Source organism: Passer montanus, unplaced genomic scaffold, assembly GCF_014805655.1.
Source record: "Passer montanus isolate IOZ18808 unplaced genomic scaffold, ASM1480565v1 scaffold1, whole genome shotgun sequence".
Classification (NCBI taxonomy): domain Eukaryota; kingdom Metazoa; phylum Chordata; class Aves; order Passeriformes; family Passeridae; genus Passer; species Passer montanus.
In genome coordinates this window covers 14,649,402-14,793,580 of record NW_024356504.1, presented here as the reverse complement: position 1 = coordinate 14,793,580, position 144,179 = coordinate 14,649,402, and the positions used below count along the sequence as shown (strand labels likewise).

Sequence of the window (144,179 nt, the reverse complement as noted above, 5' to 3'; positions counted from 1 at the left end):
GTCCCAGAGTGAGGGAAGCCCCAATGAGCCTGTTTGAACATTTGAGAGAAACAAAGAGTGATGGTGAAGAGGGATTAATAAGCAAAACGACAGCCACATGCATTTTCTTTTATAACATAAATTGTCCCACTGTCAATTATGGTCTAGTCATGGCAGAGGAATTTTTATTTCTGCAATAATGAGTAAAAGCTTGAAGCTGCTACAAATCCTGGAGCAAGAGGCCACTCATCCCTGCTGCACTAATTTTCAGCTATGAAATCCAAAATTTCATAAAGAAGGGATACTCCCCCCTACCACTCTGGCAAAGGCAAAAAGAGAGCAAGGAATTGCAGTGGGAGAAGAAAGCACCAGGTCAACAGTGATTCCCACACACACCCAACCTCTGCCAGTTGCTGCAGAGACTTGGCTCTGCTGCAAGGTTTTCAGCAAGGGGGCCATTGGAGCTGATGAATTAATAACCTCTGAAAGTCAAACCCATTTCTTGCAATCACTGGTCAGGGCTTGGCAGAAATCTCTGGCTTGAAAGGGAACTGCAGCTGCAAGCTGGGACTTACAGACACCAGTGCACATCTTCTTCCCTTGAGGAAAGACTGAGCTCAGCAGCCAAATTCCAGGGCAGAAAGTTGTATCCTAGCGCAATTGAAGAAATTAAAGTAATAAAATGTTTCATGATACAATAAAGAGTACTGACAACAGGGAATCATTAAAAACATTATTAATTTAACATAAGGCAAAGATAACCAATAGTTAGAAGCACTATCTTCCTCTTACAATGACAGCCTCCAGGAGTGAGAGAAAATCTGAATGCTCTGCTCTTCCATGCTGTTCCATAGGTTCACCATATCCCACTTGTCCCTTTGGATTCCTTGCAGAGGCCCCTGTACCCTCCTTCAAAGTTCACCAAGATACTGAAGGGCGCTTCAGTGGTTTTGGAGTTGCTGTTGAAGCCCATTCAGAAGCCCAAAACAAAGGCACCAGGAGGGTTAATGCATCCTGAGTGCTGGAAAAAGCACTGCTTAAAACATTCAGCAGAAGGATGAGGCTGTGCATGCCTGCCCAGAGTCTCACGTCAGGAATTGAGCCTGCAGTGCTCATTAATAATAATGGGAACTAAATGCTGTATTGCATGTGTCGTGATGGGAACAGACTCCTTCTGGTACAGCATGGGGCTGTCCTAAACAGATGATTTAATTAGTATGTTACAAGTATTGATTTTGGGAATAAATATGAATTCAACAAATATTGCTAATGAGCTTCTCAACCCAGCAGTATGTCCTCTACACAAACCAGAAGCAGTTGCTAATTTAATAAATGCCATGTCCCAATACTGACAGGAAATCTTAAAACCACTCTTAATGGCAAGACCAAAAATAATCTCTGCTTCCCTCAAATCTCTGCTTCAAGTCAGTATTTACAACTGGCCTTTCCATATTCTCATTTTACTGTGTAGGTTTCTCTTTTAAAAGATGTTACTTTTTTACTAAGCAGAATGTCCATGTGAGGACTGGGAACAGGCTTCCTGAGCGGGATCCAGGAGCTAGGTCTCTACTAATCGTTGGATTAAAACCAAATATCTACATAAAATTCTTTTTGCTCTGGTCTTTTCCTGCAGAGAGTTGATGTGAGCCTGCACAGACCCCACTCCTAGATATGAGGACCAGTTCAGACCCTACATTAAAATAATGTGTTCAGAGAAGTCCTGCTGCAACTCCTCCATTCCATGCTTGCAATTTCTTTCTGTGCTTATTCTCATTCTGCTCCTCATTAAAGTCTTTGGGGGGCTGAACTCTCCTGGCTGCTGATTTCTGCTAGTGCAGTGCTAGAGGGATCAGCAGGCTTTTAGCCATCATTCTCCAAAATCTGGCAATGAACCTAAGTGCCCAATAGGACTCCCCACTGTTCCACAGAATACAAGCAGTGCCAGGTCCAACTGCAAGTCATCCCTTGCTTTCCATCAGTGAACCAGACCTGTCCCAGATAACCCTACATCTCTTGATTCAGATTTCCTCTTCCTGATGACTCATTGCACCACCAGATTATTGCATCCATCATGACTCAGCTGTTTGAGTAGCTCCAAACTGGGAAGAAGGGAAGGATTCTCTCCAATGAATTTGACCTTCACTTAATAGTTACTCATAAGTGTATATATGAACAAAAATTTTCACCTGAATTGTCTGCATTTTTGCAAAAGAGAGATACCCAAGCTTTTATATGTGGTCATTAACTGATGCTTTCCCATCTGCTCTTTGCAGGGAATATGCAGGTTTGTTGATAATATTAGCTGTGGTAGTCAAGGGAAAAATCTCTGACTGCTGTGCATTAGCTCGGCTTTTCTCTGTTCTGGCAAGTTTGACTTATCATTAAACATCCCAGAAATGCCAGCTCTAAAAATCATTTCTACTTTGATGTTATTTTCCACCTCTGAGAAATTGCTGCTCTCTTTTGGGGATTTGATTTTTATTAGAAACTTTTTTAAAGGCCAAAAAGCAAGAAATGCATCAACAAAATCAAATGACTCCATCTCCAACTCAAGAAGAGAGCCAAAATCCTTCCACATTTTGGCCACTTTTTTGATGCACATTTTCTGATCCATCTTGCTCTGTCCCTTCTTTATTACATAAATGTATGAATGGAAAATAATTCTTTTCCTAGTCAAAATTATTATCTGTTATGTTAAATGAGAACTTAAGAACAGTCAGTCTGGGTTTAAAAAATTGTCCAGTCGGGTATGCTTCCACAGCACAGGAGGTCAAGTTTATACAAAATTTTCCCCCGGCACTCGTTTCCTCCATGAGTCATTAGCAGTCATTAGCATTTCCTTTGTGTTCATTAACACTTTCATGTAATAACTAGTTACATGTAGTTCATGAAGCTCAAATTCAGTGTTAGTTTATGATAACTAGTTGGTGCTAATCCGTACTGGTGTTGAAAGAGCCAAGTGCCGTCTTCCCTGTTCCCATTTAACTAAATGCCAATCCATATGCACTTACACAGAGATCCTGAGCAGATAACATTACTCACCATTTCCAACCTCCCCAGAGAAGTGTTTTCACTGCAAATGTTCCCAGCCTCGTGTAACACTGAGTTGTTCTTGTCCAGTCATGTCTCCAGAGTAAGCAGCTCACTATCAGCTGTGTGCATCTGTAGGCCAGAATCACTCTCATGAATAAATAAGAAGGCATGATCAATTATCAGGAGCATCAACATGCTGGAGACGAAAGCTCACTAGGGGAGGAAAAAGGCTTTTATTACTTTTAGATGCCCTTTTGGTCTTATTAGAATGGAAACTGTGGGACTAGAATGTGAAGGGAGATAAAGAAGTGCTGGCAACGGTGAATTTTATTAGAAAAAAAAATTATATATACACATTGTCAAGTTCCTGTTCCCACCTGGACATCCTGTGTGGCCTTCAAGCCCTGCTCACAGAGTGGCAGCACCAGTTCCAGAAGGGGCTGTTGGCACAGGAATGTCCTCACAGCTTGGTTTGTTGAGGGCCTGGAGTACCACCAAGCCTGGGTTTGGACTGCAGCCAGTTTGTTTCCTTTTAGCCAGTCCATTACAGAGCTGCTTCTGTCCCTCCTACCTGAACAGTGACCGATTCCACTGCACTCAGCTGAACTCCAGAGAACCTGCTAAATAAGAAGCTGCAAAGGATGTAGAGTCTGACTTTGCATGTATTTGTTATTCCTACCCATAGGCTGGAACAAGCCTTCAAATTTTTCTATCAGTTCAGGTATTCCAATGCAAGGACTTCAGGGTTGATTGTTCTCTGCAAGCCTTTCCCACAGACTTAAATAAAGAATTGAACTATACAACAATTAAGGTATGGAGACTGCAGAGACCAGTCCTGGATCATTGCCAAGAGTGCTTAATGATCCTTAAATTCATGAGGAAGAGAGAGGACCTCACTTCCCCCAGGGGCCCATTTTTGCCATTTGGATCAGGTCCAAAGAAAAATATGGCAATATTCTTTCAGGGAAATTTCTGCAGATTTGATTCTGCAGAGAAAACACTGAGATGAAAGGTAGTTAAATGAGTTGTTTGGTTGGCTTTGTCTTTGGCCGAATTTTCTGATGTCTGATAGATTGTGAGTTCTGAAGCCTTTTCTCAAGTCTGGACAATAATAGCAGTGTAGCCTTATGTGGACTCTACTGTCTATCAAAGGCTGTGGTTATACACTAACACAGAAAAATTCTCCTTAACCTCTTTCAAGTCTCTTCTTTTTACAAAATTCATAGAACCTATTTGAGATCTCTACCAAATTTGGGGACAATTCAACCCTCTAAAAAAATTCATGCAGGTAGAAGATGAACACACAGGCCTGTGTAGACACAGGAAGCATGGTCACATAAGTCAAGGACAACACAACAGAGGACTGGTTGATCCAAGATTTTCCTTCAATGCTGATCAATGCCAGCTATTCGAGGAAACATATTAGAACATGACAAGCAGTTAATGATACTTCAAGTATTTTTTCAGCCTCCAGGAAATCCTATTAAAGATTTTCCCAAAACAAAGGGAATACCTATTAAAGGATTTTTTTCCCTGATAAATTTGTTCACTTATATTTTACATGCATGGAAACTTCTAGCATCTGCAGCAACTGCAGCAAGGAACTCCACAGCCTAAGGATACGTTTTGTGAAGATGACTTCCTTTTGTTTTCTCTGAGACTGCACCATAACAGTTTCATGCCCCCATATTGAAAAAGGCATGGTGTTGTATTTCATTGGATTTAGAAAAAAAATCAAACAGTCTACCCGTACAAGAAAGTACTTGGCCTGCAGGCTACTCCAGAGACCAACATCAGAATCTCACTAGTCACGTTAGATGTTCAAACACACACAAATCTGAAGGCTGCTAATACTTGGTTTGCCCATCCCTCGTGTCAAGACTTCTGGAAAAAAAAACCCTGTAACCCAAAAAAGAAAAAGTACAAGAATAAAAGTTCTCAGTCCAAACTCTCTTTCTAAGCTATCCATCATACTGTGGAACATCAAAGATATTTGATTCTGGCTTTGGAGACTTTTATAAGCTCTTTTCCTATGTAAGTAGCTGGACCATCTTCTCTATGTACAATATATTAATATCATCCAGTGACTACTGCAATCAATGGATGCCCTCAAGTTCAGCTCAAAATAGTTAATCAGTCTCCAAAAGCTGATCTTTGTTAATCTGCTTTGAAAACCTAAAAATCAAGGCTTTTTTTCTCTTTTGAGGCCTCTCAACATCTTGAAAAACTACTCAATCAGACATTCAGATTACATTATTTATTAATCTGCTCTGCAAACCTAAAATAGAGAAAAAAATAAGATTATCAATGTCTCAAAGAATGATGAATGTAATTTTCACTGATCCTCCATGTAGGAAAACTTAGGGCTGCTAATACTGAATATAGGTCAATAAATCATCCTAGTAAGAGTGACCTAATTAACACTCAAGCACTGATTTGAATGCATGAAGCTCATTATCTTCACTCGAGGTTCACTCTCATAGAAAAGAAAAAAAAATTAAAACTAAAAAACTCATGGAAAACTTTGTGGAAGTAAAGTTTCAGGACAAGATTAAAGGCAAATATTACTTCTGGTTCCCAGTCTAAGATTCCTTCAGAACAAGAGAAGACAATAAGAAACACTTTTAATTAGACTGGTACAGCATCACCGATGATAATTCTGTTTGTAAAAGCACTCATTGCCTGTTTGAAAGGATCCCCAGAGCTCAAAGGATATAAAAGCACAGAGGATATAAAAGTACCCAAATAGCACCCCTGCAGTGGCCTACCCCCACAGAATACACAAGCCCAGCCTGGCAGGCAGTATTCCAGCCCTTAAGGTCTTTGGAAGAATCAAAACCATTGCTCTGCCTCCTTAAGGAGGATGAAGCCAAAGAAATTTGTATGATCACCCATGTACCTAAACCCAAAAATCCTTCCTTAAATAATTGCAATGTCCCAAGACTAAACCTATATCATTTCCTTATACAACCCCTTCCTCCCCAGCTCCAATGGAATAAGAATTTTCTCAATGCTTTTTTACTAAAAGTTGAACAGTGAAAAGGGAATATACTATGGCAGATGAACAGAGTAATATTGATTCTGAGTATCACATGTCAATTGAGAAAGATTTGGACCGGAAAGTGACCAAATCCTGCTCTTTGACAGACAAGGTGGATTCTCTCTGTGGTACAAATGCCCACCAATGTATCCCCAGCTATGCATCAGACACAAGTGGCCATAACCCAAGCACAGACACTCAGATTTGGAAAGAACTGAATAATTTGGAATAAACTAAGTGCAAGGTAGTTTAGACACACTTAATCTAGAAACTAGGAATTATTTCTAATACATGAAAGAGACAATTTCTAGATAGAAGAACAAGAGAAATACAGATTACTGGTTTTGAAGCTGCATGTTGATGTATGACAGGGATTATATAGTGCAAAAACTTAAGCTTCTGCAGTGGACCAGAGCTCTTCTGTGACCTGTAGTCCTGCCTTCACAACATACAGCTATGTATAAACTCATGTACTTGTATTCAGTCTTTGGGAAAGGTGCATGAAATTGTGAAATTGAATCCATTTATCTCATTAACTGAAAAAACGTGAAGTGGAATCCTGTTCCATACAGCTCACTTGACTTAATTAACTAAAGCCTGAATCAGTGCTTGTTTGCAAACACTGTCATTCTAAATCAGGAGCCAGAACCAGCAATTGTTCCTTTTCTATTAGAGTCATTGAGGAGGGTACCATTTGATTAGCCCATGCCTTTATTGATTAATTTATCATTTCTTTGTTTGGTATAGATTTTGACTGATTTTCTATGCTCTTTGCAAATGAGTAGGTTGTCATGAATACAAAAGCACTACACACACACCCACCACCACAGCTCACCAGTCTGTTGTTCTCCTGATGCTCTAGTTACTGAAATTGCCTCTTTTTGCTGTCCACCAGTTCTCACCCACAACTGCTGCCTGAATTAATGACTGCACCTGGACTATAGCTGCCAAAAAAGTATAGTGTCCTTACCAGAGGCACAACAGGACAGAAGAGCAGGTGGTCACAGTGCCCCTTCAGTATGAAATTAAGGTCTATTTAGACACAGGTCTCATGGTAGCATGACACCAGATTGCTACAGAGCTATGACATTTTTAGAAATTGCTGCTGATAAGCAATAGTTAATATTTTAGGGATAAAGCAGAGATATGATGGCATTATAGGGCAAGACCGTACCCATGTGGTCACATCAGCTTGTCCTGTTTGATTTTGGAATGTTAGAAACTTACATTGGTTCTGCAAAGGAGGCCTTGCCTCATGAGTGGATAACCTGAGATTGTGTTACAGCCCCTCTGAGGGAAATGGATTTGTAGAGTGTTTTTAGGGTTGATAGAAGGTTTACACCTTCTTAAGATCAAAAGATGTTACTCCAAAATCATAGGCAGTAGTATCAGATGGACACACAAACAGAAATGAGAGGACCTGTTAAATCTGAATACAGAATACATGAGGTATTGAAAGGAATTTGATCTTTTTGGTAAAGGTTCAACAGTTAAGGAACCTAGGTTTAGTTTGTGATTCTTCCTCCTGTGTCTTTAGGAAGTCAATTCACCATTTGGGGCATACATTCATCCTCCGCAAAGACAGGTATTGCACTCTCACCTCCTGGAAATCATTGTCTTGAAGACAAGTACCTTGATGCTGTGTTCAGGCCCTGCATGGACCCATTGTCCTGGTACTTTGTGTTTAGTTTTCTGAACCAGCAAGTGTGTTTAAAGTACTGTTCTGCCAACAACATTGCAAGAAATCAAATCCCAGCTGAGAATAGCTAGTGTTTTGCTATCTCTTGCTGCACTATTGGAAAAAATAGAGGGGCTGTGCTAATAAAATATGAAAGTGACTGTTGACAAGAAAAAACCTAGAACTACTAAGACCAGTTAGAAAAAAAGAACAAAAAATCTGGGGAGAGGGGGGAAAACTGCAGAAATAACCACTGTGCTTTTAGCTGTGTGGCAAAAGCAGTGTTCATTAGAGCAGTACCATTAGGAATTGAAAATGGGAATTCTGAGTTTGTATATATGTGCCTGTATGTACCTACCTATATGTATTCACATATGTATTCACATTTGTACATTAGTATCTCCTAACTGACAGTCAGGAGTTCTCTATCTGTCTCTGAAACATCGTTCACTGAAACAGAATGTACTATAAGATAATTTCTTACTAGCAATAGTTTGAAAATATAGAACAACAGACAGCTTGAAGTATACCCAATTCATCTGTGATGAAAAGCAGAACAAAGACAGTATTTCCAGAGTATAGAAAGAGAAACTATAAATGTGATGCAGATCAAGTGTCTGAACCTTTTTCCATTTACCCCCATAAAAGTTCAGTATTAAATTGAAAGGGTTACACTGAATTTTAACAGCATGGCATAGCCCTGTTCTATTGTTACTCCACTCAAACCTAATAGTAAGCAAACCACAGAGAAACAGAGAGGCACAACTCAGGGTTTCATCCCTGATTAAAAGACTGTGGAGTGTGATAGAAAGCACAAAAGCTGCTGTATCCAGATACCATATTTTAGCGTTTGTCGCTTGGCGGGTTTCTGATGTACCCAGGATGATGCTTAGAAGCCAGGTGAGTCACCCTTCCAGCACTTTTCAATAAAAGACTGCACAGCAATGAGTGTAAGGTACTAGAGAAACAGAGAAATTTGGGTACTCCCCTTTTCACCTCATGAGACTGCACAGCAATGAGTGTAAGGTACTAGAGAAACAGAAATTTGGATACTCCCCTTTTCACCTCATAAAATAAACTATAATGTTAACAATCCTGAAACATCGATCTGTGCTGCCTTGCATTATAGAAACCCCATCAAAAACTAATTAAGAGCCAAATACCATGCTATCTACTTCAAGATATGTTTCTAAAAGCATTTCATGCTCCTCTTCAGCTAATTCTGTGATCTCATGAAAATAAAGCATTCATCTTTACTCCCATACACACAAAGACACAGGTAGGACCTAGGCAGCCGTTTTTGCCTGACTACTAAAATAGCACTTTGCTTCCAGGTTTAGAACTGATTCACAACAGAAAAAGTCAGAAGGTCAACAAATACAATTAGATTCAAAGCACAGACAAGCAAATCTTCACTTCAGGCCACATCTCCAAACAGCAGCCAGTTGGCAGAGAGAATCTCAGCAGGTTAGCCTTGTCCTCTCTGCCCACTTGCCAGAACAAATGGTGCTATTTCAGTCTGCCGTGGCTGCAGGCAAGCGATTAACTCTCAGGCTGATGAATTGAGAGCAGGACTAAATGGAGCAACCCAATTTTTCAGTGGGGTTCTCTAATCACAATTCACCACCTAGTAGGAAGAAGTGTAATCTTAGATTTTTGCAGCCTTTCTGCTGGGTAACGTGATTATATTGTAAAGCCATAATACAGTATAATGCTGTATACCTTTATGGAGCCTGAGATGGCTGCAGCATTTTAGCAGCATTGTAATACAAAACCCAACCCACATTACACACAGAATATATTTAGCCCCTGTTACAGTGAAGTTGAGAAGATAAGGCTAAACTGATCAGTAAAGAGTCTACAAAACCTCCCTGCAATGAAGCAATATAGGAAAGATGAACTCGGGATTTGACAGAATCCAAAAGTGCAGGAGAGAAATCCTAAAATTAAAGAGAAACAAGGAGGAGTCATCATCTGTGAGGGGAAGAAAACTATATAGGCGGGCTAAAGGTTGACCAGGAGATGATCAAAGTGAAAAAGGATTTCCAAAAGACTGAACTGAAGCTAGAAAAAAGAAGTTGTGGGGATGAGAGGAGAAGGCAGGTATTCAAAGAAAGGGACAAGAACGGTTGAAGTCTAGAGTCAGTAGAGAAAGCCTGAGAAAGCCAATAGAAGAGCAAGAGAAGAAGGATTGAAAAATCTGAAAAGAGACAGGGGAAGTTAATTCCAGTAGAAAGACAGAGAAGGACTGTTAAAAACAAAGAAATGGGTGCAAAGAAAAGAAATTCATTACATCCCAGGACACGTGATCCTGTGAGAAAGCCAAGGGAGCATGCTGGGGCATTCACACCTTAGTTGCTTTTTGGTTCTGGATTTTGACAAGAGGTTTTGCCTTTGCTTCCTCCATAACCCTACAGAAAACAAAGTAGAAACAGGCATTAAGATGTTAGATATTTTTCCCGATTCATTTTCCCTAGGACAGAACTGGGACAGGACCAGTTCCTCCTAGGAAGGAGGATCTGACCATCCAAGTCCTCTGACTCAGAGGTACCTCCTCCTTTCAAGAACCCCACAGCCCTGGCAGTGCCCTATGATGGGATGCACAGAGCTGGGCAAACCCATGACTCCTCAGATCTGCCTGGTTTGCCTTCTCTGTGATTATATCACTTTGCCTGGCTCAGAGCAGCTGGCAGGAACAAGCCTGGTAGACATGTTCACATTGCTCACCTTTCACCTCACCCCAAACCAAGCTTCTCACACCCATCCATCAACATCCCCCAGCCTGGAGAGAGGGCAGAGATTCTTCTGGCTGGCTGTTAATAGCAAACAGCACTGGATGTGAAGCCTGCAGACTCCCTGGTGTTGCAAGGAAAGAATTCTCTCTGGCCTATCTGACCACCTTTCTGCAGGTTGGTTTTCAGTCAGCGTTTTGGCTGCCCTGCTGCACAGTGCTCAGAGAATGAGTAAGCCTGTTCTTGCACACGGGTCTTTCATCTCTATCCAGGCAAGCTGGAAATGAAAGACTGGGCCACAGCATTCAACTAAGGTTTCCAAAGCAATTGGCTTCCCATTCCCCATGGATAGACTGAGATTACACCTAGAAATGGTAATTGCCACAAGTTTGCTGAGATCAAGCCAAGGGACTACTGAAATATATTCCCCAGCCTCTGCAGTATGTGCAGACTGTGTCTGGAGGCAAACTGCTACCAAATTTAAACCAAGGTCCCCAGACCACACAGCTAAAAGCCTTGTGGTTTTATCATTTATATTTCATACAGAAGCTCCTGAGGGAACAGAGCTGGTTTAATCCCTCCCACCAGCAGCACTCCCTAAAGCTTGAATGACCCCCTTGGAAGTACCTCCCACCATCTCGCTGCTAAGGCAGGACAAATAAACAGGCTGATGTAGATGTCTGCAGTCTGGGTGGGCAAATGAGCTCCAGTAACTGCAAAATGAACAAAGGAAATAAACAAAAAAACCCACCAGCAATAAAACCAAACAAATACCACAAACAAACAACCAAAAACTCACACAAAACTCTTTGGAATTAACTCTTACGATCATTATAGTGCTGATTCCACTGATCTTTACTGCAAGATTTTATCACAAGCCATTTTATAAAGAGGGGGTGGGAGTACAAGGATTATTTTTGCTTTAATTTCCTTTCCCAAGAAAGGGATCTTTGAGATGATCTAGAGTAAATGTTGAGGGGAGGGAACGTATATGTGCAGCAGGGAATCTTCCACCTTGAGAACACATCAAACCTCTGTAGAAGTTCAGAAACTTTCCAAAAGTTTCCAGTTTTTTTGCTCACTCCAGAAATCTTGTTTGCAGAAATACACTGCAAGTCTGATCTTTAAATTGGATTGCTACACAAGCTTTTCACTGCCTCTAAACAAAGAAAAATACAATCCTGTGGCAGTCTGCAATGTACTCAATGTGAAATATCTGAGCATTAGCAGAACTTGCTCTGCAAAGGCCGATCTTTTGGGAGCTCGTGGGACCACCTGAACTGTCAGTAACCTGGAGCAGCCTGGCAAAACACAGATCCACAATTGCTACTAAGATGGTTTATCACAGGGTTCTATTGAAAGTCTTATAAGCTCAACACACCCATTAGTATGAAAATTGGACTCACTCACATCTGCTCAAAAGCAGGCTGGGGCCAAGTTGAAAAGGCATCCTGTGCATTACACCTCTGCTTAGAAACCAAGGCTTATTGGTAAAGTTCATTTTGCAATAGGAAAGAAATAAAAAGAGAAAAATTCCCTCCTCAAAGTCCCTACACGGCCTCTGCCAATTACACACACAGCAATCCCTTCAAAGAACAACAAAGTTCATACCTTCTCATAAGCCAATGCTCAAGAATTGTAGGCTTTAGTTCATATTTGCTTTTCTCTCCTGCATCTTTTTTTTACAGTTAACATATTAAAATCAGAACTGGAAATGTAACAAACATCTCTTCTCAAACAGAGCAGAGATTAGAGAATATTGTCAAAGTCAGTTCATATCTTCAAACAAGTCCCTTAAATTTTAGTAGGATTATTTGGGTCTTGTGTGTGCATGTATATCATCACACTTGAGACACAGGGCCTCACACTTGATTGTAACACTTTCAACATGATTTGTCATGCGACCTGGCAGCAAAAAATTCCTTGTTGACACCCTTTCCTTTGTTCTTATTCCTGTAAAACCTTATTTCTTACTTCCTACTAAACAGACAACATAGCCCAGAGATGTTATTTTTACGCCAGGACATGGGAATCTCCAATGCCTCAGAAGTGACCATGGCTGTGGGAAATTGAGAAAGGACTTGAGAGGAGAGACTCATTCTTCTCTTTCAAAAGTGCAGTCTCAAGGGCTGGCACACAGCAAGCTCAGATGCTCTGAGATGGGATGCAGTGCTACCAGGGCTGTAGAGGAAGGGGAGGGCTTTGAAATATCTGGGAAATAAGCCCCCCTGCATTACCAGTGTCAAGCAGAGCACTGTTCTCAGCAGGCAGGTAATGAGATCACACCACATTGAAAGTCAATGAAGACTTTGAAGTTCTGATTTTACAAAGACAAACTGATTCTTACATTTTTGCCTTTCCCAAGTAGCAGTTCTGGCAGACACCTAAAAGGAAATGGTAACGAGACGTAAATATAAACAATTACTGTGTTTTACCCCTGTGTTATCCCAGTGGTACCTGGCATTTTAAGAGTTTAAAGTTTAATTACATTTTTGCTTTTGGTACATTGGATAGCCATTCACCTATGAAGAAAAGCATCTGAGAGGGTTTCAAACTCATTTAAAACACTCAGAAGCAAAAACTGCTGAAGCGTGTGAGGCTGGCTCTGTGTTTTGATGTTCTATAGAATAATGTATGGAATTATTTATACATTCCCTAAGCGGTGCATTTTTCATTGTGCTTTCAGCTAACTTGCAAACTCCACTGGTCCCATCTCAGGAAAACTCTCTCTTCACACTTGCTAATGCTTCAAGTAATATGCTGAATTTTTCCTTGCCCCATAGCACTATTGTGTGGAAGGAGATATTTGAAAGTCTGCTCAGATTGCAGTGTTACAAGAAAGGGGAAAAGAGATGATCGAGAACATTTCAGTCACTTCATTGCTCACAGAATTTCTTATTTATTCAGATTACCCACTCCCAGCTTCCTCCAATAACCTAAGTTTCTGATGCCCTTCCTGCCATTACTTCAGGAGATGGGAGATGGGGACCCTTCATCTTGAATGTCTGAATTCATTCATCAGCAAGAAACCCCTGTTACAACACTGAGCACCAAAGGTCATGCCCACAAGGTCACAATATGCTCCCCACAAAAAAGCCTGTCAGGACAGGCTGTTTTGAGGGACAGAAATGGCCACGTGGAAGGCAGCTTTTGATCTTCATCAGGTGAGCAAGGAGCCGGGGGAATCACCAGAATCACTGCAGAGGTTTCCTACTTGCCTGGTTACATCCTGAGTTCCACCACCCTCATGTGTTTGCCTCCTCCATCTCTCTCACACTGTCTTAGGCATCCTCCTGCTGCCAGAGGCATGGAGCCCCTGCTGTGCTCAGCTCCACCAGCCTGCGCTCCGGAGCGTGGGAATTGATTTTGCTAACACACATCTGAAAACACAGCTTCTGCTGCTGTGGTAAATCAACACAGCGCCACAGGATCGGAGCAATAAAACACTGAGCAGGCTGGGGGTCTATTTCCTCTGCCTGAAGGGTGCTCCATCATGCCAGGCTATGATTACTACAGCCCCACACCAGCAATCTCCTCCATTTCTCAGGTCCAGTTTCAGTAGTTTGGTATAGGAGTGCATAGTTGTTTGTTTTAATCTAATCACTATTTATTTTCAGTTATCCAGGAAAATGAGAAAATCTTTCACAATACACAAAGCCCTGGGTTTCTTTACCTCTGGCTCTGAGTGGGCTGGTTGCAGAAAGACAGGACCTGGCCACTGATTTGGGGAAAAGATAGAAAATGTGTTAGTGGGCAACAAAAACATAAAAAACCAGCATAAAGAAGCACAGGGAAATATGATGTATGATCAAAATTTTGATATATGATAAAAAAGAAACTGCTAAATAGATGGCCTAAAATTTCTTATACATACATGTATACATATATGACTATATATATAGTCACTGTATACTTATGTATAAAAATATGCATACATATATAGAAAATGCCTCCTTCATCACATGTGGGCTTCAGTAGAAAACCCATTATTTTCATTCTAATCTGTGAGGGAAGTGCATAGCCTGGTGTGATTTTTCAAAGAAAGAAAGGGGAGCATTTGATGACGCTGACTCCTACACTGCCTCCTGCCTCTTTCAATGAGGCTTTTTTCCTCCCTCAAAGCTGTCCAGGGGATTCTCACATGCACACATACACATATGCTTCTGTCTTTGCTCAGATGCTTGAATGATTGTTCTGGCCAGCAGTTACCCTCTCAGTCACAGGGAAAGCTTGTCTTTCACCAGCAAACTTTGTGAGAAGCCTCTGGACTTCCTCACCGTTATTTCAGGTTTTGTTGCTTTTTCTTATTTAGCTTCAGAAAATTGTTAAAGAGAAGAAGTCCAGCTCCCCACAGTGCCTTTCAAAATCATTTCAAATGTACCTTACTGGGCTGAGACAGCTGTTTTTATCTTCTTAGAGGGGAAAAAAAATAGAGAGAGAGAGAGAAAGACAAAGAGTTCTTTTGCTCCTTTTTTTTCCACTCTACAGACTCTCTTTTAAAAGGCACGTGTGTTTCCACTTCTGACCAAGGTTTCACAGCAGGAAAACAGCATCTCTCCTACCACCAGCAGCCTCCAAGCCTCACTCTGCAGCCTTTCCCTTCCACATGGAAAGGCTGCAGAGCTTATGTTGCTCCTTGTCACTGAAGAAGAGAGGTTACAAAGACACTTTCATTTCTGGATCACCAAGTCCAGTGTACCATGCACCAGGACCATTTGTTGTTGACTCTTTGGAAACCTCACTGGGAAATCATGGTGCCTGTATCCTAATCCATGCATCCTAAACCACACTATGACTCCACATGCTCCTTCAGAGCTGCTCCAGAGGAACACCCAGGGTAAGGGGAGCACAGTGACCACCTGCACTCCCAAGCTGGACAGTGCCCCCAGGTCCTGCCTCAGGGACCCACTAGGTATCAACACAAAGTTTCTCACAGGTTTGCAGAAGGAGTCAGGTTGTCTGCAAGATGGAGTTGTGTGCAGGCCACTGGCTGGATTAGACTGTGGCAGTACTCAGGCTGCTGAACCTGAACACATTTACAGAACCAGGAGTCTATCACCTCACACAGGGCTACCAGGTCGATGAGCAAGCTATCTCCCTGCTGTCCAGCTTTCTTTTCTAAGGACTCACTTATCACTAGCACAAGATGTCCCCAGCTCACACCAGGGAGAAGAAACTCAATAATTATGGTTTAGTCAATTAACCTTTTGGACTCCAGCTCTAATGGGGCTACTGCTGACATCAAGAAAAGGGATAAGGGGTGTTGTGGGATCAAAGCTTGATAAACCAAGGGCCAGATTAGCAGAATTTTAAGGCACTGGAAAATTATATTAAATATTATTTATAATCATAGCTGTTACACAGCAGATCCAATGAAAAAAATAACAAGTCCTTTGACAAAAATAAAGGCAGCTACAAAATAACCTTTCTGAGGCACTAGCATTCCCATGTAAGAGTCTGAAACCAAATCTATACTGCAACGAAATAGTTTTCTGCAAAACCATGCTGCAGTCCATTGGCTAGGTCATGCTCATGAGCTGAACTGTGACTCTGGGATCTGAAGGCATCAGTCACTTCTGTCAGAGCAGTGTTAGTAGTTGTGAAGCAGGAACCAGGATCTGATCTCTGCAAAGGGACATAGACAAGTTCAGTCAATATATTATTTGCTGTGTCTACACTGACAGCTGGATTGGATCCAAGCCCCCTGGCCACCCTCTGATTTACTGGAGCCTTTCAGTAACTGCATTTCTGCTTTAGCTCAGTGGTGAGCCAGAATTAGCAAGTCCTGCTGAGATCCCCAAAGAAGGGTTGTGGGAGGTCAGAGCAGCTGTAGCCATGGGGAGAAAAGGCAGGTTTCTGTCAGTGTCCAGTCAGGGATTGTGGCAGCTCTGTGGGAACATTTTCCTAAGATAAACTAGGTAAACAACTCATTAAGACCCTTTCCTATTGGCCATCAGTGGATACTCACTTTCTCATCTTCTCAGAGAAACTCCTACACTGGATTGCCATAGGACCAACATCGAGTTCAGCTACACCGTTCCTGCTGAGACCTGTCTTGGTTCATCATGTCAAAGCCAGCGTGACTCTCCTGCAGGCTTTCACATCCTCCAGTTTGGAAAAAGACAGCACAGAGTCAGGGCAGCAAGACAACAGATATGTCTTAGAAAGTCCTCCCCAAGCTTAAGTAAAATAACAGCGAGCTCTGAACCCACCCAGGGGAAACTCAGACTGAATCACACTCAAAGCTCAGGCTCAAAATCAGGCTGGAGCAGAACATCATGTTGATGATCAGTACGTTATTACACAGCAGCTGGGCTACAATAATTGTACTCCTCCTTAGCCTTGGTAACATCCCAGATAATACAGCATGGCTGATCCCCAGGAAAAAGAAATGTTACGTCATGCTTCTCCAGTCTCATGTTAAAACCATGTGAACAGAGGGGCAGTCAGCCGTGCCCAGCTGCCTCCCTGACTGAGCCACTTCAACTTGGAAAATTGTCTAAGCCCCATATTTCATGGTATTTCTTTTAATATGCATGCTGGAGGCTGTTTGTCATGTTGGGCTGTGTAGCTTATGGCTGTTTTGTGGTGTGTTATAGAGCACAGTTTGTTAAGGTTCCTGTGCAGGTGCTGGGGTAGATCAGAAGCATAACCCTCCATGACAGGGACACATGCACCACTCCTGTCAGCCCATCTCACCAGCCTCTCCAATTGTACAGGAGTGATCCCTGTGCTGTTTTATGCATTTTGAAGTCCATTAAGGCTGACACTTATGCAAATGTAAGTGTCTCATCCTTATTAGAAGGGATGTTTAACTTTGAGCTCCTATAAGAATACCTGTGTGCTGTAGCCATCCAGGAGCCTCTCACACCTTCTGCCTACTGAGACAAATGGAGCATTTCAAGCAGCCACCCACCTTCTTCCCTGTGAGACCATGAGATGTTGGCACAACAGGCTGAGGAAAGCCAGAGCCATACTGACACTGACTTGTTCTATGCCTGCACCAAGGAAGGTCACACAGACCTTTTAATCTTCATCAGCACAAAACCCTGCATCTGAAAAAAAAAAAATCAAGCACAACGAAAGGGCAGAAGAAGCCTGAAAAATTAACACAGAGCCACCTTCCCACCCCTGTCTTTTCATATGAGGACAGGACATTCTATCAGGACTGTAAATGGAGCCCCCAGTTGTGAGAGATGCTGAGATGTGCAATTTTCCTTCATGCTCTGCCTCTCACAGATGCCACTAAATGATAGTCATGGAAAGCTAATCTGTCATCCCTTTCCTGGAGTGATTTCCACTTACTCTGCTGACATGTGGCACTTAGGGACATGGTTGGCAGTGTTAGGATAATGACTGGACTTCCAACCTAAACTGTTCTATTGCTGTATTTGGTCACATTGCACTGTTCATTAAGTGATCTCAAAAACCTTTTTGAAAAGTGGCTCCTGGCACTGACATCCTTGCAGAGAGGGAAAATTGAAGTGTATTGTGGTGAGGGACCTTGCCTGTGGTCCCAAGGATTAGGAGTAATTGGAGATGGTTTTGAAGCCTCAGATTAATTCAGGCTGCATAATCCAGGCTGGTACTAGGTAGCTGCTGGCACTGTCAGATCTTGTTCCTGCAAGGAAATAATTATTTGATCAAGAGATTTCTCATACACATATATCTGGCATGTACACATGGAATTAGTTATAACTGCCTCAATTCTAAGCCACATGAACTCATTAAAATTCATTCCAATTAATGCCAATGAGCCGAAAACAAACCCAACACCTGCAAGCCAGAGAGAAATCAGCAGTTACAATACTTTACATATGTCACCCTACCTTGGAAGTTTTGCTGGAGCTTTAATGTGCAGGCTGTGAATTGAAAATGACAATTTCTCTGCTTAGACAGATCTTTATAGCTAAGGAGTTGAGAAGGTCGGGGAAGCCAGTGCTCAATTAACCTCATTGTGGCACTCTGCATGCAGCTGGTCCAGAACTACCTGCTTGCACAAGTTTGGAAATCTTTCCCTCATCTTACAGTCAAGGAAAGTGAAGCACAGGAGGAAAGGCACAATGGCACTAGAATTGTTCTCTTGTGAGTCCCACCTCAAGGAAGAACATGCACACAGGTGTTGACTTGATCCAGGCTGAAGAGGCAGAGTCTGCAATTCCACTACTGCTTTGTCAGGGAGCTGGGAGAAAAGAGTATCCTAGAAAATTGTCTGCCAAAAGCAGGAACGTGCTGGTGGTGAGAGCAGCCTGACAAGCTGCTGAGGTCCAGCTGCAGCTGCCAGCCTCTGCCCGAGACCCCTATCAATCAATTACAGCCCTCGGGGTAGGGAAGAGAGCTTGAAAGCACAAGAGCACACAGGTTATTCTCAACAGCCCAAAACATCACAACCTCTCCCAGCTCTGCCTCTGTGCTAGAGGAGATAGAGCTGAGTCTCCTCCACAAAACCATTTCCCTTCCAAGGGTGCTCCACAGCTCTAGAAAGGTTTAGTCATGGGCACCTCACTTTAACCTCATGCACAGAAATATGTAAATTGCAATGACAGCACTGTTTCTTTGTGTCACACATAATCTGGGCTGATGGAGGTTCTGGGGCAGGATGCAAGAAAACAAAAAAAAAGATAGAAACTTCTGAAATTCATGTGAACTATTTCCCCTGTTTCTGTAATGCAGCAGCACTTCAGAGAGCATGCCTTGTGTTTGTTCCCTCTTCTATCTGCAGTGTTGATATTTTCTTTAATGACTATTTTTTCATTTCTTCTCTAGGTGTTCACTGGGAATTGTCAGCATCTCTTTTTCCCTACCAAGAGTGAATGAACCACAAGTGCATTTTATATTCAACTTAACAGACTGATTGACTTTAGACTAAGTTTCACTATTTCCCACCTGACTTTCATTACCTAGAGTAAGATGGTAAGTCAACCTGAACTGAAAGTAATTAAGGGAGTTTTGGAAGGGGAGAGTAAAAAAATAAAAGAAGAGAAAAAATAATCATTCTCTCTTCAAACACATAATTGTACAAAAATAACAGAAAATGCAAATGACTTATAGATGTGCCAATCTGGCTCATTTGTTGTCACTTTGAAGGTAGTAACTACAAAGGGCTAATATTTGTAATCTACTGACACAGTAGTACTGCTAACATGTGCTATTTAACATCTTCCAAAAACACCTCCTGGGTTGGTCTAAAAGTATCTGAAGGAAGATTAGAAGTCATTTCTCATTCAGACATTCCCCAGAATATCAAATCAAGCAGGATATGGGATAGACTCACGTAAGTTAACATTCCAGCTCTTGGATTTCACACAAAGTCAAGTACAGCCCCTTTGTCAGCATGACTGGCTGCAACCTCAAGGGTATATGGTTTCAAGAGCTCTGTTCAAGGCCAAAATATTCAAATGTACCTTGTCCAAACTTGCATCTGCACATGAAAAGCAGGATTTCTTGTGTAGCCATGGCCAACCAGTATTAGGAACTTTCAGTACTGGAAGATAAAAAATGTGAAATCCCAGAGAGCTATAAAGGACATCACAGAATTATGCTGGAAACTATCTAAATGTATTCCAGTCTGCTTTGAGAAAAAATCCAAACAGACTCATAGGGACAACCTGAGTGTTGAGAATGACACTTTGTAGCTCTAACTACTTCATCCAATAAAATTTCTCTTTTCAACAAGTGCCATTAAAACTCTGGTATTTGATGGCAAACCAGGAAATATTTTGGATCAAAATCAGGCAGAGGGCAGACAGCAGGGCATGGTACACTTTGCCTCTAGCACAATATAAATTACACTCCTTCAAAAAATTACTTAATGGTGATTTTATGCTGCTTGAACCACCTCCTTCAAAAAATTACTTAATGGTGATTTCAGCCTAGATCTTATGCTGCTTGAACCACAGGAAGAGATAACACAGGCTCCATATATGGCCCATCAGTCCCACGAACAGTGAGAGGAAGCAACAAAGACAAGTGGTAATGACAGCAAATCCCCAGGAATAAGGACCAGCAGTGCAGGAGGAGAGATAAGTGGCACCAGCTTGTTCAAGTCCTTACCCCTAACAGCTGATAAATGCCTGCCATTGAATCACCTTTTGGTCACTCATCTAAATAATGCTTCCCACAGAGCAGAAGTCTTCAGTGAAACAAGAACTAATTTCTGACATGAAAGACTTTCTTCATCTCAGCAGCACAACAAATGAATTAAAGATAAAAACTGGGCCAGGACTTTACTTCGGGGCAGGTCAAAAGCACAAAGCACAGAGGTTTTCCTTTCCCCAAAACTTATAGGGCAAATAACAGTGCCATGCTGCGAGAGGTCCATGAAGGCAATAGATTTCTGGCCACTGTGTTTTACTCATGGTGTATGGACTGGAACCACATTGGATGTGTGTCCATAGCCTTTGGGGACTTTTGGATGAACGACCATGAAAAAATATTTTCTCTCATTTCCAGATAACTGTGCACTGCAGGGATTTGTCCTCTAAACAAGATAATTATCCTCTGAATAAGCTTCTCTGTCACATTAAAAATAGTGAAACCTCTTAAAGCAAGGAAGAATTGCTGGAGTCTGGAACTAGCATCCTCTGCCAGTTTTTTGTCAGGCTATGAGACTCCAGCATGACCCTTGGAAATTTACAAGTAAGAATTTCCACAGATGAGAAATAGGCAGGATATACAGGTGTAGTTGTCTGCTCACCTGGCTTGTTTATAGGCTCTGAGTCTGTGTTTGCTGCTGCTACTCACATGCCTTCCTGTCAGGTGAGAAATGTCTGAACCCCTCCCATGCTAGATCTTTCATGGGTGCCTAAGAAGGAAACTTATCCAATGTCTTGCTTCATCGGGAATGTTTTTTCTTCTGAGTTTTAGCAGAAGAGCAAGGTCTGGTTTATCAAAGCTGCTGCAATATGGTATTTATCCTCATAGCACATCTGGCCTCCAGTGATATCAAAATCATTTATTAAAATTGAGTCTCTCACAATTAGATGGGGGGCCATTATTCAACTCTGAGAAAGCAAACAAACAATCTGTCCTAAAGATAAAGCCTTACCTACCAAATGTATCAATTTCTCTACCATCCATCATTAAAAGTCCTCCTGTCCTCAGGGTCTCTCTAGGGCACAGCTTAAATTCCAGCTCACATGACAAACAGCCTTTGGACAGCATGCCCCAACTCTGTGTGTCCTCTGTGCATTGACATTGGCCAGAAAACCCTTTCCCACTACCTGCTAATTTCTAGTGATGCCAGGTCCAGCTGAGCCAAATAGACATCAGCTGTTCATAGAGGTAGTTCTGGAAGCAGTGGGGGTTGAAATTTTTAGCAAGGACTGTCTTTTCCTTCTACCTCTACAGCTGTCTTGTGACCTAAAAGGGAAAAAAAGAAAAAAAAAGCTTAATTCTTTTTTCATTAATTGTTTTTAATTCACTCAGTTCTCTGATCCTGTTCCAGTGCCTTTGCACAGACAGTGCTGTCTGTGCAGCAAAGGTAAGACCAGGAACAGCAAGAGGAAGGAAAGGTTTGAAAGCCTGACTCAGTGTCATCATGAATGCTTGACTTGGGAAATCAAACCTGAATGTTCCCACCTGTTTCTGAGATTTTAGCAACCCTTTTTGCTCTAATTGTTTCACTGATGACTGTAATTAAATCAAAGTACAACAATTGTCCCCAACATTTATTTACCTGGAAGTTGGCTGCTTGTGCTTTAGGCCCAAAGAAAGGCTGTTATGCCTACCAGTTCCTTCAGTATTTAATTATTTTCTAGATATGGCTCTTGATCTAATAAGAAAATATATTATCCCTGTCTGCCAATTTTATCTCAAATATTTATGGTGATTATGTTACTAAGGGCTGTGGAGTTACTTATCTGTCAATATATGCTCACTAATTTTTATGTTCATAATTTTTTTTTATTTACCTGCAAGGCTGATTTTTCCTTTTTCTTTTAAGATCTGTTTAGCAATAGATCTTCTTTTATGACAATGTTTCCAAGTACCAGAAACAAGAAAGAAGGCTCACACCATAAAAGCCTTGGTTTTTGGCTGCCTTTATGATGTAAAGCCAGAAGATGGAGGAGCTATTTCTTTTGCTTTTTCTGGTACAGCATTTTTTGTGTGCCTGTGCCCCACTTTCCCTTGCATCCCTGAGGTGTTCACTGACTGCTGCAACCACCCCCATTTCTCACTGGCCACTCTGCTATGGAGAAATGTGATTTCCTCGGGATTTCAACTTACAACACTTGCCAGAGGCTGGGTTAAACATAACTAAATCTAGAGAAGCCAAGTTTGGTGCAGAGGCAGAGGTTCCTCCTCCTCACTTTCCCTCTAAACTGTGTAAGTGCAAACACAGAACAGCTGCAGAACTACATTTATACAGCTGGTCCCGCACACCACTTGGTGGCTCCTACTTTCAGAGAGCTGACCCAAGGTCCAGTGTGGGAGAAACCCACCCCAGATCAGATCCTGGGCAGGACAGACACAGCTGGCAGCCACAGCGGTCTCCTCACAGAGAGCTATCTCCATAAAAGACAACTTCAGAGTTAAATTCTGGGCTAAATAATTTTTTTTTTTTAATCAGACTGGAAGCACAGCTGCGGTTAAAGGCAAAGGCAAAATAAGAATTCTATGAGAATCTGATAGGGACAAACACAAAGGCCTTGGGATTATAAGGGAGGTTCTCCTATCAGATCTACCAGGAATCACCTATTTGACATTATGCAAATCTTATAGAGTAAAATCCTGAAAGATTAGGTTTATCAAGGTGTAGTCAAAAGGCCTTTCTTTTTTTTCTTTTTTTCATCTTTAGTGCTGTCTCTCACACAAGAAACTCATGAGACCATCAGCCCTGTACAGGCTTGAGCAGAACCTCTAGCTGGAGTTTTACAGATTAGAAAATGTATAAGGGAGGGAGATATCACCCTTTAAAGTTGTCTGCATTGTGCTCACGCAGGAAAACAGCTCTTGGCTGCTGGGAGCTTCATCTTCCATTCAGCTCCTTCATGCCCCTGGGGAGCCGGTCACCCTTTTCCCCTCTTGTCCTATTTTACTCTCTGATGGCCAGTTTGGTCATCTGGGGAATGTTTCAGCACCCTTTCAGGTTCTTCCAGCTGAGATAAAGAGAGAGAGAGAATTTTAGGGGAAAAAAACTGCTCAACAAAAACACTGTCCTCTTTCTTTTTGTAAACACAAAAGCTACCCAAACCTTTGATTTGGATTTGCTTTTAGAGGACACTTGCATGTCTGCAAGGCACTGCTGGAACACCAGAGCTGAGCAGAATGTACCCACATGCTGGGCAATTACCCAACTGCTAATTCCCACAGACAGAGCAGCCTCTGATGTGGAATGTGCTGGAAGGACGGGAGCTGCCAACCACTCTGGGCTCACGTGGGAGCTTTGTTCCTTGAACTTCAGAGCAGCCATTTCATCTGGGCACCCCAGCAGCGAGCGAGCGGGGCAGCCCTGTCGAATGCAAAATAGAAATGAGCAATTCCTATAAAAGAGAGATATCATGAGAACCTGCCTCTTGGGAATAATGAAAGGCTCGGGCAGGTTGCGCTGATTGTGCAACCTACCCGGGGCCTGTCAGCTCTGATAACAATGGCAGCCATCAATTCCTGCAGAAACGGCAACAGCGTCAATTGGAAATTGTGAAGAACCATTTAGGGTCAAAATGAGATTTTCTTCAGAATGCATTTGTCGGCATGTTCCCATTCACTTGAAAAGCTCTGGACAGATCAGAACGAACGAGAAGTAGCCAGGGTTGGGAGGATATTTTTTTTTTGTTATTATTCCTCCTCCTTACAAAGCAGTTTTAAATGCCAGAGCTTTCACAAAAACAACAGTGGTTTCAAAGCTGCCAAAGGGCAATTTGAAAGTGAAAGGTATTCTCTTCAAATTACCTTGGAAAATGATACATGTTATGAAAGGGGTTTACTTTTTGGAGTGTTAAAGAGATACCAAAAATCCAATTTTATTGTCAGAATATGGAGGCAGGCAGTGGGGGACTGTGTAAAATTGCCAGATCTCCTCTTTAGATTCCACAGATGTCTATTTGCCTTTCACTGACACCTACAATGAGGTATCAGACAGAACTGAAAGGGACAAAAGAATTGTGGTTGTTTGGAAAATCTGTTTTGTTAGAATATTAACAAAAAGAGTCAGAGCTTACACAATTGTTACCTGTTAATAGTGAGGAAAGCACAGCTTGAGACAATGCTGGTCAAACTCCCTGGAGAGACAGGAGCTACAAGAAATTTTTGTATTGGTTAAAGGAAGGTTGAGCCTGAAGAGGAAAATAAGTCTGTGACCCTCTTTATCAGCTTCAGATAACAGTATTTAGAATGCAGGTTTTTAATAGGGTTTTCTCCCCACACCCTTTGGTGCATGGAGAGGGTTTTTTTTATTTTCATTTTTCTGAACAGCATGACATCTATTATTCCCCAAGGGAAAGAGCAAATCAAGTCAGCCTCCAAAATGTATGTTTTCTAACTTGTAGAATGGATGGATGGAAAATAACAGCACAAGGCTTTGAAAAAGGAAAATTGAGTCTGAAATCTGAATAGGATGAACATAATCGCTGTGTTCAGTGCAGAGGAGAAGGCAAACCTCAGGATTGAATTTTGCCCCAAGATGAGCAGGGAAACGTAAACCTGAGGATGGGTTCAGTCCTGCTACACAATAGACTCCTTTTGCTTATAAGTCCCAATTCTATTTTCCCTCTTTCATGTTCTTGAATTGGTTTTTATCCTTTAGAGAAAGATGGATCAGTAAAAAAAGCTACTTTTTGAAGAGCTTAGCACACTTAGTTCCCAGAGAGTAGATATTCCTTTCTCTGAAATCACAGAAGATTTCTTTTCTCTTCTGGTCCAGGCTGACCAATGACAGCTTTGTCCCTGTGGGCAGAGATGACACTCATCGATCCAAACCCAAACATGACAGTAATGGATGATGCCCCCTGAGAGTTTCTAGGAGACAAATTCTAACTCAACTAAGAGCAGTCAAATCCAGCTCGCTTCCACTGGAGTCAGGTGGTCCACACTGTGGTTTATGTCCTTCAACAAGCACCTAGCAGTCTGAGGTGAGACTGGTAAGAATTGGGAAGCCTTTTCCATCTCTGTGTTTCTTGAAAGCAGAAAGTGACAAGTTACCATCTTTCAGTTATTCATTCCTGCTGGAACCAAAAGGTTTAACCCTTCCTCCTGCCCTTGCTTCCCCATCTGTCACCTGTGGTGGCACAGTGATAAAGAATGCATTAGAGCCTGAGAAGATGCTCTCAAGCTAGCAGGATGCAGGAGAAGGCTGGCACATCTTACTTTGGCCAGCTGGGAAAGGAAAGCCTTAAAAACAGCCTGGGGCTTAGCATGTGCTTCCAGAACAGCAAGAGCATGTGTTACACTATTCACCCATCTTTGATATTCCACTTCTATCATCATCACAAGGAAGTAATTGATTAAAAATTAATATCCCAGCTCTGAGATAGCAGTATTATTTCCTAATAAGTTTCTTGCCAGCCGCTGCAAAGCAGTAAATCTAATGTGGCATGGTCATAAGTGGAAACATATAATACTTCACTCCCTTCTTTTTAAATCTCTGCTCAAAATTCATCCCCATGCCTGTAGAAGTTTCCAGGTATAGGCAACCTTGTCCTTCCTTCTTAAGCAATGTAAGGAGCAGTAGTTAACAACAGTTAATTGTAGTATTTGTCTTGATGAAATCTTTTGCAGTGTTTGGCAACATCATCATCATTAGAGACCTCTCTTCCCCCTGGGTTGTTTAAGCATCACCATCTACTCACTGTCCAATAATTATTTTTGTGTCAACTCCTGGCACTCAGCTAAAGAGTGAGAAAGGTCTCATACCTTGAGTTACTAGTAGTAGGACTTCCACTCAACCACTTTTCTTTAAAATTTCTTGCCCAGAATATTCATAACCCATAACACAGTATTTTATCCCATTATTTACCCTTTCTAAATCTTCCCACAACAAAAAGATGCTGGGACCTGATACATTCCTGCCCCAAATCCTCATGCTAAGAGCTAGAGCAGGGGTATTATCTCTTATTAACCCAATACCTCCCCAAATCTAGCTTCTGCAGTGCTCAGACTGAGTCATGTGCCCCATGGACTCAATGCTCAGCATTCTCAGGCCATTTGCTAAATACATGCAGACTCTGTTCAAAGCAGGCTATTTCTAGGCAGAGAGGGGATTTAACAATCAAAGGAGGAAACAGCAGCAGTCAAAAGAAAAAATATTGACTTGTCCATTGTGAGCTGAAAAGTCTAATAATAACCAATAAAGTTCCTCTTCTTTCCTCTACTCCCCAGTCTAAAATACGTCTGCTTTTCAGATTAACTCATTGCTACTCAGGCTCCCTGCCTTCATGCCTTTAATGTTTAACACAATATATTAAAGCAGAAAACAATGCCCTCAGCTCCATTTCAGGAAGCACTATGAAGTAAAGTATATCATAATCTGCTTCTTTATCTTTTCTCCAAGGGAATCTTTGCTCTCCTTCCCTCACAAACATTCCTAGTAAACTGGTACTGCTGATTATCTCCTGCTCTCTGTTGCACTGGCTCTGCCATTTGTTTCCATTTAATGTGGGGTTTTTTGCTTTAACCTTTTTGCTCTGAGGTTCAGCCCCCGAAGTCCCAACACAAAAAACACCAGGGCACTTGAGGTTTGGACTGTGTGAAGTCTCTGAAGACAATTGCTGGAGACCTTCACTCACCTCCAACTCCCAGACAGAGAATGAGATGAGGAACCACACATGGGGACAGAGCTGTCCCTTGCACAAGTGTGTGCATACATCTGGTGAAATCCTTAATCAGATTCCCCCAGGCGCTCCAGGCAGCTGCCGGTGTCTGACAGCCCCATGAGAAACTGGATTCTGTTTTACACTGGGAAGTGGCAAAGCTGAAAGCAAAGGTGACCAAGGGCACAGTGAGGATCCAGCCTCCCAAGCGGCAGCCAGGCTGCAGCACAGCAGCACACAGAGCCCAGACCCCCTGTCTCTGAGCCCTCTGCCTAAACCACAAGGCTATTAAGCTAATAGGCATTAGTGTATGATTTTTCCCACAGGAGCATTTATTTCCTTGTGTGGTTAACTGCTTTGTCTTGTATTTCTCACTGTCATTGCTGTGTTGGCATTCTGCAAACCTCCTTATTTGCTGTTCTTTGCCCTTCTCTTGTGGGTTTCTGTCTGCACTGGGACTGAGGTAGACTGAGGTGTCTTTCATCTCACCTGCTAAAGTAACGATGTTTGCCATGAGAGAGGGGGCTTGATCAGTGAGAAGGAGGGGGAGGATTTAGAAGGAGAAAAACAGTGGAAAGAAGATGAAGGAAAAGTAACTCAGGCTGAGAGAGAGAAGAGATTGAAAATGCTGGTAGATTTGACATCTGATGCTTTAGAGAAATTCTTGGCCATATCTCCTAAGCAGGAGCCTTTGTGCTCCCTTTCTAGCAGCAGCAGGAGAGACACAGCAGCAGAGACCTGTGCTGTAGACAGTCAACAGAATATCTCGTCCTCCAAAAAAGCAACTGCTGTCCCTGTTCTTAGGGATAAAATGCCCTGCCTGAATTTTGTGGGGTTTGCAAATCCTAGAAAACTGTATTTGGCTCCATTTTTACATATTGCTACTTCTCTTGATTTTTTGTGCTTTGCCTTTTCCTAGTTCCAGTCAAAAATTCTCTATAGCCTCAGTAAAACACCCCTGCTGTTTATGCTTAGGGGAAGCAAACACAGGAACAGAAAGCAAGTCTTCATTCTGATGGAACTGTTTCTCCTTAGGCAACTCAGGATTTGATTCCACATAGCCATAGAGATACAGAAACCACATCTGGGGACAAGTCCACCACTGTGACCTGGCCTGCCCAAGCACTGCTGACACTCTGCTGTATCAGCACAACCAGCTCACGTAGGACTCAGAGTTACTTCCTCACTGTACAAGGAGCAGATCCAAAGCACAGCATGGGGAAAGGAGCTGGTAAGGGAAGCCTCCAGCTGGATGAGGAGAAGAAATAATGATTTAAAATCTAGCTACCCACCCTGGGCAGTACCAAAGCTCAGGGGAAGCCCTGATGCTGTCTAGAACAAGTGGAGACATTTGCTTCCCAAATCACCAAAGCTCCAAGGATATTTCAGGCCTTAAACCTGCCAGTTCACCAGGATGGGATGTTACCTCTGAGGCTGGGACAACCCTGAGTGAGGTAGGAGAAGCATAGAGACATACACATGTATACCTGTATGCTGTGCCACCCAGCAGGATGCCTGTGACAGGACACCTCCCTGCCCGGGCTCCTGAAATTCTCCCCTGCAACGCTGACAGAAAGACACTGTGAATAGCAGTGGGTGGATTTATGATTCATGTATGGACACATAAATGTATTTCTGAATCTCTTTGTACATCATGAGGGCTGCCTTGTTTCTGTCTGGGAGCCCCTGGACACATACACATGCTCTTAAGCACATGGGCCACAGGTTTCACATAAAAAGCACAGAGCATCCACACATCAGATATGTTGTCAGGGAAAAGGTACCAGTATAGCTTAGGTACCTTATGTCAGACTACACTGGAAATCCAGGAAAAACAGGGAAGATTATTAACATCAAACTGAACAATATTTTTTGTGAATAAAATGCCTAGGAGAAAATGTAATGTCCCATTTCCTTTATATTTATTTATACAGCTATGTCTAATTAGGTGGGTGCATAGGTTATATAGGTTAAATAGATTTGGCAGATAACAAATTGCACAGAAAAATAAACCAATTGAGTAGGCAGATTTTACATCATAGATCAGCTGCTTGAAGTTCCTCAAACCCATGAAATTCTGTCAGTCATCCCCAGGAGACAGGTCAGTGCTAAGAGCACAAATGAAAGAGTAACCAGCACACCACGAGGCTGTGTCTGTTCCAGATTTGTGTGCCACTGCTCCCTCTCAGCCAGATGATGTCAGGATGAAGAGCTGTCACTCAAAGGTGACACTTTCCTTTGGGACTAGGCAGTGCTAACGCTCAATGATGTGGCATTTTTTAGTGTTCCTTTCCAGTACTTCCCACAGAGGTTACACGCATTCTCTTTCTACCACGTACAGCAGAAATGTGTGTTTGGCATACATGGTCACTCGAAATGCAAAAAATAGAGAAAATAGAAATACCCTTCTCTTTCTACATAGCAGTGATTTAATATCTCCAGATGTGAGCCCAAATCAGTCTTGCCATAAAGCCACTTGAATTCCAGCACAGTGTGACTGGAGAAAGAGAGATGTTACCAAACAGGGACTTTTCCAGAGTGCCCTTAATTAAACCCAGCATGGCAGGACACAGACGTCTGCAGTTTGCATCTGTGGACTATTTTGTATGAAACTTCTGGGGATACAACTCCCTGTGTGTCAGCAAGAAAATGAAATAAGCAGAGGGAACAGTGCAAATCGCAGGGCAACACTGCCACCCTGAGCTGCTCCTGCGGAGCTGCAGGACAGCAAGGCAGCAAGACGTTCAGCTGCCTAAGGCAACAGGATCTTTGTGCTGCCTGGATTAGGCAAGAGCTCTCACAGCCATGAAGAAAGCTCTCAAACTGCTTTTGGCTTCAGCCAGACAAGTTACCAAAGCGGAATAGATGTATCTCATTCCTAAAGCCCAAGTAATATGTTAGCCAGGCATGGCACTCATGATAAAAGTCTGTCAGGTGTCAGCTGTGACACCAGTCCATCAGTCCAGATTCCCTGCAACAGAGCCATTGCTGAGCCTCCCAGCCTTCCTCACTGGGAGAAATGCTGCAGTTAAAAAAAACCAACAACATGGAGTGTTTGAAGGACAGGGACTTTGCTTGGCTTCATGATATAAAGTCCCATACCTGGACATTTATTTGCAAACTGTGGCAATGTTTCAACCCTGACTGTAGGATCTCCTGTCTCTCCCCACAGTGTACTATTCCTCTTCTGCCACGGCCACCCTTCGAGCATCCTTCCTTGCTCACAACCTGCCTCCTGCAACTTTCCAATGGCTGAGGGGTCGTGCTGCTCCCAGGGGACCTGGCCACCTCACAGGGACTCTTTTGCTTTCTCACAGGAGCTGAGCCACCTTGAAGGAAGAAATGTACCCTTTGCACAAGCACGCCAGTAACACACAGCAGTCCCCTGAAGTGTTAGTGGAGATACCCTGTCTGCAACACTCTGTGCAACACTCAGCACGCTGACTCTTTAACATTAGGCTGAATTTAGGAGAAAAAGGTATGCGGTTCTTTATACTGCACAGGTCAGTGCTATAAATCTGGCCTTTATAAGTGCCTGGTGTGATCAGTGCTTTCACAACCTTTCAGTGTGCTATAACCAGTCCTGTAGCTTTCACTCACCACAGGGTGTTGCAAATGAAGTACTTTGGTCCAGCAGCCCAGGAACTTTTACATCACGAAAATTTGCTTTGTCACAGAGTCCATTAAGGGGAAATGGTGCTGTGCTGCAAAGCAAGTCTTCTGTACCCCTGTAAAATCATATAAATCTACCAGTCTCACTGCTGGGAGGGACTGCAAACAGACTGAGGGAGTTCTGCAGTGAGCCAGGGCTATTAAGTACTATTGACTGAAATTTAAAAAACACAGGGAGTTGCTGGTTCTTTTAAAGACCATGTTAATAACTAAAACACACACACCCCAGCTCCTCATCAGAGAAGCTGGCCTTGTCTTCTATTTGCTGCTGAAAGATCTGCCCAGCTGCAATTATACTCTGCCCTTCTCCATCTGAGGGCTGAGCCACACTCCTGGGAGTGATCCAACCTCAGACAACAGAACTTTTTTTCATCTGAAGAGTGGGGGATAAAACTTGTCCCTATACTAAGAAAGAAGAAAAGACATAACAACTCTCACAGCTGTAGGGATTTATCCTAATTACAAAGCTCGTTTACCCAGTTCAGATGGGGCCTTTTATCCTTCTTCCATCCCACGAACTCTCACAGCTGTAGGGATTTATCCTAATTACAAAGCTCGTTTACCCAGTTCGATGGGGCCTGTTATCCTTCTTCCATCCAATCCCATGGATAAGGGACACCTACTAGAATACTTCCACCCAGAGCAGTGGACAACAAGAAAATTGACCAGGATTACATGAGGTGCAGTGTAAAGGGCCAAAAGATGCCCAAACTAACCTCACAGATGCTGCAAAATCAGGAGAAAAAATCATGGAGGAAGACAGAACTTTGAGGGGAAGATGTGAGTGACGTGGCAAGAATACTGAAAAAAAAAAAAATCTTTGCCAAACTCAAAACCATCAAAAGGCATGGGATGCTGTCAAGTGCAGGGACACGGACCAAAGAAAGATGTGAGTGACGTGGCAAGAATACTAAAAAAAAAAAATCTTTGCCAAACTCAAAACGATCAAAAGGCATGGGATGCTGTCAAGTGCAGGGACATGGACCAAAGACTGCTCAATTGATCCCCATTGAAATTGCAAGATTTCGTTTCCCTTCCCAAAAGGAAATGAAATTTCCTTTCGGCAAGGGAAACGAAATCTTGCAACGCTGCAAAGAAAGACTTACAAACGCTCTGGAAAGGAGATACCACCAAATGAAATGCGACTGAAAAAAACCCCAAAACCCAGAAAAATGGGACATTTAGTGACTACAAGAAAATCATCTGGAGGAAAGGAGGTGCAGTGCAAAGGACCAAAAGATGCTGAAACTAACCTTGCGGATGCTGCAAAAGCAAGGGAAAAAATAAAGGAGGAAGACACAACTTGGAGGGGAAGATGTGAGAGCCATGGCGTGGATATTGAAGGAAAAAAAAATTGGGATATTGAGTAACGACAAATAGATATGAGAGCCATGGCATGGATACTGAAGGGAAAAAAAAATTGGGATATTGAGTAACTACAAAAAATGGAGCAGGATTACATGAGGTGCAGTGCCAAGGACCAAAAGATGCCCAAACTAACCTCACAGACAGGATGCAACTAGCATGATTCCTGCTGGGTTTCCAGAGCCTCCATCCCACTCCAATTGTTTTCACCCTAAACTCAGAGCCAGGCTGCAACACTGCAGGGCTGAGGTCTTTGTGAGCTATTTCTGCTCAAAGTGCAATGTTTTCCTCAGTAAAAACAGCTGCATGGTGGCAGGATCATCACAAAAGCCCCAAATGCCACAGCTGGAAGTCCTGCAAGAGCTGTAAAGAAATTTTTTGCAAGCAAGGACTCACCTCTGTCAAAGCCAGTTCTTGAGCCAGTCAGGACCCTGGCTGTAGTGGGAAAGCAAGATCTGAATGTCATAAGGAAGAATTGAGTCTGGAAGAAGCCATTAGAGTAGAGCATTACTTGTTCTCATACCAAACAGTTGGTAACCCGTTGCCATATAGTCTTGAATTTGAAGAAGCAAAATCATACAGTCCTGTCCCTAGTAACTCTGAAAGACACTTTGTCTCTTGTGCAATGGCTGTTATAAGAGAGACATGTTCCTTCCAGGCTGTCCCAAAAGGAAAATCAACCCCTAGGAGACATCTCATGCTAGCCTACCATGATACTGGACTCTTGGGACAACAGTTCTTGAGAAAACATGAATAATATTACTTCTGGAGATGAGAAGTAGTCCATCTCATTCCATAGGAAGCCAAATATGTCAGTGATTTCTGAGAGAAACTGGATACAGTTCAGAGACTAAACAGGAAGTAAGGTGAGAGACCTATAAACCAGCCTCAGCTGCTGTGCTCTTAAGAGCCTGGACCTCTATGATCTCCTGCGATTATGCAGGAAGTCTAGGGCAGGGCAAGAAGCAAAGCCAGCCCTCCTGAAGCCCTTTGCAGCTGAGATTTCTTTCCTGACCCACTTACCCTTATTTAGAGATGATCTTCAATGTTCTAGAGGCAATAGTTTATCAATGGCAAGGACACCAAATTATACATTTATCTTGTTTACTCTACCTTGGCATTGGGTATTTCTGTGTCTGCCAGCTCTCTGTGACATGTGACCAACATTCTTGAAAGTGGGATTTCTCACAAGTGTCTTGGCACCTCTGACAGCAAAACACCCATGATTTCAGTAGGATGTAGGCATGGAGGCTTCTCAGTCAGTCCCCACAAGTATTTATCTGAATCCTCCAGCACCTAAACACTGTAGAAAATTCAGCCCAAACATCACACTGTAGCCTCCCACTAGGAAGACTGAATAGTTGCATAATTGACATGAAAACCCAGCAGCCTCCATGCAATTTCCCAGCTGACAGCTGCTTCCACTACAGCAGTGCCTACGTTTGTGTGAGCATCAAAGGGGGACGGCTCTTGTACATCATCACATTTGGCCAGAAGATAACTTAAGCAGATGACAGATAACAGAAGATGATTTCAAAGAACAACACAAATCACCCTTTTCCCCCTCATTTTCTTTGCTTATTTCTTTTTTTTTCCATTCAAGCAACTGCCTAGTGACTACCTCTCACCTGAAGAGACGGGTGAAGCAGAGGTGCTTTAGGAGTGCTGCTGCTGTGAGACATTCCATGTGTCACAAAGGCTTGGTCTGGCTGCCTGTCCTGCAGAGAAAGGCCACTGAAACATTGCTCTCTTTGTTGTGCCAATGTGTCCCTTCACCTTTAGCCATGGAAAGCCCAATTTTGTTTCCTGCAACTCAAGATCTTTCTGCTCAGCAAGCGTGATGGTTGGCACCATCCCTTAGCACAAAACCAGCCCCTCAGTTTTAAAAACTAAGCTGGGTCTGGTCCTTCCTGGAAGGCTGTCATGGTTTGTTGGAGCATCCATGTCCCTAAGATGCAAAAACTGCTTGGATGAACATTACTGTGCACAGGGAGGGGAGATGCAGGAATGGCTTCAGTGCTGTGCACACATACTCTGTTACACACACAGAGGCTGCAGCTCAGTTGCCACAAACTCTCCAAAGAATGGTGCAGCCACAACAGCAAACACCTTAGGAGGTTAGGTCTTCTTCAAGCTACATTTAATTCCTTCACTTTTAAACCTACACATTAATAAAGAGGGAGTATTGGAAGAACCATTCATCTCCCAGTGCAAGTGTTTCAAGAGAGCATAAATGAGGCCTTGCAGGAGTTAAAGAGTACCAGAACAGCAGAAAGTTCAAGTGGAAATGAAAAAAAGTCATTACAGATTAAACCGGCTGTGTAAAACCCCCAAAGCTTAGAATTAAAAGCTTTTAAAAAGCTTTGCATGGACTCACTGACTCATCAAAATTTAAAGGCAGAATTATTCCAAAGGAGATGCTAACAGACTTTTAACTCAATGATGGAAAAGAAGTGGAGCAGAAAAGGATTTTTAAAAATAAAGGGAAAAAAAAACCTTTAAAGCCCTGATAGACTTGAGCTGGTCAAGCTCTGATAGCAGCACTGCTGACTGGCTGCAAATCCCATCTTCATAGTGGAGCATGAGGCAAATGCACAACTGGGAACTGCATGGGAAGCTGCTGCAAAAAGCTGGAGCACACTGGATCCCTCACACTGCCTTCTTGCAAGCAGCTCACCTCTCCAGAGCTCACAGCCACAATGCCCGAGGCAGAGGTTCCAGAAGGTCTTTAATGCAAAGGAGTTCATGCTGCATCCTGTGCTGCATCCAGCAGTCACAGCACCAGGACTGCTGCTGGTTGTGACTCTGAACATTGCTCTCAGCAATTTCCCCTGTCCTTTCTTGCTCTTTAGCCTAATAACTGTAAGGAGTGTTGCACTTCTGGCCTGGATACATATTTCTTGAGATTCAGAAACAGAGCTCAGAGAGAAACAGAGGTACAGACAACCCAACTTTAACACCTGAGAAAGCTCCACAGGAAATTTTCTTTTGGGCATCTGGATTCCTATTGAAAAACTTGGGATTTAACTCTTTCTTTTTCAGGATGTGTTAAGAAGATCGCAGCAATTTCACTTTCTTTCCCCTTGAGTTTCTTAACACACATTAAAATCTACAGGATTCCCTCCTGCTGCTGGAGATAAAAATGGCACAAGCCAAGGGCTCTGCTTGGGAGTGCTCCATATCTAAGCTAAGCAAAGCTGGTCAACAGCTCCATCACCTTACATAAAAAAAAAAAGAAAAAAAGAAAAAGCTTAATTAAGAAAATTGTAAAATTTGTAGAATATTTGTAGTATGAATATTATGTTCTAATGTTTTGATTTTCTACTTTTCAGTTCCACAATAGCAGTGTTTAATTAAAATCAGGAAATAGATGTCTATAATAAAAATTGAAACAGGAAAATACAGAAAATAGGAGTTTGGCAGACTGGTATTACACATCAGCTCACTGAAACTCAGATTTAACTTTTAATCTCAATTTGCTTTTAAGGCAAATTTGAAAGTCTCAGGCTAGCCCAGAAATAGGAAATCAAACTTTTGTTTTAATTCCAATCCACATTCATTCCTTCATCACCCCGAACTTATTGTATCAGAACAATAAGGGCAGAGGAAGACCCCATACCTGGCTTTTGCCCAAATTTCCAGCACTAATAGACAGCTCTTGAGAAAGCTGCAATTTCTACAAAGGGACTAGGAAAATAGACACAGAGCTCTCTGAGTCTGCTGCTATGGCACCATCATGTCATCCAGGTCCTTTAAATTGCACCTAACCCTGCTGCAGATCCCACAAGAAGCCTACATGAGAAAATACTGCTTATAAAGAGCTTTAGTGTCAAAATTAATCACAATCAAGAAGGCCACACTTGGAAGGAGGAAGTCAAAAACATAGTCTAATTTCAGGCAGAGAAGACTTTCCTGGCTGTCTCACACGCTCATCAGGAAGCCATTTGTTTATTCATTATTATTATTATTGATGATAAATGAAGTGTGCGGTAAACCCAAGGCCGGAAGGAGCTTTGCAGCTGGAATAAGATGCTCCTCAGATGGCTGCTCTGGGGAGACTGAAATGTTTTTGCAGAGCTAATTGCCTCATAAATTGGTTTTATTCTCCTGGCTGAGGCTAATGTCTTCTTTTAAAGTTAATAAAAAGAACTCAATTTGCTGATTGTTCTGGACTGGTACTAGCAAAAAGAGCTGCTCAGGGACTCTGGAAGGGCCCAGACAATTCCTCAAAGCCATTGCAGCTTGGATGCTAAGTGGTGACAAGCAAGGTGTTCCCTGTCTGCTATTTAATCTGCTTTCCAGTGATGCTGTCACAGTGTGTGCCTTGGGTATCCCCAAAAACGTTTGAGGGGGAGAGATTATAACTGACAGCCTCCTGTAGCAGACTCCAGGGCTCGGGGAGTGAGAGAACAGAGCAGGTGTTTGTGCCAAAGAGTGTGTTATCAGCAGGCACGATGTGAGCTCAGCTCCCAGCAGCGCTCCAGCGCACAGCAGCCCCAGGCAGCCTGGAGCAGCCTCCTCACAGCACACATCCCATGGCTCAGGGCCACCAGCCCACAAACCCGCCACTTCCAAGTGCACCCCTCTGCAGATAAAAGTCTGAGCAGCTCTGCAGAGGTTTGTCAAATGGGGGCTGCAGAGTTACACCTAAAGCTGGTGCACACTGACAAGCCCCATCACGGGCAGCTGCTGTGTCCTGCCCCACCACCCCAGTGCATGTGGAACTGCACCAGCAGGAACATTCTGACCCTGGTCAGGTAAGAAATGAGCTATTCCCAGCTGCTGATCCTTACCTACCCCAATATCCAGAGTGAAGTGTGAGCCCCTCACAACACAGACTCCCTGCCTTTCCAGTCAGGAATTAAGTCCCTATCCATGACCATGCCATGTGCAGTGCCTGGGTGCTGCATGCGATCATTGCAGACACACCAGCTGCAGCCACCACACCTACAGGACCTCTTTGATAACCTGAGATAACTGAGGAGGTCACAAACCTACAGCTTCTTACATGGACACAAATTTCTCAGGAGTTAAGCAGGGACTGACTGGAAAACTTCAGCTGAAAACTTGAGCGGATATCCAAGGAGGCTGCTTAAAGCTTGGTGCCCCTCAGCCCCTCATGCATTGAAAGGATCAAATCCTCTGCTAGTGCTGAGCACAGGGAATTCAGCTCTGATGCTGAGCTTAATTAAATAGAAATATGAAGTAAGAAAGAAGGGCTAATTAGATAGAAATGCAGTTAGAGGATGTGAATGCTGATTAACCTAATAATAGACAATAATGCTGTTAAAGGGAGTTAAATGGATTGCTTAATGGATGGAATGATCTATAGTCTATAATATATAAAGTACTTGACAGTAAACATTTAATTACCTCTTCAGTTGCATTTTTCTCTACTGTGTGGTGAAAAAGTGCTTCATAAAAGAGTTATTGGATGGGAGTAATTTACAGTCCTGCAAAAACATCTGTATGGTATGGGAAGAGTAACAATTTGTCAGAGCCACAGCAGAAAGCCTGAGACACAGTGAGCAATGCTGGAGCTGCCAGATAGGGCAGAGCAAGGCAAATTAAATACCTGTACTCCTGTTATGGTACATCACTGCCTCTGTGGGCCAAGAGGCACAGCCTTCCCTGATGTGCCTCCCAGAGGGAGGGCTTAGGAAGCAGAAGATGGACATGACACTTCACAGGATGGCTCCAGGTGAAACTTGCTGAGGATTTAGGAAGGTGACCACTTGTGACAGAGGAGCAAAGCCAGCTTCTGCTGTGCATTATGGGGAAAGTTCTTAGAGGGCTGGAAGCATGTCTGGTTAATGTGACCATCAAGTGCAATGCCAAGGCCCAGCCACTAAAATACTGTAACTTCTCCCAGCTCAGATGAGCTTTTTTCAGTTTGAGCTTTTCTCAGATTTCCCCAGGGGAGCCAGCCAGAAGTCTGGCATACAGAAGGTGTTTTTCAGACCTTTGGGATGTTTTGTACTGAGACAGGGAGCTCATGGATGTCACGAGTGCCTCCGTGTGGCCAGCTCACTCCTAAAGCAGCATCGCCCTCAACAGCAAACACAGCACTTTCTGCAAAATCAATAGTCAGGTCTCTCCTGGAGGCCTCTAATAGAGATGTACAGAGGCAATCCTGAACATTAGAGAGGGGAAGTCGCTCCAGGAGGCTCTCACAGGTCTCTGAATTGGAAAGAGGAGAAATTAAAGTCTGTGGCACAGGGGTTTCTGTACATTCCTCACTTCTGCTGTAATAGGTATCATTGTGAACATCACAGAACATGCCCTAAAGGGGTCCATGATCATGTCCCTTTGGGACAAGGGACAAGGCTTGCACTCCTACTGGCAACACAGCAGCAGTCTCAGTCCCATCACATTCATTTCACACCCTGGGCTGTATCATGTTGCTCAAATTATGAAAATGTGTGCAATTTAATTTCTATACCTTGCACTCCTGCTAGAGCTTTTCTTTCTCCTATCTTATTGCTAAGCAGCTGGGACAGAGGCAATCCCTTGCACTCAGCCCTGTCCCTGGCAGGGTCACTACTGGAGTGGATTCTTCCTCATCACTTGGATTTCAAAAAGCAGCCTTGCTTTCATGTCCTCGTTACAGCACGGCTCTGTCATCTCCAGTGCCTGATGCAGCACAGGTGGCACCTGAATTTCTAAATATTAATTCATGAGGAAGTGCTGAGACAAGCAGAGTACATGTGAAGAAGTCAGCCTCAGCAAGAGGGAGCACAAGCAGGACGAGAGGTAACACCAGCACCAGGAAAAGGAAAGCTGATATTAGGCTAGGGCTGTGCTGGAGTTGCCTACCTAACGTTGATAACTAACAAGTTCCCTTACAGATCTATTCCCCCAACATCTGAAAAAAACAATCTCACCCAAAACCTCTCAGCAGTACATCAGAACAGCTCACAGACTGCCCATTGCTCCTGGCAGGGAGCTATGCCTCACCCAGTGGGAAGCGATGCCTGTTCCATTACCTGCACCACAGGGCCAAGGAGAGCAGCCTGGCCATTAACTGCCCATGATGAGCTAATTAATCATGGGCACTTGCTGAATGCCTGTTCCCACACCATTATTAATGGCTCTGTGGATTGGGCTGCACAGCAGAGGCTCCTCCACGTGCTGAAGCAGCAGTTCTGCTCTGCAAAGGGCACCAGCTTCACCCAGCCAGCAAACAGGAGAAATTGCTGAGTGCTGCCCCAAACTTCCATCTCCTTCTCCTCACTCTTGTGGACTGACTCCTAGCTTCCCACTGGGGCTCAAGCTTCCTGTCACAGGGTCTTCCCAGGTGGCACATGCTCCTACTGAAGGACAGCCCTGGCACCAACTTGTCCCTTCATGTGGGCATGTCATGAGGTGACTGACACCAGTCACTGCCAGTCCATTGCAGAACAGAATGCCCTGGCTTCCACCTTGACACTCCCAGACACTCCAGCCTCACCTGGTGCCACATGTGTCTCCTATGTGTTAGAGGCTTCCTTCTTCAGCTGTGGTGCCAGCGGGAAGCTTCCCTCAGTGTCATGAGATCCACTGAGGTTGGACCAGGGCCCCTTGACTCTGATTCTGCTCCAGATGTGCTGCTGGGGCTTATGTGGCCACAGCCTGCACACAGCCAATGACACCAACTGCTGCTTGTTTGGAGCAACAAAACATCACTGGGAATGAATTATGCAGGTGAGCAGAGACTCTGACAATGAATTATTCACTCTCCCACTCATCCATCTTCTCCCCTCCCATTTCCTTGCTATTTCTAGGTGATGGCAATGAAACTGTGAGGCAGGACAAGCAGAAGGCAAGAACAGAGCCTCTGGGTCTTGCTCCTGCCCTGTGAGCTTCTACCTGCAGCAGAGCTGGCCCAGCTCAGCCTCACAGGAGCCACCACACCAAGGCAGAGCCTGAGTCACCAACTGCAGTGATAGCTCCAGGGTCACAGCCTGCCTCTTGCTCTCCCTCTGCCACAAGATGTGACTCAGGTCCATCCCAATGCCAGAGGCAAGAGGCTAAAAGGCACTAAACCCTCCAGGCTGGCTGGAAGCAAAGGAATGGTGCAAGAACAGCCTAGACAGCTCCCTGATCTGGCTCTGGGGCTTGTGGGGTTGCTTCCCAAAGCAGTGGACTCTGGCAGTCCATCCATCAAAGTGCTAGCTGGCACCAATTTACAGCTGGGCCAAGCCTGTCTGGAATCAGGCAGGGAGGGAGTGGCCCCAAAACCAGTCAGCTATGAACTGTGACTCCCTCTAATCTTGTCCCTCAATCCCTGCGGCTGATGGGCACAAACACAACACCCCCTTTCTACCTGCAAAGGATGTGTCCCATTTAAAGAGCAGAACCCAAAGCCAGCCTGGGAACTGAGCTCACACAGGTGTGGCAGGAGGCCAGAGGGAGCTGAGAAAAGATTGGCCAAGTGGCAGAGTGCCCTTGCAATGTCATAGTCCCACCAACAGACCTGCCTTAGATGATGAAGGTCACATCACTTTGGGGTTAGCAGCTAACAAAAATATCTCAAATCCTTCCTTACACTACATTCATTTGGCATGACAATCAACTGGAACAGAGATGGCTGCTACAAGAGCTTACCCTGCTGTAGTAAGGACCAGCATCACCTTCTCCATCCCATGTGATTGTAAGAACTCCCAATGTTAAAGGTGCCTGGACACAAACATCTATGAAGCTACTCACCTCTGTGGGGAGAAATGTCCTGAATTGTTTCAGCTTCTTAATATAAAGGTAGGAAAAAAATAGAGAGAGAAAACTGACACAAGATTTAGGATGACACAAATTATATTTCTGAACATCACCAAGAAACAAGATGGGACAAATTCATCTAGTACTTGTGGAACTGGGTATCACAGCTCTAAATACAATGGGAATTGTTCAGCTTTGATTAAACAAAAACAAAAATTAATTAAAAAACCACTCAACCCCCAAACATGTTTCAGGTCATTGTGATTAAACTCAGAGACTGAATTAACAGAAGGAAAAGAGATTGCTAATACACTGCCAAAGTCGTTCCCACTTAATTCAGCTAAAGAGAAGCAATAAGCCCAGGACTGCATCTGGCAAGTTTCAAGTAGGGACCTTCTACAAGAAATGCAGACTAGGGTCACAATAGCAGAATAAGCTGCAAAAGGAGGTGAAGGAATTATAGCCATAGGACACATCAAAGTACAAGCTTATACAGACCAGTCTTCAAAGCTGCAGTTTCTCCATTTAGTTTCATAAGCAAAATTTCCAAAAGAGCCTTTTATTCTTAGCCCCCATATGTGAACTAAACCCGATGGTTTGTGAGGGCTGGTGACACAATCCAGCTCTGGGCACCACCCAGGACTCCTTTCCATCAGGAGTTATGCAAAAAGGTGTGAACCAGAGCATGCAAGCAGAGAGGTGTCTGCACCAGCACCAGGTGAGACAGTACCTGTGTGGCAAGGAGTAGCTTCCCTTTGGTGGCCCAGAGAAGAAAAGCTGTTGCTTGTTTACCTGATATCAGCACTATCACGCTGCATTGTGTAGGATTTGCTGATGGACATGTTTGTGCATCTTCTGGCTTTGCACTTTTTGGCTGGTAGAACGTGCCCAATGCTGCCATCATCCTCAAAGAGCATGGGAGAGGCTGGGAAGTGAGAGGAGCTGGAGAATAGGGCCGGTGCTGAAATCAGAGGCGACTGTGTTGGATGCACACAGGCCTTGTCTGTGGGAGATCCATAGGTCTTCCTAGAAAGGGCTGAGAGACACCTCTGCCTCCTTCAGACAAGGACATTCACTCTTTTGATGCACTGACTGCACAGAATCCAAAATATCTGTGGCAGAGCATTACATCTGTCTGGCACAGAGCAGGAAACAGGATGCTCTGAACCCAGTGCCACTGGCAGGCAAGGAGCACCTGTTATCAGATTGAACATACACATCTTGGCCATTCCTATTTTGTTCTCAGCCCTATAGAGTTTCTCCCTGGAACTAAGACGTGAGGGAGTCAGGGTATCAACCCAACCTGACAAAGATAATGAATCATCCCTCTATCCTCCTCCATCTCCTTAGCCTTGGGCCTTTTCCCTCCAAGAGGCTACTGCAAAACCTAATTGAACTGGCATCCCAGTTCCAGATAGAATTTGGAGTCCTGACTCCTGCTCCAAGTCCCCTTTGACATAGGGCTGTCTGCCTTGGCCGCAGTCTGAGGATAGTGGGACAGGAGAGGGTTCTGCAACAGTGAACAAAGCTTCAAGGATTGTGGCACAATTCACACAAAGCACTACCACCTTTGAGCAGCTGGAAATGAACCCGCACAACCCCATTTACTGCATCACCTCAACAGCTAAGCAAAACAAAGGTGATAAAAGCAGACAGCTGAGGAATTCCCATGGAAAACAGCAGAGAGTATGGGGGAAACCCACCTGGAACACCACACTCTTCTTCCCCCTGGGACCTTTCCTTAATTCTATCAAATAGATATATTACTGACACTGCTAAGATAGAAAAAGGGGTAAGAAACAATACCTTATTTCTTTCTCATCAATTGGGTACATATTAATTCCCACACTTCATACTAGGATTAGGCTCAAACTGGAGTAGTACCATAAATCTGTAACCAAACTGAAGACAACAGAGCAAGAATGTCTTTCTAAGTCCAGCTACAAAACCAGTCAATGGCACGGGATGAGAGATGCTTTTATTTTTCACCCAGAACAGTCAAGTGGGAGATTATTAAATGGGGAAAACAGCAGCTTTGATGGGCCAGATACCAAGTAATCCCTGAAATGTGTCCAGTGTATCTGTCAGTGGAGCAGAACTGGGCTTCTTTGGGTTCTCTTCAGTGGATAATGTATTTGCAAAAAAATGCAGTTTAGAGTTAACTGAAACCAGTCATCAGATTAAGAAAAAAGGCAAAGGCAAAAAGACTATTAACATTAAAACATTTTCTTTCAGCATTTTCAAAACAGAAGGTTTCACATTTTTGCTTCAAAGCAACCTGTTACAGCCCAAGACGTAACATTGTTAAAATGCAAGCCTAGAAATTAATGTTTCATTTTGGTATGAAAGGATTTGTTTGTTTCAATTTTTCCCTTTTTCATTCCACTGAGAAAATAGAAAAAAAATTGTCTCAGGTCACCCTTACATTTTTTCTCAGATTTTCAGTTCAGCCTGCAAACTGAAAAACCAGAAGGGCACAGCCTGCTTGGGAGTTTACTGTCCCTCTTTCTATTTGAATCAGATCTAAACCGAAGGAAAGGGGAAGTTCATTTCCAGGTAATACCAACCAGAATCAAGGTATTTAGGAGATGTAAAAACACTGAAAATGGGAAGAGCCATGGCTGTTTACAAGGGGCTGAACAATCCAGGAGACAGATCTCCTGGCTCTGAAGAACACTGCCATCTACAAGTTTCCTGCTCTGCCATCCTACTTTCACATAAGGCAATTTATAAACTGTGGGTCTGATCCTGCATTTTCAGAACCTGACTGAGATGTGCTGACACCACTTATCTGTGAGCAATGCAAGATCCAGGTAACCCACCCTAACCTGCTCTAAAAGCCAGGGGGCTTGGGGGTTTTGGGGGAAGCAAATGGAGAGAGACACAACACTCTCCCCGCCACCAGCAACACTGGAGCATCGCTCACGTGACCTGAAAACAACATCCCTTTTTTGCAAAGTGCTACCACTTCTGCAGGGACAATACAGTACTGGATAGTTGCTCTGCAAGCTCAATAAAATCAAAAGGCCTTACAAGGATCTTTGTTGGGACAGTCATCTGGTTCAAGCACAGCAGAGGACAACAACGGCAAAAAAAACCCCACAATAAATTAGGTATCAGCACAGCTTTCTAAATGGTCTAGAACAGTTACTACAAGACAAAAAATCACAGCTCTGGTAACTTAGAATCTTGTTCTTTTTTTAAAAAAAACAAAGCTATTATCCACAGGTTTTGCATAAAAATAAACATTTTAAGCTGACAGCATTATGTTAATTGGATCAACCCGCTTTTTTATATATATATATTTCTATATATATTTAAATGTATATTTTTATATGAATAATCTTTAAAGGAGTAATGGGAGTCACAAATGCATAAAAATAGATACTTTGAAAAACAAAAAAGAGTAATAATAAAGACAACCCTGATGAAAAAGGAAAAAAAAGTCAAACAGGGCAGTATTCTAAAGCAACAGCTCACCATACCATAATTTGTGGAGTCCAGTCCTTCTGTATTGTGAGCAGTTACTCCTAAATACTATTGGGGTTTCTAACAGTGATGCAAAACAAATTCCTGCACATTTTTTCTTTTAAAAAGGAGAAGGGATTTGGATATATAGGACAGATTTAATGCCTGTTACATTGCTGTAAATAACTAGCATGGATCATCTCCCAGGCTGAAAGCAGGAGGAACTCCAACAATGCTTGCATCTATAAGAATATATTTTCTAATCAAAATCAGATCTGTTCCTCCAAACTAAGTTGGTTTGTTTTTGTTTTTTTTAAACACAATTTCTGCCCTACAATGTTTTTCTGCTGTTCTACATATAATCCAAAGAGACTGGGAAAGGTGAGATTTTCAGTACTCTGTCAGCATTTTGTGCAGCTTTGACAAAAGCCAACTCCTACCAGTTTGGAAGATTATTTCAGAGTGATCCTGAGCATGGCATAACCTCACTGTTAAAAATCCCTTCAGGGCAAAACAATCATGGGGGAGGAGGGGAAGCTGTAAAAAATTAAAATAGTCTGACTTGCTTGCCAGCTGCATCAGTATTCAAGTAAAGTTTATAAAGTACCTTTGTGGGACTTTAGAGTCTTGGAGAGCCAGACCGGCTTATATTAACAAGTGTAATATGCACTTAGAATATGCCTTGTCATCTGCTTGTCTAAACTAAAAATAAAAACAAAAACAATTCAAAACAAACAGAAGCAAAGGAAAGGTAAAGGAAAGGACTCAGCATCAGTATTAGACTGCAGTGTCTTCTTGACACTGACACTTTGATATTCTTGCCTTCCTTTCTAATGCATTACAATAGCATGAAGTCACACAGCCATTTTAAACGAGCATTTCAAGAGTCCAGTTTTCATAGAGGTTAACTTGATCATCAGCACAGCACTGAGAAAGCTGATCTAACAATATTTCACTTATAGAACTCTTCAAAGGAAAATAAGAAATACAATTCCACAAAAAACAACGCCAATGAAAAGCACAGAAAGTAATTTGTTTTTTATCAGTGTTTTCTCTTTGATATTCTTACAGAAAAAAAATTCTTCCCTTATCTCTGTCTTTAAAAGCAAATTTTCTAACCAGTAGATTTTACAGCTATTTTCCATCTACATGAACCTAAATTTTCTGAAACCACCAATAGGTTTGGGGTTTTTTTGGGGGGTAGGGGATGGAGATGCGTGTACTGGAGGATTCCCTCGCCTAAATTTCAGACATCCAAACAGCATCTGTTTGTTTTGTCTTGTTTCTCCTCTTGAATTTGTCCATTCCCCTTAGGATTTCAAAGGCCAACACTACTGTGAGAATTTAGATCTCCACATTTGAAATTACTTTGGACTGAGCACAGCTTCACGCATTTCACCTTCTTGATGCCCTTTCCATGTAGTTTCTTCTACCTTTACATGTATAAAATCACAGTTTATGTAACATTGTTTTAAAGGAAGAAAATAAAATACACACACACACACATACATTGTAGTGGTTGAACACTATACACTAAATCTTTTTTTTCAACAGCATAACAGAAAGTTTGGCCTACTGTAGGTTGAAGATGTAGGGAAGGCAGAATTTTTATGGTTGCCATGCAAGCCACCTTCAAGACAAAACAGAGTAACCCACCCAAGAGCAAATGCAGCTTCTACTTTCAAGCCGTTTGACAAATACTGCCTTTCCAGGAACCAGACTGACATCTGACAATTCAGTCAATGCAGTACTTGGAGAACCTCACTCAGTTGCTTCTGCATCAGTCCTTTGAATCCAAATACTGTTTAAACCAAAGGGGAAGAGGGTATCTGAATTGCCTTAATATTATTAATATGTATATATTTCAATAACACTTTGAATTTCAATTAACTTCTGAAACCTTGCCCTTTGAGAAGAACACACCCTTTAAGTTGACTTTTTTTTCAGGCTTCTATTCCTTCATAATTCTCTCTTCATTTCTTTTCGTTGTTCTTTTTCAGTTATCTACCAGAAAACTTGCTTTCTTCCAGCAGAAATGCAGCTGGTGGGCTTGGACTTTCACTGCACCCGTTCGGTGAAATTCTCAGGGAAAACCCCTCGGCATTGGTCAAGTTCCTTATGCTGGATCCAGTCAGACTCCTTCACACCCATCAGCCATCCTTCGTCCTGGAGGAGAAGACAGAGATCAGATGCTAAGGGACAGATGTGAGCAGGGATTTTTCTTACACGGTGCAGGCCAAGGAGGTGTCAAGACATTACCAAAGCCATGCTCTTATTTGGCTTGGAGACAATCCAGGAGGAGTATAGGGGAGAAGGAAAAAATGCTTTTGTTTCCTTTTAAACAGAGAAAAGCCTACATCCCACCAGAGTTCATACCAAAGCTCTCACCCGACCCAGACTGTGCAGACACAGTAAAAAATAATCAAGTGTAACAGAAACATGTCATAATTTACAACCACTGAAACAGGAGAAATTCTGCCAAAGAGACTCCAGAGCTACAGGATGGGAATCATCTATCTCACCCTTCACAATGCAAACATGAGAGGTCTAGGATTCTCCATAGCCATAAAAGAGACAGGCACCTCCGGTGTGTAATTCACCCTGTTCATCTCAGGCACAAGTCTTTGGAAAGGATGAATCAGCCCCAAGAGGTGCTCATCCCTGCTCCAGTCAGAGCAGCCAGATGATTGGCATTTTAGAGGTGGTACTGGCAAAATGAGTCTTGCTATGCTGAAATCCTGATCTATAGGAATTGGGAGCTGAGGAACCCAACCCACCTTCCCAAAACTCAGCAGTCCATTTGGTTTGATGCAAGGTGAGGTTAGCAAAACTCCCAAATTTTGGCTACATGTGATTTAGGACTCTCAATAAGGTCTTCCCTATCCTCCAACATCTATAAACACAGATGAATTTTCACTCAGGCAAAAGGAACCCTGCTTGGTAGAACCTGCTCATGAGCAGAACCAGACTTCCCACCCTCTGCCTGCAGGCTGTCTGGCATTGAGATTTCTGCTCATCCTAGGCACATGAGGGAGATACTCAAGATTTTCAAGGTGGGAGGGCTGCACTGAGCTTGCAGCTCAGTGTACAACCACTCTACTCTCTGCGTGCCTTGGAGCTGCCACAATGGAAGCTCCCTTCCATGCACACACCCACTCACTTGCAGTGGGGCAGCCCATGGGTTTAGAGTGCAGCATGCAGCATGAGAGCTGCACAGCTCCCAGAGCCTGCAGGCTCACTTAGCCCTGGCTGCTGCCTTAGATTGGAACATTCAGGAGATGTCATGGGAATGAGATAAGATGGGAGCCCATCTGCAGCAGCCAGCTGCAGGGGCTGTGGAAGGATTGACATGCCATAAATCTGGAAGACAAACAATGAGGCAGAAGACGCTGGGCCCAAGTGTCTAGAAGGCAGCTTCCAGCTCACAGCACGTCAGGCACAAAAGCTCATCCATTTGCACATAGTGCTGTGCCATAGAGCACACATGCATCACTCCCACCACATCCTGCTACGAAAGGTCTCCTTGGCTGTAGGGATTAGACATGAGGATCCAGATAGGGCCTTAACAATTTTAAACCACATCATTCGAAGTGCCAGCTTAGAAGTGCTGCTGCCCTCAACCCTTTCTTCTATTGAGAGAGATGAATCCAAGCCTGGGCATACCCACAGACTGAGACCTAAGCTGCAAGGTAGGGATGGGAATCAGTGTAGTATCCTAAGCTCCCTCCACTCACGTGCACAGTTCATGCACATGTTAACAGCCAGCAATTCCTGGCTGGGTATGGTTGGGGTTAGGGAAATGAGTTGTAGCACAGGATACACTGTAGAAGGGTTAGAGGGCTTCAGTGCAGCTACAGAGTCATGTTAGCAACACTCAGAGCTCACCCTCGGCAGCTTGGAGAGTCTTGAGTTCATGGCTGTTGCACCCACATCCAGCTAAAGTGCAAACACAGGGCGTTGAAAAACTCTGATCCAAAAATGCCATCTGCTCCACAAACGCCATTTCCTACCACAGAAACTGGGGGAGCTGACATTCATTTCCCATCCAGAAAGCTTTCTGACAAAGAAATGTTCACAAATGCTTGTGTAGGGCAGTCCCACCCAGTGGGGAGTCTCGTCTCCAGAAAGAATCAGTGCCTGTTCCCCCAAAACCTTCCTCCTGTAGCTGTGTGGGAACTGTTAGCATTTTATAGCTCCATCTCACAAGCATCAGCATGATCTGCCTCCACATTTCACAAAGCCAACAGCTGGGCCACAAAGAAGACCTACATTTTCTGAGTTCGTGAACTGCATCACCTTCCCTTCACCCCTTGCAGAATATCCAGATGTTATCTGAACTCGGCCAAAGCCGAAGAGCTGATGACTGCTCAATCGATTTGGAGAATTCTCTTTCTTTTCCAAACAGAAACCTAGAGATGTGAGCATTAATTTTATAAACTCACCACCTCTCTCAGTCAAAGTAGTAAAACTGCTGCAGATTGTCAGCTGGGTGCCCACAAACACAGAAAGTGAGGACGACTTACTCAAGGCTTCTAGCTCAAATTAAATAAAAACATGACCAAGTAAATTCAGGTAGAAGATGGGCAGCAAGACTTGTTCTCTGGAGCTGAGACCTGCTCTAGCCTTTGATTCTGCTGCCATCTCCTGACCAAACACAGTCATTTGGAAACAGCCACTGCTGTGCTGAAGTGCAAGACATCATCCACCACCAGCTGCTTTCTCAGAGCTCCAACATTTCTCAAAAGAGAGGAAAACATCATAAGCTATGAGTCACTTTTTTCAAAGCCACAGTCTGCGCTGTAGTGGTCATAGGGAATGTGCATCAAGTTTAAGGGCAGCAAGGAGGCAAAGCATGGGCTCTCTTGGGCTCCCTGATCAAGAGAGCCACTGTATTGGCTCAAATGTTTTGACAGGGACAAGAACCCATGACTACTCCATATGCTTTATGCAGGATAATGTCTCCACTTTCCAGTGACAAGCAGAGTCCTCCCTTCTGTTGCAAGAAGCCAATCTCAAGCTCAAGGCCAACCGGCTCTCTTGCCAGCTCCCAGCCACAAACTAAGGGCTCAGCATTCAGCCAGCCAACTGTTAGTGAAGAAAGAAGCAGCTCAGGAAAGCCCCTTGGCTCCACCTGGCCCATGCTCACACCCTGCCTCCCCCACTCACCTGCTCCTCAGGGTTCTCAAATGGAATCACAAGCACCACGTCCCCAGCCTTCAGCTGCAGCTCGTCAGTGTCAGTGGCCGTGTAATCATGCATGGCCTGGACCTGCAAGGGACAGGAGAGCAGCACTTTGAGCACTACAGCCTCAAATGCCACCTGAAACCACACTAAGTGTTATGAGCCTCCCGGCATTCTTCAGGGCTTTGCCATTCTTTCACTTTCAGCAGAACTCACAGAAAAAAATGGGAATGACGAAAGCAGAGAAGTGTTCCTATAGTAAGACGCTGTAAATTCTCACTTTCAGGGCATGATACAGCTGTGCTTTCTGGCTACCACACTCCTTTATGCACATTAAATTTGTGGCTTATCTTCACCCAAAATCACTCCTTCCTCCATGCCTTTGCCGCAAGTGATCTTTGGCATATTCGGAATACCCACCCAACTTTCCTGTCTAGTCCTATACTTTTCTCTGTTAATTCTGACTTTATAACTTCCCTGAACACAGAGTTCTCTGCTCCTGCTGGTGTTCCCAACTCTTCTCAATTTGTCAACTTGCACGAAAGTGTAACTTTTCCTGTCAGGAGCACATTTTATCCACTATTATCCAGAGTCTGTGACTGACACCACCACACCACCAAGACAGAAACCACTCCAGCAGAGAGAATGGATTTTGCTGCACAATACAGCAAGACCTTTAGATACTGATGCTCTTACATAATCCTTTAAAACATCTGGAACTGCATGAAGCTGCACTGCTGGAGAGGCAGATTTATCTCTCCTTCTACTTCTGTTCTGCCTTTCAATGTGGCCTAGCCCATGGCCATGCTGAGTAAAAGCAGCTAATGCCTTACAGGGTTAAAAAAAACCCTCACCAGGAACTCGATGCTGCACAGCCACACACTCACCTTGAACAGAAATCCTGGGGGCATGTCAGCTCTCTCAGATGAAGCACCTCCTTCCACAGTGCCATTGACAGTTGCAGGGAAAGTTTCCACAACAACAGCAGGCAAAGAGCTCTGATAGGCAGTGGCAGCCAGGAAGGGAAAAAAAGACATTGAGAAAAGAGAACCCAAAACTGAAGCTCCAAGTCCACCCTGGAGCATCCAGACCCCAACCATCCCATGGCTTCAGTGGGTTTTACGAGCACACCAGTCAGCAGCAAGAACACCCCAAGGGACAGCACAGGCAGCAGCGGGAAGGCAGGATTGGTGACTGCTGTCTTTCTCTGCTTAAGGCTGCAGAAAGGCAGGAATGAGCTGTAGGTTTTCTGAGACCATAATGCGTGGCATTTCCCAGTTGCTGTGGTCACAATGCAATCTCATAGAGCCCTCCTGGAACAGACAACTCAAATGTGACAGCCTGTAGGAACAAAGCTGCCATGAATGGGACCTACCCCTGACCCCTAAAAGGGCAGTAGTGTCACCAAAAAGAGAGGAAGCCTGGATATCCAGGAGACACAGCCAGAGCCCAGAGGACAGGGTAGGTAAAGTAAATGGCAAGGAAGGGGGAATCCAGCTGACAACACAGCTTAGGACAGCTTGTGGGCTGACTTTGTAACATGGGTGAAGGGACAATACTTTTACTGACTTTTCCAGCAGAACTTCTCCCTAAGCATTACACAGATAAAATGCAACAACAACTAAGTCTGGTTCCTGAATAAGAGCACTGTAACTCCTCTGGTGGCAAGGATGTGTTTTTCCAAGAAGCTACACAGCTCTTTTCCCAGTCTAGCCTCCCACATGTGCTGTGTAACAAGGGGATGGAGAAAAGGGATTGCTGTCCCTTGAGTGTTTACCGATCCTGAGTCAGCTTCAGTTTTAGATGCTTCAGCTCCAGCTGCTGCTTCTGATCCAGCTGCTTCAGCTCCTGCACGGGCTGCTTCTGCAGGCTGCAATACAAAAGTCATCCCAATGGGAAGTTACTCTCATTCCAGCCACACGAGTGTGCAGCAAAGTGCAGCCCAGCCTGCCCAAGTGCTCTGTGCCACTGCCTGAGCCATCTGCTGACTAACAGGTGAGACACTGTCGGGTCTGGCTGCAATTCTGTCTTCCCCTTTCTCTGCAACTCATGGAAATCACAACGAAGTCAGAAACCCTCAACTCCAGCCATGCAGTATGCAATAATTCAGAGGAAATCAATGAAACGCCAAAAATTCTGTGTGCCTCTTCACAATCCAAACTGAAGACCTACTTTACACACACACACACACAGAGTATCTATTATTAGATGTAGATTGCCCACTTCTAAGAGAATACAAGTTCTCTTGCATGCCAAAGAACAAGGATCTCTCCTTAGTTACTTCCAAGGATAACAATCGCAGAATATTTAAGTACTCGCCTACTCCCAGAAGAAAAAGAGCATGGTAATAATGCGTCCAGATGTGAAATTTAGTCCAGACCAAGCATCAACACATTAGGACTGAATCAAACTGAGCTAACTTTCACTCCCTTCAATTTTGGACCGGCCCAAAGAGTTGTGAATTTGGATTCTTTTGTGAATATTCTATTACTAAGAATTTTCTATGAATATTCCAGATGGGGTGCATAACACATTTGTGTTGATGGAAAGTTTCTACTGCACAAAAGCTGCCACTACCAAGGAGATTCAGCACCACCCACAAATCACTGCCTGACAAAGACTATTCTAAAAAGCCTGGGGACAGGGGTTTCTGTGCACAACAAAAGACCAACCAAACACCTATGACAGACTTGCAGCAGTTCAAGTTTTTATTTGTCTTATCTGGAGTCACATGAACTCTTTCTAACACAAAATTAAAGATATTCATTTGCCCTTCCCAGATATTGCAACAATGCAGGAAGTACATTGGATCTGGTAGCACCAAGGCTGCAAATCAGCCCCTTGGGAGACTGGCCAGGCAGCATCTGGGAAGACTCCCAAGATTTCCATTGTTAATGCATGGGAATACCCAGCTTTAGCATGCTACATGCCTCATACATTTGATAAACACATGTTGTCCTGCCTCAGCTGGGATAGTTGATTCTCTTCCTAATAGATGGCTACATTTTGGAGTTAGGATGAAAATAACGTTGATGATGTAGCTGTTGTTGAGCAGTGCTTACACCAAGTCAAGGACTTTTCAGGTTCTCATGCTGCCCTGCCAGCAAGGAGGCTGGGGAGCACAAGGACATGAGGGGACACAGCCAGGACAGCTGACCCCGACTGACCACAGGGATATCCCAAATGCCATCATGCTCAGTGTATAAACTGTGGGAAAAGCGGATCAGGAATCACTGCTCAGGAATGAGCTGGGCATCAGTCGGCTGGTGTTGAGCAATTGTTTTTCATTTGCCTCACTTGGGTTTATTTTGGGTTTCGTTTGTCTCTGTTATTTTTCTTTTCATTACAATTATTATTTTGTTTGAATTAAGATGGTCTCATCTCAGTCCACAAGGTTTATTACTTTTATCCTTCTAACTTTCTCCTCCATCCCACCAATGGGAGGGAAATTAGTCAGTGGTTGTGTGGTGTTTCACTGCCAGTTGGAGTTAAATCAAGACACATGCACCCCTGCATACAACCATATTTAAAACAAGGCATTGTCCAGATTCCTTAATGTTGAAGATCTTATAGTTCCAACCTTACAAAACTCCAGAGTAAAACAATCACCATGATAAACCTTAAAGTACACCCATCTGGCTACTAGCCATGCACTAGCACAATGCCCCAAGCAGCTTTCCAATAACAGCAGCAATAACAAAGAAATAAATTCTTGATTTAATAAAAATCCATTACTTTACCTTCAGCTGTTCCAGTGGTGCCATCTAACACATTCTTTCCTCCCCTATCACATCCTTCCTCATGTCTCCCAATCACCATGTCCACAGGCCTATACTGCCAGCAGATATTACAGAGAGCAGTTCCCATCCTACAGGTTTCCCTCAGCAGCTTCGGTAGAGCTAAGGTAAATATATGCATATGAAATGCTACAAAGGATTCTCCTGTTTAATTGGATTCACTCCCAGGTTTTCATTTGGGTTCAGTGAAATTGGAACAAATGCTAGGCCAGCTCTATCTGACCAAGCATGAGTTTTATATGGGCAAGTGAAAAGGACCTCAAGGTGAGGGTTCAGGGATTTTTGTTGGGTTGTTTTTTGTTGTTTTTTTTTTAAAGCAGCTAATTTGCAAAAGTAGTATGGAATAATCAGAGAAACTGGATCCAAATTAATCCCCTGGATTTCAACAAAAGGCATTTTCATGTCAACTATTAATTTTTCTATTTATATACCCGTGGGGCATCCTGAGGCCTATAAAAGCATTTCCAGTCACGGAAAGATAGTACAGGGAGAGGAAGAATTGCTCACTGCTGCTACCAGGTTCAAAGGCTTTGCTTATTTCAGCAGCAGCATCATGCACACCAAATGCACATTTCCAGTCTGCAGAACTAAGACAGTTCTGCTGCACTGAAGTTTCTATGCAGTTGTTAACCTCATGGCCTATGGGACTAAAGAAACCCAAAAAAAGTCTCCTCTCATCAACAGCTAAGAACATTTATGACAAAAACACCTCAGAAGACTTGGAGAGGAAGATTCCCCTGCTTTAGGAAGCTCTGCTCTTTGTGTATGGTATGCAAGGTGAGAATTGGTACAGTGAGAACACCTTGAATAGTAGCATTTCCTGGCTGAGCAGATTCTCTTTTGGGTAAAATCAGTTTGCAGGATGAGAGAAGTGGTTAAAAAAACCTTGACCAATCAGATCAGTCATACCTTACCCCTGCCCATTCACCTGAAAGGAATGAGACTTTTCCTAGCTAAACCAGTCTCTTCTTCCCTATGACAGATTGACAATGCACATACAGGGGAACAATAGATGTTAAACACTGATGGCTGATAAAACACACAGGGGAAACCTTCGTCCTTGACATCACCCAAGCTCATGTGAAGGAGAGTGGTGGCCACAGTGAGTCCTTAGGCCAAGGCTAAGTTGTGTCCTTCCAAGTACATTCATTCTAGGGAAGTACACTCATGTGGCCCTTGGGAATGGAAGGTTGGCAGGACTCATTTCCTCTGCATGAGCCAAGGCCAGGAGCTTTCTCAGTGAATGCAGCCAGTTCCAGCAGCAGGCCTGAGTACCAGATCATGCATTTTCTGTCCACACTGCTGGCTGCCAGTCCAGAGGGACTCAGAAATAGTTGTGCTTGCAATACCTCTAAGGGGGCTAATCTGCAGCAACCTGAGGCCACACATGTAGAGAGGGCATAAATGAGGGTCAGGTTTTGGTTCAGATGCAGGGCATGTGCAGGGTCTCACTGTCAGCAAGCTGTCAGCTGTGGCTGAGGCAGATGCCAGGCAAGTCTTGGGCCAGCAGTTAACTTCCAGTGAAGACACAGGGTGAACAAATTCACATCACTGACAACGATGGTTGATGAACAGCAAACACCACAGACAATTCCAAATGTGTACATATCTAAGGGTACAGGCAGTAATGATGATATATTTATGATAGCTGAGACATTTATTCATTACACACAAGACCAACAGGACGCAGAGTTTAGGAAATGCTCTGTTGCAGAGAGTGAGGATGATGCCACAGTAGTATTAAATATGAGGTGAAGGTCACAGCATTATGCCAAGGGAAGGATGAGTGGGTTAGCAGGGAAAGGCAATGGGCATGTGCACTGGTAGAATTATAAGTCTCAGAGTGCCAGACTGACTTGCAAACATGTGGTTGGCCCTGGGGCTTCATACAAGGTGCATAAGTGGGTCCAGCAGCACACAGAGCAGCTTTGTTCTGGGGTGTGCAGGAAGGGGAAGCAGTGAAGGAAAGGAGACAGGCATGTGAACAGAGCTGGCACTGGCATGTGAACAGTACATGATAAGAGACAAAAGCTGTATGAATTTCTTACCTCCCATAAATCCCAAGGTAAAGACTAAGCATGTCAAAGAGCAACAAAAATAAAACATGTTTATACATGATTATTTCAGCGAGTACAAACATTACAGACACTGATCAGACTGAAGCAGACATACACATTCAACAGCACTTATCTCTGCATGTTTTGAAAATATCTGTTGGTACATGAGTTTATACATTCCTGGGAACAGAAGACCTTTAAGGTCCCTTCCAACCCTTAACATTCTATGATTCTGTGGTGTCTTTGGATCAGCAGTAAAATACCTTGACCACTCTGCCATACAGGAAATAAATCTGACTGTTTTGATACCTAGGTTTCACTATTTTTGTACTCTGCTTACCAGTAGAAATTATTGATTTTTGACTCTCTTTTAATGACTTCTGAAGGTACTAATAGTTAGATTAGAACACTAAATATGCTATTGCTGAGCACTTTTGAAAAACCCCTTAGTGTAATATTTGTTGCTTGCTGGAAGGATAACAATTCCATTTTAAGTCAAATTTATCCTATGTCAGTATAACCAATTATCTGAGTTCTAGCTGGTAATTCAGAAAAAAAGTTGTTGGCTTGTTTTTTTTAAAAAGCTTATTCTTATTTATCTGAGTTCTAGCTGGTAATTCAGAAAAAAAAAGTTAATTTTTTTTGAAAGAAGCTTATCCTTACATGCAGCTTGTCCTGAAGGCAAGTAGACACAAAATGCTCGTGTACCCATATAAAGTTCCAAAAAAGAATATCTTTGCCATATTGGCATGTATCCAATGACGATAATAAGTATCTTGCAGATACAGTATTTTAATTTAGGGGAATCAAATGCCTAATGTTTGACGGCTCTGACAAAAAGAAGTCTTATTCCTACAAAAATCCGTGCCATACAGACCTGTTTAACACAATGATACTGGAGATGTACTATAAACAACCCAATTATGTCAATTACAAATTTTAGTGGCATCCACAGGCAAAAAATAGCCAGTTCACACACATAAAATGGAAAGTCTCAGTGAGGACAACAACCATATTCAGGATGCACCTCAAAGCCTCCAGTCATGTAGATGTAAAATGAGGCACAGTCCACCTGCCTCTGACAGAGGACAGGACCAGGTACAGGCCAGAACAGAATCAGGCATCTTCCTTTATGATACCACACTGTGATAGGCAGGAAACTGCTTCTCAACTATGAGTGCAAGCTGCGTCATACAGATAAAAAAGGGCTTCATATCACTTGAATATCCATTTACAGCCTTATTCACCTTAAGTAACTGCAGATTATCAAAGTGTCTGTTAATTAAAAATCCATTTGAGAGCAATTTATAGCAGGAGCACAGAGCTCAGGCTGAATTCCCATCCACAGAATAACAACTTTAGTACATACAGCATACAGAGGATGCTGCTCTAGGGAGGGACATACATTAAGTGGATCATCAGAGCTAGCCCAAGCACCCCACAAACACCTAGTCTCTGACTGTGGCCAGGCCAGCAGCCACCTGATTCTTCCTGGACTTCCACATCCAACAGAGAAGACCAAGGTCCCCATCCTGGGCACCCACCCAAGCCCAGCCACCCACAGCTCAGGTCCATGTCATCGTTCAGGTGGGTGCAAGCCAGTTATGAAGGGAGAAGGAACGGCGATATGAACCAACCTGGGAGGCGGGTGTGGGGGTCTTCCCCACAGTGGCATCTGGTTTAATGGGATCAAAATCCAGATCCAACAGGCTGGCTCCCTCCTGGAAGGGCCCAGGGGCATCAAACTTGGCAGCAGTGAGGGAGAAAAGTAGTATGAGCATTAGACACGCGCGTGTGCACGGTGGAGGGAGGGCTTGTGATATCCCAGAGCTGAGGCTGCAAGCGCAGAAGAAATGGTGGCAGCGCAAACACTGGATGTGAGTCCTGACTGCCTGGTGCCCACAATCCCAGGCAGCACACATGGGGGCCCTGCAAACCAAATCTGAGCCTTTTCCACAGCACTCATTCATCTTCCCACCTGGCCAAATGAGCTGACATGGTGTGAGCACCTGACCTGCTGCAGTCAAAGGGATCACAGCCACTGACGAGTGAGAAGGGCTGCTCCTCTGAGTGGATCTATTCCCCACAGCACATCCAGCTGCCTTTACACTGACAGATCAGCTTCCTCACCTACACATAAAAGAGCTCCCCATCCATACAACCCACCTCAGGAACAAAAATCCAGGCAGAATACCACTCAAACTGCTGGAAGGGAAGTCTGAGAGACCTCAGAGCTAACTCCCAAGGCCGCTAATTTCTTCCTGCCTTCTGAGTCAGAAACACAAAATATGGCAGCTCACCCTAGCTAAGGGATTTGAATCCCCCCCAACTCAAAAATGCTGCTTTCAAAAGCTTTCATTTGTAGGCATCCCATAAACTTACACATGTAAGCCTTCTAAAAAGCACACTTTTAGAATTTGAGAAGCTTTGCTATTTTCTTCAAAGTCATCAGAATAACTCCCTTTGAGTGAATAATGTTCTACCTATAGACAATGATCCCACATTTGCTGATTACCATTAATAAGAAATCACTACAAAGGACACAAATCATTAGCATTTAAGACTGGATTATCACTTTGGTGGTTTAGATTTAATCTAACTACAAGATACTGCTTTTACTCAGCTTCAGAGGAAGCTGCTGTCTTTGGGAAGTCAGAAGATTTGCTTTCCTATGACCCCCAGCTCACCGGCCCTACTGCTTCAGCTATCTTTTCAATAACACAAAATTTGGCAGGTTGGTCTCCACAGTTTATGAAAATCCCACAATGGAAAAGCTTCTGGAAAGTAGTAAGTCACACCCTTTGAGGTAAGTCCTCTGAATACCACCGACATCACCATCATTTTCACCTCTTTAATTTTCTCTTACTCCAATTTTCTTACAGATTTTTCTCTGCCTTATGAACATGTCTTTTGAGATCCACAAGGAAGAGGATGAGGATAAGGAACTAAGCTCTCATCTCAAAATAATGAGCCCTGACCAGCATGCAAAAACCAATTAGCATTCTAGTATGCTCTTCCAGCACATCCAAGCCACCCATCAGAGAGGTTACAACCCCAATCTTTAACTTTGTTCAGCAGTGAGACCTCAAAGGCTGCAGCGATGGAATAATCTTACCTGTCATTCAAGACTTGAATGCAAGGGCTAACACTCCTTGCCTTAACCCAAATCTCCCACAAGACAGCTCACTGGAAGTAAGACACCTGACAGGAAGAGCCCTGGGCAACACACTGAGTGCCAGGGGCTGCTGGGCCCTTCAGTGAAGATTGTTCTGGAAACCAGAGTCCTCCCTCAGAATTCCCATCTGGTCAAAAGTCACAACAGGTCCCATCCTGGCTCAGAGCACTGATCAGGTGCAGAAGAATATTTCTAAGGGCTGGCATTCACATAGAAATACATGATAGAGACCATGGGGCAGACAGAGCTGTCCATTACAATACAGGAGAAGGAAGCACAGATGATGATAAAGAGTTGCTCAGCTGCCTGCAGTCCCCGCCTTCCAGCAGTGATGTCAAATAATCTCTCCACTCTGCAAGTTTTATCTATTGCAATGCCAAATCTAACATGGACTTCCTTCCCTCCCCACTTCATCCGTGCCCCTCAGCAGCTGGGTGGAAGGTGGCAAACCAGAGGCAATGGAGCAGCGTGACGCAAAGAGAAATAAGAGAATGAGTGAGTCACAGATGAGCACTGATAGAGATATGATTTGTGCTTTAACAAGCATTTAGGGAATATATACACACATGTGTATACATATATGTGTGTATATATATTTAAATAAAGTAGATGCAGGCATCTCATGATACAGCCAGAAATCTGGTCAGGCTCCTATATACATAAGGACTGCCATTCTCCTAGACCCAACAGAGAACTTCCCACCTGGACAGCCTCTCTGGTAGTAACATAAATCAAAGAGAAAGTGAAGAGGAAAATCCATAATTTGAAAACTTTTTCCTTCTTCAGGGCTTCAGAAGGTGCCACTTGACAATACTGACAGACTGTGTCAGCAGACTTAAACTACAGGCACAGTCCTGCCCATGTAACTGCATCAGCTACTCTTTGCAAAGAGAACGTTGTCAAATCCTTTTGGCCTTTTCTGTGCAGACCTAGGCTTTAAACCACAAAGCCCACAGGTGAAGGCACAGAGAGCACAAAACTGTCTTCTCCAAGAACTGGCAGAGATGCCAGGATCAGCAGTTAGGGATGCACATGAGCAGAAAAAAAATGTTTCACCCACACTCAGGATCAGTGGGTTTGGAGAAAGCATAGCACACCACAGGATATGAAGAATGTCATAATCCATGTGCACTGCTGCTGAACAAATGCAGTGATTACTTTCTGGTATCTTGACCAGGTGCATTTCTCCTGTTTCTTCTGTGAATGAAAGCTCTCAAAAGGCAAGCTGTTACTGCCTTTTAGGTACTCTCCCCTTTAAGTCAGCTCCTAAGTAATCCTTTGTCTTCTGAGGTCCAATGCTGAGCTTGCCTTCCTCCTTTACCTGACCAGGTTTCATGGCTTGACACCTCCAAAGAGAAGAATGGTCTGAAGGAAGAGTTCAGAGGCAGAGAAAAATTAGGCAGGGCATAGCAGCTAACCTGCGAAGGGGTTGTCACACTTATCTCGGGGACAAAATTGTCATCAAACAGACTGATGATGTTCTCCTGCTTGATCTCCTTGGAGGGAGTGACTTTTGGAGGCGGAGGCACCGGAGGCCCTTTCCTCAACTGCATGCAAGTGAGCACATGGCCACAGCACAGACGGCGACACCCAAAAAAACCAAAGACAGGAACCAGGTTAGTCACAAAAACTGAAGGTGAGGAAAATCACAACCACTGGCACAGAGCAGGCTCCAATCAACTCCATCTGAAGAGAGAAGGGAAGGGGTGAAGGGTTGAACTGAAATAAAACAAAATAAATAACCACACGCCTCCAGAGAAGGTTTGGCATCATTAGTTACACTTCAGCCGTGGGCAAGTTTCCCTCTGCAGAGGAGAAGCGTAACACAATTAATATGCATTGACAGGACATGCATACATAATTAAAGCATGTGCAACCTTCAAAAGAACCACTGGGAAGGGAGCAGATCAATTACTGAGAACATGATCCAAGAGAACAGGCCAGCACTGCCTCCCTTTGCCATACTCACCGTACCTAAGGGAATGAGGGAACAGACTCCATTTGTCCTACAGTGGGCAGGTGGCCATGAGGACAGACTCATCTGCCCAGTACTGGCTCCCTGGCTTCCACTGTGCTGTAAGAAAGGTCTGCAGGAGCTCTTGATGGCATCTCAGCTTTAGGCAAGAACAACTCAAACTCCTGAGAAGCCATGACTGCTGTGAGCCCAACTCTGCTCTCAGTTTCACCAGTGAGCATTGACAGTAATGAGTTGTGTCTCCCAAATGGAGATCCCCGAGAATACATAAACCACCTCACTCTGTAACTCTAACCCATTCTATTACCCCTCATCATGCTAAAGATTCAGCCTGACACTGCATCCACACCCCATGGAAGCTGTGGTAGACCCCGCCTAGACCAACCCATCCACATAACTTTTCATATTTTGCTGTGCACAAGGCTTAATGATCATTTTTAGATCAAATCAGACTTTGAGAAGCTGCTGCTGTGTTGGAGTAAATCAGCCATACAAGTTCCCAGCACCACAGCAATGCTCAGCAATGATAGTGTTTCCCACTTACAGTGAAGTTTTCCAGCTACTTGATCTTCTGACTGCATCCAAGGCAGCAAGACCCAGAGACCTGACCATGTGCACCCAGTGTATAGTGTCAAGCCCAGATCTGAAACACAGAAATCCCTTACTCCCAAGGCCTGTGTTCACACTCCTCCAGCACATAAATGAGTTCTACACAGCCTTTATTCAGATTTCTAAGAAAATCCCCAGTTTTCTACTGGATTAATCTACTTTTGAGAGAGTGATTGTGTATGAAAACACACTTTTTTACCCCTGAATAGCTAGCTAGGGGAAATAATGGAAGCATGTTCCCTTCCAACTTTTTGTTTGCAGAAGGTGGTGTGTCCATATTCCCTGAGAACAATTCTGTCCTGAAAATTCCCTGTCTTCCAGTTGCAAGAAGAGACCAGAAGTTTCAGGGAAATGCTGTTCTCAGAACAGAACCACCCTCTGCAGAAATGGAAGGCTCCAATTACTAACTCTCAAGTTAAAAATATCACAACTCTTCTTCTATTTATTCCTCTAATATGAATAGTCAGTATCCTTCATTCCAATGCAATAGTGTCTTAGAAATCACCACTTCCACACTATCCAGCATTACTTCCAACAGCAGTCTAAAACCACATTTCAAAGACAAGATGATTGCATATTGATGCTGGGTTATACCCATAAATTCATCCTGCACTAACAACTTTGTTGCCTAGAATAGAATACATCCTCTAAAATCCTTCTGCTGACTTGGATCTCACAGAGCTTTATCTGCACAAATTCCACAGAGTTGCACTGATTTCCAAAGTCTCATTACAGAGTTTCAGTGGTGTAACTGAGAGCAGAAGTCTGACCTTTTAAGTTTCACAGATCTCTTGAAGTCTTGTGTCATCACCAAATTATTCTGTGGAGAGCTACGAGCATTCACTTTTTCCAAAAGACAGAAATAAACTGTTTTTAAAAATTAAATGGCAGTAAAAGAGTTTGAGGTTGTTTTGGGTTGTATAGGGAACAGTTCAAAATTTAGTTAGCATTTATTTGATCACTCCTGGTGTTGTCTTTCTCTCCACGGCCTTTGCTTACACTTTACATTGGTATTTCAGACACAAAGAGGCCAGGGAATTGGTCTTGCTTGTTACTTTGTGCTCCATCCTCCCAAAGAGGGTGAGGCTCCTCAGCCTCCCTCAGAGGACCACTGCACAAATCACTTACCCATAGGTCAAAAGTAATGACACCTGTGAAGATTTCAGTGCTAAAGTCAGACACTGTTGAGAGAGCAGACACTTGTGTTCCCAGCTGCCTGGTAAGCTGACACACTCTTGGTTTCTAGATTTTATCCACACAGACACCAGGCTTGGCTTTGAGTGAAACTCCTGCCTTTGTCTTCCCTGCCTCTGGAGCCAGCTCCAACTCTTATTAGCTACAGTGAACACGGAGTGGAACTCTTCATGATGCCTGGGGGATGAATTAAACACAAACTGGGAAAGGGCTGCCGGGCGGTGGCAGCATTGGCTGCAAATGTCATTTCAGTCTTGCCTGTGGCCCGTCCAAGCCAGGGCTGTGCTGGAATATCCTGCTTGTTCCTCAAGGGGTGCCTGCAGCCCCATTCCTGCAGGTGGGCAGGCAGCAAGTGAAGGAGAAAGCGCTTGCAGGCTGGCAAAAACAAGGGTTATGTGTGCTATTTAAAGGAAAGGGAAGAAACCAAACTCAGCAAGTTGAGTCCACAGGCGGGGTGAGTGAAGTCTGTTGTGAACAGCTTAATAAATCTCTATATGATTTCTTGTTCCAAATATTACTCAAGTTCTGGAAATCTCTGGGGGGAAAAGAAAAAAAAAAGAAACCTGCAACAGAAGAGCAATTTTGGATATCCTATCTTCTCTCCCCCACACACAGCCTACTCCAAAGGTCCTAACCAGGTTAGTGGTGAAGCCATGGGAGGCTCTGCACTGCTGAGCTGTTCAGAGACCCTGGAGAAGTCCTGAAAAGACACTGCCAGGCATCCACACATCTCAACAGGCTGGAAAAGAAATTTTGCCGCACATCCCCTTCCTGTCCCTCACTAATCCTAAAAATCAAATATGCAGTGGAGAGAACAATATAGTGAGAGACTATCTAGAAACAGTAGAAAAACTACCCTAGAGGCTTGGATTTGGAATCACACTGCTAGGATGGGAACAGCAAGGAAGTTCCGGGTTGCACCCATCTCTTTTCACAGGCAGTGTGTTTTCTCACCAGTTTGGCCAGAACCCCTCTTAGTTTTAATTCTTCCTGGAAGACTTCTCCCAGTGTCCCACTTACTGAAATACAAGGATTGGAACCCAACATAAATTTGGCCTAGTTACTAATTTTCCCTACTAGGTTTTTCCCCCACTCAGCAACAGAGGGACAGGGAGATGAAGTAAATATTTTATCTTTCCAAAGTAAAACACACAGATGATATGCTGAGTAGCTGTATCTACTATTTTGAACATGATGCTGGATATTTCCTATGTAAGGAAAGGCCTAATGAAGGCCACATGGAAGGTATCAGACTCCTTACAATGGACTATCTTCTTCCTGGAACTCACCTAATTTCTTCCTATCATAAAAATATAATCCCTTTTTTTTTAGCATAATATTTTATCTTGATAGTAAGGTGAAGCATCATCCAAAGTACAGATGTTCTTCTTATAATATTAAGCTGGGTTTTTTAACCTTTCTCAGCTACAGAAGTTCTTAAAAAGAAACTAGACCACTGAATTCCACTGATTAATTCAAACGTAAAGAACAAAACTCCTTGCCTAGTTATAACTCCATCCTCCCTGGATCTTCTTGGCCATCCTGTCAGACAGCAAAAAGTATTTCTGGCCTTCCCCCTGTGAAACCATTCAAAGACACTCAGTTGTTATAATAGAAAGACAGCAAATAAGCAACTTGAATTCTTAGGAACTTTCTCAGGAACCAGTGGAAGAGAACAACCATCATGTGATATTCTGTGAGCTCAGTGGCAGGATGAGGTCTAGAGAGCACTCACAGAGCTTGTGCCATCAGCAGAGACATGGTCAATGTCATGGGGACACTACCTGAGACGGTGACTTTGGGATGCTTGCCCCAGGTGCTTCCAAAGTGGACGGTTCCAGCTCATGGTTGACAGTCTTGGTCTCAGGGCTGGTGATGGGAGATCCATCTGGTGGAGGCGAAGGGCTTTTATTTGCTTTCGCTGGGGTGCTGTCACTGAAGGAAGTGGAGAGAGAAAGGGGGAGACAGGGGGAGAGAGAGGGGAAGAAAAAGAGAGAGAAGTCTGAGCCAGGCCTAGGAGGAGCTGTGCTAATCAGCACAGATCAGTGGCCTCCATTATCTCTTTGCTTCACTGCCCAGATATGCAGTGAGGACATTTGGAGCTCCTGAGAAGCATCTTTGCTGAGTCACTCGCAGTCCAACACACTGCAGAAGCACGACTTGCAGCAGGCTACTCACTAAATGCCTACAGAACTTACATACTTGCCTCAAACACAGAAAAACAAAAACAAAACAACCAGGCATCCTTAATTTTGCCAGATTTTCATATGCCTGATGTTAAATTATAGTCTTTAATACTGGGGAAGCAGATGGGGAAAGGAGTTCAGTGCTGCTCATTTAGTTTTAAATTCCACAGACTGGAATTTTTCTGTGTGGTAATCTATGGACCTCTGCATGGGTTATGACTAATAGATTCACAACACCTGAACTAAGGCTGTAATCACAGAATACCTTATTCCTTGATGTGGTATGAACTGACTAAGCCAGTAGAGAGGCGAAGTAGCCAGAGGTTTCACATATCATTCCAGACAGCAAAGGAACAGTGAGGTTCTGGCTACTAACAGAGATTTCTCTATTATAAAAAGTCTCCCTAGTTGATCTCTATTCCAAGACTGTTTCTGACACACAGTCAAGAGGGATTCTTCAGGAAATTAAGATGCAAGAAGCATATGCCAATGGCATTTGTTGGTTCACAGCTTGGACACATTTGGGCAGATTTTTCAAAGGAATGGCAAGAGGCACATGCCTTTCCCTTTCCCTACAGGCGTGCCCTGGCTGGGTGTCAAGTCTCTGCTTCAAAATACAGAATTCGTGAGAGATTTAGTAAAGAGTTGGTTACCAGAGAATTTCAACAGGGAAAATTCACTACTGGGGGATATTTTAACAGAAGTGGTTACAGTTGGGCAAAACCATACACAGATCAAAATATAATATCACAGCATATTATAAAAAGGGCTGTGCAACCTCATCTACAGTGATATTTGACTTCACTAAAAGTCACAGTTCCTGTGAAATTCAAGGCCTTGAGAGAAGCTGAAAGAAACAGACCCTTTCCTACAACTTGAGACACTAAATCCTGGCATAGAGCCAGCACTAAAGCAAGATCTGATTCTGCAGGGAGATCAAGTAATTTATTACTTTGCTCTGTCCCAAGAGAGCCCAGAGCCTCAGACATGTACATCCACTCACACTTGAATGTCTGTGCTGTGGTGGTCACTAGCCAACATGCAGGATGGCCTCATTCCTAAACATTTGCTTGCAAGTGGGGAATAGCAAGAGGAAAAAGGGATAGCAAGGCATTTCAACAAACCTCCTCTTACAAGCAAGCATCTCACCCTGCTCAGCATTCCAGCTTTCAAGCTCCGCATCCCATTCCTTCTTCATTCACTTTCTCTTCACCCACCCCCCCCAACTTTCTCCCCCATATCCACACCCCACACACACATTTCCCCACAAAGCACTCTTCTCAGGTCCACATGCAGGTTGGATACTTCTGATGACACTGATGCCAACAGCACACCAACATGATGCAACAAACCAATGACATTCTCTGCCAGCAGCTCTCAACCAGGGGCACACACACCAAGGGAGAAAGAGGGACATGAAGAAGGAAAAGGGAGGAGGAGAGAGTAAAGAACACGTATGCCAACAGGTATGGAAACCCCTGCAGCTCTTCAGTCTGACTGAACAGTGTCCTTCCTCAAAAGTTCCCAGAAATCACTTCAATACCTGGGGTCTGTAAAGAATTCTGAAAAAACTGACAGAAGTTGTGCTACAGATTAAAAGTAGTAATGGTTGGAGGGTGAAGGTAAAGTCCTGATCTAAACAGGAGCTACCAGGAAATGTCGAAGAACATCCTCTAATGCCAGAGTTGGGGGAAAAACAAGTGCATGTTACCTCCCTTGGAGCTGAAAGCACTTTGAGAAAATGGGGGACACAGTGATTTACATCTAGAGTGCCAGGGCTTCCCAAATGCCCAGACTGCACTGGGAATACTGGGACTATCAGCTGGCCTACCAAGACAAGGGCAGACTTTTCCTTCTAGGGACTTCAAAACGCCAATTCTCCCAGCGAGAGAGGAGTTCAGGCTTATTTTCTAAAGGCCGTGGAACAGTTTTGTAGTGACTTATTTCCAGTGCCTGGCAGTGACTTAATTTGGAGATATATTGGTAAAAGGCTCCCATGTGAGTCAGCCCCTGAAGGATGAGGGGAAGAATTGGGCTGTGAGGGGCCAACACTTAAGCCTTCGTTAAGTCACTACTATTTACAGCTTGTTTGATGTGTTGGCCAGTCCCCCTAGGAAAATGCCAGTGCTAATTTTGGCTGAGCCTTTTTCAGCCCCCTGAGCGGCACCTTCATTCCTGCACTTGTTGCTTTGTAACTCGGCTGAATTTAGCCAGTGCAACCAGCATCAAGTGAGATGGTGACCAGGATCCTCTGTCCTTCACATGTCCCCAGGGAGCACATACTGCCCACACTGCTTGCTCCAGAAAACACAGGAAAAAGCAAGAGTGCAGGGACTCTACCTACTGACCAAACATGAGCACCACAGTAAAAGCAAGCCAAAACAACAAGGTCACTGCTCTTTTTCCTTCCCATGAGTAAATGGGAAGTGATGCCAATTCCAGGAATATCAGGCAAGGAAAGGAAAGGGGTGTCAACTTTCTTCTGCAAACAGAGAGCTGGAAAGAGAGCTGGGTCTAATACAGCTGAAGGGAAAGTCAAAATCCCCCAGCCTCTTTTAGTGCTGCTGAGCTCCCAGACACTCCAAGGTGCTGCCTTATATGTTCTGGAAGGGAAGAGTAACATCTGCAGATGAGTTTCCCTTGCACTTGTAACAATCCTACATCAAAAGATAAAACCTACTTTCCAATATGGTAAAAACAGAGCAGTCACGTCCTGCCAAGTTCTCAAGTCAAAAAAGAAAAAAAGGTTGGCATCTCAGTTAACACTCAGACTGGGTCTTTTAGCCAAAAGTGATGAATTTTTTGCCACCAGAGCATGCTGGAGAATTATTTAGAAATTAAAAAAAATTTTAAAGAAATTAAAAAATTAAAAGGAGTGGGTGGAAGAAAGAAGGCAAAAAGAACCTACATGCCCAAACATATGGTGGCACAAATGTAGATTCTTGCTGCAGATCAAAGACTGACCGAGTTCCACATCCTCCCTCTCTGCACTAGGGACAGCACATTTCTCTGTGACCCCAGCAGCTGCTCTGACAGCACAAACCCCCAGTAGAGCCCAGGTCATGCACCTTTATGGCTGGGTCAGCTGGACTTTACCAAGGCAGAGCAGGAGCCCATGGTGAGTAGAGCTCATCAAGGGGAGGTTTACTAGCCCTCCTTCTGATGTATAATCCATCCACTCTCAATGACTGGAAATACTAGACCTCCTGCCTGGCACAGATACAACACCAATCCAACCAAGACCAGAGATCCAGAGGGTACTCCAGTTCCTACAGTAGAAAACCTCAAAACAGTGACAACACAATATATTGCTTTTCTACTTGCATTTGAAGATATAAACATCTAAATTTGCCCATCAGCTTCCTTGTGAAATTACCACTTTTCACTCTCCAACCTCCCACTTTACAAAGTATGCACAGCAGACACAAAGAGAAGGGCTGCATGACTTGCCCTAATCAGTGGGAAGCCAGATCAGGAAAAACAAGGATCCCAATCCACCAGCATTTTCTTTTCTTGCTGGCAGGACACCATCTTGATGATTATAATTTTTTTTCCTCCCTGTAAGGATCTCATGGAGGAAGTACCAACACAAAAAATAAGAAAAACAAAAAACAGTCCCACTTTACAAAGTATGCACAGCAGACACAAAGAGAAGGGCTGCATGACTTGCCCTAGTCAGTAGGAAGCCAGATCAGGAAAAGAAGGATCCCAATCCACCAGCACTTTCTTTTATTGCTGGCAGAACACCATCTTGATGATTATAATTTTTTTTTTCCTCCCTGTAAGGATCCCATGGAGGAAGTACCAACACAAAAAGTAAGAAAAACAAAAAACAGGAATTTTCCATGCCAGCAGTTCCCACTTTGCTCCAGAGCATGTTCTTGTCAGGGTCCTTGACTCCAGACATTGCAGCAATCCAGATAATCAATGTCATCACTGTTTTAAAGGCAAGATGCAGACATTTGTCTTTATACAACACAAGAGACCTCCTTTTCCTCCAGGCACTCGCAAAATTTTAAATGGACAGAGCAAGATAGTGAGGATCCTCAAGAACAGAGCAAGCAAGGAGCAAAGCTGGAAGTATTCTTCTCCCACCTCATCATTCTCCCAATTGCAACAAGTAGATAGGATAGGACTCCTGAGTGTGAAAGACCTGCCTACTGGTCCTCCCTGGCTAGGCAGGGGATGAGAATGCAGCATTTCAGACCTGTTCAAAAGGACAAGCCCACTAGGTAAAACTAGAAGCTGTTAAACACCAAAATTGATTATACTTCCCATGGAAAACCCAGCACTGCATTTTCCATCACACAAAAACAACTGGACAGACAATGCCTGAGTTTTCACACTGCCTTCTTAGATAGGAAAAGAAGCAAGGATTCAAACCAGGCACACAAGCAGTTAATGGCATTATCCAGACACAGAGATCTCAGCAGGACCCAGCAGGCCACAAACACATCTTATCATGCAAAGGACCCCTCTCCCACCACAGGGTTAACACGTGCCAGGCTGTTAGAGTCCAGCAACAGCCTCTCCAGTTTTAGGAACTAAATGAAACACGTATCGAAATGCTGCTCTCCATACCGGTACCTGCTCATCTTTTTCCTCAGCCTGGCGAACAGTTTAGTTTTCTTTCTGTTGAGGATGGCACGCAAATCATTTCAGTTACAGGATGGCACAGTCAAACCAGGGAGGAAAAGTTAAGCTTCCAAGTACCCATTTAGCTGGTGCCACAAAACTTGCTGTAATTAAGATGACAGGATCTCCTCTCTCTCTCACACACACACACAAATACACACATGCACACTTCCCTTCATCACTAGCAAGCTATGGCCTGGTTTGGAGAAAGCAAAAGAAAATAAAATATACATACATATCTATATCAAAATGATATAGATATGTCAAAAATATACATACATATCTATATATATAAGCAAACTAGAACTTTCCCTGCACTTTGGAACATGGGGCCAGGGTGCAAATGGAGAAGAAGAAAAAGGAAACTGCACAGACCACCTGAGTACTGTAAATGTCCTTTCACAGCTCCTCACTCTCCCCTGTGAATATTGCTGCAAAAGAAACAAGCTCCCCATTCTTCTTTTCTTATGTAGACTGTGCAGTCTTATACATGGGACCTACTCAGCAGCTTTCCTTCCATGTCTTTTTCCAGTTTGCCCAGTCATACCAGGATAATCCCACAGATCTCCTCAGTCTTCTAGGCATCTGAGCCCTGAACATTCCTAACTCTTTCAGAAGTAAATCCCAAACATAGGTCTGAGGTTCCCAGAAATGCACCAGCTCTTCTGTGCTACCCTGCCAGCTCCAGATACATCAGCCACAGTAGTATTTCTGGAGGGCCTCACATGAATGCTATAATGATGTGCACAGATAACTGCCTCTCTTCTCACACCTCCTCATTCATTTCCTGCCATTGTATCAATCTCCAGTCCTCTTCCCAGTGGAAAAGGGTTAGGGAAGCATCTGCTCCTACTGCAGACCCCATGAGATGAGTGAGGGCCATTTCCTCCTGCACACTCTCACCCCAGCCCTGCACCACAATGAGAGGCCAGATGTGCAGCAGACACAGAAGAGCCTCACAGCATTTCCTGGTCACTGCAGAGCTACCCTGACAAATCTTTGCTATATCCTCCTACAACACCCTGCTCCAGTGTGCTGACAAGGAAGAGATTCACTCTGGGGCAGGTCTGGCCCCTCAGCTGAGATGCAGAGAGCAGGTGATGAAGCAGCAGCACTCAGACTGCTGCCCACACAGGAAGCCCTGTGCATGCACTCAGCTTTGGGTTTTAGGGCCATGTGGTCTCCTAGCCACAAAGGGCACAGAACTGCAACAGAGACACTTGTTACAGCCCCAGAGCAAGCTAGCAGGCTGGGGGAGGAAGAGGGCAGAAGCTGTACAGAGATGGGGCAGGAATTGTAAAAACAGGTAATTTGTTCATTGAAAGCTCTTTAAGGCCAGACACTTTCCACCTCAACAGCAATGGACATCTCTGGGCCAGGCTGCCACTACTGCCTACAATCAGTTCCTCGAGGAATAGAGAAAGGAGGAAAAAGAAGCTGGGCAAAGCAATAGCTACAGCCTTCATCTGTCCTGTTACCTCATCCTCCTCCAAGGACCCTGCAGGATGCTGCTAACAGACACAACACAGCCCATGGCAGCAAGAGGATGGGCACCACAACCTCCTGCTGTTGGAAGGGAAGAAGATATTATTTTCACAAGGAGCATTCCAACTAACATCACTGAAATCTGCTGTCAGCAATCCAGAATTCAGGGGCCAAAATTCAACTCAAACCATCTCTTTCTTTAGACTTGGCAACCACCACACTGGAAGAATTGCTGGGAGAAGACATGCAAGTCATCTATGCATGACTGCAACAGGTTAAACTGGGAGGGGACACAAGGGAGCACAGAGGTCTCAACAGCTGATCTACCCCTTCTAAACCAATGCACTCAGACCACAGCTTGCCCTTACTTCATGCTGACTTCACCAGCTCCCTCCATCAACACAGCACTTGAGGACCTGGGCTGTGCTCCTGCTCACCCAGCATGTGGGATTAGCAGCAGCTGGAAGCCAGAGCCCAACACTATTTCATCACTCGTGCTCTTGGATGGGAGCCAGTCAGCCTAATCCAGAGCCCAGCCCCTCCCTCCCTTCTCAGTGCTAGGGAATGTGCAGACTTGCACTCAAACATACAGGACAGGAGCCAGCTGAGGAAAGAAAACTGAAGGCCCAGAGGACACTCACTCCTTGCACACACACGGGTTGGAAGTGCTCCGAGTTCAGGAGGCCTCGTACTAGTGATGCTGCAACAACTCCCACAACCCACAGGAAGGAGAAACACACGGCAGCTGGCTACACAGGATGGCATAAGGCTTTGGCAAAATGGTGATTCCATGTTTGGAGGGCCAAAAAAGGGGCTGGGGAAATGAGCTCTTGGTGCTCAAGCTGACAAGCTGCAGGTACATGGTGGGAGCTTTTGAGGGAAAGAACAGGAGAGGTGCTGGGCAACTGGACCCAGAAGGAAGGGCAGCTCAGCAGCTGGAATTAGATTTTAAAAGCAGAGCTGAGAGGCAGTTGCCTAAATATCAGGACCTAGTGACCGTTTAGGCCTGCAGATGCTATCCTAGAAAGGTAAGAGGTATTGGATTGCATCATGCAGTGCCAAGTGCAATCTTGGGCATGGCTCTAGGAAGCCTCAGGAGGGCAAATCACTTACAACTGACAGCTTGGAGGTTTCAATACCCCTGGGTAGGTAGAGATATCCCTGTCCCACCTCCCCTGCTGAGGGAAAGACACTACCCACAGTTACTGACCTGGGCTGTGCTTTAACAGGGAAGGCATTGCCTGAGTACTGCTTGTCTAGACCCAGCAGGACATCGTGAAGATTTTGGTTCAACTGCAAAATACAAAAACAAAAGACAGAAAAAGAATGAGAAAGGAGCTCAGATGCCAGAAGAGAGCCTGGGCTGGCCTGGACAGGCTGACCAAATACAAGCTTGTGCAGGACATGCACGAGTTCCTCAGTTATCCCAAGAGAGGACAACTCTAAATCTATTTCCACTTCTCTGTGGGCTTTGCAGTGCTGCAGCACTTGAGCTATCAAAGAGCTGCTGGCATCTCTGGGAATGCTCTGTCTTCCTTAGAGATCATCCTCTTTGCTTTCCCATCACCCAGGCCCACCAGTGTGCTGCCAGGTACCACTGCAGAAGCAGGTTGATTGTTTCCCTAAGATCTGTGTGCTGCAGCTTCACTCAGGATTTGTAGCCAAAAGCTGTTTCTCAGACCTGCTTACCAAAGCTTGGGACATGGCCATTTCCACTGTGGAGCCAAAGGCAGCTGGCCTTCAGGTGAACAACCCTCAACTCACCAGCTGCCTGGGCCAACCAGGCTTGGGCAGAACCTGGATGTCTTTGCAGACATGGCCATTTCCACTGTGGAGCCAAAGGCAGCTGGCCTTCAGGTGAACCTGGGCCGTCCAGGTTGGGCAGAACCTGGATGTCTTTGCAGGAATGTAATATTAGGGGTTAAACTCTCCCTGGCACTGAAGGCTGCAACTCCAGACACTCCTATTCTGAAACAGCCAATCCATGAACGAGACAAGATGCTGGATTTATCACTGGCAGGAGGAGGGATCCCATGAAATCAAGGTTGGAAGCATTGTGCAGGCAACACCAGCAATTAATTGGATGCTGTAGCAGTAATAAGAAACAGATGGTTCTTATGGAGCAAAGCAAAGGCCCTGCCCTCATACAATATTCCTGCAGAAAGAAAAGTCCTGACAAGAAAAATCATACAAGAAGAGAATTCCTGTCTAACAAGCATCTTTCCCATGTTTTGTTGAATGTGAATTAGCAGCAACAAACTAGTAATTCTAACAATCCTCCCTATTCTTAACACTTAGTTCATCCCTCAGCGGAGAAGAGCAGGCTATTAACTGGAAAAGACCCCATAAAATGTCAGCAGGGCTCAAAATTGATGTGTTACACCAAGGCAGAGGGCCCCTGACTGCTGGGATTTGAAGGACTATAATGTTTCCTGTTGCTTAGTGGCTGTTTTGTTGTCAGGATGACATGAGGGAGCACAGGGAATATAAGGGTTTTCCAGCTGGGCTCTCAGTCCCGCCTCAAGATTAGTGCAACATTTACATTTCCAAGCAGCATACAGACCTAAGGATTCAGGATTTCTCTAGCTCTTAACTGAAAGACAAGAACATATCTGTAAATGACAGGGGACTTTCCCACAGACTGGTCCTGAGGTCTCCTGTGAGTGCTGCCACACAGCACCAGGATCTGCCTTGCCAACACTGCTTTCTGTTGTGATTCCCAACTCAAGGCACACTGGTAGCCCACAAAAGCCCACACTAAGTACTTAAATGTCTTCTTTTGGGTCACAGGGCAGGACAGAAGCCAAAGCAGAGAGGTACTGTGGGGGAGAGCCTTTTTGAGGGACTGGAGTGAGGCATGTCTTAGTCTTCAGTCAACTTGCAGACTCCCTGGCTGGTGTTAACCCCACACCTGGGTACAGTGAGGGTACACAGCAACTGGCTGCCAGGCAGCAGAGGGGGAGGAAAACAGATACCATACCATTACCAGGTTATAGGTTACAGATCCTTAATGCAGATGAACTAAAAATGGCAGCAAGAGAAAGGTCTAAGAGTGGCTTCCCTTTCCTCTGTGGATCTGGAAATGAGTGCTGTCAAGTGACATGAACTCCCCACTGCTGCCCACAGCTCTGTGTTCTCTTCCCTGTGCTCCATCCCTTTACATTACTGTGTCAGACTGCCTTTGTCCTATGTGGCTCAGAAAAATACCAAGGGTTTGTATTATGCTCCAACATAGGGCCATTTTCTCCAACTGTTTTTTAGCTTGAGGTTTTGGGGTTTTTTTAGTTCTTTTCTTTGGTTTTGTTTGAGTTTTGTTTGTTTGCTGGATCTTGGGTTTTGTTTTTCTTTCATTAACAGTGAAGAGACAGTAAGGAGGAGAAGCTGTTGGTTGCCTTACCTTGCTCATTTCTTTATGGAAGTTCTCTTCTAGGCCAGCTATACTCTGGAATGTGTTGACATAGAAACCAACACGACTGCCAAATGAAAAACAAGACAGAAGAACTTAATGGGCACAATGCTCTCTCAAAATCTTTCAATCCTGCCCTTTCTGCTACCTCCCACCCACCATTCCCATGCAAACTCAACTCTGTCATATCTGGTACGTGTGAGAAGAGAGGGTGGCAAGGAAACAGAACAATGAGCAAAGGCCAGACATGTCCGGGGGAAGAAGAGACTGAGTAGAACAGGATTTAAATTTACACTGGCTAAAGTTAGAGGGAGGTATAGGGTGGGGAGGAAAAAAAATGAAATAAAAAATTCAAAAGAAGCAGGGGGGAAAAGCACCAGCAGTAGAAAGATGGAAAGAAAAATGGATAGATGCTGTGATGCAGACAGTGCTGGGAGAGCTGGGGGAATTAGCAGGGGGACAGATATTAATTCATCCAGAAGTCCCTTAGCACCAGGGAATCAAAAAAAGCATGAACTGTTTGCTTCAGGGGCAGAAAGAGTAAGAAAGCAAAGGATAGCACAGAGAGCAACACGGAAGCAGAAGGATCAGCTGGAAAGCAGGAGCCTGTGAAAAACCTGTGGCACTTTAAAATGCCAGCAGCAGCCTGTCACCAGCCTGCCAGCTGCCAACAGGGAGTGCTCTACCAGCACCCAGCCAAAGGAGCAACAGCAGGAGGGAGAGGAGAGGCTGTCCAAGGCCAGCAGCATCAGGGCTCTGCACAGAGAACCACCCAGATGCCTCTGTCCCTCCCAGCTCCTTCCCCAGCCAGGCCTGCAGGCTGCTGAGAGCAAGGAGTTCTGACTCAGGCTGGTGGAAAGGGGAGTGAAGGCAGACATCAGCACTTTGCTTTGCCACCCCACTGCTGCCCATTTTCTCAATCCTCACAAACCAGCACTGTCAACCTGAACACGACCACTGCATTTAAAAATAAGAAACTGGGACACTGCTAGGAAATGTCTGCCAGTTTTCCACTGTGCTGTCCCCATAAATCAGCTTCTGCTGCCCTGCAGTTCATCCCCCCAAGCTAAGTGTTGGTCTTTGCTTCACCTCCCTTTTCATCACCACAGTCACTGGCATGGCAAACCCATGGTCTCTCAAGTCTTTCAAGAAAGTTGAGCAGAGCTGGTAGGGCAAAGGGATTAAGCAGACAAAGCAGAGAAATACAGCTTCTCTTTGTGGTAAAATCATGTTTTTCAGGAAAATCATGAAGTAAAGCACAACAGTGAACCTGTGGCTGGGGGGAATACCAGGACAGACAGAGACGATCCAGAAATAAAAAAGAGCAGACACCCAGTCTAGGCTAAGAAGAATTGCGATCCAAGAGCTTGGATATTCATTTCCTTCCAACCAGCCCCTGGGAAAACTTTCAGCACTCACCTATTCCATAGTGAAGGCAGTTCCTCCTGCAGATCAACATTCATCTCTTCAAACACCTTCTGAGCCTTTACCAACTCTTCTTCAGCCTTAGCAACAGACAAGGGAGACTGTCAGCTCCAGCACAGACAAGTACCCTGCAGGGCTGGAACAACTGTGACTCTTTTGACTTCTCTGGGAGACCAGGCAAAATTCTGGCATGAGATAACCAGCATCCCAAATGAGTCTCCCAGGAACCAGGGCTGCACTATAGGTGACCCTTTAGGTTGAATGTGTTCCTCTCAGGTTCTCTCAATGGATTTCCTCATTTATACACTCAGCAAGTAATTCAAACAACCAATGATGTGTTTCAAGTTCTTTAAATTTCCCTGACTTCAAAAACTGAAAGGAGTTGGTCAGGCAGTTCAGCCTTCAGCTTGGATACAGGTGAAGGTAATCAGGGCCTCTGTCCCTTGCCAGATCTCAGAAAGAGTTGAAATCCATCCCAAATGGCATTAGAGAAGAATCCTCCCTCTTGGGAACTCTGCTGAGGTAAGGTCATGCCAAAGCCCCATCTCCTATGAGGAAGAGAGGAGGTCTGCATCCTTGGCCGATACAGCACTCCCACAAAGCTGACTGGAGAAGCAAGGAAGGGTATGCAAAGCATGAGTTGTGCCAGAGGGAGGCCAGGCTGCAGGGCTTCAGCAGCACATCTTGGTTTCCATGGTCTCACAGAAGTGCAATCCCAGGCTGACCATTGGCCCCAACTCCAGAACTGATCTCCTTCTCTCAGATGAGAATTTAAATTTGATCTGTTCATTGAACCTAGACACTGACAGATTCCAACACTGATGGATGAATTCTGTCAGGTTTCAGCAACAAAAAGGATGCTCCTGGTTTCTGTTGCTGACAGCAGAAGCCAGCAACAAGCACATGCCCTTTCCTACATCTGTCCTAGGTCACCTCTTTCTCTTTTCAGTACCCTGACTTAAAGTTCTCTAATTAAAATGTTTCTATTCTGTAATCTATAGCAGCACAGCATTCTGCCATGCAGTGAGATATATAATGGAAAAAAACCCTGCAAAAGCAATTTGTAAGGTCAGCACAAGTACCTATATTTGTGACAACAGCAGAAATTTCACAACACCACAGGCCTCTGCAAAGAGCCCACAAGCTATGGAAGCTGGATCTCCCTACCAGCCTGTAGTCATATTCCTACACCTTCTATGAAATCAAATTTTATCTTCTTTGCGTCAGCTTAATTAAAAAAAAATCCAGCTTACTGCTCCTTAGTGGCAGTTATATACAATGACAGGAATGATGGGAGCAAGGGCTTAAAAATATATTGCAGTTCTGAATCCTGCTCCTCACAGGAATCACTCTCCATTACATAGAGTAGGATCCCTTCACTCTCCATTTCTCTCCTGACTCAAGAGCAAACCACAGGAGCTCCTACTTTCCAGCTGGCTTCACCTGTCAAAGGGTTGCTCATTGCTGCCATAGGCAAGGCTAAGGCTCTGTATTCAAGACTAGGGGGAAAAGATTCTTCTGTAAAAAGACATATCTGGGAGATATTTAGAAATTAAGCCCTGGTGAGGAACAGGCAAGGGGAGAAGGGGTCATGATGCTTCCACCCAGAAACCCCTGTTTCGCTGCTACACCCACTGAAAAACTCAACATTTCAAGAGGGTTTGCACAAAAAAAGTCTTTTAAACAGACACAGTTTACGCTGGATGAGAGACAATGATCACAAAGACTCTTTCTACCTTAAAAAACCTTTATGAATGAATATTTCTAATGCAACCATTTTAAAGGGAGTAAAAAAAATAAAAAACCCAACAAGTCTACCCTTTGGCTTTATCGTATTCTAACTTCCAAACTACTGGAACCAGAATCAATCCAGGAGATGATGTGGCATCATTGAATGCTGTTAGTTTTTCAGATGGTGGTGAATATCATTAACATTCTTTCCCTCTCTCATTTACTTGTTTATAAGGTCAGAAAACCTAGAAAGCAACGTGTGAATATTGCGACATCCCGAGGCAAAGGCAAAACCAGTAACAGGCAACGTTCACTCTAAAGCAGTTGTAGGAATCAGGGATCCATCCAGCAGGGCCTGTGGCTCAGCTAGTGCTCTCATCCCCAGGAAGAGGACTGAAATAATTCTTCAGTCTGCCCAGGGATCTTCTCACCAGTGGGATTTATTTTGCTCGGAAGCCAGAATCCTGGCACTTGATAGCCCTGACTGCTTCCAGCCAGAGCCAAAGCCAGACATCAGCCTGGTCACAAGCCCTTCCAGAGAAAAAGCCAGCTCAGGGAGTGAGGTGGGGACAGGCAGAGACAGATTCCAGGGCAGAGCCCACTGTCACATCTGTGCACTTTGTTTCAGCTGCCATCCCTGCCGCCCTGAGGGGAAACCGAGGCAGAAGAGAGTGAGGTGGGGACAGGCAGAGACAGATTCCAGGGCAGAGCCCACTGCTACATCTGTGCACTTTCTGTTTCAGCTGCCATCCCTGTCACCCTGAGGGGAAACCGAGGCAGAAGGACTTAATGCCCACACCCATGAAACAGGATCTCAGAAAATCTTTCTCTCCTCTCCCTGCCTGAAGGGGGGAAGGTTCGAACAGGAGATGGACAACCAATACTTTCCTGACTTTCCACCCAGCCAAAGCTCAGAGTGCCATGCACAACCAGTTCAGCTGTAGCAGGGGACAGTTTTTCCACACTGCTTCTGCTAGTACCACACATCTCAGCCCTCTGAGTGCCTGGTTATGTCCAGCTTGGTGCTTTTAGACAGTCTGATGACTAGTGCCATGCACAACCAGTTCAGCTGTAGCAGGGGACAGTTTTTCCACACTGTTTCTGCTAGTACCACACATCTCAGCCCTCCTGAGTGCCTGGTTATGTCCAGCCTGGTGCTTTCAGACAGTCTGGTGACCATTTAACTTCAAAGACTATGTTGTGAATTGTGGTAATTAGGCACTGCTCAGTAAATAGTTTAGATATCCAAGAGACAGGGATAAGAAACAGAGCAGGAAGACTCCCTCCAGGTCCAATTCCCACCAGTCCCAGCCAGACCTGCCTCTCAGAAGGACTCAACTTGCTCATCCTTTCCTACAGACAGAGATATTGTTCTGTTATCACTGCAGCACCAAGGATGTTGCTTTTTAGTCTGCATTAAACATGTCAGCAGAGCTTAGTCAAAAGACAAGAATTTGCTGTTCTAAGCCATTTTACTCTTTGTTTCAAAAAGCACAGCCACTGACATTTTAACTGGGAGTGTACAATAGCAACTCCCACAGCAGACATCAAAAAAAATCCCCACTGTGTTGTTTTGGTTTTTATCTGTTAAAGGCCAGAGGTTTGCACACTGGAGGGAAGGACTCTGCTTTACAGTAGAAACAAATACCAGATCTCACTGACCCCATTTTTGAAGCATGGAGGCTGTAAAAGTATCAGGCAAGAAGAGACAGCAACACAGCTGCTGGTAAAAGGAGACTTTTTTAGGCTTAACATTCTGAAGCTTCTCAATAAATCCAGCATCATCAGCTCTCCTAGTTTTATCAGAGGTTAATGAGATTTAGGGCTGTCATTAACACCTTCAGTCTTGAAATGACACAAATGTAAAAACTGAAGCCTTTTTTTCCTACCTACTAATATTTGTGAAGGCAAGCTGGAAAACCTACAGGTTGAGAATACAACTAAAGTTCTTTGTTAAGGGGTTGGTTTTTTTGTTAGTATCCAATCCAAAAGCAAAATTTAAATAAAGAAAAAAGCAAAGAAAAAAACCCCAATGCTTACACAAACAGAAACAAAAAATTAGGGTCAGCAATAGGAGGAATAAAAAGGAGTGTTTTGAAAATATTTGTGGTCACTGAATATATTGATGCCATGTACTGGGAGATTAACACCCCCGCACCACAGTGGGTGGAAAGATTACACAGTGCCTTGCACATGCTGTAGGGTAAAGTGACCCAGTGCAGTGAAATTATGGAGAGACTCTTGGTATCCTGTCTAAGATCCACAGGCAATGGATGAGGAGGCATTCACAGGTACTGCCTCTCTGGGCATCTGTGCATGCTGCTATTACAGCAGTCACCACAGCCAAGCCTGAGAAGAGGAAAAATGCCCCAAGAGCTGATGGATGAGAGACTCTTGGTATCCTGTCTAAGATCCACAGGCAATGGATGAGGAGGCACTCATGGGTACTGCCTCTCTGGGCAGCCTGTGCATGCTGCTACTATAGCAGTCACCACAGCCAAGCCTGTGAAGAGGAAAAATGCCCCAAGAGGTGATGGAGTTATATATTTATTTGTGACTTGAGGAACTTCCCATACATGTTTTCGAGTCCTCCAGAAAAACCACCAGTCAAACACACCAGTCAAGAACCACAACTGTGCAGACAGATCCCAGCTGGGCCAGTAGAGACACAGGAAAAGCCCCCAGGACGAGGAAAAATGCCCCAAGAGCTGATGGATTTATATATTTATTTGTGACTTGAGGAACTTCCCATACATGTTTTCTAGTCCTCCAGAAAAACCACCAGTCAGACCAGTCAAGAACCACAACTGTGCAGATAGTTCCCAGCTGGGCCAGCAGAGGCACAGGCAAAGCCCCCAAGAAGCTGCCATGTGTGCTTCTCCCTTCAATCTAGAATGAATACATATTTCATCCCTTTGCTCTGCATCTTAAGCAGGGCTGCTAACAGCTGTTTTTTTCCCCAAGCTTTACTGATGTGGTAATGGAGTCTTTTCCCAGATCCAAAGTCATAAAGTGACTGTGAAAAACCCAGGGGCCTCATAAGGTGAGAGGCATTTCTGAAGTGCAATTCATTCCCTGGACAAGGCATGTGAAGACATAGGAGCATTTGAATGAGAACAGATGAGCTCACCAGGAATTTGTGAGCAGGTAACTTGTGCTCTCCCAGTTGGGGTAAGGATTTATTATCCCTTGCTCATTGAAAGCATCTTCTTCTCACTGACTGTCTTCTGACAAGTCCCTCTTATCTCTAAAGGTGTTCCAACTGAAACACTGACCAAGACTTCCTCAGAAAGTCACACTTCTATGCAAGTAGGATTGAAATTTTTATTCCCTGCAGTTCCCCTGAGCTGCTGATGTCTCTCAAGATGCTATAACCTAAGTTCTGCTAGATGACACCACCTTGATGTCAGCCTGTTCAAATATGTCACACAGGGTACAAATCTGGGGATCTGGGCCCATCTCTTCTCCTTTGCAGATCAAAATTGTATCCAAAAATGGCTCTTTTAAACCACAACAGCCAGGACAGTGCTCATTTGGGAATATCACAGGAGAATGTTGCAAGCTCACTCAGCAGCCACAGAAATCACGATGCTATTTTTTTGTGGCTTTACTCAGTGACACAAATCCATAGGCCAATTTTTCAGCTTTTTTTTTTTTTTGAAACAACAACAATAAAAATTGACTGCTTCTCTTAGAGCAAAATGGAAGCAGTAATTGGAGGAACTGTTTACTACATCACCCTCTGCCTCAGAGTTATTCTACAGCCTTTCTTCATCCACATTTCATCTCGGGGGGAGAAAACAACAGTCCAGTATTAACACACCTGACTAGAAATCAGTCGGGCAGGCACAGATTCATTCTCTGGTCAGCAACTTCCACATGCCCACTGTGGCTAAGGAGTGTCAAGGACACACTTATCAGAGAGGACTAGAGTGAACGTTGCCTAGAGATTACTGGCAGGATACAACCTAGAGCCCAAAATAGCGCATGCAGGGTTAGAGCCAGGTAGATCAGCAGTCACCTGATTTCGGAGCAGATTAGTTTGTGCAACGAGGTGAGCTTGTAGCTTCCCTTGACACCACTGAGGCGCAGCTTTCTCAAGCAGCGAAACAGGCTGGGGGAGGGAGCATGTTTGAGTGGGAAAAAAAAAAGAAAAACAAATAAACAGAGAACAAGAGAGACACAAACATATATCTTTTAGGATAAAAAAATTAAAATCACAACAGAGAGTGTATTTAGAGGCTGGGCCAAACCAGTATCACCAAGGCGAGAGAAAAAAAACAAACATCCCGGGACTGATCAGTTATGAATCCTTTGAAGCATGCCAAGTTTAGCAGTAATTAATGTTCCCATGTGGGCTGGATACTGCAGACCAGCCAGGCAGCTGTAAGAGCAACAGATACAGTTGTTAGTGACCTAGCACACAGACAACCCTACTCCAAGGCATGGCTGTGAAGTTGGAGCTCCTTAAAGAGAGGTCAGGATTAATTAACCATCATAATTATTGGCATGCAACAGGTGAAAGTCCACAGTGTTTTATTTTAATAGCAGGATGTAAGTTTAGCAGTAAGTGGCAGGGGTCCTGGGTGGGAAAAGAACATCCATATATTAGAGAAGAATAAAGACTATTCTTGTAGTGCCAAACAGTATTTACACTGCTGTTTCTGTTACTATACCATGAAACCTTAATCAAGTCAGTTCCCACTTGTATCCTGTGTCAGAAACATGATTTCTCTCTCCTAGGGGTCTGTCATCACATTCCAAAGTAACTTACACTGGAACAACCCTACTTCAAAGGTCACAGGAGCAAAACTGCAGGCACAGAAACAGGGAGGTGAACTACCTCCAGCAGCTGAGAGCACGCTGAGCCCTGGCTGCTGCCCACAGCCTTGCAGAGCTGCGTGACTGAAAATTCCAGAGCCCAGGCTAGGCAGGGAGAACTGCCCACTTGGGAAGGCCATGGATACATAACTCCCTGGGACTTGCTGCTCCCATCCTGGCAGGCTCAGGACAGTGCAATGTGTCACGTATTACCCTGTACATGAGCTTATGGCCTGAATTCCAGAGGGTGAAAAGATCCAGTGCACTGCATGCTTTGGCTAATGAGAAGAGTTTGATCAGGTCCTTTCACAGGTTAAATCATGAATAGAGCACCAACTCCTAACTCCCAAACATTCACTCTTCAAACTGCACTTTTTTCCATACCTGTTGTATCATCTTAGCTGAACATTTGGGGCAACAGTGAGTGCAGCAGCAATAAAGGCAGCCAACCTCTGCTGCAGAGCTCCAGGTACCAACCTGAGTAGATCAATTCCTACAAAACCATTTCCACTGCATCAAAGATCCTATTGGCATGCACCAATAAAATAACACGCCCCAGGGAAATTCTGCTCCTACCCCAAACACAATAAATTATTGCTTTGAACTGAAGGCACAACCAGCTGGGCCTCATGCCTTGCATACAGAATCAAGACTTGCTTTGCCACACGAGTGATGCAATAACACTTGGGCCATCAATCTCTCTCCTCCTTTGTCTGTCAAGGTTAATCACAGTGCATGCAGTGCACTGTGGATGACTCAAGACTTGCAGCTTAACCATAAAAGTAGTGTGACCACTAAACGCATATCTTTCACTCAGGGTAGGGATGTATGTTAATTTCTTTTATGCAGGAAAAACACCAGCATCTCTTACACAGCTCATATTCCCCCCTACCAGAAATAACCCTAAGCAAAGGATGACAACTCTTGTCAGCCTGGTTAAAAGATACAGATCCAGGGTCTTTCTTTCCCGTACTGCTTCTACTCTGAAGAGTCACGATTTGTCATGGCCCACACTGCAGAGAACAAAAGATGTCTCTCCTGCCCTGGTCTAGTCTGTTGTGTCAAGAAGTGTCCTGTGAAGGGAAGCACATGGATTCAAATACACTTAGGGTACAAGAGGATTCCATGGCTCATTTTAGGGACAGTATTCAACTCATGTACCTACTCTAGAAGAAAATTAGCACTATTACATGTCTTCTGCTACATTAAAAAATGTAAACTATATTTTTAATTAAAATAAATCTCATTAAAAATAAAATTCTTCACTTGACTATTGGGCAAGCCCTGGATCAAGCTATTCAGAGGCAGGAAAGAAACCTGACATGAAAAAACTCTTCTTTTTCTGCTTTCAGCCATATTTATTATTGGTAATTTTAACCAACAGACAATAGAGTACATTCATCAAGTGTGCACACAGTACATTTCCACTGATGTGCTTGTAATTCACACTGCTAAGGGCCTCTCCTGTAGGATATCAGAAGGCTTCACAAACACAACCAACTTCAAATAACTCTGAAACATTCTTACCACTGCTCTAGGATGGGGAGAAAGTCCCAAGAAGCAGACAAACTGTAACATTTTTCTGCAGCACTGCAAGATTTTGCTTCCCCAAGGGCACACAGGCTTTTCTGCCAGAGGTTACTGGTCCTGTGTGTGTGACAAAACCATGCCCAAGCATTTGGCCACCAAGACACACAGACTGATGGTGGTGGGTCTGAACCAACCCAACAGAGGCCATCCTGCCTTCCAGGAAAACTAAACAAATGAGAAGGAAATACCTAGCAAAACTCACCAGTTCACAACACCTCAATGATCTTAAAGGTCCTTTCCAATATGAATGAACTCTACGAAAACACAGTGAAGAGGTACAGGGGAACTTAAAAGCAGCTCAGTTGGCAAATGCAGAGCTCCCAAAAAGAAAGGAAGGCTGCATATCCTCCTGATTCCTTTACCTTTGCGATTTTGGTTTCATCCTTCTTCTTTGCAGTTTGCAGGGCTTCAAAGTGGTGTCTGGCACTGTCATAATCCACAAGCTTCCTTCCTCGCTTTGCGATACGAGACTGGAAAGATGGAGAAAAGAGTCACACCAATCTTCCCCAGCAGCCAAAACTGCAAAACCTCCCAGGAAAAAAACCCTCCCAACTTCCACAACACCCCACACTCTGCCCACACAAGGACTCTCCCTGGATCCTCCACACAGGAGGAGGCCCTGGAAGCCACCATTTCAGAGGGAGCACCTCAGGAGGAAAGAGGAGCCATCAAGGGAAGGTGAAGGGATCCAGCCAACAGGCCCCATCTCTGGGTAATGTGTATTTTCAGAACTTTAGCTCCCCTGCTTCCTAAGCCCCACAATGTGCCTGCATCCTACATCCTTCATTATTTTCAGGGCTTCCTGAGGGCTGCAGCCAGTCTCTAACTAACCAGCTCACTAGTTTGTGTGGAAGCCTGAGAGATTAAGTTCAACAAAAGAAGGCATTTCTGCTGCCAGCACAGCAAAAGCGCTCATCCACATGCTCTGGACATACCATGGACAGCCTTTTGGACCCTGAGACAGAAGCTGCAGACAGTAGTGACTGCCAAAGGCAGAGGTCTGCTGTCACCAGCATTCAAGCAAGGGAAGTGCAAGGGAAAACCTGCAGCACTGGGTCACCAACACACAACACTGAAGCCAAAACAAATACAAGGAGGGAGCCAACTGGGTACCAGACTTAGATTCAGGAATGGAGTCCTGACAAATCCATGGCTGAGAATCCAGGACAGACAGTCAGGCCTGTGGCCTGATCCTGTGTTACCCTTCTTGAACTGAGGAGCCTAAGGCTCTCTCTCAGCAGAGTCGTACTTTACTGAGGCTCTGTCCCACTGGGTTTCCCTGTTTTAGGAACTATCCATCCCCTCTGGCCCCTGCCTCCCACACTGTCTGCAAACACCCCAGACTATCTGGGCTGGAGCACACACCTTCCCAGCCTTAACACAGCACTTCCCCCCCAGATCAGAGAGCCTGGACCATTGTCAGTAATCAGCAGCCCAGAGACAGGCTGGATAACAGAGTGAAAAGGCATGGCAAAGAGCCAGGAGGATTGCTAAACAACCACAAAACCCAGGGACATAGTGCAGAACGAGGAATCAGCACTGGGATTTACTTGCAAAAGCAGAATCCCCTTCTCTCCTGCCTTGGCAGGGAGCTGTGGTTTCCTCTCCCCAGGCTCCTGCAGATACGCTGCAGAACCGCGCTCAGGGCTGATCCCTGCCAGACCAGCTGGAGCAGCTCACACATCTCCCACACACGCTCCTCTGCTCCTCCAGCAAACTCTGCTGCAGCTCTAGGTGAGTCACAGCAGGTCTGCAGGATCTCAGACACATGCATACCCAAACTCTCCTCTAAATGCTCAGCTCACTCCAAGAGAGGAGTCACGAAGAAGCTGAGCCACCACACAGTCGAGGTCACTAGAAGAAACCTCCCCAACTCCACAGTGCCAGCCAGGAGACAAGGTACTGGAGGGGGCTTCCAGCTGCACAGCAATCTGGGATGCAAGTTAATGCATCTTACAAACACACCAGAGGAAACACGGCCCCATCTGGGATTGAAGAGATACCACTTTGCCCCCACGTCAGCCTGGTAGAAACAGATGCAGTTTCCCCACCTCTGACATGGCCACACAGCCATTTCAGTTTTTTGGGCTACCCCACCAGGAAGTTTGATTCAATGTCACCCATCTTTCAAACAAAGTCACTCTTCCATGTTTATGCAGCTCCCAGATTTCTAATAGCCATCACCATGTTTCTGCTGGAGTACAGGGAAATGCTGCAGGATACAGACACACAGGGTGTGAGCCCTCCTGCAGTAACCACTGAGCACACCACTGCTGGTGATGGCACTCACTGGATTTTTAGGAAGGCTCAGGGCTGCCTTGTATGACTCCAGGACAGCTGCAGAGACCCAGCATCACCCAAATGTAACAGCTGAACTCCAACAGACTTCACTACTTTGCAACAAATCCATCTTAATTTAAGCCTCCTTAAAAAACAAACAAAGCCAAGCCATCACAAATCTTTTGTCCTCCACACCCTTTTTTTACTCATATTTGGTTTTACAGCTAGTTGAGCACCAGTTTTAGACAGAAAATCCCCAATTCAACAGCTCTTCAGAACTTGGGCTGTAGTTTAGCTTCTCTGGCCTCACTGCAGAGACCTGTACTATTATTGCACAATGAGCAAAACCAACCAAAAACTCACTCAGAAATATTAAAAATTATGCAAGAAGAGTCCTACTCCAAGAAGTACAGACACTGACCTGAAAAGAAAGTTAAAAGTACTTTTTGCATTCCCGTTTTTCAAGTTAGAGAAGATGGAGAGGCCTTGTTCAGGAGTGAACATCCAACACTGGATAAATTATTTTCTTTAACACACAAAAATTCCTTACTAAAGGCATGCTCTGTTTTCACATTCCTGCTGTGGATTCCTTTTCAAGTCCAAAAAATCCAAGAGAATTTTTACAGCCCCTCAAGTAAAGACAGTTTGAGAAGATGTTAGAATGTAACAAAAAAACACATGCATGATCTAACTCATCACACATTTTAATTACTAGGCCATTAATGAAAACAGGTCTTTTCACAACAAAATTAAAATCATCTTTCTCCATAAATCAACTTCTTTTACCAGGGTAATTCCAGAATTCTAGAAAAAGCAGAAAAATTCATTTTGTGGAAAACAAAAACCAGAAAACTAACACTGCAACAACAAAAACCAACTCGTGTTTGGCCACCACATGTTTGGCATCAATAGTCTGTAAATGACATAAGACTGGAGCTTTTTTTTTTTTTTTTGCCTGAAAATATCAAGAACTCTAATTTCTTATGTGAGGCCTAGCTATGCTTTTGTACGGTTTAGAAATGTTTGACAACTGGTAAAATGTGATTTGGACCAAAGCAAAGTGCCAAAGTCTGAGTCTACAGAAAGCCCACAGAAAGGCATCCTGCTGAGGAATCACACAGGCTGCACTTCTGACTGAGGCCCATGGCATCACACCCAGAGAGACCAGCCCTATAGCCTCCAGAGGGTGGAAAGCCACAGCCCTTCCCCACATCCCGAGGTAGAAGAGGCTGGAAAAATGAAGCAAAAACAGGGAATCCCAGGAGACAAGGACACTGCTGTTCAGGGCTCGTTTTACAAGCCTGTGACCTGCCCCCATGTGATACAGCACCATCCTCCTGAAGCAATAAATATTGACAAAGGTTTTAAGAGACATGTGTTGGGGAAAGGGCTGTTTTCACTGGAACACTGGAAAGTAGCCAAGCTGATAGTTCCCATATGGTGATATCATTACTAGTACTTCCATATGGTGAAGACATTTCCTGCATAACCTCAAAATGAATAGAGAGGAGATAACTGTGGGGGAAGGGAAGGTCACAGGCCAGCACTCAAACCCAGGCCCCTGGATACAATCTCTCCCTAAAAAGACACCTATCCAGCATTCTCCCTTCACTGAAAAAAAGCTGGGTACACACACAGCAGGCCTTCAAGGGCTCACAGAAATCTGCCTTCCACACCAGCCTCTGCTCATAAAGTAGATTTGCCACTAACTGCTTCCTCAATGTTTTCTACTTACAAGGAAGTTACAAGACAAAAGGACCAAAAAGACATTGAGACCTTCTGAGCTATTGCTGACACTGCCCCCCTGCACTCTGATGCAATAGAGAGTTTCATGGATCCTCCTGTTTCACACTTATATTTTCTCTTCAGCATCTTTCCCCTGGATTCTTCATTCTTGTTTTAAGCCCAGAAATAGAACAAGACATTTTCAATTAACCCAGAGCTGCAGAGATCTTGGCTGCTTTTAAAGAAGACCTTGGAGAAGTACAGCACACATTCTCCTAAAGCAGATGGGGATATAAGAAATTGATCTTCAGAGCGGTTATCTGCTGTGAATTTCTAGATCAAATAGTTCCAAGAGAATCTTACTTTAATATCTGGAAATTGGCCAAGATATGTATCCATGGTCAGAAGTGCTTGATCCACCAGCTTCTGATGGAAATCTGTCCATAGGAGATCATTGTTCTGAAAAACGAAAGTAATGAGTTAACTATTAAGAACACAAGGCTCCACATTTCTGTTTTTCTCTGTGAGTGCTACAGCAAACAATCCTGGGCATTCAGAGCTCTTAAGAAAAAGTAAATTCTTTGGAAAACTAATGATAAAGTATCTTGGCAGAAATGAGAAAGCCTGATGCTGCTACTTCAGGTGACCTCTCCAAGGACAAAATGCCTTTGAAACTCTTTCCCCTGCAATGTTAAACTCAAGTCTGTAAGGTGATTGTCAGGCTGGTTTTGCCTCCTCCTCCCAGCAGCTACAAAAAAGGGACACCTGACACCACAAGGCACCATTTTCTGGTTTTTATTACAATACAGTTTCCTGGAGAATCATGAACAACAGAAAGCAGTCTTCAGGCCTCACACCACTTGTCCCCACAGCCCAGTGATTGTCAGGCTGGTTTTGCCTCCTCCTCCCAGCAGCTACAAAAAAGGGACACCTGACACCACAAGGCACCATTTTCTGGTTTTTATTACAATACAGCTTCCTGGAGAATCATGAACAACAGAAAGCCACACTAGCAGTCTTCAGGCCTCACACCAGCTGCCTCCACAGCCCAATGGAGGACAAGGCATGCACCATGAGCTGTGCCCACTTTATCCTTGACCTTAGCTCAGGCACAGCAATTTCCTATCAACACCTTGGATTAGGTGAAAATTACCCCTCTCTGCCGGTTTTGCACTTGAACAAAGGGTTTTGGCTAAAAGATTCAGAGAAAGTTCCCACTTTATACTTTTCATTTGGCAGGAACAACTCTTCTCTTTCACCTGTCTTTTCACAAGCAAAATATAAACAAGGAAATAAAGGGGAAGGTGGAAAGCTGGAAATATTCTTGCAGACCCAAAGGGTAGCTACAGTTAGTTCTCAGGATTCATGTCCCCTTTGAAATTTTCTAAAGGGTCAGGAAAGCTGGAAATATTCTTGCAGACCCAAAGGGTAGCTACAGTTAGTTCTCGGGATTCATGTCCCCTTTGATCTCTCCGGCTGAAATTTTCTAAAGGGTCAATCTCTCAAGAGGCACCACAGTGGCTCAGGAAAAAAAAACAAGGCCAACAGAGAGTGTGAAGTCAAACCAACTGAAATACAACTCCATTATTTACTGCAACAGCACTTCCTAATGCAAAGTTTCCGTGTCAATGAAAAAACTGACCTGAAAACGTTCAGATTTTGTTTGAATTATCTGCTTTGAAGTCATTATTTTCTGGGCAAGATACAGATGTTATTTCAGGTGAGATTTTCTGCAGGAGAAAGGAGGAGAAGAGAAGAATCCTCCTCCTGCTCTCCTGTCAGTTCCTTCACCACTTCTCCAATGGCACAGACAGCTGCAGATAATCCCAGTCCTGCAGCCTCATGGCAAATGAATGCAGAGAGCTGAACTGCCACAGCTGCTGCTCAGCAGAACAGCTGAGCATGAGAGCAGAGGGTGCTGCCTCCAGCTGGACCCACCCCAGGCACAGGCCAAGGGGATCCACGCTGCCAAATGTTTCTGAGCTCCACAGAAAACACCTGGGCAAGCTGCACAGGCATCACCTCGCCAAGGGATGACAACACCAGCAGTCTGGGGTGACACATGGCTCAGCCAGACAAGGGAACAACTGGAACAAGACAGCTGGTGGTACAGCCATGAGGGGTTGTGGCAGCTACACAACTGGCTGCTCTGACTGCTTTAGCCATCGTTTTATCTGCCTCTTTCTCTTACACAGAACATAAGCAGTACACCCAGCTGCCCTACTGAGTTCTGTTGGAATCCTCTGTCCCCATTTAGCCACTCAGGGGAAACAAGCAGCCTCTGGGCATAAGTGTACAGTTCTGGGTAATGTACAAGCACCTGGCAACAATCTCCTACAAAAATACTGGCCACATCCTTCCAGCCTTCCTTTCTTCACAGTGCTGAGTTTGTCTCCAATTCTTCTGCAAAGTCATATGCCTGAAGAAATGTGGTGCACAGACACAGCTTCCAAAGCTCATCTCTGCTGACAGAGCAAGTCTGGACATCCCCACATCCTGGCCAAAGTCTTACCTCTGCTATTTTATTTGTGTCATCTCTCCCAGGCCAATCTGGCTCATAAACTTCCTGCAAACACTCTGTCAGCTTCTTGGAGGCCTCGTGCATAGCTAGGAAAGAAGAGGGAACTGTTCAGACAAAGAAGAAAATAATGTGTTCCTCACAACTTAACCTTTATCCTCAGGAATGGAGGCACAGGAACATTAAAACCGATGCTGAGCTCTTCCTTACTAAATGTCCGACCCTTGATGACACAAAGATGGAAGGAGATAACCTTTATCCTCAGGAATGGAGGCACAGGAACATTAAAACAGATGCTGAGCTCTTCCTTACTAAATGTCTGACCCTTGATGACACAAAGATGCAAGGAGGGAGAAAGGAACCAAGGGTGCAATTGCATCAAGCCTTTTGTGTTCATCCTCCTCTAGAAGAACAGTGAAGGTCCATCTGCTAAGACACCACCACATGTTTGGCATTAAAGCACAACCCCATTCCCAGATGGTCCCAAGGGATTCTGAAAGCTCCCCCACCTGACAAAGCTGCAACTCATGCCTGGGGAAACACCAGGGAGGGGAAGGCTGCAGAAACCTCACTGTGGAGGTAAGCACTGGAGGGGAACAAACCTCTGCTCGTGCAGACCTTACCTTTGACAGAAGCCAAGTAAGTTCGGAGGTCCTTCTGCAGCCTCGTGCCTTCGGACTGTGAACAGAAGGATCATCAGTTATTCTCTCAGCTAAAGAGAGAGTGTAAGCACTCAAGCAATTCTAATTAAAGAAAACTGGTCTTGCAGACAGGCTACACTCCAGTCCTATGATCACATGAAACTCCAAGCTATCACAATTTTTGTATTTTTTAGCTCTTTGTTCTAGGAACTTCTAGGATTTTTGCAGCAAATGTAATCATAACTCATCTCCTCCTGTACTCTTTGGGTCAGTTCCCAATACTTCCCCAGTTTTTTAGCTCTTTGTTCTAGGAACTTCTAGGATTTTTGCAGCAAATGAAATCATAACTCCTCTCCTCCTGTACTCTCTTTGGGTCCGTTCCCAACACTTCCCCAAACCAGAAGACTTTGTTTGTAAAACTGGCCAGCTTTTTCCAATCCCTCATTTCCTTTGCTGATGGCAGTAGGAAAAGAACAAATGTGAACTCATCCAGAACTTTCGAGGCATGGAAAACAATTTGGGCCATGCTGCTGGAAGCAGATGGATTTCTCACAAAACTGTGCTATCACTGCCACTTGAACAGCTGGGCAGATTTAGCCACTGCTTAGAGAGCACAGCTGCACTGGGAGCACAAAGGATCTCAGCACGAGCTCAGTTGAGACAAGAGGTGCCTGCGTGGTGGGGAGAGCTGATGGAAAACATCTGCTTTTGAAGTCAGTAGCTCTGAGGCAGCTGTTGAAGATGTCCTGTGAGCTCCCTGTCTCTGGTGTTGGCTTCAGCTGTCCAAATTCATTATGCTGGAGTGCCCTTCAATGGGGCATAAACTGGGAAGGAGGAAGAATGACAGCAGGCTGTGAGGGGCAGTGGTCTCTTTTCTGCATTCTTGTTTTGCAAAAGATATCACAGTCCCACCAGTGGATACATTATCATCCTGCATCTGTATAATTTTTAACAATAACTAAATTTCAACTCACTATTTGGAGGTTATCAAAAACTATCAGCAGGGAAGGTCCTCTGCAGAACTTGCCCACTACACACTTGGGCACTGCAATGTCTGGAGCAGTAACATTCAAAACTGTAGCATCTAAAATCAGAAGCCACTTCTAAAATTGTGTCCATGCATCCCCTAATCCAGTCACACAGCAAATGACACAAGCCAAACTCTGAACTCTTCAAGTCTCAATACCCAGTTCCAAGGCTTCAGCTGTCCAAATTCATTATGCTGGGGTGCCTTTCAATGGGGCACAAACTGGGAAGGAGGAAGAATGACAGCCATGGATCAGAAAACCAGCAACACAATTAAATGTCTAATCAATATTTTTACATAGATCACCTGGAAAACCTACAAATCAGGTCTGAAAACTGGAGCATGCAATTGCAGCAATGCAGAACCAGCCTTCTGTGTTCTCCAGGATCCTCACCAATGGTGCTGCGTCCTGCAGGTGCAGTGGTCTCAGTCACCTCTTGCTGATGTTTAAACTCAGCTGATCTCTGTCATTATGGAGTTACCTAAGTCTCCTAAAAGTACTGAGCCTGACAGAGAGAGTGAACAGACTTGACAGCCTGTAAGATCTGCAAGCAGAAAGATTTTCAATGAGAGACCCATGTTCAGAGTTTTGCTCTGAATCCTGTTTTCCCAGCTCCCCTGGGTACCTGTGGTTCCTGTCCAGTTCCCTCTCTGGCATCTCCGTAGATTTTTTTCTTGTCCACTAGTAAAGCAGCTCCCTTGCCACAAAGGCTTTTTTTAAATTATTTTAAGCATTAATGTTTTCCCATAAACTTTGGGGTAACTTTAAGACCATGGTTTTCTCTCTATGCATGCAGCACCTGCTTTATTCAAGCAGCCTATAGTGAGCTGTCAGGTACTGCCACAATTCTGCATAAATCAGAGAATCATTAAGGCTGGAAAATACTTCCAAGATCCCCAAGGCCAAACTTGGACTGAATATCACCATGCCCACTAAACCAGTGCCATGTAAATGTACTTTCCCAATACTTCCAGGGATGGCTTCTCAGAGGAGCCTGTTCCATGCTCCCTCCAAAATACCTCCCAGAATGCAGCTAGAACTGTCAAGTACTATACAAAACAGAAACTTTCAACAGTCTTGAGTGCACATTTAAAAGATGCTTCTTAAACCAAACAGTAAAAAAAATAGGGAAAAGAGCCAAATGGAATCAGAAAAACAAATCCACCTCTCAGTTATCAAAGAGTTGAAAGGTGTAGAGAGGGAAGTTACAGAGGTATGGCTCAATATGAAGATGCTTAAACACACAAGTGCCATCTTGTTTGAGCAGACACTGCCACACTTGCAATCACAGTGCACTCAAGCCCACGAGCCTACAACACAACAAAGTATAACATGAAGGCCAGATGGATATTTAAAAATAAAAGTGCTATGCTTGCAAAGCTGGAAGACCTCTCTCTCTTCCCAAAGACCTAATGAACCACCTATTACTTACAGCCCTGTGAAACAAAAACACAAAAGTGGTTTGATACCTTTCTATGCTTTCTTATCTTGAAACCAAGCCCTAGCTAAATATGTGATTTTCTGTAGAGCTGCTTCTTGGTAGTAGACAGGTTTCCTAAAACCCTTTTTCCCCATTCTTAAAAAGGAATTATTTCATCCTAATACTAGACTCCAACCCTTTTATATAACCAGTCTGGTTTTGCAGTTCTAGTGGGAAGGATTTTATTACCAGCAGGGATGTTTGACATCTGAGGGGGCAGGAGGTAATGTCCTGTTCCAGATTAGATTAATGCAGGCTGGAAGAACAGACTGTGTAATTACAGGGAGGAGAAGCACTGAAACAACAGCTGCAGGTAAGCCCCCACTCAGCAAAACTTGAGAACTGTTAAGACAGAGCACGAACAACTGGGGGGAAGCTCCACCTGGGGTACCACAGGGAGGCTGCTAAGCTTGTTTTGCCACACAGGGCTGAGTGTGAAAGGTTCTTGTCAGGGAAGAAACCCTCTCTCTGAGCTACTGACTGCAATGGGAACCCCCTCTGTGACAGCAAAAGTGCAGTCCCCACTGCCTGCCCTGCAGCATGTGTCAAAGTGGCCCAACACAGTCATTAGAGTCAGAGGAGCCTCTAATCAGCCAGTGAACAAGGTCACTGCCTGCTCACACCCTAGCCAGTTCCACAAGAGAGCAGCGCTGCTCTGTCACCAGCCTGCAGCAAAAGGTCAGCTTCCCTCCAGACTTCCATTCCCCACTGGAGCAGAGTTTGTAATGAAAGTTCACAGAAATCTCAAAGACAACTATGCTACACACACCTTATACATATAAAAATATAAAGAAGTGTGTATATACGTATATATAGCTGATTTTTTATTCCCCTAGCCCTCAGCTCTGGATATCCTAAGAATCCAGCTAACCCACACTCATGGTTTGCCCTGTAAAACAGGCACTGTCTACATTTATTTTAGTAATAGGGAAACTGAAGGCCTAAGCAAAACCAGAAGAACCCAAGCAGCAAATGCAGAGCAGCCTCCAGCTTCTTTGATTAACTATTTGGGAAATTTAGCTCATGGTCTGCTCCACAAAGCTGGAAAAAGAATTCAGATGTGAGGGATACAAGACGCAGTGCTTCTTCAACAGGCTCATCACTGCACCACTGGAACTCATGGCTTTGGAAATTGAAAAAGCCACCCCAGAGAGTCACATCTAGAAATCTGGATTTGAGGGGTTTTTTATTTCTCATTTATAAAGGTTATTTCTTAATTGCTTAAAAATTATACCCAAAAAGTCACATCTGGTAATGCCATGTTGTCAGAAAGCAGTTAAAATGTATTCTGCTGTGTACAAGAGAATATCATTGCTGGACATGCTACAGACATGCTGCATGAACTTCTGGAGCAATAGCCACTACTGCTGCCAAGAGAACAAGCATTGGTGTCCAGGAATCTGCAATCAGCTCTGGTTACATATAAGTCAAAGCCAGACTGAAGGATTTTCATTACATTCAGCTGTGGCAAATCCCTGCTCAGCTGGTTTTGCGACACAACCACATCTGCTGAGTCTCCACAGACATGATGCAGCTGCCACTAACAGCTCTAGAAAAAGGTCCTAAATGTGTCAAGCCACAAAAGAATAATATTTCTTCAGCACCACCTGAGCTAGGCTGTGTCACACATTTCCTGCCACAAAACAGAAGCAATGCTTCCCCAAACAACAAGCACCAGCAAAATCCAAAAGGTAACCGGTGTTTTCCCTTCTGGGAGGCTGAAGGTTCTAGGCTAGGCTGTGTCACACATTTCCTGCCACAAAACAGAAGCAATGCTTCAACAACAAGCACCGGCAAAATCCACAAGGTAACTGGTGTGTTCCCTTCTGGGAGGCTGAAGGTTCTATATAAAAAGTAAAACAAAGCACACCCAGTCGAAGATCGAAACCTACTGCTGTGGAAGTAGGAGGGTGGGGAAAAATTGCTACACTGTTAAAATATTTCTGTGCCCTAAAATATTGGGATGAGGCAGACACGCAGAAGAATAATGACTCAGGCCTGACACAGAGATTGTGCAAGTATGGGGAACAAGTCAGATTTAGGTTTTAGCCATAGAAGGATGTTCCTTTTTCACCATTTGCTTTCTTTGTCTCTTCTGCCCTACACTGTGCTTAGGAAACCGAAACTGCCTTGTTCCATTTTATTTTTTATTTCTTATCTGTTTCCCAACCTATCCCTCATTCAGGGACACAGTGTTGCTCTTATATCTCTGCTTCCACCAGAGCAGCAAAAATTACATTACAAAGCAGCTGCTAACTGAAGAAAGTGTTCTGTTTGAGCTATTATTAAAAATAATACTTGTTCTAGACCCAATTTTTTTTCCCTAAAACTGGGTCTAGAACAACTATTATTTTTACTGATCTCTTCACTCTTGTGCCCAGTGACAGGACTGAAGAAACAGGATAAAGCTGAGGCAGGGGAGATTTAGGTTGCATATCAAGAAAAGGTTCTTCACCCAGAGTGTGGCTGGGCACTGGGACAGGCTCCTCATGGAAGTGGCCACAGCACCAAGCCTGACAGAGTTCAGGAAGCATTTGGACAACGCTCTTGGGCCCATGGTTGACTCTTGGGGCGTCCTGCACAGGACCAGGAGTTGGACTTGATGATCCTGATGGGCCCCTTCCACCTCAGCACGTTCTATGATTGCCTCATTGATTCCATGAAAGGGACCCTGGAAGTCACAATGCCATTTCTTCTAAGTGAGAAGTTATGAGTTATGGGTCACTTCAATAAGCCTATGTTATTGTTTAATTTAACGGCCTTTAATTACACTGCAGGAGATGACTGGAGGCTAATACTGAAACCCAGGGTGCAATTACATATTGACAATTATCTTACCAGCTGTTTGTTGAAGTTTTGCACACACTGTTCAAATTGCTCATCTTTTGTTTCATCTGCTTTACCAAGTTTCTGAAGGACCTGCAGAGAAAGAGGAGAAAGGAAACTTCAAACACAGACACAGCAAAGCAGAGAAAAACAGTTGCACGTTTTTGGTCCTGAGGCCAAAGTTAAAAAGTCACCCTTATTGTTCTGCTCAAGATTTTCAGAATATTTTTCCATACAGTCATAGTTTGAAAACAGATTTACAGATTAATCAGGAAGAACTTGGACCTCTTACATTCTGCTGTACTGAAGAGCATGGCTGAGGCTTCTCTTTCACTGATGTAATGTTTTTTGCAGACAAGGCAACAGCAATCCAGTTATCTCCTGAACCAGCAAGACACAAACCACAAATCCCTAATATGCCCTGTGTTGTGCAGTTACACTTTTCCTGATTTAACACTCATGTCTAGTACAGACAGGGTGGGGTTCTGCTCCCAGAACCACTGGATTGGCCTCAAACACAGAGAGCTGTGCAGAGATCTCAGGGAGAGAGGGTGGCTGGAGCAGTGAAACTCCCACCTTCTTTCCACCTTTTCTCACTATGCACATGTTTGGCAAGAGCTGGCTGCTGAGAGCCACTGAGGACCTCACACCATTAATCTGTGTGACACTCAGTCCAAGTGTCACTTCTGAGAGTGTCAGCAGCCACCCCCCTGCACAGCACAGCTCCCACAGCCTGTAAAAAAATCCTTATCAGACTACTTCTCTTATCACCCTCCTCTCCTAGTTCCCTCTCCATGCAGCTAAGTGGATTGCTCCCAGGCTTAGAACAAAACAGCATTTCATGTTCTGGGCTGGCAGGTACATTCATCACAAGAAGTTTGGGCAAACCTGTGGAGGAGGGCAGCAGCTATTTGCCATGCCCCAAGCAACTCCAGCTGCAGGGAGACTGGGACCCTGTAGCTGGTAGGGCTGATTTCATCATCTCTCTGAATCAAAACTAAAACCTAACCATGCAAAAAAAAAAATTGAAAAAAGCCTTGTCTCACAGGGACAGTGAAACCAAAGAAAAGCCCTCCCAGTCCTCAGCCACAGGAGGTTTTGGTGAGCCAGAGGTGAGCTAGAAAGGGAGCACCTCAACAAGCAAGGCAGCCCTGTCTGGGAAAAGCATGAGGGGGCATGAAGAGACAGAAAGCATTGGAAAGCTGGAGTCCCCCTTGCTCTGCTGAGCACAGCAGAACAGCCCTTTACCCACAGACCCCGGTATAAGTTTCCCCCTTTTGAGGAAAAGGGGATTAAGGCAAAAAAAGCAGGTCCCTGTTACTGACACCAGATCCTCAGGCAGACCATCAGTAACTGTTCCCAGACTCTGAGGGACAGCCAGAGAGCCAAAAGTCACCCAAACCAGATTCCTCCAGTTGCCTTTGCTACCCATGGATCTTCTCAGAGAACACAGAATTTTTCCCCTTCAAGGCAGGGATCAGTCTTTCATAATTAGTCCCCAAAATGGAACTGAAAAGGATCATGCAACAGGATGTAGAAGAGAATATTTTCAATTTGAAGTGACCTACAATAATAATTTAGTTCAACTGGCCATGCACCTACTGGCCCACTCTCATGCTTTTTTATACTGTTGAGGTGAAGAACAGCTGTTATGCCTATTTGGCTAATCTCAGCTTCTCTCTTCCCCATACATGAATGGATATTCCCATCTCACCCCAACCACAGTAACTGACTGTAGTGGAAGATGTGAAAATCAATGCAAGTCATTCAGCATCCAGCTCCTAAATCCCTTATTTCAGCTGGGATTAAATGTCTAGGAGGGAATCACTGTTTTTCATTCTCCCTCTGTTCAACAGCTTCTCTTCACCTCCAGAAATTGCTGAGGTATTCCAGTGTCAGCAAAAGGAGGGAAAGGGACACACAAAGAGTGTCCCTTTTGTCACCAAGAGTTGAATCAAGGACCACCAGTTTTTTGAGTACAGCTTTCTACAGCTCAAATGCCAGCAGCAAACACTGCAGCCACAAATGCCTAATGTGCTTGGTAAATCTGTCTACACAGCAGGACATAGCATGAATATTCCCTTCTTCCTCACACACCAACCCTTGGCACATAAGAGCTTGTTGGAGAGAGAAGCAGCAATGTTGTTTGTACTGGCAGAGTCCTGTACACCAGACACTGGTGTCTCCTGTGCCCACCCACTCTAGCAGCAGCACTGCTGCTGAGGTTACACGTTCCTCTGCCATGCCAGCAAGAGACAAGGATTCAGTATGGCCTCATCCTTCTCATCAAGTGGTATCTCCTCCAGATTTTGTTCAGCTGCACTCCCCTAGGCTGTCAGATCTATGGAACAGGGGTTTCCCACCCGCTGGGTGACTTTCTAGGTATCCTAAGAGCAGGCACACCAATAGCACTCACCACTGATAACAATAAAGTATGCAAGCTGTAAATTCTAAAGCAGAATTTCCTTCTCACTCAATGTGCAGATCAATAAAATTACTGGAGATACAAAGGAGATTTTTACAGGGCAATGCATCTGTCTGGCTATTCAAAAGATGTGATGCTTTCAGGCCTGGAGGGAAGGGAAGGAGAGCATTTAACTGGGAGGAATCTGGAGTATGTCACCAGGGTCAAAGACTTAGAACAGCCTCAGTGCTTCCTGGTGTAAAACACTGAGCAGCACTCACAGACTATTCATTATGGAGCCACATGCCTGCTTCCATCATATCCATTTCCAGTTCTACAGCCCCTTGGGGAACATGCACACTTAGTCTGGGATCATCTGGCCAGCTGGGAAAATCTTGTTCCACTGTGCTGAGGGGCTCTGCACAATTCCTGTGAAACGCTGTGCAACGCAAAGAGCTCTAACTCCCAGCCTATCTCTAAGGAAAAAGCTCCTGCTGTAAGAGGAAAGCTCAGGCGAGGAGCAGCTCTGAATGAGGGGAAAAGAAGTACGAGGAAACCCTGTGTGATTCCACAGTGGTGACAAGGGGTGGGTGAAACAGATGACCTGGGGATGCCTGCAGAGAAATAAAGCAAGGAAAACAAAATCAGGTACAAGAGAAAGCCTGTGAGAAGTGAATTCCTGGCTACACACAAAAAAAAAAAGAAAAAATTCTTGCTTCCTACACTACTCCCCATGTGGTAGATGAAGGCTTGTGCCCCATGTCTGCTGGCCCTATGGGCAAACCCCACCACACAATAATCTCTTTTTTCACCTGCTATGATGCAGCAGAGAGGCCAGCCCTGGGCTGCAGCAGGACAGTGGTTATCTCCTCATAATGCTCTCCCCCATAACCAGATCTGCCCCACACCAAGAGCCCAGAGGTCAAACCCCAAGTCATCTGAGAGGCACAGAGGACGGCACCTCAATGCTGGCCCTCAAGCTCCCCCATCAAAGAGCTGTGCTGGCAAGTCATACTAACAAATCCCTCTGGACTCCCTGAACCCGGCACGATGGAGCAGCTGGCCCTGGGTGTGCTGCTGACTGCAGACATGTCTGTGCTCCCTGCTAATAACCCGTGAGCTCACAGGACAACTCCCCTCCCCAGGCTGGTGGGTGCCGTCATAGGTCAGGCTATTCCGGGTGAGCCGCGGCTGCTCCCTCCCTTCCCCTGCGCCAGGTTTTAATCCTCCAGCTCACTGCAAAGCCAGATAAAGTTGGGATGGAAACTTCAGGCTCTTTGATAGCTATTAATGGAGCAGATTTACCAGGGTAGGAGACAGGACTCCAGCGCAGCTCCCAAATCTCGGGGCGGATCAGAGATGGTGTGATGTGTCAGCTGCTGTCTGGCGGCAAACCGCACCAGAAGCGGGCATGGATCTGGCATTTAAAAGATTAAGGAGCAACCATGGCTTGGCTCTTTGGTCTGCCCTTGACCTCAGAAGTCCTGGCCATGCAGAAGGATAGAGACCATTTCAAGATAGTGCAAGATAGGGTGAAGGATGGAATACTTTGAATCCCACAGAACACCTTGTGAAATGGATTTCAGAGGAGGCTCTAGTGTTGCTGTGGGTTTCAGTCTTGATTTACTATGGTAGTAGTAAATTGGTTTACTATGATTTATTGATTTACAGTCTTGATTTACTGTGACAGGATGGGGCTGTCACCCTAGACAGTGTTTTTGGCCTCAGGCACCAGGTATCTTTTCCAGTGTTTGTCAGAAACCGGGTCTCTTCTAACAATTATAGCTAGACCTGCAAATGCTCTGCATACACTAAGACCAACAGGCACAGACCAGCTACTGTAGAATCTCCAAAGAGAGCCAAATTCTACCAATGGAGCCTCAGTCTTTCTTGCATTTGAACAAAAGCAACAAGCAAAACAAGGAAACTCAGAGTTCAACTGAAGTTTTAAAAGCAGTTTAAGAACTTAGAAGGCAAGATGCTATTAACAAATCAGTAAATAATCACATTCCTCTCATATCACAGATGTGTTTGTAATCTGTTGTTGTGGGCAGAATCATCTGCAGTAAACTCATAATTGCTACACTTTGAGAAGTAACACAGAAGAAGTGAAAGGGAAATATGAAAACCTTCATACCAGAGATGTGGCATTTGCTAACAATGGTCAGAGAAGTCAAGGTGTGAAACAGCTTTAAAAAGAGCAGCAAATTTGAACATTTGCTTTGGGCTATCCAAGTTGCAGGTTCTCCCCAAAGACCATTGGATTCACACAATGACTGATCATTACCTAAATATCACAACTTTGTACAACTCCAAAGCAAGCATCTTATCTGGCTGCAGTTTATCCTTTTTTTTCAGGTTTGTACAGGTGGAAATGTCCCTGAAGGGCAAGGCCCCACAATGATCAGCACGGGATCTCTGCTTCAAGCACTGGGCAGGAAGGGAATGGAGATCTGGACATCAGCCCTGTGACCACCAAATTCTGATACAGAGCAGCAATCCCCAGTAAGGACAAACACTTGCTGGCAGTGCAGCAGCTGTCAGCATCAAGAAGTACCAGACCCAACTAAAATGCAATTCTGCTTTGCTCAAAAAAGCAACTACAACCACATTTATGCTTTCTAATAAATATATGCCAGCTGCTTAATGCAGCCACAGTCCTCAGTCAACACTTTCCCTCGCTCCCTTTTGAAATATCAATGCCACAACACAACAAAAGCCCTGAAACTCCAAATATTCTCAACAAACCCCAGGTAGACTCATCATGTGAACCAATAACCTAGTAAAAGTCTACTTTCCATGGCATATGGGTCACCCAGGCCAAATACCAGTTTAGGGAATGCAAGTGATGAGCAGGAAGGCAATAAAATAAATGCATTTATTTTGTGGATCTCAAACAAAGCTAAATCTGGCTCTGAAACATCTGAATTTACAGTGGTCCAGCCCTGATGAAGGGCAAGTCACTAAGCCCACAGCCAGGGAACTTCAGCCCTACAAGTCCACATCTTATTCCCCCCATACTATAGAGAGGAGCTGCACTTACATCTTACTGAAATGGGCCCACTGCCCCTAAATCACTCCATCTCCTGACCTCTCCACCCCTTATCAACAACACCTCTGACTGTTACTGTGTCTGCCAACTCCAGTGCACAATCTCCAAGGTACCAAATGGGCACTGAGCCACTAACTACTGTGACTAATTTTGAATTGCAATAAATTGGCATGTGTCAATGGGTCAACTAGCAACAGAACAAATAGACCTTTGATCTCGGGCTGCTGCCTGTCATCCCATGGAAGACATTCTACTCGAAAGAGAAGAAGAAAATAGCGTCCCAGTCAGATGGAAAGCACAAAGCCATGTAACTTAATAAGGTACAAACAAAGGAAGTTTCATAAGCTTTTTTAAGCCTTGTTTCTTCTGTGCCCAGATGCAAAGTGACTTGTTCACTGAAGTAGATTTGTGCTCATGCAATACTTTGGTTATTGCATTCAGATGTAGGGAAAAAAGCAGGAGCAGCAGTGGGAATCTGCTCCCCCTCCAGCCCTCCCCAGGAGAAGGGCACGTCCTCCTGCCCTCCATGCCTGACTCCAGGCTCGTTTTAGGGACAGCCTGGCTTTCCTCATGCAAGCCTGACACAATTAAGTCTTTCTTTCAAACAACTGGACAAAAGAAGATGGGGGTGGAGAGGAAGAAACTCCAAACATATTAATGCTTAATTTTAAATTGAGGAAATTATTCCCATAGCTGAGCAATCACCAAGGCCCTTGGATCACCGGAAGATGGGAAAGGGCAATGTCAAACTTGGCACAGAGCAGTTCTTGTTTGCTTCTTACTTGCTAACAAGGTTCAATAGATCCCACAAAGACAGGACATTGCCTCTGCTACAGAGCCAAGTGTTGGGAAATGAGGGTCCAATACTGCATTTTGTTAGCAACTTCCTGAACAACCTGGAAAAGCCATGTCTAATGTCACACCCATCCAACTGTAAGGAGGTGTTTGGTCAGCATGTCACAGTCACCAAATTTATCTCCGGCATTTCCAGCTGGCAAATTGGAAAGAGGAACAGAGAGATGAGACATCCAGTTTTCAATGCTCAGCTCAAGGCACACTGAGTTTGATTTTCACAGGTGTCTCTGCAGTTAAACTACGTGAGAATTTGCATGCTTAGAGCCATATTCTAAAACACAAAGGACTAAAAAGACAATTTTCTGTACACATCCCCAAAATATGTTACCACTAGGAACTGAAATAATTAGGATAGATTGCATGAAAGTCCTTTGCTAATGACAGACTTTAAGACAAGCATCTCAACTGTGACTTAAGCCAGAATCTCACTGTGCAAAGGGGTCAGACATTGTAAGGCCTTTCCAAAGCTATTCTGTCCCAAATCCAGAAGATGACAGCTTCAATGAAGGCAAATCACTTCATCTCCAAACAAATACATCAAAGAGATCACATTCCTTTCTCCCTACAATACAAAGTGTAACATAAACCCAAGTGTGACTATATACTAACAACATGCACAGCCAAAGAAACAGCATGTATGTGTCAAAAAACCAGCACCTTCCCTAAATAGCACTATATTAAAATATTTCTGTAGGAGCCAGTCATGCTGCATTGCCTTGAAGGCTCATCTTAAGAATTCACCTCTGACAGCTGTTAAACAGCAGCCTCACCATGACCTGCACCTTCAGGACACACCTCTCAAGTTTAACATGACTCAGTGATCATATTATGATGCCTTTCACGCTTCACCCTTCTCCCTCACTCTGTAGTCAATACAGAAAAAAAAAAATCAAGTTCCAGTTTTCTCACTTAGAATTATTTCCTGGAAATTCTGCTTCCCTGTAACAGGCTCAAGAGAAAGTTCATGGCAACAAGTTTCACCAGGCTGAAGTCAGCATCTTAAAATACACAAGACTTCGGGTGTCCTAAGACTATAGGTGACCAAAATGAGAAGAATCAGGTATAACCCCAGTTTTTGGACATTCCTCCCACAGCTACCTCCATGGGTTTAGTGGATCTCAGGCTGTTCCTGCACCTGGAGCTCAAGACGCTGTCCTCCATGCTACTGTTGGAAAGCTCCTGACCTGCCAGGCTGGTCAAAATTGCTATACCCATAGGTAGAACCCTGTGCCCAAGATAAAAAGCCCTCTTGGACATGGGGCTAGAAGCCCAGTTAATCTTCTACCCTAGGAAAATGGCCAGGATTACTTTAATTTCCTTGGTTATCTCTTCTTCTCTTTCTACTGCTCTCGGAATATGCAACATCACCTGCTGATCCCACTCTGTCTCAGCAAAACCAAAGTGGCTGAGGACCCACATTAAAAGCATCTTTGTTTTTGGAGTAGAACCTACAACAGTTTCTCCCCAGGCCATTCCCACCCTACTGACAATACTCAATTTTTCCTGAAGCAGGTACCAAACACTTTACCTTCAACCTCCATGCTATGACCAAATCACTTACCTAAAATGGGCTTTGACATTTCCCTGCCTTAGTGCCACTCCCACTCTGGGAAGCCTTTGGTATCTGCTAACACAGTCTCTAACTGTGCAACCCTTTAAAAAAATTTCCTAGTGCTTTACATTATTGGAAGGCTCACTGCTACTTCCCACAGAACAAGGCTGCAGTATCTAGGTGGGATGGCTCGATCCTTGACTCCCCAGAACACAGCAGAGGCACTTGCGCAGGTCAGAACTCCAAACCAAAAGGAACAGTAAGTGCTGTACAGCTAATCTCTGCTGCTTCTAGTCTCATACAGACTCATTAAGGAAAAAGATAAAGATGACATTCAAGTGCACACAAAGCCCAGGGGCTCAGTCAATTTTTTGCAGCATCAGCTTTGGCAAAAAGCCTATAAATAATCAGCTCTTTGAAGAAATGGGCAAGCTCTATATGCACTCCCTTGCTTTTACTTCAGACAAGCACTTTCAGCGGGGAAAAAAAAAAGTTCATCTTTCTCTTGAATAGCTCCAGTTGAGTTCTAAAGGAAGAAAAAGAAAGTACAAACTTAAAAAACCAAAACCACAAACTCAAGAGCTCCCCAATATCACTGATATATTTAAAAGCTCCACCCCAAGCTCATTATTCCATCTAAAGTGTTAATCAAAGTAATTTTTTAAATAAAGAAAAGATAAAAGCCACAAATAGAATTGCTCCCTTAACAGTAGTATGTCCTGCATTTTTTATTAGCTGTCCTAGGAAAAGCTTAAAATTTGCTTGCAAGGATTTTTAAAACTGACAGTGTAAGAGCCTTCTTTTATTCAAGACCCTAAAGTAACACTGTCTCAGTGGTCAATAGTGAAAAGTCATTTCACTATTAGCAGGTTTTTTAACTCATATGACCAGTCCCCAGAGGTTCTTCCATCTAAGAACAGGTTGCCAAGCACAAGCTTTCTCCTTCCAGCAACAACTCCTGTGAACACATCTGCATCAAGCAGATTTGCTCTGTTAGATGGACCCTGAACTTGGAGATCTTTAGAAGGAAGATACCATGAAGAGATTAAGTCAAGACCACCTGGCTGGCCTGACAGCAAATGCTTTCATATTGGCAAAGAGCAGATCCAGAATGCTTCACCATTTTCTTCTAAATGCACAAGGTGAAGAACATTCACCACACCTGTGTCAGGTACAATACAAATGACATTTCTTGATTGCACCATTTGAGAAGAGGGCCCTTCCACATTTCACTGCCTACATCAGGTATGGATTTCCCAGCAGTGTGAAAGGAGATGCTGTCCCCATGCTACCAGTCACGTATGTTCCCACAGCAGTCAATGACAGGAGGAGTTCAGCTGCCCCTCTTCCCAAAGGATCACAACTATGTCCTCCACATAGAGCTGTACAGACTCCTCAAGTATCTTTTTCTTTCGTGGAAGAAGATGCCAAGAGCTGCTGAGAGCCCAGCTCAGCTGACATTGGCACAGGGCAGCAAGGGTGCTGTGCTGAGGTTCTGTCACACCAGCACCAGACAGCAGGGACTGCTGAGTGTCTGCATCTTGTGAGTTGGGCAAATGAAGCCAACATGAGAGAGGCACCTCAGGGTGCTTCTGCTTTTTTTTTGTTTTGCTGTTTTTTTAAAGAGAGAGGGCTCCTTCATATGCTAAAGCATCAGCAATTGTTTGCTAAATCCTTAAACATTGTACATGGCAAAGCACGCTGTGCTCTGGTTATCAACTCAGCCACTTCTGTCCTTCACAGTCTGCAGTTCTCAGATATCCAGATCTGGTTCAAGCTCAGCAGCTTTTATTTTTGACTGCAGTCTCAGAGCTCAGTTACCAGCCTTGGACAAGATGGCTCTGCTCAGCTTCATGCTGGAAGGGTGTCGACAGATGCTGAATATATTATGAACAAGTGGACATGAGCTGTCACTCCCTAAGGAGAAGAAAATGGCACACTGAGGAAATTTGGTCACTATAAATCAATTGGAGGGGGGTCTGTTAAAAGATCCTCAGATTGTTTTTATTCCTGCTGTGTACCATACATTCATCAACATTAAAACAGGTCCATGAAACAACACAGGAACAACAACTTAAAGCTAATGCAAAGTACTTCAAGGAGAGCATTATGCAGCTAGAAATGGCTCAAAACATCTCTTTATTTGATGGAGAGTGGTGGAAAGAAAAAGTATTTTCTCTTTTTTTTGTCCAAGCGAGGCAGTACCAATCATAGGTATCATTATAGATAGATATCATAGATATCTGTATCTATAGATGTAGGTATCTTTTCACTCATATCTTTATAGATGTCACATGAAATGTCTAGAGATTTTAGTACTATACCATACATAGCTACTGAAATAAGATTCATCAACCAGCAGAACTTGGTACCTTTCATTTACAGGAGTGTTGATGGACCAACTCTTCTTTCTCACCCTGGTAGTCCATGCCCCAAAAAATCCCAAATCCAGGCAACCAGGATTGCTGATTACAGCATCAGCACAGCTGCAAAAGCTTGGTCTGCTGAGCATCATCATTCATTGTATGCACCCTCAAGGCAGAAGGCTTTTCTTGTTCCAGATTTGTTTACAGGGGATCCCAGCCCTGGAACTTTACTCTTCAGAAGTGCAGCAGTGCTAATGCACCATCACACTAACAAGAATGAAACTGGACCATGTGTCCAGCTTAGCAAAGGGCAGAAGGGCTGCAAAGCACACATAACTGAAAATCCTCGAGTCTCCTACAGACAAAAGATGCAGCTCATGTCACAAATATCAAGTGACAATGGCTAACACTGCTAGCACTGCTTACATAGGTGTAGTTTTGCAAACTTGAGGAGCAAGGACTAAAAGAAATGGAAATAGAGGGTCAAGCTATGCATTGTGACAATGGCTAACACTGCTAGCACTGCTTACATAGGTGTAGTTTTGCAAAATTGAGGAGCAAGGACTAAAAGCTATGCATTAGCTCAGGACATTTCTGGCTCAGCCATCACTGGACAAGGATCTGCTCTTCTCTCCCTGTGCTACCAGTTGTTTGAAGACTCAAATAGACCACACTTCCCTCTGATAGTCCTCATCCTTCAAGGCCATCTCTGTTCTTTTGGTCTAGCCTGCCGTGGGAGGCAGGAGAATTTCTGTCTTGCAACAAGGATCATTAACAGAGACTCTTCTGAAAGAGTAACAGGGATGCAAGGCAAGAAATGAAATCTCAGCAGTCAGCTAAGATCACATGCTATTTCCAGATGGCTTATGGACATACACCCACAAGACATGTCATTAGCTGTGCACAGGTGGGGCCAAGGCTACCAGCCAACTCTAAGTTCAGCTTGCCCAGAAAACCCAAAACCACAGTGATACTGACAGCCCCAGAGTTATGAATATTTACCACACACTTCAGGAGAGCAAACCCAAAGTGCCAAAAAAGGTAATAATCTTTCAACACTCTGGTATCTTAAATGAGAATCTACAGCAACTAGTCCATGAAAATCCATGAAGGTTTAACATGTCCCTCTTTCACATTCAGCCATGGTTTGGAATTCCTGTTACATTTTCACTTGCAGGCAGCCTCCCTTGTTTTTGTATCTTATTAAGCACACACATGCAGACAAATACAAAATCACCACCTAAACTTAGACCGGAGAAGTTAAACCCAGTGACATTAACAGCAGAGTTAAGCCTTGGCTGGGAGGAGAACAAGTTTGTGTTACTGTCAGTCAAAACCAGGCAGAGACATATTGCTGTACCAAACACCATTGTCAGCTGTCTCCCCCAAAGCAAACACAGAGTCTATTCTCAGAATCCGAGAGCCTTTGCTGTGGCCATTAATAACCAGGGAACTGTCAACAACCTGCAGCTCTCCCAAAGCCCAGCTCCACATGCCTGCACTCAATGTTACAGCCTCACTTGGAAAAGCCTGAAATTTCAAGTGGATTCACAGGAAACAACGTTTATATATGAACAAATGAAGCTGCCCCTGGTTTCCAGAGCAGCACACATGAGTGGATTGAGCCAAGCATGGGCTCAGTTCACCTGCATCATCACTCAGGGGGTGTCACGAAGAGCCAGCACTTCCTCTGCACCATCCCAGCCACATCTTATTACAGAGTGACACAGAGCCAGCCTGGCACTCACAATCGCTCATCTCTCCAAAAGGGCTCACTGAGAATCCAAGATTCTCTAGGAAACTGGTGGATACTCAATAATCATGGAGAAAACCCCTTTGCTTTTATTTGATTTCAGCTTTGTGACACTGCTTGTGGACAAAACCAGGCCCACTCACTTTGTTTTGCATCTAGGATATGAGTGTAAAGAGGGGGATGTCTTGTTATATATTACAGACTTGAAATTTCCAATACAGACCTTTTAAAGCAGAGCAGAGGCAGTACCTATAAAAAAGTAGAGTAACCAGAAGGAAGATATGATTTGTGGCTTTCTGCACAGAGCAAAGCTGGGCAATACCTAAAGGAGGAGAGTTACATCCATTCCTCACCTTGGTCCCTAGGCATGTATATCTCTGGAACTACAGCCACCAGTGCCTGAGCACTCCCTGCCCACCACATTAGTTATATTTCTGTTTATCCACTAAAAAGCACCTGTATGTCTACAAACACCATCACCATTCTTTCAATCCTCTGTCATAATTAAAATTATACAAATATCAGTCAGAATCATACTGGTTGCTAAGACACCCACATGCCCATTGATGTCCCCCTGCTACTCTGTCCTGGCCTCCCTCTTGTTTGTGTTCTGTTCACCATCTTCACATGCTTTTTGTATACATCTAGGGCCACAGCTCTAGATGGCACCAGCTCCTGCAAGAGGAGTCAAGCACAGTTCTCACCTTCCCTGCACAGCTGACTTCACCCTCAGCACACTTTCAGAAGATGTTTAAGGGGCCTCTTGGAAATTCAGGGGTCAGTCTGGAGTTCTCTGTTCACTCCCACAAAAAATGTGCAAATCAAAGTCCTTTGCAAACCTCTTGAGTTGTTACAATGAAGATCCACAAAGTTCCTGTGCCCACATAATAAGCAAAAGGGGAAAGATGTAAAGTTACAAGGAGGACAAGTTACCTTGCCACAAATAAACTCCAAGTGCATTTTCATTATCAACCTAGGATCTCAGCTTGTAAAATAAAACTCCCATCACAGTATCTGATACGCAAAAGACACCCGGTATTTACATAGGTGTTTCTCATTTTAAAGATGGGATTAGCTTCATTTCAACATAAGGAAAACTCCAGAACCATTTCAAAGAAAAAACAAAACAAAACAAAACAAATAAACCCAGCACTCTTTAAATGTTTGTATTTATTAAAGTTGAGAGTTCCCACAGAAAACACTTGTCACTGAAGACCTGATTTTGTCAAAGGTTTCAGCCACAACATTTATCATGGTAATGAAAATGTCTTCATACCAACCCAGATACAGAAGATTAAAGACCACCTGGCTTGTTCTGTGAGTCATTTGGTGCTAATCTTGTTATACAGGCTAACAATAAAATCATAATGTCTGTCTGAAGCCCAAAGGCCTTGCTGACCTTCTGTGGTGAAAGCACACTTATTCCATTGCTAGCAGCACTACAAAAGGAAGGCTGGAACTGCCTTCAGTTGCTTTTATCTCCTCTTGCCCAAGAGTTTATTTGTAAAGGGTTACCAGGAGCCAGCAAGTCCAGATACAACTCAAGCTGTCTCTGGACCACATCAAGCCTATTTAACCACATCATTCCTGTTCAGACCTCATGCACATTCACTGCTGCCCACCTTTGGCTATGCCACTACCAACTGCACAGCTTTGTGAAGTCCCCTCTAACATTCAACACAGCCTGCAAGAACATCATCAGGACATCTTTATATCTAAAGTCACTTTATGGCATCTTTATGTCTAAATCTTCTATGCCAAGATTTCTGTATTTCACAAACTTTTTCTGGATTGCCTTTGAAGTAACAAGAGCCAGTCCCTTGAGATCCCACCTTACACGTCTTAAGTCACACACACAGAACAGAGAAGCCCCTGCCTGTATCCAAGAACATTCACATCCTCGCACATTACATTTCATACTCAACATGTTGAATTAACATTGCACTACCCTGGATGACCAGGAAGGATTCAAGTGCACAATTTGCTTAAGAAGTGGGACCAAGGAACCTCCTAACACATCTCTAGTCCCGGACTCACTCTGCAGCAGTACAGACACGTACATCCCAGCCTTGCAGCAACTCTGCCCTCAGAGCTGGCCAGGGTCCTTTTCTGTTCAGTGCTGGCTGTGCAATGCTGCTGCAAGACTCAATGGCACTGTGAAAAAGACAAAGAGCTGCCCGCACACAAACAGGAACAAGACCAAACTTGGCATAGTACACTTTCTAACTCCCACTTTGATGCAATACAACCCTGTCCAGTAACCAGGCAGTCTGTGTTCTGAGTTACTGCCAGTACAGGTCACCACCACAGTGACAAAAGCACCAAGCTGAGACCTGCAGGTAGATTCATCACTGTAGGAACACTTACATGCCAGCATTCCATTCAACTCATTCTGCTGCACAAAATTTACCATGATAGCCAAATAACAAGCTTTTGTGCTTCTGTCCCACAGGATACATTTAAATGCTTTGTTACAACAAACAGGACAAGTTATCTGTTCTAAAACCTGCCTCATTTAAACATTAACTGTCTCCAGACAGTCATGTACAACTTTGTGTAATGATCAGTCTTTTAAACAGATTTTTGAAAAGTTTATCTCTGGAACAGAGCCATGTTTGAATCTTTACTATAAAGTCAACATCTAAACCATTTTTATTCCAGATAATTACACACAAGTGATTTTGCCCTTCTTAATCCCACTCAAGAAATACAACAGAGGCCTTTTCCATTTGCCCAGTTCCTCACAGCAGATTTTTTCCATAGGTCATGTAAGATGAACTTTTGTTTTGACACAGACCCCCTATCCAGGTGATTCCCAAGCCTGCTTCTATTCTTGCTGCTGCTGTAGTCAGGGAAGAGCAAGAACCAGCAAAATAAGGGAACTAAGATTTCAGTGAGTAGAGTGATTGAAGGTTTTGTTCACCTACTCAGAAAATGAAATTCCCAGAGAACGAACCCTGCAGAGGAGAGTCTAAATCTATGCTCAAGAGGAACAGGAAGGGCAAGGGGTCAATACATGAAATAAGGCAGAAACCACAACAGATGATCTGGCACTGTAGGAAGCATCAGAAAGCAGCCACATGGGAGTTGGTGTAGAAGTTACTCCTTCTCTGATTATCCATGAAGGCAATTGTCAGTCAGAAGATGAGAGGAACAGCCAGGCAAACACAGGCATCAGCCAAACCTCCACTATATATTACCAAAAATCATCCTTCTCAGAAGAGACAAGGGGACCAGCAAGGGAGCACTCAGTGCAAAGCCATCTCACCACTCTGGGAGCCAGATCTGAGCAGGCAATTTTGCTTTGCTCATGTTTGGATGGGATTTGCTCACGTTTGGATGGGAATGTGCAGCTCTCACCAACATACCAAGCACCAACATAGTGGTTCAACACAGCATGGGTAGGGGTTGCCAGGGTTTACTTTAAAAGTACCCCAAGAATACAAGGGACACATGAAAGGTACACTGTCATTCATCCAACTTCTGCAGAATGGGGAGAAATCCCCACTGAGTTTTCAGATCATTGACACAAACCAATCTGTTACATCAGCCCAGGATTCCAGACACAGGAGACCATGTTAGGAAAAAAATAAATGTCTGAGCTCAGTCTGCAACAGTCATGCTAGATTGTGGGATGGTGGTTCAAATATTTTTTTTTCCCCAACTGTAAACAGCACAGGGAGTTAGACAGCAAGGCCAGAAGATACTGGGTTGAAATTACAGATCTGGCAATAAACACAAAAGAATGTCGCGTGATTTTCAGCATGTGGTCTGCAGACCTCAAGGCCAACGAAGAACAACTATGGAAAGAGAGCTGTATATCTGGCATTTACAGAGAAGGCCAAATCCTTGGAAAAGAAAATTAAGGCCCCATGACCCAAGAAAAGGTTTGAAACTTTGCTCTAGTTCATCTAGAAAATGGATGAGACTTTTTTCATTAAGTACATTCCTCTCCATGGTTTTAAGGGAACCTCCTTCAATACCACTCACACATTCACATACAACTCAGCTATGGGGAGCCAGTACCTGGTGTGTCTGAAAAAAGAACAGGCACCTCATTAAGACTAACACAACACAATCTGCTCCAATTATGAATAAAGACTTAAACCTGAAGTGAGAGGGGTAAGAAACACAATAACCACAGTGGTAAGATAGCTTGCTAAAAACCTTATAAAGGCTTCTCTGTTTTCTGTAATTCCCAAGCAGAAGGGGAACTAATATCTCTTTCTTAGTCTTAAAACACAGAGCCATGCCAGGCCTGCCAGTACAGCTGTCCAAGTCATGTACCCAGCAAGGCTCCTGCCTCAGCCACATCAGCCACACCAGTGTCACGGCTGTGGTCACTGCCCCTCAGCCCTGGTGCTGCGGGCGCGAGCCGCGTGCTGGCTCACACGGGTGTCCTTCCAGCACAGTCACACCAGCCTCCCAGGCAGCTCCTACACACTAATTTTGGCTCAGCGTGGTTTTAATAAAAATGAGTCATGACAGCAACCAGCAAGTGTTCCATGGCTGCGGCTACCCACACTGGTAGCTCAGGAAAACAACAACGGCATGTGCACACATCTCTGTGCCTTCGTTCCTGTGAGGCAGCTGCCATCACCTGAATACTTCTGCTGTCACCTGCAAGAATGAGGGTAGGCCTGGAGGCTGCTGTCAGCAGCTGCTCCATCCATTTCCCACCACATTGGACAGTGCTGCAGATACCTGATGGGCACTGGACAGTGTTACCAAACCTCCCTGCTAGATCCTATCCTGCCACAGGTTTCACTTCCCGCTCCTGAAACAGCTCTGCGTGACAGCAGGCAAGCAAGCACAGGAACTGGAGTGCTCCCATGGAGGGGAACAGAAACCTGAGAAGGGAGGAGAACTTCTCTTAACAGGTGGGTGTTCTCCAGCTCATTCCCAAGTCCCAACCTGCTCCTCCAACACCACCACACTTCAGTTTCAATGATGTGCAGCCTGCAGAGTTTCAATGGTGCTAAATGCTACTGCTGAACAAAGACAGGGCTTAGGAAAAACAAAACCAAACCCCAAAAACAAACACACAACTGAGACTAGCTGCATAAAGTATCTTTAAGAGCAAAGGCAGAAGAGAACAGGGACATCTGCTTGTCACTGTTGATTCACTGTTTGTAACTTGCACCTGGCCACAAAAGGCCACATCCACCCAATATTTAGCTTCCTCCTGTGCAAACCTCAACCTCACTCATGCCTTTTCTCCTCTCACAGAGTATCACAATAGGAAACACTCTCTGGTCAGTGTGGAGACTCCAAGACACACATACACACACACCCCAGGAGGCTCTGAGATCCCACTGGAATCTCTGCCCCAGCAAGAGGCAATTGCTGAGAAGCACGTCCATGCCCCGGGCTGCAGCTCCCAACAAAAGGAGCCTTTGTCCCCTGGTGGCTTTTGCAGGACTGTGCCAGAATCAACAGGGATCGATTCCAGCAGCGCTGGGAAACAGGATGGGGCAGGAAAAAACAGGCTGGGCTGTTCCTACCTTCTGCTCACCTCTGACTTGCACTGGGGGGGCTTATCAAAGGAACCTGGCTTTTAAGGAGAGTACCATCATAAAAACCTTCAGGCACTTAATATAAGACATAGGAGCCATTCTTCTGTAGACAGCTTAAATACACAAATCTTTCAAAAGTACAGCCACCTAATCACTTCCAGGCAAGACACCTGATGGTAGCAGTTTCCAGAGTCAAAGTTCTGCTTTAATTCATCTCCTGCAAGAAACAACAGGACCTTCCTTTGAAGTTCACTCCCCAGCACAGATGGATACAGCATCCCCTCCACTCTCATTTCCAGAATGGAACTATCCTGCTCAGGGGACAGAGAGAAAATCTGCTTTGGACTGGAAAAATTCCCAAAGCACAGGAGTCTTTGCAGAGGTCACAGTTTCATGAATACTTAAAAGCTTTCCTAAGAAGGCCAATGGAAAATCCTCATTTCCCACTGTCTCTCCTGCCTCTGTATCACTGTCCCTCCTTGTGCTTCCCCAAGAATGCAAGAGCTAAATGCCAAAACAGGATTGACAAGCAAACCTCAACTCAAAATAGCAATACAGGTTGGGTTGAAAGTAACCAATGGTTTCTGATGTCCCAGCCTGGCTCACAAGGGGTGGGATTGATTTTCCAAGTAGCACTGCAGCACTTACACCCTCTTGTAAATCATTGGCCCAGTGTTTTTACTAAGTCACACCAGTGAGGGTGCATTTTGGGCTAAAGGACTAGAAAGGCTGGGCTGTTTCAGCAGAATGTCCCCTGTTTCTAGCAGCCTGGAAAGCACCAAGCTTTAGACTTGCTAAACTTGTATTTCAACACTAAAAATTTCCCACTCATTCCTAAAGAAGGAGAATCACTGCCAAGCCTTTTTCTTTTTCAAGATAAGATGCTGAATTCCAGTCTCAGCATTTTCAAGTTTCTTTTAAACTCTTAATTATACAAGGGAGATGCAGATAAGTCAGACACAATTGGAGACAAACCCATTCAAATTCAGTGGTTTAGGAACTAGTTTATTGACTGAAAACTTTGGCTTTGCTCACCAAGAGTAATTTCCAAACCTCAATATTTACATACCTTCTATAACACTTGCAGTTCTCACTGAGATTCAAGTGCTCAGGAAAAAAAAAAAAAAAAAAAAAAAAAGGTGTGAATCTACTATTTTAAGCAACCTAGAGTATGACCCAATATTATGGAGACAAAACTGCAATGGCAAAGCTCCAAACCAACTTTACCACATATCTTCACAGTTCATGCAACTTCTGGGGTAGGTTTTGCTGTCCACTCAGGACAAACCTCGCAAGAAACTGAGTGCTGGGTTTCTGAGACTTCATTACTGTCAGATTTTTAAAGACACACCATCTAAACTATTACAAAATTATTTTTATATCTAAACTGGTTTTTAAATTATGTAGCTTTTTGAGACAGTTTCTCAGGCTGATGAGACCACTGCCATTGTGGTAGCTACTCTCAGGATGAACTTCAGAAAGCAGTTAAGAGCTTAAAATGACTGTATATTGCCCAAATCACTAATTAAAATTCTGAATGAAAGAAGAGCCAATGTACCTTCTAATCTTATTTCCTCAGTAAGAATCAGAGCCCTATTATTAAATGCAGGCTAGGATCAAAGAGGCAGCCCCATCTGGATTCTGGTCTGATTGCACAGCTGCCACAGGCAAAGGCTGAAGATGATGGGAAGAGAAAGAAAGAATAGAACAAGGAGGATCTAGATCAACAACTAAATAGATGCTCCTGTGGAACACCTGAGACGGAAGCCTTAACTTGGAAGAAGAAGGGTCGCCTGTGTTTTGGCTGGTCCATGATTAGAGGACAGAAAGCTCTGAAGAGTTGCTTGAAGTGACAGCTTCAGGTTTTCCAAGAGCAGGAAAACACAATGAAAGCAGGGCACACTTTCTGACACCAAAAGGGAGCTGGGAGCACAGACAGGCTCCCAGGGCTTCCCTTGGAGCTCTCTGGGGAAAGCCCTTCTCGGTAGCTGAGGAGGGTATCCCCTCCTTAAGCACTTGGCTGCCTGCCACCTGTGGAGATGGCTGGGGATTACCATGAGGGATTGGAAGGAAGGTGGGATTGGAAGTAGGAACTTGAACGATGCACAGCTGATGCTATCTAGGCCTTAGGTGCTTTGCTAAGCAGATGAAAAGAAATAAGTGCAGAATCAGAGCTGATCACCAGTTTCTTGTGAAGGGGAGTACCCAGCTGCAGCTATTTTTTCCACACGCACCTGCAGGCAAGTGTAAAACGTTTGGTCATGTTCCACTGAAACAAACACAGAACCTTCTTCTGTATCAAAAGATACAAGCACATCACACAACAGCACTGGTACTGCCCCAGTGCAAGCACAAAACACTTTCTTTCTCATCTCTGACTTCAGAGCAGGGACACAAATAAACCAAAGATGCTCGCTGAAAGCAGGCAGTCTGTCTCTGCCAATCTTCACCAGCAGAGACAACACAAACCCAGAACACTTGGGCTGCAGAGAGCAGGGCAGTCTCACCCATACCACAGCAGCACTGCCAGGAGGAGAGCAGGCTACGTGCAAAGGCTTGGCACACACGCGTGTTCAAAGACTCCTTTCACCCCAACACAGAACCACTTCCTCTTCATTGTTTGAAGATATCAGAATGAGACCTCTAGAGAACAAGTAACTTGGCTACAGCTGTACAAGGAGTACACAACAGTGCTACAAAATAACCCTAAATTACATGGAGGTCAGTAATAAACAGTAACATTTATTACAGAAGGAATGGAGAAACTCGCGCAGTTCCCTTCAAACACAGAAAAATCTGCACTGAAAGACTGCCTCTGTCAGATGCACTGTTCAGTTTTGTACAAAACATGGTGCCCTTCTGCATCATTACCTTTCCTTTCTGTCAGTGGGGCCAGTACTCCCACACAGCTTCTGGAGAGGTGTATAAAAAAATCAGGTGCTTAATTTAAGAATTCCAAGCATTTTCCCTTACCACTGCTGGGGCCATTGTGTATGGTAACACTACGTTCTAGCAAGATAAGACTTCTGTCAGGTAGACAAGTCCAGCTGGCTTCTTCAGCTACTGCTGAAGGAGATAAAGATGTTGATTATGTTCCTGGCTCCCTTTCAGCCTTCCGGCTTTTAAACACTGGGTAATGGTGAGGGCGGGACAAAAAACTGTTTACTTCTGCAACCTTGAGTCAGCTTTGCACGGGCTACAGCTCAGCCACAGAGGAGTTTTCCTTCTAAAAAGCAAGGACATCAAGTAAAAAAAAAGTGAAAACCAGTCTAGAGGGTTCAAAATAACATTCCCAGGTGGTCATTCTCAAAGTGAGATTTCCTGCTTGGGCAAGACAGGATTGAAGCATCCAGGATACACAGATATTGGTCCCAAGATATACTAAGACAGGTAAATACAACACAGGTATTCCAACCCTTCTCCTTTTTTCCTGCACCCACATGTTACCAGCAAGAACTAGTTCTGAAGCCCAAAGAAATGAGTTGCACTGGTGCAACATGTCCCAAGGACTAAGCACAAGGACAGGGGAACTGCCTGACCTCACATCATCTCCTCCTCCTTTTCCCCTGCAAGATCCTCCCGGAGCAGTCACATGTGATTGAACAAAGGATATCCTGACTTGTACCTTTCTTTTCTTTACAAAAATGGCAACACCAATCCAAGCACGACTGATGACTAGAAGGAACACTAGAGAGAATGACAGCAACAAACAGAAAGGAGATCAATGGGTAAGGAAGCTGTAGAGCCAGACAGCAAAGGCAGCAGAAAGCACTACATATGAATTTTCATCTCTCAGCCTGTCACCACGAGAACAGATTCTGTTTTCATACATTTTCGTCATGTTTCCAACCACTTGTTAACATCCCTGCTTATCCTGGCCACAGTTTCAGGATAACCCACTAAAAATCTGTCTGGGTTGGTCCAGGCACACGGGGTTAGAGTAGCAGGGCTACCATCACTACTGGAGACAATATCCTGTGAATAAAAATATCTTCAGAAGGTCACTATAGTCAGAAAACTAAGGGAGGCAACAGCAGGAGGAAGAAATTAAAGAGTTTGTTGTCTCAACACACACCCTTCTTTTCCACAGTTTAATCTCCCATCATCTAGAGACTCCTTATAAGCAAGTGCTTTAAGCATGGCACAGGAGTCTACACATCTTTCAGACCTCAAGTTTTCCCTTTTTGCATCTTCCCCAAGAGCTTCACCACAGAAAAAATCTTAGGGATGGGAGGAAGGCATGAGGTGAGGGGGCACAGGTCAGGGAGGGAACAGGAAGGACTCATGAACAGCCCATCACTGATAACCAACCCTACAGCAAGAGATCAGAGCAAATGAACAATGCTCTCTGCTTGAACAGCCTTCCCTCCAACTCCAACCCTACTTTTTTAAAAAAAGAAAGGGACATCACTCAAGTCTTTTGATTTTCCATGTGGGAGGGAGCTGATTTTTACATTATAAAGTCATGTCTTAACGCCACAGATCCACCAACAGCTCGAGGAAGAAGAGAGGAGGAAGCTCCAAAGGCAGCAGGTTCCAAACATGACAACTGCACCTCCAAAAACAAGTACCTGTTTCATCTGATGAGGAAAGAAAAGCTTTTTTTTCTGTTCTCCATTCCATGAAACAAGGAGTTGTTCATCCCTTAAAAATGACACCTGGTTCCTTCCTCAGCACCAGGAGACAAAAAACCACAGGAATAATTCTTTCTTTTCCTGGCCTCTTCAACCCTTGCCCCTTCTCGTTCTGGCTAAAAATATCCTTCAAGGCTTTTGATACCCTTCCATACCTACAGCATGACTGGCTTTGGGCCCATGTCATCCCTGGGCTCGAAGAACGCCCTGCAGGGTTCCTCCCTCAACACAGAGGTCAGCTGTCCCTTTCCTTCCCACTGCCACCACTGCAGCCTGGCAGGCAGACACTGCAGGCTCTCAAGGAGGGCTTTCTTCCCAAGGCCTGCCACTCCACTGTCCCATCCTGGTTTCATTAACAGCTCCATTCACGATGGTGAAACCTTAACTCACACCCAGGCAGCCAAGCTGTGCTGCTCCTTGCTGCCTGTGGGGCCCAGGGTCTGTGTCTGCAGGGCTGTGAGGACAGGCACAGGGCACACTGCACAGCAGCCTCTGCCAAGGGCAGCACTGGGGTCAAGAACCTGTTCAAGAGCAGGACTCAGCCCCCACCACCACCTGCTGCAGAAAAACAAGGCAGACCATCACACTCTAGGGATTTCTTTGGCAATCCCTTTCTTTCCTGTCCTTCTGAAGTAGCACTTTAGATACAAGCTGGCACTAGGGCCATTTCCCCTAAAGCAAAAAGCCTCATTTCCTCCCCTGGAAGCCTTACTCCAGCCCTCACTCTCTCCCGTTCTTCAGGTGCAGCTGGACCCTGTTTTTCTATTCAGGTCCCTAAAACACATTTGTTCCTTTTATACAATCAGATCTCCTGTGACACAGAGAACATTTCCCTTCCCTTCCTCAAGCAGCCTGTGCAACTCCCAACAGTGTGCTGCTCTCAGACACTGAACATGAAAAGGTTTCTGATGGCCAGGTCCCTCCTTCACCCCCTTCTGCCCCAGGGCCTCCTGAGCCCACCACAGACACAGACAGCTCCTCACCAAGCCTGCCCACCCATGGGTGGCAGAGCATCCAATGCCTCCCATGTGAGACCTTGCTGTCCCACCAGGCAGGACTCTGCTCCTTACTCCATGGGAGAAGGCTGGAGCTAGGAAACAGAGGTTTCAGAGCAATTCCAGCTTAGTTTCCAAGATTTGACAGGGCAAAGGATCTTTTATTTTTCCCTGTTCTATTCCAGAAGACTTTACTGGGTGCCTCAAACATCACCACAACTCACTAGTGACAGTTTTAATGACACAACTTCCCAAACCTATCTATCTGTCTCTCTACTCAAATTCTTCAGGGCAGAGCTGCTTTTTGGTTGACTTTTTCCCAACCAGGCTGCACTACTCTGCTGACAAGTCTGGCAGCTCAAATTCATCTCCTGAGCACTTCTCCCTTCCTTCCTTCCCCAAGTATCCATTAATCCCCATTAATCCACCCTCCTGGATAATCACAGTAATGCTCTTTAAACACATAACACAGGGGAAAGCCACTCTCTGTCTGCAGGTTGTGTTAGAGGGCACGGTGACCCTGCAGGTAACATGACTGGGAATATTATGCTCCAGAGCCTCCAAATAATCCATTTGTGGAGAGGGGTTCCCAGAACAGGACATGAGTATTGCAGAAAAGGCACTTTTGCTGAGTGTCCTGGCATACTCAAATACACCTGCCTAAACAACAACTTACTGCAGTCCTAAAACAAAGTGTTCCCTCCCCTCCTCCAACCACCCTGGACAACATCTCACCTAATTTAAGAGTGACATTGGATGAATCATTTCTGTCTTCGTGAAAGAAAATCATCTTGAGAAGAGCTGGCAGCACAATTTGAGGCTCCTTTTCCAATAAATTGTCCAGGTCATTAGCATCCACACTACACAGAATTGCCAAAAAGTGAGGGCATGGGAACACCAAAGGAGACAACACTGGGACTCTTTACCATCACAACAATCTGCTTTTCTGACTCCCTGACCTTGGAGCAGGAACTGAAAAGGAGGCTTTGGCACCCATTGCAGGAGGAACCAAACTGGTGCACCATGAAGCAGCAGAAATGGAAAGCTGCTGTTAGCACCTATCAAATACCTTGGAATTAAGGTGGCAGGGAACTGTAACATCATTTAATTCTCTCTTCTGTCCCAGGAGAAGAGCCAGTTAGATTTCATTAGTTGGTGAGCTGTATCCTCATCCCTCATTCCCCCTTCTGTGCAGTCAGCTCAGCACGTGCATGAAGAGGCTGGAAGGAGGGCAGGTTTCTCACCCACTCCTGCCAGCCTGAGGAGCTCAGACTCAGTGAATTCAACAAACAAGGATAAAGACAAAGTTCTTCATCCAACAGTAAAAATAGATTTTTTTTGCTGCCACTTAATATTACAAACAAACCAAAACAAAGGTTATGACATTAACATTAAGATGTGGCTTCTTACATAAAAATCCCTCAAGTGACTTTCAGAAGTGACTGAGATATAGCAATAACCTCTGAAACTGCTCCAACAATAACACAAAGCCAGTGCAAGTGGGAGACTGGCCAACAGCACTGCAGCAAAAAGCCAGCCTTGGAAATAGGTGAACAGTAGTTGTGTGACCTAAACTGAAATCTGACTAGAAGCAAAGATCTACCTTAAAAGTCTGGATTCACTGTTGTAACAGAAAATTAATGCACCTTCTATATGTCAAATATCAGCCTTTACAAGGATCACTTTTCTCTAGAAAACAGCCATATTGACAGTTTAGGAAAACACAAGAACAGATCTCCAGGATGCAAGAGTTATTTTCCCCAAAGCAATCTACAGCATGTTTACAGAAAGATACAAATAAACCCCCGGTTCTCCGGATGTTTTGCAAGCACTCTTTGCACATGGCCAAGCAGTTAAGAAGAAAGGCTCTTGTACCTACATAACCACAGGCTCAAACCAAGAATCTCCTCTCCACAGAGGGCATTTAGAAACAAGACCAAGCCTCGAGATGCTGAACTTGCTGGAGCCCCTGGTTTGCATCTACTGACACAAATCCTGACATTCCAGGATTTTTTTATATGAAGATTTTAGTCCCTTCACTATGTTGAACATTCCAGGTTGCTTCTCCCTCCCCCTTCACCCACAGTTTTTGCAGTTTAGCTCCATTCGTCAGTCAAGTCTAAATTAAGTGATGCCACAGCAGGAGTGGGGCTGTGGCAGACAGCATGGAAACGCAATTCCCTGTCTCCCTGGCAGGATGCTCGGTCTCTGCAGTCACACTGTGCTACACTCACACACTTGCAATGCAGCTCAGTGTCTGCCTAGCCCGAGGCCACCCAAGCACCTTCAAAAGAAGGTTTCTTTTCAAGGCTCCTCCTACATTAGTTGATTTATCTTGTTACTCCTCTCTCTCTCATTTCTTTAGGTCATTTTGCATTATGCCTGCCCTGCAGGTACAGCCCAAGCACTGTGTTCATAGTCCAGGATGAATTTAAGGGTTGGTTCTCTGTTATAACCAACATTATATAACAAACTAGAAAAAGGAGGAAATAATTCTTTTTTCTTCTCGAATATATCTATGTTCCTACCCCCCCATATACCTCCAAATATTCAACTGCTACGTCATGTTCCCTGCAGGTCTAACTCACTGTGTTATTTTTTGTGGACTTTTTTTTTTTACTTTCTATAAAAGTACAAGGTTGCCTTGCTAAATAAAAGCTTATTGGAAAAAAACTATTGGGTTTTATTTACTTATCTTTTCCTATTCTTTACAGATGTTAACAGTTACAAAGAAAGCATAGATATTTCCCTCTTCTATCCTTTACTCTTCACACTCTTCCCCCCATTTATCTTTAAAGAAATGAAATGTCCTGCTTTTTCACCACCCAGGATTTTGAGAATAAAAACAAATCCTGGCAAATGTGATTTAAACTTCACTTCCCATTTTTTCCTCATCTATTTTGTAGCCTTCAGTCAGGGGCTACAGAGAGTCAAAAGATAAGCTAAAGAGAGCATAAAATTAAGAAGTTGGGTGCTAGCTACAGGTCTAGTTTTGCTGAGCTGGGACAGAGGCAAAGCTCAGGCACCATCCCACTGCTCTGTGGATTGCTTGTCTTTTCCCTGTTCCCACACTTTTTGGTGCCCTCTAGTCCCCCATCGAGAACTTACCATCAAGTCTACCCATGAGAGGAGAGATTTGAAAGAAAAACAGGTAAAGCAGCACAACCAGAGGGTTGATAATGGAGCAGCAGAATGCAGAATAGAGGAGAAAAAGGTGCAGCTAGAGATGACACATCTCAGTGGCAGAGGTGGTTTAAGAGTGATGTGAAACAGCTGCCCCAGCAGGAGTAGCTGGGTCAGTTTAAACTTCAGTCTGCAAAGGCAAGACTTTATTTAAGGCAGGCAGAAGGAGACACAAAGAAAGTGCTCCAGCAGCAGAAGACAGGGCAGAAAGATAACTACTCAGGAGTGGTCACTTCTCCCACCAGAACAACCCCACTCCCAGAAGCAGACACCTGCCTCAAGAGGTGTGGGAGATTAAGAATCTTAAAAGCTTAAGCCAGAGTTTTCAGACTTTGAATGCTTTAAGTCTTGACACCTTAAGCAGATGGCCCAATTCCTGAGGAGCTGAAAACACAGCTCCAGCAGGAGACACAGGCTCTGTCAGGGTCAGCCTCAATCTGTCGTGTCTGGGGTGCACAAACTGCACACAGGCACCACTCTGCCACCATTCATCACTGCCCCAGAGACAGACCACTGAACCCTCAGCTCCTGGCTGTGCTGGTGACACCTGGCCATCTTAACCACATGCCATTGTATGCCTCATTCATAATTTGGGGACAATTTTTTTTCTACTTGGTTTGCTCTTATTCAAAGCAGGCAGCTAAAAACACTGCACTCCCCAGTTCATGTATTCAACAAAGCAGAAACTGGAGAGAATATGTGTTTATCAATACCCTGAAAATAAAGGAGGAGGAAATTTCAGTCTTGAGAAAGCAGGTAAATTTCTACCCTCCCTTCTGTCTGCCCCAGCCTTAAGCAGACACCCAACAGAGGCCAAAAAAAGTGGCACAGCTGTGGAGCTAGACAGTCACTCCATCATAGCTCTGTAATTAATAAAGCAAAATGGCATCATTTAATTCAGCTGGCATCAATGTGACATTCCAGGCAACAGGACTTCAACAACATCAATGTCTATTACTTGGGTAGGCATTTAATATAGCTTAATTAAACCCTATCTATAGCCAACAGTAACACTAGCAAGAGGAATAGATAGTATAAACAGTGTTGTTTGCACAAATTCCCCTTCTCAATTCCTCTGCCTCCTCCTCTGCAACGCTCATTTTAAATGCTGATACTTCTGCAAGAAGTATTTTTATTTTTACACAGGGCCTGATGCAAAATGAAGCAACCAAATCAGGAAAAAACATAAAAGGCATTTGAGGCCATGACTGAGCTGGAGAATGAGATAAAGGAGCAGGTGCATGCTAGGAGGGAGGGGGCCAAAGAGCTCTTACAAGGCAAAACAATGCCAGAGGGGGTCTCCAGAAGGGACAGGCTGGATGCAGAGCCCTTAAGAGGCCAGTACAGCTCCTCCACAGGTTCACAACCACCTTGCTGAACAACAATGAGAGTTTCTCAAGCACAGGACAGATTTGGAACACGTGACACACACAGTGGGACACAGGAAAGACATGGGCATCTGGATCAGCTATTGCAATTCCCTGAGCTGGAAGCTGATAGCTGCAAGGGATCAGCCATGGGGAATTCAGGAACAGTGCCCTCCAGGGCCGGGCTGAGCCCCAGAATGTGGTTTGTCCCATCAAAGTGTGAACATATGGATCAACAGATGATCAGCTCTTGGTTCTTCCCTAGCAGCTTCTGAACAACTCTTCTCCTTTTCACCCAAGAGGATTGCCTTTCCTCCAGCAGAGCTGAAGGACAAGGAACAGCAAATCAGAGAGCCAGGCTTGATAAGGCAAGGCACGGCAAGTCCTCTGGCTGTAAATGAGTGTTAAGTCCATCAGCTTCTTTGCCAGAGCACTTGTTAAGAATCTGCACCACGCTGGCTTTAGAGAGGAAATCACCACGAAGTGCTCCCCAAAGAGCCTCCTCAAAAATGAAGGCCTCAGCTGGAGACTCAGGACTGCCAGCTCAGGAGACATTCCAGTTAAAACACCCCAGCTCCAAGTCACCTTCACCCAGCATGACAAAGCAGCTCTTTCAACCTACTACATCCACAGCCTCATGGTAAGGGCATCCAGCCCTGATAACACACACTTCCTTCCTGAATTATTTATGGCCACCAAGGGTCATGGAATAAGGAGAGCAAAAGCCTCCAGCTTGGCAAAAAGTTCTAGTCTGGCAAGTGACTCTGATATCCATTCAGAAAGAAGTCCCAGAGCTTGAGCAATTGGGTGCAGCACTCCATTCCAGAGCTCTGTGATTGATGGATCACATCAGCCCTCTGACCCCCACCACAGCCAGGTGTCCAAACCCTACTGTCCCAGCCCTGCACATAAACGGCTCTTCCTCTCCAAAGAAAGACAATCTCTTTTTCCACTTTCTTCAGCTATTTTCACAAAAATTTTACTGCTCAAAAACTATCCTGAACCTTTGCCTACAAAACCATCCATATCAAACTTCTTCAAAAATATCTAAAACCCCTTTTATACCTTTTGGAATACACTTTTACTGAAACAAACCAGAATCATCTTTACTAACTGAGACTGTCCAATATTTATACTGAACTGTTTTAGAATAAGAAATGGCCTTTTTTGGCAATACATAATGCAATCACACAGCCGATACTAACAAATAATCATACTGACTGCATGCATGATGTAGGAATTATCAGAGTGACTACATCCTTTTAATAGCTCAAGTTTATTAACACACAATTAAGCTTGGCCTTTCACAATGGCTATCCAGTCTAAACAGACAAAAAAACGAAAAATCCCTAGTATTCTTCTACTGCAGAGGTCAGTTCAATACACTGAATAATGGCCATTTCACTCCTCTGCTGAGGAAACTGTACCTTAAGGAATGTTTCAGTCAGAACCCAAGTGTATTTCTCCACCTGAATGATTTTACACTCTCCTTGAGCACTGTTCCTCTTATGGAAGCTGCCTTCTCTCTCAACAGAATTTTTCCAAAAACATTTTCAAGCAAACTTTGAAATATGCTGTCCCTCAGTACAATAACTCAAACCCCTTTTGTGCCTCGTGTGTCAGACTCAACACTTGGACCAAGGGGTCATGTTGCACCCACAGTGGGGAAAGACAGTAGCTCTCCAAGACAACACTTTACTGCCTGAAAATTCAAAATTAATGAGCTCAAATGTTCAAATTCCAGGAAAGGAATTTCCTGCATTTTTTAAAGCATACTCTTTTTTTTTTCCCCTCAAGGTTTTGCCCATTTTTTCCCCACAATGACTGTAGAAGTAGGAATAAGGAAATAAGGTTGGTCCTTCCACACTCAAGACTCACAGAGCTGACAGGCTCAAGACTTAAGTAGTTGTAACAACTTACAGGAAGGGTGAACTTCACCTACAAAGGTACTGAAGAGCTACAAGACCAGCGTATCTGTTCAATAAAAAGATGTGGAGATCTACATTTTCTTTAGATGCCAGTCTTTATATCTCCTCAGTATAAGTTTGCATCTGTTTCTGGCACCTTTCCAAGTAAATCCAATGGGAAGAATTGCTATTTCATTCTGCAAATACCATCCAACTCAGTTCTGAGTTGGTTAAGTCACACATTATTGTTCCTGGCCTGATAAAATGTACAATCAAGCCAAGTAGTACAAAGGGGGAAAAAAAACCCCAAAGCGTAAACACTTTTAGCTCTGTTTGCAAATACTGTAGTTTCTGTACCATTGAAGTTCCCTTTCCATCCCTGCTGGCAAACAAGCATTCAGCTCTGTCTAATACAGTTCCAAAGCAGAGTATTAGCAATCACCCAGTGAAAAATGTTTGCACTTCAGCTGAATCAACCTCTAATCTCCCTCCTGAAGAGCTAACTTTAAAAGGAGAAACTAATGTGGCTCTTAAACCAAGTTCAACAAAAAGTTCTAAACCTGTTTAAAATAAACCAAATATGATCAATGCAGAATTCCCAGGAAAAAAAATAAATCTCAGAACAGGTTACCAGCTTTCTGAAACTGCCTGTCAAATCCTTGCAGAGAAGGTAGCACTTCTGCATGTCAAGAGATTAAATACAGCCCATGGTTTTCACATGGGGATTAGTTGCTGTTAAGCACTGCTTTCTCCTTATTGGTGAAGTTTGCACTCTCCATCCTGCCTGGCAGCCTATATTAAGAACACACTGCCACCCAGACTTCTTCTTTCTTGTAAAGAATGGGACAGAAAGAAAGGCAACACTGTCTGGCTTTCAGGACTCTCCCAACAGCACTTCTGTGGAAATGCTGACTTTCAGAAACTTCAACCTCCCAGCCACAGGTCTGAGTAAAGCTCACTCCAGCCCAGCCTAAACATCAGAAAATTCTATGTTGCACATGTGTACTATCAGAGATCTGAGCAAACACAGAACCTATTTCTCATTTCATAAAGCTGCTTCACAGTGATTCTGTGAGACCTCCAACTATATCTGTAAATGCCCCAAGCTCTGGGTTCCAAGTTTGTCACAAAACGCAATTCCCTTCTCTGGCAAACCCTTCCTGGATGCATGCTCCCAACATAAGAAAGGAGAAACCCAGAAGAAAAAAAAATAGGAGAGAAAAAGGGAAGATAAATTAAACAACTGGCACAACTCCAGCAGGTTGAAGAGTTTCTATTCCCTTCTGTTCCTTCAGATCACAAATGTAAAGAGAACTACAAATCTACAGAGAAGTACTTTCTGAATAGCAGCTAAGAAACAAAACTATACAAGCAAGTTGGCATAATGAAAACATAACCCAAAAAAAAAAACCCACCAAAAAAAACAAACAAAAAAAACCACCTCACCAATCCTATTTTCTGCGGATAAATACACTTCAAGTTTTTCTCCAGGAATGTGGCCCAGGACCTACCCTGCAGTACTTGCCAGGTTCATGAAGATCAAACAGCTTCAGAGGCTAGGAAAGTGCCCAGGGAAACCTGAACAGTCTGAGCTCCACCAGCCACTTGGATGCACCTGCTGAGAAGACACCTGACAAGATTTATTCATCCCCTGTGCCACTGCCAAGAGCTCCGGCAAATTTGCAGGGGTTCCCCTCTCCTGTTCTGACAGAATTAAGTACTCAACTAATACCATATTTAAAACTGATTTTGACTAGCAAGAAAATGGAAATTACTTTCTTCTCTCTCCCAACCCCTTCCTGTGAGAAATGTCCCCTTTTAGCTCAGCAGTAGGGATGCCAGAATGATACACGTTTGGTGGCACTCATGCATTCAATATTGCAGTTGCTGGAGAAACCCAAATATACAGTCCCTCAAGAGAAGGCTAAAACACAGCCTGAAGTCAGAAGGGCCCTTTTTGCAGTATTCTGCCTGTCAGCAGTGCTCCAAGGAGGCTTTATTCATATTTTAATGTTTGTTCCCATCTCACTGCTCTGAGGTAGAGAATGCACAGTCTCCTGGTCAACTTAATACAGTCTCAGCCCCATTAGAAGCTGCTGGTCTGCACACCCTAAACGGGCCAGCCCACGTAGGGGGCTGAGCTGTGGCCAGTTCAGGGTGGCAGACCTGCCTGTTCTGCTTGGCAAATTGAGCCTGGCTTTGTGATCATGTCAGGGTGCCAGCACAGAACTTCTGGGAAGACAGGCTGACCCCTGTGTGCACAGGTAGGCAGCCAGGACTGTAAGATGATCCTTGCAAAGCTGTGGAACTCGCACCACGGGCAGCTCAGGTGTCTGGTGACCACTGCAACAGCAGAAAAAAAAATAGCCACTCCAATACCTGTTAACCTAAGGGACCCTCTTATCATTCTAAATGTTTCTAGATCCAGAGCTTTGTTATACATTTGATCCCAAGCAACAGGGTCTTGTATCTCTGTATAAAGAGTCATGAACAAAGGAAAACTTGTGTTATTCCCAAAGGCCCTAGTCCAGGGAGATGCTGAACATCCCAGGCTGCATCCAGCTTTCCCCAATGCCCTGGCTACAGCCACATAATTTGCTAATCACGTGTGAAGAACAAAAGAAAACAAACATCAGTGCCTGGAAATACAAACCTTGCCTTAGAGCATGCAGGATGGAAGGAGAGGCCAGACAAGCTTTGATGTCACCCCCTGAGAGATGAGGTCTGTAACACTGTATGGCCTAGAGCTTCTTTAGAATCCACAGAGAAAAGAGATCTTCCAGATCCTGCCTCATAAACCTGATCTCACAAGAACTGCACTGAAGATGACTGTTTGCAAGACTAGAACTTAAAGGGAAGATAAAGTGACAAGGAATAGGGTTGGGCCTTCTCCAATCAGAAAATTCATCCATCCAGGAGATTCTGCTTCATGTAAGAAATCTGTTGCCAATAGGGCAGACAGAAGGGCACCTTCAGCACAGCACTGTAAGTGCCCTGCCAATCAAACCATTCCATGGGCAAGGGGACATGTGGAGCCTGGTTTCCTATTTCACCTCCTCCCTGTACCATGCAGATTATCTGATACCAGTAATACAGTCTGAGCTCACACTGGAATCATCTGAACGTTAGGGGCATTAATTCAGACCTCCCTGCTGTATCCTGCCTGTTTTCCAGCAACCTTTAGGCACAAAGTACCTTTTTAGATCTACCCCTCCCCTAAGCCCTGCATTCTTAAGAAAGCAAGCTAAGAGACAAAGTAAAAAGCCCTGCCTTTGTCATCTGGGGAGTCCCTTAAAAAAAAAAAAAACAAAACCTCAATTCTCCTGCCAGATCAGTAGGCAAACAATACTTGTAGCTCTTCAGGCTATTTGTTCTTCACTGGCACAACAAGGCAGACTGCCACCAGTCATCCTACCAAGGCAAGAAAAAACTATAGAAGTTTTGCAGAGACAGAAGGATCCTGAAAGAAAACCAATAAGGAACTTCTCTCAAGGAGGTAGATGGATTACTTCCCAATAAGAGAGCTTTCTGCATCTACTATTTGTATAGAAAGGCTCCCTCCCCACCTGCGGAGTTTCTACAGAGCACAGAGCCTCTGACAGGTGAATCCTGATCCTTAAATTTGCTTTAAGGTTCTTGGGTATTGCTCATTTAGTATGGACTCTCACCTGCTTCAACAGGGCTGAAATTTTATTCCAGGTGTTCCCTCTGCAATGCTCCACCTACTGGAGCTTGACTTAGAAGGAGAAAAAAAATGTCTTATCAGGGCAAATTCAAAATGCAAACCATGCCTCCTGCAAACCCAGTTCCACCCAAACCACAATCTGTGAGGCCAAGACTACGGCCCAGCCTCCTGGACTGTGCAGCCAGAGGTGAGCAGAGCTTTGATGGTTTAACCGGGAAAACTTCAAACACATGTGGGCAAACATCGGTGGAATTAACAAAGCCAAGAACAGGAAAACAAAGTGACATTTCACGGCAACACTGCAAGCCAGAGTCTGACTATACACGGCGGTCTATGACCTAAATGTGAACCCCTAACACAAGGGAGTTTGGATGTCCAAACTAAACTCTGCCAGGTCCTGCGTGGAAAACAAATCTTCCCCTTTGGTTAGGGATGGAGAGGGAGAAAAGGGGATTCCTTGGTTTGTTGGTACATCAGAGGAAAGCCATGACAAAACACAACAGTCTCTTCCTGTCACAGAACACAGACTCCTCATTTTGCCCAGCTTTGTAACAAAAAAAGAGTGAGATACCACCACCACTACTATAGGATAAGAACTTCCCACACTCAGTCTAAGTAAAAATAAGTTCATTCCTTTCTACTCCTCTCCACATAAAAAAGCTCCCAAGGGAAAAAAAAAAATCTTTCTTTCTGATGTCAATTTTAAAGTTCATCTCCTCAGATAAAGCCATCAATCTGTATGCAGCTTAAACCAACAGTTGGTGCCCATCCAGACAATACCATCTCTCCACACCGAACTTCCACCTAACACACAGAAGGAAAGCAAAGAGCCTGATCCTGTGACAAGGACGCTGCCAGCCAAGCTACTGAATCCCAACTCATTTGCTCCCTGCTGGAGCCCCACAGAGGAGTCACCATCACCCCAGGACTGCATCAAGTCACCAAGATGCTGTTTGAATGTGTTCAAAGCAGAAACCCGCACATGCAGGTAGACACATCCAGAAACAGGACATTATTAGAGGAAAATGGGAATTGTGGAAACTGGGGAGATTTTTAACATTTTAAGAAGTGTTAATATAAAACACAAACTTGAACCAAGATAATGGATTACAGACATAAAGAAAAAAAAAAAAAACTTCATAGTCTCACTGGAAAAGTTTAAAAGAGCTGCAAACACCAGGCTCCCTCTAAGACACCATGACACTGGGGGCATTACATCTTTACTGATATTTAAGAAATTGAGCATTATGAAAAGTCCAGAGCTCAACATCTCAGTCTGAAAATCCTTTAGCTAAATTTAGGAGGAATAGATCATGACTTCCAGTCTAAATATCTTAATTAGTTGAAAAAGGTGATAAGAGTTAAAAACAGTTGCATGAGTTCCCTCTGTAAGGTGTGTTCCTCTGGATAGCAGCATCAACTTATTTAATACATTTCAGTGGCAATTGGCAAATTATTGCCCAGTATTTTACTTGAGGCTACCTCTGAGTAGAGGTTAAATGTGTGTCCATCCCCTTTGTAAAAAGCACAGTCGACCATTCCATCGTATATTTCCTGTGGGATTGCTCAAGTGTCTTCCAAAAATAGCCAACAGTTTTGCTGAAAGGCTCAAAACAAATAGCACTTCTGAAGGAATATCTTACATAGTTTACATAATAGGCATCTCAGAAGGGAAAAAAGGATGTGTACAGTGTTTCAGTGTGAATTCTGCAATGAACAAAAAGACATCATTCTTTGCTCAGCACAAGGCTGAAATTCACCAGGAAGAAAACTGCTAAGGTCAAAGCCTCAGGGCTCAAGTTGAGAGGGAGATATTCTCAAGGTAAGAACTTTTTTATCCTTGATTCAAAACAAAATACAACATGGAAAAGGAACAGTCAGCTTGTTTAAGCCTCAAAAAGGAAAAGTTCAACCCTAGCCAAAATATAGTCACAAAAAAATCTAACACATTTTTAAGTTGTTACCAGATCCACCTCTGCACACTTCTGCTTACCTTTTTTTTTAATTATTTAACACCTGGTCCTTATCTCCTGACCCACAGTTCACCCTTCCTGCTAAACACAGCATCTCAGTTTATAACTAAATACCACAAGTGTAGAATGTCCTAAGCACTGGTGCTTCCATATCACTTCATATTCAGCTGCATCTCTCCTCACAACCTAAATGTTAACACTGACATATATTCCTCAGTGAAAGTCTGTCCTTTATGTGTAAAATACTGAATGCTTCACAAAAGAAGAATTGTTACAGAGAATCCTGTAGCAGTATGAAGAGGCAAGTCAGATGATGAAGCATACGATGCCATTTTTTTTTCTTTTCTTTGAGAGCCCAGAGATTAAAGTTGTACCGTTTGCATCAGGATAACAACAGCTGAAGGATCTAAAATTTGTGTTAGCAAATGCACCGCTTGTTTTCCTCTAAGGAGGAAAGGAAAACAACCCCAAAGCTTTTCTCTTCCCAAAGAGACAAACAACTGTTTTCAGATCGTGCAAATCACCTGCAATACCCAGCTAACTCTCGATTATTATTGTCATTCCCCGTCCAGGGCGTGAGCAAGGAAGTGAGCTAGATCAACAGTTGACAGAAATTCGTGGAAAATCCTCCCTAGGAAAAGAACCTGTGTATGTTCGATAAGAGACAGGGCAGGGCTTGGCAGGACCCTCCAGGTTCCAGGCTGCACCAGTAAATATAATAACTCCATCAGCAGGCCCAGGAGCTCAGCCCCTACCACCTACCCCAATATTAGCTACAAATATGGTTGCCATCTGGTGGCTAACACAGAATGAAGTTTCGCATCTGTGATGAGTTCAAGGTGGACCAGATTCCCTGTCCTGTCCCCTCTGGAACAACAGTAGGATAAAGAAAATCACAGATGTGGCCAAGCTCGCTCTTGTGTACAGAGGGAAGCCAGGACCTTGCTGCTGCGCTTCCATACTGGATCTGATAGTCACTGGAATTTTTTACAAGCAGTCAGACAAGCTCAAGGGATGTTCCTAGTCTCAGCAAGTGAGCTATAAGCAGTGGATGCAGCATGGGCAACATTAAATAGAAGTGGTTTGGGCTGCCATTCTGACCCAGCAGCGTTTTTGAGCAGTGCCAGAGATTGGTACAGGGCTCAGGCCAGCCCTGCATTTAATACCAGCCCTCCTAGATTAAATCTAGCTGCTAAAGATAACTCCCAGGGAACACGAGCAGCAGTGGGCAGATCTCCTCGCCGCCCTCCCTCAAAGATGCACCAGTCCTTATTCAGTCAATGTCAGCCCACAGCAAAGCACTGAAAACCAAGACGAGCGTGCCCGCAATAAAAGCAGCTGATCAATGTCCCTGCGTAAAACGCCCGATAATCCCTACACAGGGCAGGCAGCTGGCATCAGATGCAGCGTGCCAGAGAGATGAACAGGAAGAGTATCCATTGCATATTCCTGGCACCTTCTGCTGGCACAGCGTGGGCGGAGAGCAGCGAAAGGGCTCCCGGGATTCCAAAATCCCCCCCCTCTCCCAGCAGATCGGCACAATCTTTAAAGGCCGTATGGCTGAACCACCATTCCAAAGTGAGGGGCTCAAGGTCAGTCCGGCCAGCAGCGACCATCAGCAATGCTGCTGGCAGACCAGGGGCCAGCGTCCCTCTCCATCTTTGAGGTCACGCATTCAGCGCTACGGCAAAACGCAGAACCGCTCTGGAAAACGCTGCATAAAGCACTAAAGCCTAAATGCCACAACCAAAGGTCTCCTCCTGTTGAGACAATAAGCACCAGCGGCTGCGAGCCCGGCGTGCGGCGCTCCGCTGCCGATGCCGTGTTTCCGCAGGCGGCCGGCGATCCCGCACCGCTCCAGCGGGGACACTCGGCATCCTCAGGATGCACACGGGCCCCAGCTCCGCAGGCAGGGAAGGCAGCCGCCACCCCCCCGCCAGCACCCCCAGCCAGACGCATCCCTGCTCGGGGCAGGGCTGTCATCCCCGCTGCCCGCGGCCCCCGCTCCCAGCCCCGCATCCCGCGGATGCCCCCTCGCTCCCCACCTTCTCCTGCGCCCGGGTCAGCTTCTTCTGCACGTTGCTGGCGATTTTCCCGGCCGTGACCCCCTTGCTGCCCAGCTCGGCCATCTTGCCTCCTCTTTTTAACGGGCTGCGAGCGGCGGAGCGGCAGGAAGGGGGGGAAAAGCCGGCGGGAGGCGATGGCCCCGGCCGTCACCGCCGCCTCCAGCCCGCCCGCCGCCTTTTAAAGCGACAGCGCTGCCCGGCGGGGCCGGCCGCGGGCTGCGGGACGGGGCGCCCGCCCTGCCTGCCCCGGCCCGGGGGAGGGCAGCAGGGTGGGAAAGCATCGCCAGGGATTGGTCTCGGCTGGTGGGACGAGTGTGCTGCCGTCTTTCACCCCGCAGCAAAACGCCGCTCTTGTCTGAGGAGATCTGTGCCGCTAATTGTGATCGCTGATTGTCCAAATCCATAGGAGAAAGGCACTTCCCAAATTATCCCTGGATCTCCACAACCATAAAGGGGAAATTAGTTCCTTGAGAAAGGGGGCCTGGAAGTGAATCAAACCCCTAATTTTTAAAAGGTGACATGAAATTTCAGAAGATTCCATCCTTTTATCATGGAATTATTAAGGTTGGAAAAGACCTCCCATGTAATTGATTCCAACCATTACCCCAGCATCATTGTGTTCACCACTAAACCATATTCCCAAGTGCCACATTCCTCCACTCTTTGAACGCCCAGGGATGGTGATTTCACCATACCCCTGGGCAGCATATTTCAATGCCCGACCACCCTTTCAGTAAAGAAATTTTTCCCAGTATCCAATCTAAACCTCCCACAGCACATCCTGAAGTCATTTCTGCTACTTCTGTCACTTGTTACCTGGGAAAAGAGACCAACCTCCACCTTGCTACAATCTCTGTTCAGGTGAGCACAGAGAGTGGTAATATCATAGTTCAGACAGCCACAATACACAGAGTATCACCATACAATTTCAGAGAGCTTCAACCCATACAGAGTAATGCCATACCTCATCAGAAGGCTGCAAGCATCTGCCCTCCTCATTCTTTAGCCCAACCTTTTAAATTCTTCATCTTACATGCTTTACCCCTGTGTGCCCTCTGCTCCCTTTGGTGGTTGGTCAGTGCCCCTGGGCACTCCAGGGCTCATTGCTGTCAGTGCTGCTCACCTGCTGCTCACAGCTGACCCACTGGGGATGAGGCTCTGCCTCAGCGGCACTCCAGGGCTCATTGCTGTCAGTGCTGCTCACAGCTGCACCCACTGCACCTGCTCCAATCACCACAAACTCTGTACCTACATGATGAGGTCTCCTCTGAGACTCCTTTCCTCCAGGCTGAATCCTCCCAGCTGTTCCTCATGGGACTTGTGCTCCAGACCTTTCACCAGCCTCGTTACCCTTCTGTGGACACACTCCAGCACCTCAGTATCTTTTCTGAATTGCACGGCCATGAAACTGAACACAGGATTTGGGGTGTGGCCTCACCAGTGGCAGGTACAGGGAGATGATCAGTGCCCTGGGCCTGTGGCCACACTGATTCCATTTCTGATGTCATTAGGCACGATGCCATTGACCTTCCTGGCCACCTGGCTTTGGTTTTGCTTTGCTGGACCTACTGGGCAAATACCTTTTGTGAAACTTTATTCCTTTACACGTCAGGACAGAGTTCTGCTTCCTGGAATACAGGAAGCCACCTCAGTGCTGTTATTCACATCCTAACACTAAGCCCTCGAGCTTCCCTCAGTACCACACACCAGGGTTTGGGCGAGTGGTGGGAAAGCTTCCTTCCTTCCTCTCCTGCTTCTGCACGCTCATCCCAGGTCTTTGTGGGGGCCTGGGACTGTGCACTCAGTACCCAGTACAGTACCAACTAATCCAGTGCTCTGCAGAAAGCTGAGATATATAAACTTGCATTTACCTTTCTTTAAGATGGAAACACCTATTTTCATTCAACAATGGGAACAAAACCTCCTTGTGTCCCCGGAGCATTTCACACAGTCATTATTTTTCCAGATGAAGACTCTTATCTCCAGTTTCACACACACAGGGAATAGTGCAACAGGCACTACTGCAATGTAAAGCTACAGATAAATGTTGAAGGTGAGAACTTAAGAGGGCTAAGCCAGGTCTTCCAACATATATCTCCTTTATTGTTTCCCATTTCTGCTTCAGTACTATTTCTGTTCATTCAGAACAGAAAATAAAAATAAAAACAATTAGAATAAAAACAATAATCTTGCCAGAGTCCTTAGAAACTGTGAGCAGAGAAGCTGTCAACACCTCTTTGTAAAGCTTCATGAGACAGTGCCTCTGCATTTCTTGCCTGTTTTGACAATGGTTTTTAATGACAAAACCATCATTGAAAATCTAGTTTAAATCCATGATGTACTTTCATTCAGAACAGAAAATAAAAATAAAAACAATTAGAATAAAAACAATAATCTTGCCAGAGTCCTTAGAAACTGTGAGCAGAGAAGCTGTCAACACCTCTTTGTAAAGCTTCCTGAGACAGTGCCTCTGCATTTCTTGTGTGTTTTGACAATGGCTTTTTAATGACAAAACCATCATTGAGAATCTAGTTTAAAACCATGGTATACTTCAATTGTGTTAGCAAACATACTATTCCCATTTAGTAAAATACTAGGGCATGTGTTCCAGTTGTGTATGAGACAAATGCAGTGATACTGGACGTACTCAGAGTGTGACTACCCATGATGCCAGTCTGTATTGCAAACCGCAAATTTATTCAATTCCTTCCTGGTTTTATATTTAAATTCATCCATCTGTATGATTAGCCTTTAGTATTAATTTACTATTCATTTTCTGTAGTATTTGTCCCAAATGCATCTGATTTCTTCCATAATTTCAGCCTTACTAGTTCTTTCCATATTACCTTTCTTCTTGGGTATCATCCATCATTTTTCTCCCACCCCCACCTCCCCCGCCTTAGCTGAGTTTTTAAGGTTGGAAGATGCACATGTGGTTAAATATTTGTAACATCACATTTAAAAGAGCAGATGTTTCAGGGTCAGAACACATTCCTCTCCACCCTACCTCATATATTTGCTTCTCCTGCTTAGGTCTTTTCTTCAGTGGAACTGGTTTTGAGGGGATTTTTGTCTGATTACGTCCTTTCGAGTGAAAAGCAAATTAGCAGAGAAGAGAGTCCACAGCAAACATCAGACAATGGTGAAACAAAAGCAGCCAGACAGACATGTTCACCACAATGAAAAATGATGACAAACTGTGTACACTTTAAAAGCTGGGATTAACAGCAAGTATCCACCTCTCAGCATGAGTCATCTCCCAGTTATTTCTGTACTTGATTGGATCAGCACCAAAGCTGCAAAGCATTTGCTGGGCTCCAGGTGTGTTGCTAAAGGTACTCCCCTGGCATGACCCACATATTATGAGGGGCCATGCACCTGAATGACCATGAAAGCCATCTCAGCCAGGTCATATAGGCAGGAGGATCTTGCTTTGTGAGCAAGAAAGGCTTCAATTTCTTATCTATCCACAATGGCTCTGATCTCAAGCTCACTGTGTTTTACAAGGTTATAAATGTAAATTTCAATTGGATGCAGTGCAATTATGTAGTAATAAACATACAGGCTGGTAACTTAATGCTTTTATATTTGTTTATGTTTTGTGTCATTGTGTGACAAATGTCAAGACTTTTGGAAGCCATTAGTGACAGATTCTGCACTACTGGAATTAAAAGAAATCAAATTTAATGCTTATGAATATCACCTGCAATGAGATTAAGTTCAATATGTGCATAGTTGTCTAATCTATTCTAACACTGGACCCCAGAACACTTCATTTTGCCCAACTGTAACCAGCTAAACATATTTAATTTCAGCTGAGTCACCTTGGCTCCTTTTATAGTCAAAAGAGAGAAATCTCTATCTCCAAAGCTGAGGAAAGATAAACCAGCAAGGTCTCCCTTCCCCCTGAGCTACAGAGGGAGATTAGCTGGATAGCTTAAATAGCTGAAGTTCAGAAAGCCAGATGGGTTATGAAACCCACCTGTAGTCCATCTCCCTGGTGACAGCATGACTCACTGCCACAGAGCACAGGGAAGAAGCAAATCTGTCAAACACTCCAGCACAAACAGGCACATTTAACATGTACACAGCCCCCCCTGCTTTTTTATGGCTCTCTTAATTGATTAATGCTCTAGTCAGTAATAACTGTGTTAGGCCTCAGCCCCATAAGTGCATTTCACTTCTCAGTTGTCTCATTAGAGGGAGATGAACTGTTCACCTGTTTACAATTAAACATATGCTTAAATGCTCACTGGCTTGGAGTCTATTATTTTGTAGCTTAGGTACAATTTATTCCCTTCATTGCACAAATTGTTGTTCCAGATCTTTTTTTCATTATTATCAGTATTCCTGTTTTGCCAGTTTTGTCCATCTGGGAGCATGATTAGAAGAGTGATTGCAGAGAGTGATTTCAGCAATGTATCCAATACCTTATTTTTTCTTTTTTCTGACTTGAATATTTTAATTGTAGTTCATGTGTTTAAAAGTACAAGATGTGATAATCAAAATCTTCCCTGCTACTGATGGCAAAACCTTTCATAATACAATTAATTTAAATAAAATAATTCTAAAACAACAGCAGAAGTGGTTTCTGCTATTGATGGAACTAGAAGTATATATTCTCTGTTCCACTTCCACAGAAAATTAAAAGCCAGTTAAATTGATTTTTGTTTCTTTTCAACTCCAACCCTGCCCAGCTTTTTCTTTCCATTGCAGATCACGCATTCTTCTGGGACAGCATTCCAGAGGAGTTTGCTAGGGTGACTTCTGTCTTTTTTCTAACCTGATAACATTATCAGGGATAATTTGGTTATCAATTTCACCATTATCTAGTTTGCCTTAGAATTCCTTTCTGACTGACTAAAATCTCTTGCAAGCTCTCCCTTTGTTCTCCCACAGGAAGGTGCAGGGAAGAATCAGGAAGTTTCTGCCATAAAAAATAACAGATAAGAACTTGCTGATTACGTGTCCTGTCCTTTAAATCAAGAGCATCATGAAAGAACTTTGATTTAAAAATAGTGTCCAAAGGTGTTCCTCCCACACCTCTCAGATACTCAATTCCTGTTGAATCTCTCCATTTCTTTATGAGAAACAGAAGATGATACCCAAGTTACTCTTCTCATGCTCTAAACAACAACAACAAAAAACCAAAACACACAAAAAAAAAAAAACACCACAAACAAAAAAACCCCTAATACTATAGCACTGGGAAGGCTCCAAAGCTGAGAGCTTTGCCTGTTTAGTGTTTAGTCCAGACTCACCTGCTCAGAAACAGGGAGAGGCAGGAAATAAAATTAAAACTTTGTCTCCTGTCTCACTGAAGACTGTCCTGTGATTGCAAGCTTGCTTGAATTCTAGGGAATTATTGGGTGTTCATGATGTGCCTTACTGGGTCCTCCAAATTTTGGCAGATTTTTCAAAATTGAGAGTGTATTTCTTTTCCATCCACACACCTGTTTGGGTGCTTGATACACATGCATGTAACTATTTTGTTCTCTGCCTGAGTGGATTTAGCCATTACAAAGTGATCTTTGACCCTGAATTTGTGACAGATTAGCTACCCTTCACTATTAAATGAAGTGAGTAAAGAATGGCAATGGTCTGTAAGCTTTTTTTGCACAAATTTCCAAGAAGCTTATCAAAATTTCTGTATACCCTATTGTGTAGGAAAATAAGGGATTTAGCAAATATAAAATAATTTTGGTTTTACTTTTTCATTATCATCAGTCAGCAAGGAACAGGCAAGTGAATCATGTGCTTCCTTTGGAAAATATTCTGAGAATTCTGGAAGCCTTCAACTATTTATTAAAATATCTAAAAAATCAGAAATAATTATATACTCAAATGGACAGGCTGGTTTATCCCCATCTATAGCTACAGTAGAACACATGGGGCAACTGGTGGAATCACACAAAGGACATCATATCACCAGGATGCCATATCAACAGCACAAACTGTCACTGAAATGCAGGAGGTATTTGATATTTTCTGTCAAACACACATCCACAAGTTCCACACTTGTGATAACCATGCCAGGTGGATTATGTAATGGTAACAGTTGTCCTAGGAGTGTCTTCCTCCTTGCTTCTCCCCTTCACCAAGAGCTTCATTTTATTTCCTTGGTAACGAAATAGAATGACTTATTCACTGCACATTACTTACAAGAGCCATCTCTCCTTCAATTACTGCAAGCTTGCTTTCAATTCGAATCTTTACAGTTTTCAAAATTATCCAACTCTTTGCTTTTGAGGTTTGGGATTTGATTTTTTTAGAAAATAAGGATGGTAACTTTCTAGTCTGGGCAAATCCTGCTTTCTGCACATATCTAATACAACATTGGGTACAATTTATTCATACAATCTATTCTATTTAATAATTACGGACATTTATAATTATATTTTGCTAGACCTGGATCAGAAGAAAGTAAAACACAGAAAAATGTAAAAAAAAAAAAAATTTTTACCTGTAACAACTCGTCCATTTCCAGAGCTCTGTCAACTCTGTAAAAATGTTTTAGTAAAGATTCAGCAAAAAACAGTGAAGGCCTCAAATAGTTAGAATTTATATATTTCTCTTCCCAAATTATGTGATATTTTAATGTACCATTCAATGCTGTGACATCTTCAAGTTTCCCTGCCAAATTTAAGAGAGAACATTCACAGTCCTAAAGCAAGCATCCTCTGCTGTTTAATAAGCCAAAGCCATGTGTATACAGATATCAGGGTCATCAGCACGGTAGAAGAATAAACAAATTTCAAGCTAAATTTCTGCTTTGTTTCCAAATTATATTTTGAAACAAGGCAACACCATCAGATAAATGAACCAAATGTAATAAATTGTGAAAAATATTCTTAACATGTCATTCACCGCACAAGTGATGGAAATACATTTTATTTCTATTATTGTACTCTGAAAGCCAAAGCACAAGTCTGGAAATGTTGCAGCATCTGAGCATCTTTACTAGGAATTTTTCAATACAGGATGTTCCCTCAAAACTCCACCTTTTGGAATCACAGGAATAGGTGTCCAGACAGGAAAAAAATGTCATCATCTGAAATACAAAAACTGAAAACCAAGAAGGGGCAGGGTGAATTAAGCCATCACTTCAACATTTTCAATTATTTTAAGGAATTCACAGCCTTAGTCACAAGCTAAGGAAGGACAAAACATGGCACTTCTCTCTTGGACAGGGAGGTAAAGATAAATTTATTATATGTATTACAGAAATGTCCTGATTGTAAAACAAGCTTCCAGAAACTGGTAGCAAATAGAAAGCCAAAAGGCAACTATTAACAGAGAGCAGTATTTTTGGTCTACATTACAATTAATTCTACATACACAATTGATAGTTCATCACGTCTCATGGCAGAAAATCATTAGTAGCCCACTATTTTCTGTTCCAGTAGAAAAAGGACAATGTGCTATTTGTAATTATTTTCTAGCCAAATAATAGCATAAATTTCATTTGGTCTTGTCTTTAGTATTGTGTGTTGGAATGCCAACATCAAAAATAATAATGAAAGTACTTAATACCAAATTATACATCAACACAATTGCAGTAATTACAAGCACTGCAGTAATTACTCTGGCATTCCAGTGTGACCCAGAATCCTGACAGATTAAAACATTAATCTCTACCTGTGCATTTGCCAATGAAGCTTTGTCAATCAAGATGACCCAGTCCCAGAAGATGCAGAAAGAAGAATTCAACACAATGAAACTGTTCAGTGTGGGCCTAAAATTTACAGCTTTGAAAACATACAAATATTACAGACATCTGCTCTGATGGAGCAGCACGGCTGTGTTAGATCTTTCCTGCCTCAATTTAATCTGACATAACCAGTGGATGGATAAGTGCAGCCATTCCCTGCAGAGGTGATGATTGATCTCTGCATCAGAGGATGAGCTAGAAAGCTTTGCCATCTGAGATTTATGTCTCAGAAATCTGCAAAGTTGGGATGTTTTGTAACCATTTTAAAAATACAATGTAGGATAGAGGTGAGACAAATGGCTGCCTACACTTTCTGGGGCTGATATCTGTTTATATTGCAAAACTAAGCTGACTAGCAATCAGTGAGTGATTATTTATTGGATGAATTTGGTGCTTTCATTCTTTGTGGAATGAAATGCATGTTATTTAATACAACTTCATCTGCAAATAACAGGTGTTTTTGATAGAGTTATCATGATTTCTATGCACTCATTATTTATTAATTTGTGACCATAAAAGAAGCATCTATAAACATAATAGTGAAATACTGATTGCCTATTCAGTGGTATCAACTTAGATGAAGATTTTTAGCCAGATAAATGCAACTGATTCCCTGCATACCTTTCTGATTCTCTAATCCTCTAGATAGACTTAATGCTTCTTTTTTGCATCTGGGATGAGACTGTCTCTGCATTATTTGATCTTCAAGCAAATTCAAGTATTCACCCCTGTCTGCATAAAGGAGACAATGAGCTTCACGCTGCTGAAAGTGGGAAAGGTTTGTTCAAATGTTTCTTATCCCATACATAACCGTGGTGGCAAACATTCTCTTGCAGTCCTTTATCCCTTAGACACATCTTTCCAAAATCCCTGACTCCAGCCTTCCTTTGGTCCGAGTAAAGTGGGCTGCTTCAGTGAGTTTACACTTCTAATGTAATTGTTTCCCAACTAGATAAACATTTGACAGCAAACACTGTGTTAAAACATTGCCAAGATTGCTACAACACCCTCTGAATGGTGTCAGATGTTCTCCTGTTTACTGTAATGTTTACTGCAGTAGTGCCTGAAACACACAAATAACCCCCTCAACTATTTCCTGTCTCCTTTGCTCTTATCTCACCTAGACCGTGATCTCCTCAGAGTAAGAACTGGCTTCATTTTGAATTTTGCATGATAACAGGTAGAGTGTCAAAGCTCAATGATTAACAAACTGTTAAAGACAAATCTCAGCAGGAACCATACAGGACTGCAAAAGCTCGATTTCCTCTAACAAAACTTTACCCATATGAAACTTCGGACACGCTCTACTTTTTTCCACGTGTTAATTCCCATTTTGAGCAAGGATATGCAAAAGATGAACAGAAATTGAGAATGTTTACATGTACAGGGGCAAAGAGACTGTCAAACAAGGGTAACCAAACTCCTCTATCTTTAAGAAGACATAATAAGTACATTGTTCTTAGTTATATACATATAGGTTTGTGTTTTGGTTTTTTTTTTTCCCCTTGTAGATGTATAATCCCAGATTTTCACTAAGGAATACTATAAAGGCAGCACCACCTAGTGGTACCAAAAACACAGTGTAGTATTTTCAGTGGTTTCCTGAAAATCCTTTTGGAAATATAGGGGAAACTCAGCTGAAATTATGTTTGAAATACCCACATGACATTTACATATTTTGGTCTTTTTTTCCCCAGTAAGAACACGAATAAATATTTGCAAGCTCTTAGCCTACATATATATGTACTTGTTTTCTGTTGTAAGTACCCTTTGAAAAGGAAAAAGGGAAGTGAACATGTGCATTAGTCACAGCAGATAAAATAGTTTTCTTTTCATTGTACATATATATATATATAAATATATTTTTAAAAGGTCAGGTACCAAAATAACTACTACTCACATCTTTCCATCCAACTTTATTGTTTACTACTGCATGTGTAAGGTTTAGATGAAAACCTACACAGGAATAGAGAATGCCTGGCAACTTTGGACCGCTTCCCAAATATTTTCCAGCACACATTCCAGGGAACTGTAGTTTATCTCGCTTCAATACATATAGTCCATGACAGAGGTGCTCACTTCCAAAAATCAGAAGGGTCCAAGGTGTCAGAGCAGTTTTTCTCCCCAGCCACGGTATTGACACATGTATTTACATCTGTGCTCAGCAGCACAGGAACTATCACTTGGTAGCACTTTAGATCATCCTACCATCAGCTTTTCACTTGCCCTTGTAAATCCTCTACTGACACTTCTGTGACACTTCAGGAGGTGAAAAACCCTGGGATGCATCCGTGGGAGCCTGCCACTATAAACTACCATTGTTCTGAACACTGGGAATCAGTGGTTTGTTACAGAATCTTTCTCTGGGCATGCACTGGCGAAGTTTGGCATTACTAAAGATATAATTTCATAGAATTACTAATGATTTATATGATAGCATGTTTTAAAGTTATAAATGTTATGTGACAACACAGCACAGGAGGAAAAAACATCAGTGATCAAAACCAGTAGTGGCCTTGTTTTTGTAATGCAGGGCAAATAATACACAACAGACACTCTAAACTATTCCTGCCTCATTGCTTTTCTCCCAGCCTGCCCCATCCTCATGCAGTCCCCAGCTCACCTCACACTTCCTGCACTGGCAGCCACAAAGCCTCCACTCAGTGTAGCTTTCCCACTCCTCTCTTCTCTTCCCAGTCCCGAGTACCAGCACAGCTCTTCTGTTCCTAGTTCCAAACACACCCCAGTGCCCACTTCTCTCCTGGTCACAGCTGCCAGGCACCCTACTCTCCATCCTCACAGCCATGTCACAGCTGGGGTATTTAAGAAGCTCCTAAATTTCATTCACCACTGGCATACAATGTTGCTGGCTTTGTGACATTTCATCACTGACCTTATAGATTCCTTCCTTGCCTACAAGTGAGCATGGAAAAACAGAGAACAAACTGACTAAATAGTGTAATTCCAGTTAAACACTTTATAGAAT

General features: G+C 44.0%; 1 protein-coding gene across 21 annotated transcripts; it reads right to left on the bottom strand.

Moving 5' to 3' along the window:
• Positions 1–41,019: 41,019 nt before the first annotated feature.
• Positions 41,020–133,665, bottom strand: BIN1 (bridging integrator 1). Of its 21 annotated transcripts, none has more exons than XM_039698517.1 (20): positions 133,462–133,665; positions 96,187–96,267; positions 90,823–90,877; positions 90,194–90,288; positions 88,045–88,140; positions 84,039–84,146; positions 81,287–81,379; positions 75,529–75,614; positions 74,101–74,176; positions 71,914–71,996; positions 69,165–69,215; positions 64,182–64,332; positions 60,038–60,166; positions 57,082–57,189; positions 55,436–55,459; positions 51,368–51,460; positions 50,478–50,588; positions 49,576–49,677; positions 48,295–48,345; positions 41,020–46,575 (listed from the first exon to the last, which is right to left on the bottom strand). In XM_039698517.1, exons 1-20 carry the CDS (start codon positions 133,543–133,545, stop codon positions 46,468–46,470), a joined length of 1,785 nt encoding a protein of 594 aa, XP_039554451.1. In that variant the 5' UTR covers positions 133,546–133,665; the 3' UTR covers positions 41,020–46,467. The 21 variants fall into 21 exon arrangements, with proteins under 21 accessions (XP_039554451.1, XP_039554459.1, XP_039554468.1 ...); XM_039698525.1 differs by having other exon boundaries at positions 69,171–69,215; positions 133,462–133,663; XM_039698534.1 differs by lacking the exon at positions 55,436–55,459 and having other exon boundaries at positions 133,462–133,664.
• Between the last annotated feature and the right edge of the window lie 10,514 nt (positions 133,666–144,179).

What these genes read in the sequence shown, in the direction of transcription:
- BIN1 (XM_039698517.1), bottom strand. Translation starts at nt 133,545, where the DNA reads ATGGCCGAGCTGGGCAGCAAGGGGGTCACGGCCGGGAAAATCGCCAGC. An exon ending in ATGAAACCAAAATCGCAAAG is followed by an intron (nt 81,380 to 84,038) that starts GTAAAGGAATCA and finishes TCCCTCCCCCAG; the next exon opens with CCTGTTTCGCTGCTTGAGAA. An exon ending in TTGAGAACCCTGAGGAGCAG is followed by an intron (nt 48,346 to 49,575) that starts GTGAGTGGGGGA and finishes TTTGCACTTTAG; the next exon opens with CTGGATGTGGGTGCAACAGC.